Source organism: Triticum urartu, chromosome 4 (genome assembly GCF_003073215.2).
Source record: "Triticum urartu cultivar G1812 chromosome 4, Tu2.1, whole genome shotgun sequence".
Classification (NCBI taxonomy): domain Eukaryota; kingdom Viridiplantae; phylum Streptophyta; class Magnoliopsida; order Poales; family Poaceae; genus Triticum; species Triticum urartu.
In genome coordinates this window covers 563,397,029-563,541,207 of record NC_053025.1, presented here as the reverse complement: position 1 = coordinate 563,541,207, position 144,179 = coordinate 563,397,029, and positions in this window count along the sequence as shown.

Here is a 144,179-nt window from a genome sequence, read left to right as displayed (position 1 = left end):
CGTCTGTCGCGCCGGCTGCCGGCGGCGCGCAGAAGCGCCGGGCTGCTCTAGGCCTCTTCGGCAGTCGGCCGAAGAAGTCCAAGCCTTCCGCCGCAGCGACAAAGCGAGATGAGGCGGCCGCGAAGGCGGCCCGCTTCCGCAAGGCTGTGAAACAGCCCCAGGCGGTCTCGGCGTAAGTCTTCAATTGCCTTGCCGCATTCTCATCATTGTTCTCTTTTTCTTCGAATTTTCTTCTTAACTTTTCCTCGCTTGCTGGACAGGGCGCCGCTTTCCCTTGAGCGGGGCCCGGGCGGCTCCGTCGTGGGGCCGGCTGGAGGGTCTTCGAGCTCCCACCGCGCGCACCCCCGCGCCGGTCTTAGGGAGGCCACAGAGCGGAACGCCCGCGAAGCGCGGGAGGAGCGCGAGGCGGCGGAGAAGGTGGCCGCCCAGGCGAGGAAGGAGCAGGCCGAAGTGGTAGCCAAGGCTCAGAGGGAGGCGGCTACCGCGGAGACGGAGGCGGAAAGCTCGCGCAGCCAGCCTCCGCTGCTCGCCGTTCCTCTCCGAGCCGTAGCCCCCGACACCCCGTTGCCCTTGGCGGAGGAGATCATCCAAGACCCGTCGTTGTTGGAGAGGGAGGAGGACCCCGTGGCCTTGGCGGGGAGAGCGCCGCCTGCGGCGCCAACCGGAGCGGGCCAAGGCGGTCAATCGTCAGCGGCGCCAGAGGAGCCAGCTGGAGGTGAGCCGGAGAGCAGAGCCGGCCTCGAGGTGCAGCTGGCGATGGGCCGGCGTGCTGGGGGAGGCGCCGCTCCGCCGGAGTTGCGCCGAGCCGCGGGCGCAGGCCAGCCGGCGGGAGATCTGGAGGCGGCCAGCACCGCCGTGTCCGAGTGGACTCCCAGCGGGGGGACTGGCGAGCTGGATGCGGCGGCTCAAGGGGTCCGGAGCCGGCTACAAGCTCAAGCCGCCCTGCTGCAACAGCTCAACCAAGAGTTCTTGTCAACGCGAACCACTATCCGGGTGAGTCCTTCGCTCTTGGCTGCTTTGCTTTCTTGATTTCTTCCGTGGGGGCGCGTCATCGCACCCACTGGGTGTAGTCCCCGAGATTCGGGCCGACTGCTGCGCAGTTGGGTCGGATCTTTCTCGACGGCTATCTTACTTTGCTTTTTTCTGAATTTTCAGGAATACCACAACCTTCGTGCTGCCGCCTTCGACTCCCAGGCTCGAGAGTTGAGCCGGCGGACCGACGACCTGGCCGACAGCCGAAGTAAGTACTTGGTTTTGTCTGTCTCCTATGGGGGCGTGTCAGCGCACCCACTGGGTGTAGTCCCCGAGATTCGGGCCGACTACTGCGCAGTCGGGTCGGATCTTTCTTGACGACTCTTTTCTTATTGATTTTTCTTTTTCTTTGTCTTCAGGGGCCAACGCCGACTTGAGGAAGGAGCTTGGCGAAGCGAAGGCCGCCCTTTACACCAAAGAGGCCGAGTGCGCTGCCTTGGTCCAGGAACGGGATCGCCTGGCCAAGAAGCTGGCCGACCAAGAGGAAAGCCACAAAGCGGCCCTGCAGGCGGCGCGGGAAAGTGAAGCCACCTTGCTGGCGGAGTATGAGATGGAGGCGGCGAGCTTGTCTGAGACCCGGGGAGCCCTGGATGAAGGCTTCGGCCGGGTCGAGGACTTGATCGACGGTAACTTGCCTTCCTCGGCCCTTCTCCTGCCCCTTGCCGCCTGGGTCTTTTGACTTATCTTGAGCTGTTGCTTGTTGTTTCTTGCAGATTACTTCCCGGGCTACTCCGCCTTCGCCGCCCAAAGCATTGAGGCCCATCGCGAGGCGCGCCGGCAAGCGGGGGCCGACATCACGCCGGATGCAAACCGGACCCTTGAGGAGTAGCTCCTGGCTGTCCAGGCACGGTTGCAGCCGGCTCATCGGATGCTTCGCCGGCTCCAACGTGCCGGGGCGCAAGTGCTGGCCGCCCTCTGGCCCGGCGAGACGATCCCCCGCACTCCAAGCCGAACTGCCGACTGGCTGGAAGTCGCAGTTGGTCGCTTCGAGGCTTGGAAAGCGTCAGCAGCCCACCTCGGAGCCGGGCGGGCAATGGAATTCGTTCGGGCTTGGTACCCAGGGCTCAGCCTGGACCAGCTGCGCACTTGGCGGATGGAGGCCGACGCGGAGCTGGAGGCGGTGAGGCCGGCTATCGCCCAGCGGGCTTCGACGATCGCCGAGTGCACCGACATCAGCGTTTTCGCACCCGAAATCGATGATGATGGTGTCCCTCAGCCGAAGGAGTGGTTCGGGCTGAACCCGGCGGTGGGCGAGGACTCGGCGGAGGAGATTGCCTCCAGCGACGAGTGCGAAGAAGACGAAGACGAGGACGGCGGAGACGTCGAGCCGGCTGGTGGAACAACCAGCCGACCTCAGGCTGACCGTGCCTCCAGCAACGAGGCGCGTGGAAGCGCGCCCTCTGCGGGAGGCGGCGACCAAGCCGAAGTTCGTTAGCCGGCCGCTCCTTCAGCCGGCACGACCGTCTCTGCCAACCAGTCTGGCTTGTCGGCCGCTCCGCCAGCTTGACCTGCCATCTTTATCTTTCCTGCTTTGTTCTCTTTGAACAATCTTTTGTTAAGTTTTCGCAGTTCCACCCACTGGGGGTGTATCCAAACTATGTTGAATGCTGGCCTCTTGGAGGTCTTTTTATGTAAATATTATCATGTGCATGTTTGGTTTCCATTCGCGTATGCTTGTTTATCCTTAGGCTTTTTCCTTTGCCGCCTTCCCTCTTTGGGGAGGCAAGTACTTGAGCTTTCTTGGATTAAAGTAAAGTGAATGGAAACCGGCCGGCCGGCTACTCTGGTAGCCAGTCGGCGGTGTGAGAAAAACCGGCTTTTGTTATATTAGTCCGTTAGTCCCTAGCCATTTTTCGTGTGGGCGGTCGTTCCTACCTTTAACTCTTGCCAGCCGGACAGCCGGTTCTTCGAACTACGACTTTTGGCAAGAGAAGGCTTGAGAGCCGGCACACTACTTGTCTGACTGTGGGTAGGACTTCTAACATAACTTTAGTCGGCCAGTCCCCGAGCCGACTAGTCGAACTCGGTGCCGGACGGAATAAGTAAATGATACGACACGGTCATAAGCATGATACTTTTCATTCATAAATAAGGGATGGCAGTCCCCGAGCCCTCCTCGGGGAGCCTATTGTCTTGTACTTAATACAAAAGTTAGCGTGATACATACTGCCTTTCAACTATAAAATCTTCGAAGGAGGTTGGCGTTCCATGGCCGTTCCGACTCCTTGCCGGAGTCGTCTCTCTTGCGTGCCATCGGCTTCTGTGCGTCGATCAGGTAGTAGGAGTCGTTGCCTAGAGCTCTGCTGATGACGAAAGGGCCTTCCCAAGGGGCTGAGAGCTTGTGCTGGCCGGCTGTTCGCTAGATCAGCCGGAGCACAAGGTCGCCCTCTTGGAAAGATCTTGGCCTCACCTTCCGGCTGTGGTAGCGGCGCAAACCCTGCTGGTAAATTGTAGACCGGCTGAGGGCTAAGAGCCGGCTTTCTTCCAGCAGGTCGACGCCGTCTTCTCGTGCTTCCTTGGCCTCCGCTTCCGTGTACATGGTTACTCGAGGCGAGTCGAATTCGATGTCAGTTGGGATGACCGCCTCGGCACCATACACAAGGAAGAAAGGGGTGAGGCCGGTTGACTTGTTTGGTGTGGTGCGCAGACTCCAGAGGACAGCCGGCAGCTCATCGAGCCAACAGCCGGCTGAGCGCTCTAGAGGTACAACCAGTCGGGGCTTGCTGCTGGAGAGGATGAGGCCGTTGGCTCGCTCGACCTGGCCGTTTGACTGCGGGTGGGCGACGGATGCTAAGTACAGCCGGATACCTTGGGCTGCGCAGAAACGTGCCAAGGCTCCTTTGGCGAAATTCGTGCCATTGTCGGTGATGATGCTGTGCGGCACGCTGTACCGAGTTGTTATGTCCACGATGAACGTCACGCCAGTCAGCCCATTCAGCTTCTTGATCGGCTTTGCCTCAACCCATTTGGTGAATTTGTCCACGGCGACGAGCAAATGCGTCATGCCGCCGCGCGCCGTCTTGAATGGGCCCACCATGTCCAGTCCCCAAACGGCAAAGGGCCAAGTGAGGGGAATGGTCTTGAGTGCCGAAGCCGGCATGTGTTGCTTGGAGCTGAAGAGCTGGCATCCCTTGCAATGCTTGACTAATTCTTTGGCGTCATCCAAAGCAGTCGGCCAGAAGAAACCATGGCGGAAGGCTTTGGCGACAAGTGATCTTGAGGATGCATGGTGGCCGCATTCTCCTTGGTGAATGTCTGTGAGGATTGCAATGCCCTTCTCTTGCTCGACGCACCGTTGGAGGATTCCAGTGACGCTGCGCTTGAGTAGTTCTCTGTTGACGATTGTGTACGCTCCGGCTCGACGCTGGACTTGTCTTGCTTCTGTTTCGTCAGCCGGCAGGTCTTGGTTTACTAGGAAGTGGAGGATGGACTGAGCCCATGATGGAGCCGCGACTTCTTCTACTGCCAAAGTGGCTACTGCCACCAGGGTGGGCGGGCTGGGCGGTGAGGTGCTGGAGTCAGCCGCCGGTTGTAGTGCTGGTGCAGTCCCCGGGCCGGCTACCGCAGTCCCCGAGCCGGCTGCCGAAGTCCCCGAGCCGGTTGCCAAAGTCCCTGAGCCGGCTGCCGAAGTCCCCGAGCCGGCTGCCGAAGTCGCCGGGTCGGCTACGGGGGTCTTGGGGTCGGCTACTTGATTCTTCGAGCCGGACCTGGCCGCATCGGGGTCAGGCGGCACGAAGATGGAATCGGATTCCGGAGACGGCTTGATAGACGGCTTGAGGAGGCATTGTAGAGCGAGGCCGGTTGGAATTGCTTGCCGAGTGGAGCCTATTCGAGCCAGGGCTCCTTTGGCGAAATTCGTGCCATTGTCGGTGATGATGCTGTGCGGCACGCTGTTCCGAGTTGTTATGTCCATGATGAACGTCATGCCAGTCAGCCCATTCAGCTTCTTGATCGGCTTTGCCTCAACCCATTTGGTGAATTTGTCCACGGCGACGAGCAAATGCGTCATGCCGCCGCGCGCCGTCTTGAATGGGCCCACCATGTCCAGTCCCCAAACGGCAAAGGGCCAAGTGAGGGGAATGGTCTTGAGTGCCGAAGCCGGCATGTGTTGCTTGGAGCTGAAGAGCTGGCATCCCTTGCAATGCTTGACTAATTCTTTGGCGTCATCCAAAGCAAACGGCCAGAAGAAACCATGGCGGAAGGCTTTGGCGACAAGTGATCTTGAGGCCGCATGGTGGCCGCATTCTCCTTGGTGAATGTCTGTGAGGATTGCAATGCCCTTCTCTTGCTCGACGCACCGTTGGAGGATTCCAGTGACGCTGCGCTTGAGTAGTTCTCTGTTGACGATTGTGTACGCTCCAGCTCGACGCTGGACTTGTCTTGCTTCTGTTTCGTCAGCCGGCAGGTCTTGGTTTACTAGGAAGTTGAGGATGGACTAAGCCCATGATGGAGCCGCGACTTCTTCTACTGCCAAAGTGGCTACTGCCACCAGGGTGGGCGGGCTGGGCGGTGAGGTGCTGGAGTCAGCCGCCGGCTGTAGTGCTGGTGCAGTCCCCGGGCCGGCTACCGCAGTCCCCGAGCCGGCTGCCGAAGTCCCCGAGCCGGTTGCCGAAGTCCCCGAGCCGGCTGCCGAAGTCGCCGGGTCGGCTACGGGGGTCTTGGGGTCGGCTACCTGATTCTTCAAGCCGGACCTGGCCGCATCGGGGTCAGGCGGCACGAAGATGGAATCGGATTCCGGAGACGGCTTGATAGACGGATTGAGGAGGCGTTGTAGAGCGACGCTGGTTGGAATTGCTTGCCGAGTGGAGCTTATTCGAGCCAGGGCATCGGCTGGCTCGTTGTCGGCTTGTGGTACGTGGAGGAACTCGCATCCTTCAAAGTATCCGCTGAGTTGTTGGACCAGGAAACGGTAGCTCGCCATATTCGCGTCCTTGGCGTCCCAGTCGCCGGATGATTGCTGGACTACCAGGTCCGAGTCGCCATAACATAGGATCCGGCGAATGCCAAGTTCTTTGGCAAGCCGCAGCCCATGTATGAGCGCCTCGTACTCGGCCACATTGTTGGAGGCGGCAAAGTGGATCTGTAGCGTGTATCTGAGCTTGTCGCCTTTGGGAGAGGTAAGGACGATGCCGGCTCCCAAGCCGGTGCGCATCTTGGACCCGTCGAAGTGCATGCGCCAATGGGTGGAGTCGGGAGCCGGCGGCAGGTACTGGGTCTCGGCCCAGTCGACGAGGAAGTCGGCCAGTGCTTGGGACTTGATGGCAGTGCGGGGCTGGTAGAAGATCGTATACGGGGCCAGCTCGATGGCCCATTTCGCCACGCGGCCGGATGCATCCCGGCTGCCTATGATCTCGGCTAGCGGGGCAGTGCATACGACCGTGACGGGATGCTCTTGAAAGTAGGGCTTTAGCTTCTTCGCGGTGAAGTACACGCCGTAACACATCTTATGGTAGTGCGGGTAGTTCTGCTTTGAGGCGGACAACACCTCGCTCAAATAATACACCGGCCTCTGGACCGGCTGGGCTCGGCCTTCTTCCGGGCGCTGGACTACGATGACGGTGCTGACCACCCGGCTGGTTGCAGCGATGTAAAGGAGCATGGGCTCTTTCTCAGTCGGTGCCGCGAGGACAGGCGGCGTGGCCAGCATCTTCTTCAGCTCGTGAAAAGCTTGGTCGGCCTGGTCGTTCCACTCGAAGTGAGTGCTCTTCTTCATGAGGCGGTAGAGGGGGAGAGCTTTCTCTCTGAGCCGGCTCATGAAGCGGTTCAAGGAGGCCAAGCACCCGGTGAACTTCTGAATGTCTCGAAGCTTGGTAGGGATCGCCATTCTCTCGATGGCCTTGATCTTCACCGGGTTGCATTCGATGCCGCGTTCGGAGACCAGGAAGCCTAGGAGCTGGCCGGCTGGCACCCCGAACACGCATTTCTCGGGGTTAAGCTTGATTTGGAATCAGCGCAGGTTCTCAAATGTTTCCTTGAGGTCTTCCAGCAAGGTGCCACGCTTCTCCGTCTTCACCACGATGTCGTCCACGTAAACATGAGCATTCCTGCCGAGCTGCTTGAGGAGGCACTTCTGCATGCAACGCTGAAAGGTGGCACCGGCATTTCTCAAGCCGAATGTCATAGTCAGGTAGCAGAAGGCTCCGAACGGCGTGATGAAGGCGGTCTTCAAGCGGTCGTCCGGGTCTAGCTTTATCTGGTGATATCCGGAGTAAGCATCCAAAAAACTCAACAGCTCGCATCCGGCCGTGGAGTCTATCACTTGGTCAATCCTTGGCAGGGCAAAAGGATCTTTGGGGCAAGCCTTGTTGAGACTTGTGTAGTCTATACACATGCGCCACTTGTTATTCTTCTTTAGCACAAGGACCGGGTTGGCGAGCCACTCTGGAAAGAAAACTTCCATGATAAAGCCGGCCGCCAAGAGCCGTGCTATCTCCTCCCCTACAATCCTGCGTTTCTCCTCCGACAGTCGGCGAAGTGGTTGTCTGACTGGCTTTGCGTCTTCTGGAACATGTAGTTTGTGCTCGGCGAATTTCCTCGGAACACCCGGCATGTCCTTGGGGAACCACGCAAAGATGTCCCGATTCTCACGGAGGAAATCGGCGAGCTCGCCTTCCTATTTGCTGTTCAGGTTTGCCCCGATGACGGCAAACCTCTGGATGCTCAGGGTCAAGAGGTATCTTCTTCGTCTCCTTGGCCGGCTGGAAAGACCCTTGAGTATCATGCTCCTTGGGGTCGGGGGACATGGCCAACTGCTTGCCGGCTATGGCCATGACTTGGTCCAGCATCTTCTTCTCTTCGGCGATCACAAGGGACTCGGCCAGCCGGCTGCTGGCCGCTGCGCACTCGGAGGACTTCTTGTAATCACCGGCTACGGTGATGACGCCTTTGGTGCTTGGTATCTTCATCTTGAGGTATGCATAGTGGAGAACTGCCATGAATTTGGCCAAAGCGGGTCGGCCCAGCAATGCATGGTAAGGGCTCTCCAGGTCCACCACTTCAAACCAGATCGCTTCCCGGCAGAAATGCTCCTTGTCCCCAAAAAGTACATCAATCTTGATTTTGCCAATGGGGGCGCAGGACAGGCCGGGTACGATGCCGTGGAAAACTGTCCGAGTGGGCGTGAGCTGTTTTGTCTTGACGTTCAGCTTCTCCAGGGTGTCACGATACAGGATGTTGATGCTGCTCCCGCCGTCTATCAACACACGGGAGAAGCGGGCGGCGCGTCTGTCCGTCGCAAGGGTGGCTTCCAGGACCAGAGCATAAGAGCCGGGAGACGGCATCACCTCCGGATGGTCGGCCCGGCTCCAGCTGATGGGCTTTTCTGACCAATGCATGTGTCCAGCGGGGTTGGCAGCGACCACGCCAACTTCTTGGCGCTCTCGGCGTTTGCCGCGCCGGTCTTCGGGCTGGCTTGTAAAGACGATGTAGGTTGCTTGCTCATCAGGGAACTCGTCATGCACGGCTCCGACTGCGGGCCGAGCAGCCGGAGGCGGCGGGCCGGCAGGCGGAGGTTGCAAGAGCCCCTCGCCCTTAGAGATTCGGGTGAGCCAGTTGCACTTCCGGGTCGTGTGGTTGGACGGCTTCGCGCCGCTGTGGAAATTGCAAGGGGCGTCGAGGGTTTGCTCGTAGGAGAAGGCGGGCTGCCAAACCGGCCTGCCGCCCTTGGGCTTCTTGGGCGTCGGTCGTTCTTCGGGTGGCGCATCTTCGACCGTGGCCACCTGCCAGCTAGCGGGAGGCGGCGCGGGGCCCTAGCGCTTGTTGTCGTTCGAGTTGGGGTGTCGGCCGGAATCCCCAGCCGGCGTCTTGGGCGCTGGGTTGAGTACCTTTCCGGTCGCGTCTACCCGAAGCTCGGTCTTCATCGAGGAGTCGGCGGTGGCGTACTTGTCCGCTATGTCCAGAAGCTCGTCGAGGGTAGCCGGCTCGTCGCAGAGGAGCTTGTGCTTGAGGAGGGTGCCTTCTCGGCATCCGGCTGTGAAGTATTCTATGGCTTGTACCTCGTGCACCCCTTCACAGGAGTTTCGGAGCTCGGCCCAACGCGTGAGGTATTCGCGAGTGGACTCGGCGGGGCCTTGTACGCACAAGGAAAGGTGTCTGGGCTTGGGAGCCCGCTTGTAGGTGCTGGTGAAGTTGCGGATGAAGGCTTCTGTAAAGTCTAGCCAACTGTTGATGCTACGCGGCTTGAGGCTATTGAGCCAGGTCCGCGCCGTGCCCTGCAGCATGAGGGGCACGTACTTCACGGCGACGCGCCGGTTGCCGTTGGCTATGCTAACCGCGGTGGAGTAGTCGATCAACCAATCTTCCGGCTACACGGAGCCGTTGTACTTGGGTGTGTCTCTTGGGAGCGAGAACCCTTTGGGAAAGGGCTCGTCGCGGATGCGGGGGCCAAAACAAGGCGGGCCGACATCGTCTTCTTCTTCCAACGCCAGGGATCGCGCCAGGCGATCGATCCGATGACGGGCGTCGTTCTCGCTGATTCCTTCGCGGCGGCCCAGCCGGCCGCTGAGAGTCGGGTGCGCCACTGGGGGCGAGGTGGGATATCTCTCTCCATGGGGAGGAGGCGGAGGCGGGTCGCCCCGCCATTCCATGGCTCGGGGATGACCGTCCGCGTCCCGCTCGATGGAGATCCGGGTCCGGCTGCGGCTGGTAGCCGGCTCCTTCTCGCGTCGCGCGCGGGTATTGCTCGTAGTCGGCGTCCGGGACGTCGCGCCGTGTTCTCGGCGCAGGGGAAGGCTTTCCGCGCGAGCGTCGGCTTCGTGCCACTGCGCGGCGGCGGCAATCAATTGCTGGATGCGCCGGGTCATGTGGGGAAGGTCTTCGGCCTCCAGGCCGTCCAGCTCGTCTACGGCCGCCTGGGCGGCACGCAAGTTCTCGAGCGGAGTGGCATAGACCGGGCGGTCGACTCCCAGCGTGTCGGCGATGACGGCGCCACGTTGCTTGACAAGGCCGGCCCGGCTTGGCCCGCCCGGGGCCGGCGTGCCGAAGGCGGCGCAGTCAGCTTCGCGCTGGTAGGCCTCAGTGAGGCGTCTTATAGAGGCCAGCCTCCGGCCATCTGCGAGGAGGGCGAGGCGGCGTGCTTCCAGTGCTTCGTCATCGGCGTCGGCCGGGAGAGGAGCGGACAAGTCGTGGGCCGCCGCGCGCGAGGCGTCGTGGGCGCTCTCGTCGGCCGGGCCGCCGTGGCCGACAACTATCACTTCGGCGGTGACAGCATCGCAGCCGTCGGCTCGAGGAAGCGGGTCGTTGTAGATCGCGACATTGGTGGGGAAGGTGTCGTAGGAGGCCGTGTCGGAGTCGACAGGCATCGGGTCGGTGGAGCCAACCGACTCCAGGTCCGCAGCGGGCTCGCTGGAGACATGGAGCTGGCCGAGAAGGTTGGCGAGGCGGTCAGTGCCCGCATCGGAGGCGAGCTCGTCGGAGATGAAGGTCTCGTCGGGGAGATCGGCGAGGCCGCTTGCCACGCAGATGCTGGTGAGGCCTTGCAGCGCGTCGTGGCAAGCGCCATCGGGCGTGCCTGGCTGGCGACGCTCGCTGGGGAGGAAGAGGGTTCCCGTCCAGAATAGGTCTCTGTACGACGGTGTGCCTGGCCCCACGGTGGGCGCCAAATGTCGGGTGGTGGGTGCGACATATGCCAATAGGTGGCTTATCATTGTGGGAGCCAGTAAGACATCGCCGGTGCCTGGAAGCGGGATGAGGCGAAGACATGCACGCCGGCGGATCTTACCCAGCTTCGGGGCTCTCCGAGGAGATAACACCCCTACTGCTGCTCCGCGGGGTCTCCGCATGCTCACTCGATGAATCAAGTAGCTACACAATGCTCCTTGAGCTGTTTTGGGGGGGAGGAGGAAGAAAGGGCACGGCTAGCCTGCTTCTTCTCCTTGAGTGCTGTCTAGAACTAGCAGGGGGTCCAACCCTTTGCATGGGTGCTCCGGGGGGTTTATATAGGCCTACCCCCCGGGGGTACAATGGTAATCCGGCTGGGCGCGGGGCCCAGCCGTCTGTGACTGCGCTCGCCGGCTTCTGCGCCGGCTGCTGGGGCCCGCTGACTGGTGGGTCCCGCCGGCTGCCAGCTCCTTGGTCGACAGGCAGGCCCCACTGTCCAGGGCCTGGTCGGCGGCTGGTCACTGTGGCTTCATCTTGTTGACGTGAGCTTCATCGTAGTAAGCGCGGCTACAGTACCGCCGCCTGTCGGGCGATCGCTGTAGCCTTACCGCGTCTTGTCTCTTTAATGGGGCATCTTCCTCGATGGAGGCGGCAAGCCGGCTGCGGGGAGCCGGCTCTGTCTTGGGCCGACTGGTTGGAAGCATGGCCGCCTTCGGTCGTCTCTCTACTCAAAGGGGCCCACTGCCTGTGGGCCGCGCTGGTGGCCCGTCGTGGGTGAGGCAAGGGTCAACATGGCAACAGTGCTGCGCCGGACGGGTCATGCCTACCCCGTACGGCGCACTGTGCCAGGCGTGCCCCGGGATTCGGGGGTGGCAGGCTCTTCTGTAGCCACGCCCCGTCGCACCGCCATTAGGTGGGTGCAAACTTTGTGGGTACGGTCTTGACTGCTTTACGCGGAGCCGGCTTCTTGGAGTCGGCCTTCTCATAGCCGGCTTCTTGGAGTCGGCCTTCTCATGAGGGCTAAAGCCGGACTGCCTTCCCAAAGCCGGCCTTGATCGCAGCCAGCTAGGGGAAGGCGGCCCCATGTCTTGGATTCTTGAGAGCCGGGCGGGCTCGTAACTTTTTCAGAAGTGCCAGGGGAGGCCGGCTAGGCTGCCCATGGCTATTTACTCCGACAGTACTACACAACCTTCTTCTTGTAGACGTTGTTGGGCCTCCAAGTGCAGAGGTTTGTAGGACAGTAGCAAATTTCCCTCAAGTGGATGACCTAAGGTTTATCAATCCGTAGGAGGCGTAGGATGAAGATGGTCTCTCTCAAGCAACCCTGCAACCAAATAACAAAGAGTCTCTTGTGTCCCCAACACACCCAATACAATGGTAAATTGTATAGGTGCACTAGTTCGGCGAAGAGATGGTGATACAAGTGGTATATGGATAGTAGATAATAGCTTTTGTAATCTGAAAATATAAAAACAGCAAGGTAACTAATGATAAAAGTGAGCACAAACGGTATTGCAATGCGTTGAAACAAGGCCTAGGGTTCACACTTTCTCTAGTGCAAGTTCCCTCAACAATAATAACATAATTGGATCACATAACTATCCCTCAAAATGCAACAAAGAGTCACTCCAAAGTCACTAATAGCGGAGAACGAACGAAGAGAATATGGTAGGGTACGAAACCACCTCAAAGTTATTCTTTCCAATCAATTTGTTGGGCTATTCCTATAAGTGTCACAAACAGCCCTAGAGTTCGTACTAGAATAACACCTTAAGACACAAATTAATCAAAACCCTAATGTCACCTAGACACTCCAATGTCACCTCAAGTATCCGTGGGTATGATTATACGATATGCATCACACAATCTCAGATTCATCTATTCAACCAACACAAAGGACCTCAAAGAGTGCCCCAAAGTTCTACCGGAGAATCACGACGAAATCGTGTGCCAACCCCTATGCATAGGTTCATGGGCGGAACCCGCAAGTTGATCACCAAAACATACATCAAGTGAATCACGTGGTATCCCATTGTCACCACAGATACGCACGGCAAGACATACATCAAGTGTTCTCAAATCTTTAAAGACTCAATCCAATAAGATTACTTCAAAGGGGAAACTCGATTCATTACAAGAGAGAAGAGGGGGGAGGAGAAACATAAGATCCAACTATAATAGCAAAGCTCGCGATACATCAAGATCGTGCCAAATCAAGAACACGAGAGAGAGAGAGAGAGATCAAACACATAGCTACTGGTACATACCCTCAGCCCCGAGGGAGAACTACTCCCTCCTCGTCATGGAGAGCACCGGGATGATGAAGATGGCCACCGGAGAAGGATTGCCCCCTCCGGCAGGGTGCCAGAACGGGCCTAGATTGGCTTTCGGTGGCTATGGAGGCTTCTGGCGGCGGAACTCCCGATCTAATCTCTGTTCTGGAAGTTTTACGATACATAGGTATATATGGGTACAAGGGGTACGTCGGTGGACCGAAGGAGGGGCCACGAGGCAGGGGGCGCACCCTAGGGGGGTGGGCGCGCCCCCTACCCTCGTGAGTACCTCCTTCATCTTCTGACGTAGGGTCCAACTATATCCGGTAGGTTTCCTTCCAAAAATAACTTCTCCAGTTGATTTCGTTCCGTTTCGACTTCGTTTGATATTCCTTTTCTTCGAAACACTGAAATAGGCATAAAACAGCAATTCTGGGCTGGGCCTCCGGTTAATAGGTTGGTCCCAAAAATAATATAAAAGTGGGAAATAAAGCCCAATATTGCCCAAAACAGTAGATAATATAGCATGGAGCAATCAAAAATTATCGATACGTTGGAGACGTATCACCGCGATGGCAAGCGGTACGTTTAGGAGTGCAGGTATTTGATGAGCAACACTACTTATCGGTCGTGCACTGAGGAGCGGTGGCTACACGTACCCAGCCACTAGGCTTAGCAGCGTCAGACACAGAGGAGCCATGGTGGGGGCACAACGCTGTGATGCGTCGGCTGGGAGGCACATCGGCACTGTCCACATTCACATATGCCTGCACTCAATTGATGAGCTCCTTCTGATAGGGCTTAATAACTATTTGAACAATTGATGTGAAGAAAATCAAACTGATCGTTCTCCAGTGATGCGGCGCTAGATGATAAGGATGAAGGCAAGGAGGTTAAGGGTGAGCACCAGGTTGATCACGACAATGGACGGCATTGGAATAATTTGACCATGAGATCTGCATGCACAACACTAATTAAGCTAAGCGCAGAGTTAGCTCGCGTTTCTTTGCGGGGGTGGATAAGAGGATAATGGGGTGAAAGACATGCCATCTAATGGAGCTGCGCTGCTATGTGCGCACATCCGCTGAGCCGAGCGGTGGAGCGCCTTGCGCGCAGGAGAGCATGTCGTGGGATGCTCTTCCTCGCTCCTCTCTCATCTGTTGAGGTACATGCAACATATCTCCTATGTTCATTTACTGATTTATTTTTTTGTCAAACAATACATTTATTCAATGATATTAGATGATATGAGAAGTGGTCCCTTAGACACGTATGTAAGCATCGAACGTACGTTATTTAAATGTGCGAATTAGTCCAACATACATGAGCATATTAACACTTGAAGCAAGATACACAGGCGTAATTTAATATTCTTTGAAACAAATACAAAAATACTGAAACTTTGGTAAGTTCTAGGTTTAAAAATATTCTTGAAGCACACAGTGCTTGAATCTAGATGGTGGGATTACACATGCCCTCCATCAAGCAAAATACACAACTCTTGGGCCAAGGCTAAAATTGGACAAATTAGTCGAAAATTTCAAATAAAGAATCTATAAGTTCTTGACATTAAATATGTTAGTGTTTTCTAACTCCATGTAATTTTTCATTAAAAATGACATCTATTCTGATTCTGGAAGACATAAAGCAAAATATGTGGTCTAGAAAGCTTCACGATATCCTTTTAACAAGGCAACTGTGTTGGCCTTGAACACCAATATGTTAGTTTGTCAGAAAACTTTGTGTGCCCTGCAAAAGAAAACTTTACACACACATATAAGGATATCAACATGTTTGTTGTAAAAACATGATTTTACTTTCTGTTTATTATTTTTTACTATTATCAAGTTTAGGGTTCATCAGGGAGTATTTGAGCCATGTTGGCATTTTAAATAGCTGGCAATCATGTGAAGTACTCCCTTTGAACCAAAATATAAGACATTTTTACAGTTCAAATTGAGCTGCAAAAATGTCTTATTTTGGTAAGGAGGTAATGATAAGTCATTTCCGGCATCGTAAATAGTAGAACTTGACGCAACCAATAGTCACGATCAAAGGAAGTTACAAGCTTATGGAAGTTTGAGATAATGTTCACGACATTTCAATAAATGCATGATAATGGATATACATGGAGGCGAGAAAAATCAGGTATATATATGTGCATATAATCATCTGGATGGCCAATAATGCATGTGCATGTACTTAATTTTTATAATAACAATTGGCAACATAGATATAAATGATAATTTATAGGAAATCTAGCCACGCAAATGCGCGGGCCACCCCGCTAGTTGGCTATATATATCAGGATCTTTCCAACACACAGTGCTTGCCAAAGGATAAAATGTAAAAAGGAAAGGTGAAGATCACCAAGACTCTTGTATGAAGTATAGGACAAAAATAAAAGATAGGCCCTTCGCAGAGGAAAGCAGAGGTTGTCATGTGTTTTTATGGTTGGATGCATGAAATCTTAATGTGAAAGAACATCGCTTTATATTGCCACTTGTGATATGGACCTTTATTATGCAGTTCGCCGCTTTTATTTCTTCCACATCACAAGATCGTATAAAGCTTATTTTCTGCACACTAATAAATCATACATATTTAGGGAGCAATTTTTATTGCTTGGAACACTGACAACTTACTTGAAGGATCTTACTCAATCCATAGGTAGATATGGTGGACTCTCATGGCAAAATTGGGTTTAAGGATATTTGGAAGCACAAGTAGTATCTCTACTTGGTGCATAGAATTTGGCTAGCATGAGGGGGAAAGGCAAGCTCAACATGTTGCATGATCCATGACAATATAATTTATTTCGGATGTAAGAAAACATAACCCATTACGTTGTCTTCCTTGTCCAACGTCAACTTTTTGGCATGTCATATTTTAATGAGTGCTCACAATCATAAAAGATGTCCAAGATAGTATATTTATATGTGAAAACCTCTCTTTATTTATTACTTCCTATTAATTGCAACGATGACCAAAACTATGTTTGTCAACTCTCAACAACTTTTATTCATCATACTCTTTATATGTGAAGTCATTACTCTCCATAAGATCAGTATGATCTTTTTATTTCTTTTTATTCTTTCTCTTATTGTGTAATAACATCCCATAATGCAATAAATATCAATATGAAAGCATGATGTCAAATGGACGTATCACTTGGCAGATGGGAAAGTGGCTTCTTTGCGCCTCTGAATTGAAATACCGCCCAATTCTAAACTGGGACCGTCAGTAAATTCAGTCTGGCGGTTCAGATAGTAGAACTCTCTGAACAGTTCTATGGTGGGCTCTTGCTAAAGGTAAACTTCATAGAATACTTGGAAATTGCAGATGTTTGAAACAGAGTTGGGTCCTATGTCTTGTGGATGAAGTTGAAAAAAGCTTAGTACGTCACGGAAAAACTTCGAGCCGGCTAGGCTGAACCCCTGGAGCAAATGGTCAGTGAAAACTATAGCCTCACCGTCTTTGGGTTGAGGAGGAACTTCTGTGCCTAGCACCCTCCAATGGATGACCTCTTTCTTGGCTAAAACACCCGTTTGAACAAATTCGTTCAGTGTTTCCTCGGTGACCCGGAAGACTACAAAAAGATTCCCGATTTAATATCATGATATTAAGCCAGCCATTGATTCAAAGAAATTACTACAAAAAGCCAGTATGTTGAACCGGAGAATAGAACTGAGCTATACAAATACATAGCATGGCGGCTTAAACGAGGACTAATGCTATCTGGCGGGTTATGGTTTGTCAGTTAAGCCGCCCAAACAGTTATGATTCAAACCTATAAGTGAGGAACTGCTAAGTGATGGACAAACATATTTTATAGATCGACATTACAATTTTGGATCTACCACGGTTTGGAAAATAAAATAAATTCTAGACCTAAAGTGAAGGCAGTGAAGAACACATGTATTCTGATGGATCTTATACAGGAAAAGTGCCTACTGCAGTTGGAAAAAGGGATGCTATGATGCTACCGCATGTTTCCAGTAACATCTTCAGATTCAATCATGCGGTCTAAAGAAGAACAAGAAGGAACGGAGATGAACTCTGATGAACTGGAGCAAACCCTAGTGGGGATTTGGTTTGAGAAAGGAGGAGTACCTGCTGGGGCTGCTGGACAGCAGAGGTGCGCCACGGAGTTCTGGTTCGTTCAGGTTGATGCAGCGGCCGGAGTTGTGGCAATTGGCGAAGTCGACTGCAGCGCAGCTCAGGTGTGCGTGGCGTTGCGAGGAAGACGAAGACGAGGAGGCAAGGGGGAAATGAAAAGGACCCATGTCCCTATTTATAAGGAGATGGATAAAAGGCATGCGCGGGAATCGAGGAGGCCAAAATCATCATGTGGCTATGTGGACGCCTCGATTTTCAGGATGTTCATTAAAATAAAAGGATCTGTTAGGATATTCTGGGCCTCATGCGAAATTAATGCGAGATGACATCATGGCGGGTTAATATGATTATGTGAGCTGACGTCATGGCGGGTTATAGCAAGTTCATGAAATAGGCGATGCAAGATTTAGACAAGTCAAGCACTAAAGATTGATGTGAACAAGTTCAAATCAACCTAGGGCCTAATGTTGGGGATATAACTATTGGGTATAACCCACCCAGGAGGGCCCGGGTCATACCATAGGCAACTTAAAGATGAAGATGGCAGGTCATGAAGGAAGCCTATTGAAGGCCCAAGACCCCGAGGCGACTTGAGGCCCAAGAGGATGAACCGCCATGTGTGTAACTTGTATTGTAAGGCAAGCTTAGTAAGTCATCGGGCCGGAAACGTTGTGTATGGGTCGGCCGGGATTCTGTAAGCCGCCCGTCATGAACCTATGTATATAAAGGGGTGGCCTGGTGGCGGGTCAACTCAAGAAACAACAAGTTGAGAAATAGGTCAAGCGTATTCGCTCCCCGGTAATCAAAAACCAAGCAATACAACCTAAAGCAGGAGTAGGCTTTTACCTCGTTGAGAGGGGCCGAACCTGGGTAAACTCTTTGTGTCCTTTGTCCCATTTTAACCCCTTCAAGCTAACTACGTCGCGATGGCTCCACACCTAAGTCCTTTTGCTAGGGCATCTGTCGTGTTAAGTCCACGACACAACACCTAACCATAACGGTTTGAAAAATCATATTTGTGTACTTGTGTGCGAGTTAATTCCATGTCCAGTAAATTAGAAGGAATTTTCAAACATATTGGTCTCAAGGCATGGACACATGCATGGAGTGCCATGGCATTTTAATTCCAAAAAATTAAAAAATGATCAGAAAAACATGAAACCTTGCTTGATGTATTGTCATGCCACCAAGATGATGTGGTAAAAAAATTGGAATCTTTGACGAAAGTTTGGACACAAACCCCTCACAAACCGGAGCAACTCACTAGAAGGCTCGTGGGAACAATGCATGTTTGATGACGAACAGGAGATAGCTTCCTCTTACGGCCTTCAAATATTTTCTACGTTCAACGTGCCCTACTACAACTGTAATTTGAAAATTTAGAAAATTCTAAGGGTCATTTGACCATTTAAAGACATTTAAGTGATTTTCTAGCCATTTAATGGCCATAATTCAAATATGAATTACATCTACATGAAACGGCTAACTATAACAGTTTGAAAAATCATATTTGTGTACTTGTGTGCGAGTTAATTCCATGTGTAGTAAATTAGAAGGAATTTTCAAACATATTGGTCTCACGGCATGGACACATGCATGGAGTGCCATGGCATTTTAATTCCAAAAAATTAACAAATGATCAGAAAAACATGAAACCTTGCTTGATGTAATGTCATGCCACCAAGATGATGTGGTTAAAAAATTGGCCTATTTGACGAAAGTTTGGATACACCATCTCACAAACTAGAGCAACTCACTAGAAGGCTCGTGGTCTCGAGAGGGAATAATGCAGGTTTGATGACGAACAGGAGATAGCTTCCTTTTACGGCCATCAAATTTTCTACGTTTAACATGCACTACTACAACTGTAATGTGAAAATTTGGAAAAATCTAGGGATCATTTGACCTTTTAAAGATATTTAAGTGATTTTCTAGCCATTTAATGACCGTAATTCAAATTTGAACTACATCTACATGCAACGCCTAACCATAACAGTTTGAAAGATCATATTTGTGTACTTGTGTGCGATTAATTCCATGTGCAGTAAATTAGAAGGAATTTTCAAACATATTGGTCTCACGGCATGGACACATGCATGGAGTGCGATGGCATTTTAATTCCAAAAAATAAAAAAATGATCAGAAAAACATGAAACCTTGCTTGACATAATGTCATGCCACCAAGATGATGTGGTTAAAAAATTGGCGTGTTTGACGAAAGTTTGGACGCCCCCCCTCAGAAACCGGAGCAACTCACTAGAAGGCTCGTGGTTCCGAGAAGGAACAATGCATGTTTGATGACGAATGGGAGATAGCTTCCTCTTACGGCCTTCAATTTTTTTCTACATTTAACATGCACTAATACTAATGTCATGTGAAAATTTGGAAAATTCCAGGGGTCATTTGACCTTTTAAAGACATTTAAGTGATTTTCTAGCCATTTAATGACCGTAATTCAAATTTGAACTACATCTACATGCTACGGCTAACCATAACATTTTGAAAAATCATATTTGTGTACTTGTGTGCAAGTTAATTCCTTGTGCAATAAATTAGAAGGAATTTTCAAACATATTGGTCTCACAGCATGGACACATGCATGGAGTGACATGGCATTTTAATTCCAAAAAATTAAAAAATGATCAAAAAGACATGAAACCTTGCTTGATGTAATCTCATGCCACCAAGATGATGTGGTAAAAAAATTGGCCTGTTTGATGAAAGTTTGGACACCCCCCCTCACAAACCGGACCAACTCACTAGAAGGCTCATGGTTCCGAGAGGGAACAATGCATGTTTGATGACGAACGAGAGATAGCTTCCTCATACGGCCTTTAAATTTTTTTATATGTTAAACGTGCACTACTACAATTGTAATGTGAAAATTTAGAAAATTCTAAGGGTCATTTGATCTTTTAAATACATTTGAGTGATTTTCTAGCCCTTTCATGACCATAATTCAAATTTCAACTAAATCAACGCCTAACCATAACGGTTTGAAAAAAAATCATATTTATGTACTTGTGTGCGAGTTAATTGCATGTGCAGTAAATTAGAAGGAATTTTCAAACATATTGGTTTCACGGCATGGACACATGCATGGAGTGCGATGGCATTTTCATTCCAAAAAAATTAACAAATGATCAAAAAAACATGAAACCTTGCTTGGTGTAATATCATGCCACCAAGATGACGTGGTTAAAAAATCAAACCTTGCTTGTTCATTTCAATTTTACGCATTGTACCTAGTAGTTAAGTATCATCATGTACATGTGATGACATTATATATATATTCTGTGATGAACTAATCAACAATATATATATATTATGAATTCCATTTTCTATCTGTTTTTGTATACTAATTTGAATCTAGCTGTTATCATCCAGATATACAGAATGGAAAGTGTATATACACACATTGAAGCAGAACATATAAGAACGGAAAACAGAGTACACACATTGAAACAGAGCAATAAACAGAGCAATACTATGATTGCTATGAATACATAGCTATCCACAACAAAATAAAATGCGTCCATGAGAGCATGACCAGCAGCCCTTGCGTACGGTAGCTCTTGGCTCCGCCTGAACTTGTGCAGGCATTCGTCCAAGCGGTCGACACGCTCGCGGTACATCTGGAGCGCGATCTCGAGCTCCAAGTTGGCTATTTCATCGGAGATCACTAGCTCGAGGATGCGACAGCCATGTTCCTCTACTGCGCCCAGGTGGACACCTGGACCAAAGAGGCTATCGAGCCTACCGACCAGTGCGTTGGCATCGAGCAGGCCGCGGACAAGGCGAACGATGCGACCTATGCGGACGATGCGGCGGGCGTCTGGTGCAAGTACGGCACAGAGGTCCTCTGCCCACTCCTGGTGAGGAACGGGAGTACTGAGGGGACGTGTACCCAGCTGCCACGCCGTGTCGACAATAGACAAGTGCCGATGGATCCGCTCTTGCTGTGCGGCGCGCCGCGCCTCTCGCTCTACGGCGCTCCAACGGTCTCGCCGCGCGGCGAGCCGCATCCTATCGACGCGGATGCACCTAGCTTGCTCTGCGGCACGCCATCGAGCATATTGTGCAGCGAGCTGCAGCCTGTCGGCGTTGACATTCCTATCTTGATCCGCGGGCGCTCAAGCGCCATGCGCCAAGGGTCTGCTCAACCCTGGAAATGATGCGCATCACGGCGTCGTCCATCACGTTGCCGGGGAGCACCTCGGCCTCGACGGACCGTGGCGCCTGCTCGTTTTCATCGTCGATGAGGTTGATAGCAAATGCGGTGCTTTGGTGGGTTGGCATGCTTGGAAAAGGTGGACGTGCTACAGGCTGCACTTGTCGCCTCCGTGCGTCACCCGCCACCTAGGTTTATGCGCAATATCGCTGGGTGGCGGGAAACGGGTGAGGAAATGGCAGGAAACGGTGGCGTGTTCATAAAACGCCATCAATTAATGGAAACTTAGCATAGAAGAAACATCGAGCTAGCACAAGAAATAGATGATGATCAGATGAACACGGACCACACTAGGGAACCTGTCGGTGATGAATTCATCAATCGCAAATGGTTGTATACTAGCAAGCGTTTGCCCATAACACACATGGCTTATTCAATCACAAACAGGTCGGATGGATCAACTGTATGCCTGATACGTCTCCAACATATCTATAATTTTTTATTGTTCCATGCTATTATATTATCTGTTTTGGATATTTATTGGCTTTATTATGCACTTTTATATTATTTTTGGGACTAATCTATTGACCGAAGGCCTAGTGCAAATTGCTGTTTTTTTGCCTATTTTAGTGTTTCATAGAAAAGGAATATCAAACGGAATCCAAACGGAATGAAACCTTCGCGAGGATCTTTTTTGGAACAAATGCAATCCAGTAGACTTGGAGTGGACGTCAAGGAAGCAGCGAGGCGGCCACGAGGTAGGGCGGCGTGCCCCCCCACCCTCGTGGGCCCCTCGCAGCTCCACCGACCTACTTCTTTCACCTATATATACTCTCATACCCTAAAGACATCTAGGGGAGCCACAAAACCACTTTTCCACCGCCGCAACCTTCTGTACCCGTGAGATCCCATCTGGGGACCTTTTCCGCGATCGGCCGGAGGGGGATTCGATCACGGAGGGCTTCTACATCAACACCATAGCCTCTCCGATGATGTGTGAGTACTTTACCACAGACCTTGGGCCCATAGTAATTAGCTAGATGGATTTTTCTCTCTCTTTGGATCTCAATACAAAGTTCTCCTTGATGTTCTTGGAGATCTATTCGATGTAATTCTTTTTGCTGTGTGTTTGCCGAGATCTGATGAATTGTGGGTTTATGATTAAGATTATCTATGAACAATATTTGATTCTTCTCTGAATTCATATGCATGATTTGATATCTTTGCAGGTTTCTTAGAATTATTAGTTTGGTTTGGCCTAGTAGATTGATCTTTCTTGCAATGGGAGAAGTGCTTAGCTTTGGGTTCAATCTTGCGGTGTCCTTTCCGAGTGACAGTAGGGGCAGCAAGGCACGTATTGTATTGTTGCCATCGAGGATAAAAAGATGGGGTTTATATCATATTGCTTGAGTTTATCCCTCTACATCATGTCATCTTGCATAATGCGTTACTCTGTTCTTTTGACCTTAATACTCTAGATGCATGCTGGATAGCGGTCGATGTGTGGAGTAATAGTAGTAGATGCAGAATCATTTCGCTCTAGTTGACACGTACGTGATGCCTATGTTCATGATCATGCCTAGATATCATCATAACTATGTGCTTTTCTATCAATTGCTCGGTAGTAATTTGTTCACCCACCATAATTTATGCTATCTTGAGAGAAGCCACTAGTGAAACCCATGGCCCCCGGGTCTACTTTACATCATATAAGTTTCCGATCTACAATTCTAGTTTACTATTTATTTTGCAATCTTTACTTTTCAATCTATAAAAAAATACCAAAAATATTTATCTTATTATCTCTATTAGATCTCACTTTCGTAAGTGACCGTGAAGGGATTGACAACCCCTTTATCGCGTTGGTTGTGAGGTTCTTGTTTGTTTGTGCAGGTACTAGGTGACTTGAGTGTAGTCTCCTACTAGATTGATACCTTGGTTCTCAAAAACTAAGGGAAATACATACGCAACTTTGCTGCATCACCCTTTCCTCTTCAAGGGAAAACCAACGCACGCTCAAGAGGTAGCAAGAAGGATTTCTGGCACCGTTGCCGAGGATATCTACGCCAAGTCAAGACATACTAAGTACCCATCACAAACCCTTATCCCTCGCATTACATTATTTGCCATTTGCCTCTCGTTTTCCTCTCCCCCACTTCACCCTTGCCGTTTTATTCGCCTCTTTTTTGTTCGCCCTTTCTCCGTCCATCTCTTTTCGCTTGCCTCTTGTGTGATTGTTTGTTGGATTGATTGTTTGTCACGATGGCTCAAGATAATACCAAATTATGTGGCTTTTCCGATACCAACAATAATGATTTTATTTTCACTCCGATTGCTCCTCTTACCAATGCTGAATCTTGTGAAATTAATACCGCTTTATTGAATCTTGTCATGAAAGATCAATTTGCTGGCCTTCCTAGTGAAGATGCTGCTACCCATCTAAACATCTTTGTTGATTTATATGATATGCAAAAGAAGAAATATGTGGATAATGATATTGTTAAATTGAAGCTATTTCCGTTTTCTCTTAGAGATCGTGCTAAAGCTTGGTTCTCTTATTTGCCAAAAAATAGTATTGATTCATGGAATAAGTGCAAAGATGCTTTTATCTCTAAGTATTTTGCTCCCGCTAAGATCATCTCTCTTAGAAACGATATTATGAACTTTAAGCAACTTGATCATGAGCATGTTGCACAAGCTTGGGAGAGGATGAAATTAATGATACGTAATTGCCCTAGTCATGGTTTGAATTTATGGATGATTACACAAATTTTTATGCTGGATTGAATTTTGCTTCTAGAAATCTTTTAGATTCGGCCGTGGGAGGCACTTTTATGGAAATCACTTTAGGAGAAGCTACTAAACTCCTAGATAATATTATGGTTAATTATTCTCAATGGCACACAGAAAGATCTACTAATAAAGAATTTCATGCGATAGAAGAGATTAATGTTTTGAGTGGGAAGATGGATGAACTTATGAAATTGTTTGCTAATAAGAGTGCTTCTTCTGATCCTAATGATATGCCTTTTTCCACTTTGATAGAGAACAATAATGAATCTATGGATGTGAATTTTGTTGGTAGGAACAATTTTGGTAACAACGTGTATAAAGGAAATTTCAATTCTAGGCCGTTTCCTAGTAATTCCTCTAATAATTACAGTAATTCCTACATCAACTCTTATGGAAATTTTAGTAAGATGCCATCTGATTTTGAGACTAGCGTTAAAGAATTTATGAATTCGCAAAAGAATTTCAATGCTTTGCTTGAAGAAAAATTGCTTAAGATTGATGAGTTGGCCAGGAACGTGGATAGAATTTCTCTTGATGTTGATTCTTTGAAACTTAGATCTATCCCACCTAAGCATGATACCAATGAGTCTCTCAAAGCCATGAGAATTTCCATTGATGAGTGCAAAGAAAGAACCGCTAGGATGCGTACTAAAAAGGATTGCTTTGTGAAGGCGTGTTCTTCTAGCTTTCATGATAATAATGATGAAGATCTAAAAGTGATTGGTGTGTCTCCTATTAAATCTTTGTTTGCCAATATGAATCTTAATAAAGATGGGACTGGAGATGAGTCAACTTTAGTTAGAAGGTGTCCCAATAATTCATAGTTTTTAGATCTTGATGCAAAAATTGGTAAAAGTGGGATTGAAGAGGTCAAAACTATACATAGCAATGAACCCACTATTTTGGATTTCAAGGAATTAATTATGATAATTGCTCTTTGATTGATTGTATTTCCTTGTTGCAATCTGTGTTAAATTCTCCTCATGCTTATGATCAAAACAAAGCTTTTACTAAACACATCGTCGACGCTTTGATGCAATCCCATAAAGAAAAGCTTGAACTAGAAGGTTGTATTCCTATGAAACTTTATGATGAGTGGGAACCTACTATCAAAATTAATATTGAAGATTATGAATGCTATGCTTTATGTGATTTGGGTGCGAGTGTTTCCACGATTCCAAAAACTTTGTTGATGTGTTAGGTTTCCGTGAATTTGATGATTATTCTTTAAATTTGCATCTTGCGGATTCCACTATTAAGAAACCTATGGGAAGGATTAATGATGTTGTTATTGTTGCAAATAGGAATTATGTGCCCGTATATTTCATTGTTCTTGATATAGATTGCAATCCTACATGTCCTATTATTCTTGGTAGACCTTTCCTTAAAACGATTGGTGCAATTATTGACATGAAAGAAGGAAATATTAGATTCCAATTTTCGTTAAGGAAAGGCATGGAACGCTTTCCTAGAAAGAGAATTAAATTACCTTATGAATCTATTATGAGAGCCACATATGGATTGCATACCAAAGATGATAATACCTAGATCTATTCTTGCTTTTATGCCTAGCTAGGGGCGTTAAACGATAATGCTTGTTGGGAGGCAACCCAATTTTATTTTTGTTCCTGTTTAGTAATAAATAAATCATCTATCCTCTGTTATGATTGTGTTTTTTTATGTTTTAATTAGTGTTTGTGCCAAGTAAAGCCTTTAGGATCTTCTTGGACGATTGTTATTTGATCTTGCTGAAAAAACAGAAAGTATGCGCTCATGAGAATAATTTTCATTTTTAACCAGAGAGAGATAAAATAACGATTCCAACTGCAGTAGATCAATACACAAATTATTTAGGATTTCCTAATTTCTAAGGATTTTTGGATTTATACAAGTATTCGAAACCTACAGATTACTACAGACTGTTATGTTTTTGACAGATTTTGTTTTCCGTGTGTTGTTTGCTTATTTTGATGAATCTATGGCTAGTATCGGGGGGTATGAACCATAGAGAAGTTGGAATACAGTAGGTTTAACACCAATATAAATAAATAATGAGTTTATTACAGTACCTTAAAGTGGTGGTTTGTTTTCTTATACTAACGGAGCTCATGAGATTTTCTGTTGAGTTTTGTGTTGTGAAGTTTTCAAGTTTTTGGGTAAAGATTTGATGGATTTCGGAACAAGGAGTGGCAAGAGCCTAAGCTTGGGGATGCCCAAGGCACCCCAAGGTAAAATTCAAGGACAACCAAAAGCCTAAGCTTGGGGATGCCCCGGAAGGCATCCCCTCTTTCGTCTTCATCTATCGGTAACTTTACTTGAGGCTATATTTTTATTCACCACATGATATGTGTTTTGCTTGAAGCGTCTTGTATGATTTGAGTCTTTGCTTTTTAGTTTACCACAATCATCCTTGCTGTACACACCTTTTGGGAGAGACACACATGAATCAGAATTTATTAGAATACTCTATGTGCGTCACTTATATTTTTTGAGCTAGATAATTTTGCTATAGTGCTTCACTTATATCTTTTTAGAGCACGGTGGTGGTTTTATTTTATAGAAATTATTGATCTATCATGCTTAACTTATATTATTTTTAGAGTCTTTTAGAATATCATGGTAATTTGCTTTGGTTATGAAATTAGTCCTAATATGATATGCATCCGGGATGGGTATAATAAAAACTTTCATATAGAGTGCATTAAATGTTATGAGAAGTTTGATTCTTGATAGTTGTTTTGAGATATAAAGGTGGTAATATTAGAGTTGTGTTAGTTGAGTAATTATCGAATTGAGAAATACTTGTGTTGAAGTTGGCAAGTCCTGTAGCATGCACGTATGGTAAAGGTTGTGTGATAAATTTGAAGCATGGGGTGTTCTTTGATTGCTTTCCTTATGAGTGGTGGTCGGGGACGAGCAATGGTCTTTTCCTACCAATCTATCCCCCTAGGAGCATGCACGTAATGCTTGGTTTTGATGACTTGTAGATTTTTGCAATAAGTATGTGAGATCTTTATGACTAATGTTGAGTCCATGGATTAAACACACTCTCACCCTTCCATCATTGCTAGCCTCTTCGGTACCGTGCATTGCCCTTTCTCACCTAGAGAGTTGGTGCAAACTTCACCAGTGCATCCAACCCCCGTGATATGATACGCTCTGTCACACATAAGCCTCCATATATATTCCTCAAAACAGCCACCATACCTACCTATTATGGCCTTTCCATAGCCATTCCGAGATATATTGACATGCAACTTTCCACTGTTCAGTTTATTATGACACGCTCCATCATTGTTATATTGCCTTGCATGATCATGTAGTTGACATCGTATTTGTGGCAAAGCCACCTTCATAATTCTTTCATACACGTCACTCTGGATTCATTGCATATCCCAGTACACCGCCGGAGGCATTCACATAAAGTCATATTTTGTTCTAAGTATCGAGTTGTAATTCTTGAGTTGTAAAGTAAATAAAAGTGTGATGATTTTCATTATTAGAGCATTGTCCCATGTGAGGAAAGTTCTTGAAAAAAAGAGAAAGGCCATAAAAAGAGAGGCCCAAAAAATGAGAGAAAAAGAGAGAAGGGGCAATGTTACTATCGTTTTTCCACTCATGTGCTTCAAAGTAGCACCATGATCTTCATGATAGAGAGTCTCTTATGTTGTCACTTTCATATACTAGTGGGAATTTTTCATTATAGAACTTGGCTTGTATATTCCAACAATGGGCTTCCTCAAAATGCCCTAGGTCTTCGTGAGCAAGCAAGTTGGATGCACACCCACTTAGTTACTTTTGTTGAGCTTTCATATATTTATAGCTTTAGTGCATCTATTGCATGGCAATCCCTACTCCTTGCATTGACATTAATTGATGGGAATCTCTATAGCCTGTTGATTAGCCGCGTCAATGTGTGACTTTCTCCCCTTTTGTCTTCTCACACAACCTCCATCATCATATTCTATTCCACCCATAGTGCTATATCCATGGCTCGCGCTCATATATTGCGTGAAAGTTGAAAGAGTTTGAAAAGACTAAAGTATGAAACAATTGCTTGGCTTGTCATCGGGGTTGTGCATGATGGGAGCATTTTGTGTGACGAAAATGAAGCATGGCCAAACTATATGACTTTGTAGGGATAAGCTTTCTTTGGCTATGTTATTTTGATAAGACATGATTTCTTGGTTAGCATTGCTTGAAGTATTATTATTTTTATGTCAATATTAAACTTCTGTCTAAAATATTTCAGATCTAAACATTCATGCCGCAATAAAGAGAAATACATTGAAAATTATGTTAGGTAGCATTCCACATCAAATATTCTATTTTTATCATTTACCTACTCAAGGACGAGCAGGAATTAAGCTTGGGGATGCTTGATACGTCTCTAATGTATCTATAATTTTTTATTGTTCCATGCTATCATATTATCAGTTTTGGATGTTTATGGGCTTTATTATGCACTTTTATATTATTTTTGGGACTAACTTATTGGCCGAAGGCCCAGTGCAAATTGCTGTTTTTTGCATATTTCATTGTTTCGCAGAAAAGGAATATCAAATGAAATCCAAACAGAATGAAACCTTCGCGAGGATCTTTTTTAGAACAAACGCAATCCAAGAGACTTGGAGTGGACGTCAAGGAAGCTGCGAGGCGGCCACGAGGTAGGCGACGCGCCCCCCACCCTCGTGGGCCCCTCGCAGCTCCACCGACCTACTTCTTTGGCCTATATATACTCTCATACCCTGAAAACATCGAGGGGAGCCACAAAACCACTTTTCCACCACCGCAACCTTCTGTACCCGTGAGATCCCATCTGGGGACCTTTTCCGGTGATCTGCCGGAGGGGGATTCGATCACGGAGGGCTTGAACATCAACACCATAGCCTCTCTGATGATGTGTGAGTAGTTTACCACAGACCTTCGGGTCCATAGTTATTAGCTAGATGGCTTTTTCTCTCTCTTTGGATCTCAATACAAAGTTCTCCTCGATGTTCTTGGAGATCTATTCGATGTAATTCCTTTTGCCGTGTGTTTACCGAGATCCGATGAATTATGGGTTTATGATTAAGATTATCTATGAACAATATTTTATTCTTCTCTGAATTCTTATATGCATGATTTGATATCTTTGCTAGTCTCTTCGAATTACCAGCTTGGTTTGGCCTACTAGATTGATCTTTCTTGCAATGGGAGAAGTGCTTAGCTTTGGATTCAATCTTGCGGTGTCCTTTCCCAATGACAGCAGGGGCAGCAAGGCACGTATTGTATTGTTGCCATCAAGGATAAAAAGATGGGGTTTATATCATATTGCTCGAGTTTATCTCTCTCCATCATGTCATGATCTTGCCTAATGCGTTACTCTGTTCTTTTGAACTTAATACTCTAGATGCATGCTGGATAGCGGTCGATGTGTGGAGTAATAGTAGTAGATGCAGAATCGTTTCGGTCTACTTGACATAGACGTGATGCCTATGTTCATGATCATGCCTAGATATCATCATAACTATGCTCTTTTCTATCAATTGCTCGGCAGTAGTTTGTTCACCCACCATAATTTATGCTATCTTGAGAGAAGCCACTAGTGAAACCTATGGCCCCCGGGTCTACTTTACATCATATAAGTTTCTGATCTACAATTCTAGTTTACTATTTATTTTACAATCTTTACTTTTCAATCTATACAACAAAAATATCAAAAATATTTATCTTATTATCTCTACCAGATCCCACTTTCGTAAGTGACCGTAAAAGGATTGACAACCTCTTTATCGCATTGGTTGCGAGGTTCTTGTTTGTTTGTGCAGGTACTAGGTGACTTGCGTGTAGTCTCCTACTGGCCTGGAGCGGCGGCTCAAATCGTACATGACGTCGGTCAAACCTAGGGCGCCCGGCGCGACCTGGTGCGGCCGCACAAATCATGCGTGATGGCGGTGGCACAAATCATTCAGTGAGCGAGAGCACACCATGGCGCCCAACGTGAGCTGCGTCGGGCGCCGGTGGGGCAGGCCAAAGCGCGCGGCGGCGACGCCGACCAGGGTGCCTGGTGCTGCATGCGCGCTCGCTCGGGCCAGTGCGCCGACTTGCTAAGGTTGGCCGAGGCGCCCAACATTTGCGTGTGGCTGACTAGCTAGGCTGGCAACATGCTTTCTTGTTTGTGCACCTAGCTAGACGTGTTGCCGGCGTGTTTGTTGTGTTCGTGCGTACGGCGCCATGTGTATGTCTGGGACGTCTGCCGCATGAACGAGGATGGCGGTTATGGAATCGTGAGGCCAAAGTGCTGCTTCTCTGCTCTCCGATGACTAAATGCCTGAGTGTATGGTGTGTTGGGTACTTCTCTTCTCTGCACTTCTCTTCTCGGCATTTCTCTGCACTTCTCTTCTCTGCACTTCTCTTCTCTCTATGATTGCTCTGAGAAGGGGGACGAGAGAGTGCGCGAGAGAGGAAGTGAGGTGGGATTAGGAGTCGCTTTTGTGACTTGGATGGTGACATGGCGGTCAAACCCAGATGACATGTCAAGTTTTGGTCAAAACTAAATCTGAAACCACTCGAAGTAATACAAGGGACTAAACTTATCCGGTTTGAAGAGTTGAGGGACTAGGTTTTGCTGATTTTGAAGTTGTGGACTATTTCTATACTTTCGAAAAAACTGGGGGACGAAAAATATACTTATCCCTTTGTTTTTTTGGATACGGTTTTTGGTTTGATTTTGCACACCCTAACTCATTTCACGGTTTGGCGGTCAGCTTCCACTATGTGTGTACTGTCTACCATCCTGTAATTTAGATTTTCGCCACCGTCCTATATTGCAATCAATGTGGCTTGGTATAGATCCCGAAGCTTACTGGGCGACCAGGATATCAGGATCACTTGGGCCCGGGAGCCAAAACGCCCGTCCCAAATTGCCGCATCATCCTTCGGGATATGCTTGTCAGGACTACGCCTGAACCAACGTTATATTCAAGACGCTTCTTCAGTTAACGGATGGTGCCAATTGACCAGGACAAGAGACAACGGACAACCAGGATCTGCAAGGGCAACGGCTTATCACTGTTTACCACGTACTGTCTATCTTCTCAGTTTGTCTCTAATTCCGAACGAGCATATAAGCCAAGTGGCTTTAATGAGTAAGGCTAAGAATGGGGAACCATTTCCTAGCGTACTGTAGCTAGGGTTTATGTCTCTCTTCCTCGATATCCAGATCCCCAAATCGCTAGAACCACAACAATCTCATACGAAATTCCACGCATTGATCGTTGCAGGCCTGTCAAAGCTATAGCATCTAGAAGATCCGTCGCCCATGTATTTGTCACACACATTAGTCACATAGGACTCAATAGTACTTCTACTTAACACACACTACTTGTATATGGTCTATTCGGATCGAGTGTTCTATTCAGTCAACAATAACACGTACTGGTGACACGTATATCCAACCAGGATCAATGCCACACAACGTTAATATGTATTTCAACCATCACCAGGCTACGACTCCTCAGCCTCCCACGTATCTGCCCGGGAACCACTTGGATTGCATCCGGGGCTTCAACCAGACCACCAGGTAGAAGAAGAGCAAGTAACACGGAACCTGCAGAAGTCCGACCACGGCATAACTGCAATTTTTTTACCGATCTGTTTACTTGTTGTAGATTAATCCAAACGGGGCTTATTCTACCTTTTTTTTGAGAAACAGGGCCTATTCCACATAAGAGGTAAACAAAGTCACTTACCACAATGGAGGTAACAGTGGCGTAGCTATTCACACACACACATGCGTAGGGCCACCTGCAAAATTCACATGGCGTATATTTAAGTCGCTGAAGAAAAACTGCAGGCAGTGGTTTTACCCCCAAAAGATTAGACTCTAGTAGAAATCTTACGAGGTGTTATGCTTGACGTGGACAACCCACTGGAAAACCACGTACACGGCGGTTCACAGGAAAAAGTATGCGATACGGAACCAAGGGAACGGCTGTAAATTTGTTTTAGGAATTAAATTTTGACGAGAGTAATAGATAGGACAGTAAAAATTTCTATAAGTTGCGAGTGATCAAGTATGTTAAGTTAACCCCTTCCCAAGCTGTTGAGTGCCGCGCCGCCAAGCAGAAAAACAGCGTTGAGGTAGTGCATTATCATCCTCCACTGTGAAAGGAGTTCCACATTAATTAGTGCACAAATTGGAATAGATAGTTCCGAAACGTTCATATCTTCTATATCTAAATAGCTAGCTCTTACTAATTATTTCTCTCAACATGCAAGCATGCCACATCATCGCACAACATGCACGAGAAAAGCCCCACACTCACTATCATATGTCTCGTGACATGCAAGCATGTCACTTCATCAGGAAACCTACATGAAAAAAGACCTATCTCAACATGCGAATTTCTATTCTATTATTCTATTTATATTTAATAAACATTTTACAACTATATAGTGATCAAACATAATAAAGTAAATGTAGTAGTTTCTGTTTTATCCTTTTATATATGTTTCATACAATGAATCACGTTGAGATATGTGTGGGGTGTCATCTAGTATTTTATCATTTTCAGTAACAATATCTCCGCTCCTGTAAACAGTGTTGATCTCCCGTCTTTATAGCAATGTATCCCCCTGCATGAAAAAAACACGGGAAAACCCAAAGCCAATGCTCCCCGCAAACTAATCTTTATCTCGAACAGAAAAACAACGTACACACCAAGCAAACAGGGAAGAAACCCTGAACGGTTGTGTAACTGACGCATGCACGATCGGAACCTCGCTCGGCGCGTACAGAATCTCAGTCCGACGAACTCTTTTTTGAGTAACACTCAGTCCCACGAACTGCACCCGCATGAATAGAACGCTCGCGACACACCCTTCCTACCCTGCCAGTTCCACCACCACCCGCCTACGCATGGCTAATCCAGGCCCAGCTTCGTCTCCCGGATAGGCAAGGGTCTCGACACCGACGCGGCGCGCGCTGCCGACGCCCAGCTTGGGACGCGCCTGTGTCGTTGCGACTCCAGTCTCCACGATGCCGTTGCCTTGCCTCGATCCTCCTCTGCCTCGCCCCTCCTTTGAGCTGAACACAGCCATTGTCGTCTCCTCGATCTGAGATCAGTCGAGAGGACCACAACACAACGCGAATCCTCGCTCACGCACTAAGATCACACGGTCCTGAACCGGCTACTGCTGATGGGCCAAGGTGGAGCGAGCGTGGTCAAAGAAAGAGTAAACGGCAGTGGGCAGGTGCGTTGGGCCCGAGGCAATGTGATGGAAGTGAGCCCAGCTGGGGTGCCTATTTCCCTTTCAAGGGTCGAGTGCGCGTGAGGATGGGGGATGAGAAAGACCACAACCTACAGAACTCCTCTCTCTCTTTCTCTCTCTTGTACCTTTGCAACTCTATGATTGTCCTTCGATAATCGATTTTCCCTTCGGTGCGCTGCCGAAACATAAGATGCTCCACATACGCTGGTACCCAGTCTATGTTCCCCATTTTTTAGATACTAAATTTTTTCGCTTCAAGTGGAAGAATAGACATTCAGTATCTAAAAAGGCATTGTGATTCAAAAAGGCATTGCAAGAGGTCATTCAAAATTGAACAATGCTATATGGTGCAACGAATTTTCATCCTACACCAGTACGATTAGAGACAAGCAGGGATGGTTCAGTTTGTGGGCGAACAATTTGTGATGAATTTTTATAGTAGCAACTCTTTGTTTCTTCCAACAGTTAATATAAAGTTTGAAATAGATCATTGGAAACATTTAGCCAACGGAAAAATGAAATAGATCATTGGAAACATGCAGTGTCGGGATAAAATGCATAGGTCAATTAAAAAAATGAAAAAATTGCTAAGTTAATTACCAAGTCCATTGAAACACACATGTCAATCATAGAATAACACATAATTTCTGCATTTTGGATATATTGGCTTTTTAGTGTAATTCTTAGCACCGATCACACCTTGCTTCTTTATTATTTCTTTAGAAATTACGACAAATATATTCCGTCTTGACACACTGGCAGCTTGCCACTATATCTAATTGTATAGTTAATTACTCTCCCCGTTCACTGAATTATAAGGTATTTTGGATATTTCAATATAGATTACAAACAAATTAAAATAAATAAATAAACACACTAAAACATGTTTACATACATTCAATTTAAGAAAAAGTTAAGAGATCCTATAATAGTGAACGGAGGGAGCACCTGGTAAAGAATCTGAAGCAGGTAGGTCCAGAATCCAGCGAGCTCTCTATGTCCGTTGTTTCCATTCTCAACATCAGTTGTTGTGCCAATCATACGTGATGCACCCGCACAGGGATAACACTGTAGCAAGCTGAAATTCACATGGCAACGCGACGAGAGTCATTTTTTTTGCGGAGGACGAGAGTCATGTTGAGGGATGTTGGTGAAAACACAAATTATTTCGCTTACCCCGAAGTACACCGTGACAAGAGTGAACGTCCACCTGCATGAAAAATTAATGAACATGCATATTAGCCAGATTGTTGATTGCACATCTATAAAAAAATAGGGCTCATTCGTTCTACAGGAATTTTGCAGGATTTTCATGGGAATTTTATATAGAAAATTCATTTCAAACCCTTTGGTTTGTAGAAATGGATTCTCATTCCTATATAGAACAGGAAACAAACCTTCATGTTTTAAAGAAAAATATTAGTCTAGACCAAATGAAAAAGGGTTTATCCTATTAATTAAATGTCATCTCATTTCCCATAAGAATTAAGCTACATGTCATCTCATTTATTATGATTTTCTTATTTTCCTAATATTCTTATTGAACCAAAGGAGATCGAAGCGTTCTGACCTAGGGAAGATGCATCCATGCCCCCATTCCAGAGGAATTAAAATATGTTCCCAGACCACATTTGTTGGCTGTAGCCCGAGTCAAAGTAGAGGAACTGCAATGTCGTATAGACGGCTTTTTTCTAGATTTTATATGACGTATAAACTGCTTTTTTTAGCCAAATGTAGTATAGAATGCTTTTTTTTGAGAAACTGTCGTATAGATTGCTGTTCCAGTAAGAAAGCGGCTTCTCCGGTGGGCTGTCGGTGCGTAGAATGGGCCCACATGCGAGGCACTGATGAGCTCTTGCGACGCCCCTGGCGACCCGGCGCCCGCGGCCACGCTGCCGCCTCCCGTCGCCGGCGGCCTCCCCCGACCCCCCCCCACCCCCCCCCCCCCCCCATCTCTGGCCTCCTCGTCCGCTGCTGTCCCCTCCACCCCCTCCGCCCTCCTAGCCGTCTCCGGCGCTCCGATGGGCGGATGTGGCGGAGTTGGACGATGTGGCCGCCGGCCGTCCGGTGGTTCGCCGGGATCCCCCGCCTCGGCCGGTCGGGCCCCGGCTGGCCCCCTCGCCCCCGCTTCGGTCCGGCCGCTCCGGCGCTCCCGCACGCTAGCGCCGCTCCGCCGTGCCCTCGTCGAGGACGCCCGGGAAAGCCGCCGCCTTGGGTCTCCGGACCGCTCGCCGCTGTCGCGCCTCGGCATGGGGTGTCGCGGGGCGGTCCGACCAGGGGCTGGCTGGCACGTCCTGGCGCCTCGCGGCGGCCGCTCCCCTGGCCGTCGTGTCTCGGGCTTCTCCGCCCGGGCGGCGTTCCCTCCGGCGAGCTCTCCGATCTTCCGCCGCACTTCCCCTTTCAGGCCCTTCATAGCGTCCTTTGGGACCTCCGCGCTGCGCCTATCTCCCGCTCGTGCTCCCAGTCGAGCTTGGCTTGCTCCCCCGGTGGCTCTGACGCCGGCGGCGGCAAGGGAAACCCTTGCCCCGGCCTCCCTGCCTCGCGGGCTGGGCCGTGCTGCCCTGAGCGGGATGCATCCTGGGCCTTCCCCCGTGCGGGCTGCCCCCTCGATCTTGCCCCCCGGATCCGCATTTGGGCCGGCCCATTCGGGTCGCCCGACCATTTGGCTCCCCGCTGGCCTGCCTCACCCACCATCCCCGCACTCCTCTCCCCTGGCTGGAACCCTAGCGAACCCCCCTCTCCCGCTCCCCGCCGCCACATCTCATCCCGTCCCCTGCCCAGTGCCCTCCCTGCCAGCTCCCATGCTGCGCGCATGGGGAGACAACGCCCCGCGCCCCAAGCGGCGGGCCGATGACCACCGCGCTACCCCCGGCCCTCTCCCGAAGCCTCCCGCCATGAGGAGGACCTCCGCCGGCAGATTTATTCTCGCGACTCCCGGTGGTCTCCTCCCGCTCCGACCGCCGCTCGCCCCCGCGCGCCGACCACCACTCCCCGCCGCGCTGTCCTCCGGCCAGGGCTGATCGGCGGGACTGCTCCCGGTCCTGCTCGCCCGTGCTCGCGCCTGAGTGGAGGTCGCAGCGCCGCCGCTCCTCGTCTCCTTCACAACGTAGGGATGGTGGCCGCTCGCCTGCCCGCGGCGGGCGCTCGCGCTCCCCGGTCCTCAACCGGCCTCCTGCTGCCTCCTTCGAGGCCCGCCGCTACCAGCACCCTCGCTCCGCCCCTAGCTTCCCCCCGAGCGCCACCGAGGCCGGCCGGGGCAAGGCCGGGCCTAAGTGTAAGAAGAAAGGGGGTCTCGACCGTGGCAATGGCTAGGCAATGGCCCCGACTCCTTCACGCGCTCCGGCCGCGTACGCCTCGACCGCCCTCCGCCCGGATGACCCCGCCGCCGACCTCGTCAAGTGCTTCAATTGCGGCCGTGCGGGACACTCCGAGGTGTCCTGCTCCCACCCCTAGTGCTGCTTTGTGTGCTCGGACCCGGGCCACCCGGCGGCTCTCTGTCCTGACCGCCCGGTCTCAGAGGAGCTGATGATGTATGGGCATGCGATTGAGGGCCTCGGCTACTTCCACATCGAGGTCCCGGACCTCCCGCCGCCCACCCCCTCGCTCCTGGCTATTGTTTCTGTGAAGGATGGGGTGGCCTCTCCGGAGATGATTGAGGAGGAACTCCTGCTCCTGGGATTGGTAGGTCACCTTGCTGTCGGGTAACCAGTTCTCCGTGGTGTTCACCGACGCGGTCAGTCACGGCTACGGCACCCGCAGTGGCGACATCACCCTCGCGCTCCACAAGCTCGTGGTGGACATCTCAGTGCCAGTTCGGGACCCCCTTGCTGTGGCTGTCCTGGACACGGCATGGATCCTCATCGGCGGCCTCCCTGACATTACTCACTCCGAGAGGGTGATTCGGAACATGTCCCGCATCCTAGGCAAGGTGGTCGTGGTGGACAAGCTCTCTCCCCGAAAGGAGGAGGAGGTGCAGGTCAAGGTCAAATCCCTAGACTCATCCAAGCTTCGTGCCACGATCCGAGTGTTCTTCAACGACCAGGGCTTTGACCTTCGGATCTCTCCTGAGCCGCCCAACCACATCGGTCGCCCCCTGAGGGAGTCCTGGATTAGGGGGTGTCCGGATAGCCGGACTATACCTTCGGCCGGACTCCTGGACTATGAAGATACAAGATTGAAGACTTCGTCCCGTGTCCGGAAGGGACTTTCCTTGGCGTGGAAGGCAAGCTTGGCGATACGGATATGTAGATCTCCTACCATTGTAACGGACTCTGTGTAACCCTAGCCCTCTCCGGTGTCTATATAAACCGGAGGGTTTTAGTCCGTAGGACGAACAACAATCATACCATAGGCTAGCTTCTAGGGTTTAGCCTCTCTGATCTCGTGGTAAATCTACTCTTGCACTACCCATATCATCAATATTAATCAAGCAGGACGTAGGGTTTTACCTCCATCAAGAGGGCCAGAACCTGGGTAAAACATTGTGTCCCCTGCTTCCTGTTACCATCCGCCTAGACACACAGTTCGGGACCCCCTACCCGAGATCCGTCGGTTTTGACACCGACATTGGTGCTTTCATTGAGAGTTCCTTTGTGTCGTCACTTTTAGGCCCGATGGCTCCTCCGATCATCAACGACGATGCGATCCAGGGTGAGACTTTTCTCCCCAGACAGATCTTCGTATTTGGCGGCTTTGCACTGCGGGCCAATTCGCTTGGCCATCTGGAGCAGATCGAAAGCTACGCCCCTGGCCGTCAGGTCAGATTTGGAAGTTTAAACTACACAGCGGACCTCCCCGGAGACTTGGTCTTCGACGGATTCGAGCCGCAGCCGAGCGTGGCGCTAAGTCACGATGGGCATGATCTAGCTCTGCCGCCGAACAGTGCCCTGGAGGCCGCACCCGCATCAGCTCTGACCCTTAATTCAGAACCAACTACGCCAATCGAGGATGGGTGGTTGGACACCGCCTCGGGGGCTGCAATCTCTATGGCGATCGAGCCGAACACCAGCCCTATTCTCTGCGAAGCCCGTGACTCCAAAGAGCCGGACTCCTCTCCAGACTTCGAGCCCTCTGCGCCCCTACCAATCAAACCCGATTGGGCGCCGATCATGGAGTTCACTACCGCGGACATCTTCCAGTACTCGCCCTTCGGCGAGATTCTGAATTCACTAAAGTCTCTCTCTTTATCAGGAGAGCCCTGGCCGGAATATGGTCAGCGAGGTTGGGACACGGATGATGAAGAAATTCAAAGCCCACCCATCACCCACTTCGTAGCCACTATCGATGATTTAACTGACATGCTCGACTTCGACTCCGAAGACATCGACGGTATGGACGCCGATGCAGGAGACGATCAAGAACCAGTGCCTATAGGGCACTGGAAAGCCACCTCGTCGTATGATATATACATGGTGGACACCCCAAAAGAAGACAATGGCGATGGAACAGCGGAGGATGACCCCTTCAAGAAGCAGCCTAAGCGCCGGCGTCAGCGGCGCCACTCTAAATCCCGCCAAAGCAAAAATGGTGATTCCGGCACAGGAGATAATAACACCCCGGACATGCCGAAGACAACCACCTCCAGCAAGATTCAGCACAGGAGGATGGAGAAGCCAGCCCTCATGAGAGAGCGATAGACAGAGAGGTCGAGGACGATAATTATATACCTCCCTCCGAAGACGAGGCAAACCTCGACGACGACGAATTTGTCGTGCCAGAGGATCCCGTCGAACAAGAGCGTTTCAAACGCAGGCTTATGGCCACGGCGAGCAGCCTCAAGAAAAAACAGCAACAACTTAGAGCTGATCAAGATTTGCTAGCCGACAGATGGACTGAAGTCCTTGTGGCCGAAGAGTATGAACTTGAACGCCCCTCCAAGAGCTACCCAAATCGTAGGTTGCTACCCCGATTAGAGGAGGAAGCACCTAAACTACATCACCAGCGCATGATGCGGCCGACCGGCCACCCCGTGGCCGCGACAAAGAGGCCTCTTGGCCCTCCACTCAAGCCGCACCCCGACGCCGCTCAAAACATACCAAGGCACGGGAAAATGCGCCAGACCTGCGAGATATATTGGAGGACAAGGCAAACAAGATCGATCTACGGATTGCGTGGGCGCCCCACGGCACGAGACGGTAATCGTCACTCCAGATACAGTCAATCCGGCCGGGCCGAAGACAGTAGACAAAGCTCGTTTGAGCTGCGTCGTGATATAGCCCAATACAGAGGCGCCGCACACCCACTATGCTTCACAGATGAAGTAATGGATCATCAAATCCCTGAGGGTTTCAAACCCATGAACATCGAATCATATGATGACACAACAGATCTTGCGGTATGGATCGAGGACTATCTCCTTCATATCCACATGGCCCGCGGTGATGACCTACACGCCATCAAATACCTCCCACTCAAGCTTAAAGGACCAGCTCGGCATTGGCTTAACAGCTTGCCAGCAGAATCAATTGGTTGTTGGGAGGACCTGGAAGCCGCATTCCTCGATAATTTCCAGGGCACTTATGTGCGACCACCAGACGCCGATGACCTTAGCCACATAATTCAACAGCCAGAAGAATCGGCCAGACAATTCTGGACACGGTTCCTAACCAAGAAAAATCAGATCGTCGACTGTCCGGACGCAGAGGCCCTAGCAGCCTTCAAGCATAACATCCGCGGCGAGTGGCTTGCACGGCACCTAGGACAGGAAAAGCCGAAATCTATGGCAGCCCTCACGACACTTATGACCCGCTTTTGCGCGGGAGAAGACAGCTGGCTAGCTCGCAACAATAACATGACCAAGAGCCCTGGTAATTCGGATACCAAGGACAGCAGTGGCAGGTCATGTCGCAACAAGCAAAAGCACCACATTAACGGCGACAATGCTGAGGATACGGCAGTTAATGCCGGATTCAGAGGCTCTAAACCTGGTCAGCGGAAAAAGCCATTCAAAAGTAATACTCCGGGCCCGTCCAGTTTGGACAGAATACTCGACCGCTCATGCCAAATACATGGCACCCCCGAAAAACCAGCCAATCACACCAACAGGGATTGTTGGGTGTTCAAGCAGGCAGGCAAGTTAAATGCCGAAAGCAGAGACAAGGGGCTGCATAGCGATGACGAGGAGGAGCCCCGGCCACCGAACAACAGTGGACAGAAAGGTTTTCCCCCACAAGTGCGAACGGTGAACATGATATACGCAACCCACGTCCCCAAGAGGGAGCGGAAGCGTGCGCTAAGGGACGTATATGCGATGGAGCCAGTCGCCCCAAAGTTCAACCCATGGTCTTCCTGCCCGATCACTTTTGATCGAAGGGACCACCCCACTAGCACCCGTCATGGCGGATTCGCCGCATTGGTTCTAGACCCAATTATTGACGGATTTCACCTCACGAGAGTCCTTATGGACGGCGGCAGCAGCCTGAACCTACTTTACCAGGATACAGTGCGGAAAATGGGCATCGATCCCTCGAGGATTAAACCCACTAAAACGACCTTTAAAGGCGTCATACCAGGTGTAGAGGCCAACTGTACAGGCTCAGTTACACTTGAAGTGGTCTTCGGATCTCCGGATAATTTCCTAAGCGAGGAGTTAATCTTCGACATAGTTCCGTTCCGCAGTGGCTATCACGTACTGCTCGGGCGAACCGCATTTGCCAAGTTCAATGCGGTGCCGCACTACGCTTACCTCAAGCTCAAAATGCTAGGCCCTCGAGGAGTCATCACGGTCAATGGAAACACCGAACGCTCTCTCCAAATGGAGGAGCATACGGCGGCTATCGCAGCGGAAGTACAAAGCAGCCTCTGAAGGCAATTCTCCAGTCCGTCCATTAAACGTCTGGACACCGTCAAGCGCGCCCGGAGTAACCTACAACAAGACCGCCGGGCACGTTCCGAGCAAGCGTAGCAATGCGGCCCCAACCCCAGCCCTCGCGAACTTGCGAAACCAGTGTTGCGCGTACATAACTACGCTCTGGAAATACCAGGGGAAAAAGGGGAGGGGCACAATGACGGCACGCCCGAAACACGGCTTAAACCGCACTAGGGGCTGCCGACTTTTTCATTTTCTCTTACTTTCAGGACTCCACTCTTCGGAAGGCCTGTCCGGCAGTACAATTGCCGCACAAACGATACAACAACCAGGGGAGCAGAAAGCTACGCCGCACTACGGAACTCTAAGGTGGTCTCTATAACGAGCAGTATACCTGTTTCGCATAACATTCCGCAGCTCGCCCCTGGAAAGGACATATTTGATAGTCCCATCTTTTGCTTATCGCACTATTTGTATCGTCCTGCTTTGATCGCAGCCTTTTTAAATAAACAATCCATAGCTTCCGTCTATTATTGCATTACTCTTTTTTACAAATATATGTTCATTAATGACATGTTGCACCCGTACACTTTGGTACGGCCAATACGCCAGGGGCTTAAGTACCCCACAATACGGTGTGAGAAGTCCGAACACTTTCACACGTGCGGCACCCCGAACTTATAGCATTATATGCATCGGCTCCGAATCATGTCTTGGGTCAATAGTTGGGTTTGCTCGGCTCCTATGTTTTGGTACCTTACGTTCCGTTATATCGGCTAAGGTAGCACTAGGAGAACTACTGCGATTGTGCCCCAGCTGAGCTGGGCTAAGCACCTCAGTAGAGAAAGCTAAAACTGACCGTCATGATGAGGCGAGAGCTGGTCGCTGTTCGAGAGGTTTTCGAGTCCCTAAAGACTTATGCCGCTTAGAGCGAGGAGTCGGCTTTGTCCGACCTAGGCGTGGATAGCGCCCCGAACTCGGTCTTCCGAACACTAGGGGCTTCGCTGAAATTTAAAATTATAGAATTCTATGGCTAAGTGAGAGTGTTCAAGCATTATAGTCCGATTGCCTTGTTCGTTGTGTTGAGCGCCTCCCTCGAAGGACCCAAGAATGGGAAAAAGAGCGCTCATGTTTATCCCGAACACCCCAGACTCGTGCCATGGGGGCAGAAGCCGACGACTCTCCATCTCTCAAATTTGATAAACGGCCGCACAGAAGGTAATATTTTAAATTCAAAAAGCATTGCTTAGCGCACATGAACAAGTTTTCAGCGCACAGGACAAAACGAGCGAGTTTACTGAAAAATTACATCCATGGAACATTCATCCGCCACAAGGCGGGCACCCTTCAGAACGCCCTCATAATACATCTCGGGCTTGCGATGCTCCTTGCCCGGCGGTGGCCCGTCCTTCACAAGCTTCTCAGCATCCAGCTTGCCCCAGTGCACCTTCGCACGGGCAAGCTCCCTAGGGGCACCCTCGATGCATATGGAGCGCTTGATGACTTCGAGCCTTGGACATGCCTCCACCAGCCGCCTCACCAGCCCGAAGTAGCTCCCAGGCATGGCCTCTCTAGGACACAGCCGGACTATGAGGCCCTTCATGGCCTGTTTGGCCACCTTATGGAGCTCGACCAGCTGTTTCAGCTGGTCGCTTAAGGGCACCGGGTGTTCGGCCTTAGTATACTGAGACCAGAACACCTTCTCCGTCGAGCTTCCCTCCTCGGCTCGGTAGAAGGCGGCGGCATCCGACACGCTACGGGGCAAGTCTGCGAATGCTCCTAGAGAGCTCCGGATTCGGGTAAGTAACAAGTAATTCACTTTTACGTGCTTGCTTTGCATAAAGAATGCCTTACCGGCCGCTATATTTTTTATTGCCTCAACCTCCTAGAGGGCCTTCTGGGCTTCGGCCTTGGCAGACTTGGCATCTTCAATGGCCGCCGCGAGCTCAGACTCTCGCGTCTTTTATTCAAGCTCCAAACTCTCATGTTTTTTCATGAGAGCCTGGAGCTCTTGCCGCACCTCGCCAACCTGCGTCTCAAGCTTCTCCCGCTCGGTGTGCTCCGTGGCCGCCCTCCTCTCGGCCTCGGACAGCGCTTGCTTAAGGGTCTCCACCTCAGTTGTGGCCCCTACAATAGCCGCGTTAATCCTGTCACTTTTTGCAATTGCACCTTTCACATATTTCAATAAGGTATTTCTTACCTTCCTTCTCCTTGAGCTGCTGCTTGGCTAGGCCGAGCTCTTGCTCGGACCGCTCGAGGTTCTGCTTCAGCGTGCCCACCTCCGCTGTCAGTGCGACGGATGCTAGCAGCGAAGCCTGCATACGCATATTGACTTACTTTTGTTAGACTCATGCGAATGTTATTAGATCCTCTATTCGGCTTTTCTTTCCAAACACCGAACAGAGCATCAGGGGCTACTATCTATGCGGTAATATTTTTACATATTCCTTACTTACCTCAAAGCCTGTTAGAAGGCTGACACAGGCTTCAGTCAGTCCGCTCTTGGCGGACTGAACCTTCTGGATCACCGCACTCATAATAGTGCGGTGCTCCTCGTCGATGGAGGCGCCGTTAAGCACCTCCAGCAAATTGTCCGGTGCCTCCGGTTGGACGGAGGTCACCGGCTCGGTAGGCTTGCTCCTCTTGGAAGGAGGCTGCCTACCGGAGTCCGGAACCGTTGAAGGTTCCGGCGCGGTGTCCGGCTCAAAGCCGGACTTAGAGCCCTTGGGGGTTCTATCCCCTTCATGCCTGGAGTCCGGGAGGTCGCCTTGTGGCGCCTCCAGGACCACCTCCTCCTGGCTTGGAACCTGTTGGGACACCACCTCGGCATCGTCCATAGGCTGGGGGGAGGTAGCCGCCGGAAGCAAATTCACATCCGACAAATCCAGGGAGCCGCTCAACGACTCGTCGAGCCTGGCCTTGGGCGGACGTCATAGACATGCTCGACATAAGGAAAAGCTATGCAATGGGGGAATACTACGAATCACTCTGGTATCCGGATACTTACGATCTCGCCAGGGGCTTGGCCCTGTGCGGCCACTCCTCTTCGCCGTCGTCGGCGTTGGTGGAGTAGTCCGGAGGAGGGGTCTTCCCCCTCTTGGACCCTTCGGCCTCCCCAGTTGGGGCGGCCTTCCTTTTCTTCCCTCCCCCCGCTGGAGCGGGAGATGTCTCTTCTTCCTCCTCCTCGTCTTCATGGGAGGAGTGTGCCTTGGAGTCGTCGGATGATGAATCTAACACCTCCTGGCGCCGGGCACTCATTCGAGTCCCCGTGGCCTTCTTCTTGGCCTTCTTCTCTGGCACCACGTAGGGTGCCGGAACCAGCAGCTTCGCCAAGCAAGCGTCTGCTGGGCCTTCGGGCAAAGGAGCCGGACAGTTGATCTGTTCGGACATCTCCTGCCAATCCTGTCAAAGGTAAGGGAGCTTAGATCCCGCATGGAGTCAAACTATGAAAAACTAATACCCTGTAAAAGGTAAAAACAGCTTACCGCACGAGCGTGACGCTGCGTGCTGAATCCGCGATCCTCGGTAGCGGATGCGGGGGCCTCGGCGCCCTTGAAAAGCACCTTCCAGGCATCTTCGTACATCGTGTCGAAGAGCCTGCTCAGAGTTCGGTGCCGCGCCGGGTCGAACTCCCACAGGTTGAAAGCCCGTTGTTGACACGGGAGGATCCGGCGGATGAGCATAACCTGGACTACGTTGACAAGTTTGAGCTTCTTGTCCACCAGGGTTTGGACGCATGTTTGGAGTCCAGTCAGCTCTCCTTTTTTACCCCACGACAGGCCCATCTCTTTCCAGGAGGCGAGCCGCGTAGGGGGTCCGGATCGGAACTTGAGGGCTGCGACCCACTCAGGGTCGCGCGGCTCGGTGATGTAAAACCACCCCGACTGCCACCTCTTTAGGGATTCCACGAAGGAGTCCTCGAGCCATAGGACGTTGGGCATCTTGCCCACCATGGCGCCTCCGCACTCTGCTTGGGTGCCGCGCACCACCTTTGGCTTGACATTGAAAGTCTTGAGCCATAGGCTGAAATGGGGGCGGATGCGGAAGAAAGCCTCGCACACGATGATAAACGCCGAGATGTTGAGGACAAAGTTCGGGGCCAGATCGTGGAAATCCAGGCCATAGTAGAACATGAGCCGGTGCGCAATGTCGTTAGACAAGTATCTGGCCTTCCTCAGTTTTTTGATGTGTCCCTACGTAACAGAGGAGACCATCCACTTGCCTCCCGCTCCGGACATGGCTGGAGAAGGTTGAGGTGGGGTGTGCGGACTTGGGCGCTGGAGCTCGAGTGCGCGGAAATGGATAGGCAAAGGAGGAAGAAGGCGTGGATGAAAAGGTGGATCCTTATCCCCTTATATGGGCAGACGCGACTATGCGTCCCCACCAGCCTGGTAAAACTCGCTTATCTCCCAAGCGCCGTAATCAATGGCGCGGTTGGGTTACCCACGCCCGTATTGATGAGAATACCGGAATAATGGGACACGATCTCTGCTTTGACAAGACGTGCCAAGGAAACCGCCTCGCTAAACGCACTGAGGTAGAACAGTAAAACGATTCGAATAAAGACTTGGCCGTGGTGTGATGTCACGCTACGGAAAACGTCAGCAGATTAGATTTGTGTAAATATTATTCTCCCTATGGCAATATGTGGAAACTTATTTTGCAGAGCCGGACACTACCTTTGTGTTCAAAATCTTCTATGAAGTACTCGGAGGAGGAACCCGCCTTGCAATGCCGAAGACAATCTGCACGTCGGACTCGTCGTCATTGAAGCCTGGTTTAGGGGCTACTGAGGGAGTCCTGGATTAGGGGGTGTCCGGATAGCCGGACTATACCTTCGGCCGGACTCCTGGACTATGAAGATACAAGATTGAAGACATCGTCCCGTGTCCGGAAGGGACTTTCCTTGGCGTGGAAGGCAAGCTTGGCGATACGGATATGTAGATCTCCTACCATTGTAACGGACTCTGTGTAACCCTAGCCCTCTCCGGTGTCTATATAAACCGGAGGGTTTTAGTCCGTAGGACGAACAACAATCATACCATAGGCTAGCTTCTAGGGTTTAGCCTCTCTGATCTCGTGGTAGATCTACTCTTGTACTACCCATATCATCAATATTAATCAAGCAGGACATAGGGTTTTACCTCCATCAAGAGGGCCCGAACCTGGGTAAAACATTGTGTCCCCTGCCTCCTGTTACCATCCGCCTAGACGCACAGTTCAGGACCCCCTACCCAAGATCCGCCGGTTTTGACACCGACACCCCCGCATCCCCGACGACAGCCTCCTGGGCGGCCCCGACGATGGTGGCCGGGGGGATCTTCGCAGCAGCCGGGGCCCTCGCCACGGTCACCACTCCTGCTCCAAGGACGATGATGAGGAGTACGAGGAAAGCCCCCAGCATGACTGAGGGAGTCATGGATTAGGGAGTCTCCGGACAGCCGGACTATATCCTTTGGCCGGACTGTTGGACTATGAAGATACAAGATTGAAGACTTCGTCCCGTGTCGGGATGGGACTCTCCTTGGCATGGAAGGCAAGCTTGGCAATACGGATATGTAGATCTCTTTCCTTGTAACCGACTCTGTGTAACCCTAGCCCCCTCCGGTGTCTATATAAACCGGAGGGTTTAGTCCGTAGGACAACAATAATCATACCATAGGCTAGCTTCTAGGGTTTAGCCTCTACGATCTCGTGGTAGATCAACTCTTGTAATACTCATATCATCAAGATCAATCAAGCAGGAAGTAGGGTATTACCTGCATCGAGAGGGCCCGAACCTGGGTAAACATCGTGTCCCCCGCCTCCTGTTACCATCAGCCTTAGACGCACAGTTCGGGACCCCCTACCCGAGATCCGCCGGTTTTGACACCGACATTGGTGCTTTCATTGAGAGTTCCACTGTGCTGTCACCATAAGGCTTGATGGCTCCTTCGATCATCGGTAACGATGCGGTCCATGGTGAGGTTTTCCTCCCCGGACAGATCTTCGTATTCGGCGGCTTCGCACTGTGAGCCAACTCGCTTGGCCATCTGAAGCAGATCGAGAGCTACGCCCCTGGCCATCAGGTCAGGTTCGGAAACTTAAACTACACTGCCGACATCCACGGAGACTTGATCTTCGACGGATTCGAGCCCATGTCAGGTGCGTCGCACAATCACGGCGAGCATGACGTAACTCTGTCGTCGGACAGTGTTCAGGAGATCACACCTGCAACTACTCTGGCCTTCAATCCGGAGCAAATTGCGCCATCCGAGGACACGTGGATAGACCCCACCATGGAGGCCGCACTCTCAGTGGCGATAGAGCCGGATACTGACTTCACCCCTCACGAGAGCCGTGTTGCCGAACCACTGGATTCATCTCTGGCCACGGACTCCGAGCCGCATGCATCCGTGCCTATCGAATCCGATTGGGCGCCGATCATGGAGTTCACCTCCGCAGATATCTTTCAGCACTCACCTTTCGGCGATGTGCTAAATTCATAAAGGTCTCTCTCCTTGTCAGGAGATCCTTGGCCGATCTATGTCCAGCTAGAATGGGATGCGGACGACGAAGAAATTCGCTGCCCACCCACCACCCACTTAGTAGCCTCTGTCGATGATTTAACCGACATGCTCGATTTCGACTCCGAAGACATCGACGGCATGGACGACGATGCAGGAGAGGTACAGGAACCAGTGCCCACAGGGCGCTGGACAGCCACTTCACCACATGACATATACATGGTGGATACACCCAAAGAAAACAATGACGAAGAACGACGGGATGCAACGAAGAATAGCTCCCTCGAGAAGCAAGCAAAGCGTCTGCATAGGCGCCGCTCAAAATCCCACCTCGGCAAAAACAACGATAACAGTGCAAGAGAAAATAACACTCCAGTCGACTCCAGAGGAAACGACGACCACATTGACCCAGCGGCAGAGCATGATGAAACTACAAACGGCGAACATAGTACGGATCCGATGTCCGAACACGGTGACGCCGAGGATAAACCTCATCAACCCCTCTTTGGGGAGGAAAACAGTCCGGACGAAGATGCACACATCCTCCCGGAAAGGCACTTGGAACAAGAGAACCTCCGCAGAAGGCTTATTGCCACAGCGAGGAGTCTGAAGAAGCAGAAGCAAAGGCTTAAGGCCGCACAAAATACGCTCAACAGCAGGTGGAACAAAGTGCTCGACAACAAAGAAAAGTATGGTGGAAGTTACCACACAAAGAGCTATCCAAAGCGCAAGCTATTACCTGAATTCAATGATGAGGCCGTAGAGCCTGCACAGCGAAAAATAAAACGACCAACCAGCCGGATCAACCACCTTGTGGCCGCGATAGAGCGGCTAACAAGGCCGCACATAAGTCAACACACGATCTACGTGAGGACTTGCACCAAGAATCCAGTATGACCAGATCCATCTATGGATCTAGGAAGCGCGCTCCGGCACAAAATCAAAACCGAATACTACAACAGTCCGAACGCCATGATACATCCAAATACAGGGGTGCCGCACACCCCCTATGTTTCACCGATGAGGTGTTGGACCACGAATTTCCAGAAGGATTCAAACCAGTGAACATAGAGGCGTACGACGGGACCACAGACCCTGGGGTCTAGATTGAGGACTTTATCCTCCATATCCATATGGCTCGCGAAGACGATCTCCACGCCATCAAGTACTTGCCCCTCAAGCTTAAAGGACCAGCTCGGCACTGCTTGAAAAGCCTCCCCGAAAACTCAATTGGAAGCTGGGAGGAGCTCGAGGATGCTTTTTGGGCTAATTTTCAAGGGACCTATGTCCGACCTCTGGATGCAGACGATTTAAGTCATATAATTCAACAGCCTGGAGAGTCAGCCCGAAAGATTTGGAATAGGTTTCTCACTAAGAAGAACCAAGTCGTCGACTGCCCGGACACCGAAGCCTTAGCAGCTTTCAAGCACAGCATCCGAGACGAATGGCTCGCCAGACACCTCGGCCAAGAAAAACCGAGAACAATGGCAGCCCTGACAAGCCTCATGACCCGCTTGTGTGCGGACGAAGATAGTTGGTTAGCCCCCAGTAGCACTAGCGACCCAAGCACATCTGAAGTCAGGGATGGCAATGGAAAACCACGACGCAGTAAAAGCAAGCGTCGAAATAAATAAGATATCCCAGATAATACGATGGTAAACGCCGGATTCAGGGGCTCTCGAACAGGTCAGCGGAAAAAGCCTTTCAAAGGCAGCAGAGATGGACTGTCCATCCTAAACAAGATTCTAGACAAACTATGTCAGATTCATGGCACCCTCGATAAACCTGCAAATCACACCCACCGAGAATGCTGGGTCTTCAAGTAGGCCAGTAAGCTAAATGCCGAACACAAGGGGAGGGAGACACCAAGCGAAGACGAGGACGAACCTCGCCAGCAAAGCACTGGAGGACAGAAAAAATTCCCACCAGAGGTTAAAACAGTAAACATGATCCACGTGACGAAGAGGAGAAGCAAACATGCACTCTGAGACATATGCGCCGTAGAGCCCGTCACCCCTATGTTCAACCCCTGGTTGGCTTGCCCGATCACTTTTGATCACAGGGATCACCCGACAAGCATCCGGCATGAAGGATTGGCTCCCTTGGTGTTAGACCCAATAATAAACGGATACCATCTCACACGAGTCCTTAGTGACGGCGGCAGTGGTCTAAATCTGATATATCAGGACACAGTCCGCATAATGGGGATAGACCCGACAAAAATCAGCCATAGTAATACTACCTTCAAGGGAGTAATACCAGGCCCAGAGGCCCTCTCCATGGTCTCTCTAATACTAGAGGTTGTATTCGATTCATCCGACAACTACCGAAGTGAGAAGTTAGACTTCGACATTGCTCCATTCCGAAGCAGCTATCAAGCACTACTCAGAAGAACAACTTTTGCTCGTTTTAATGCAGTACCACATTACGCTTCTCTTAAGCTTAAGATGCTTGGTCCACGTGGCACCATCACAGTTAGTGGAAATATTGAGCGTTCTCTATGCACGAAAGAACGTGCGGCGGCTTTAACAGCCGAGCACTAGACGGCCTCACCAACTAGAATAAATGACAGGTCGTCAAGACCGTGGACATGGTTAGACAAGTCCGGCACAGCACTAGATATACCTAAGATTGGTTTGATGATTAAACCTTCATAGATGGTACCAGGGGCTTCCCGCGTGTAATCAGGGCTAGTTCGGCTCAACATGACTTATCTTGAATTTTAATGGTTTATCGAGAATAACCAATTTTTTTGGCACGACAACTTTCACCTAAGTTCTCCTCTTTTACAGATGACAATCGTGCTACACCCGTCCAGGACACAGCACAACGGAGACACAGGCGCAGACATGCAGCAGGGACCCGCTCAAAGGTTTCTTTTCAGATTAAGACCCTGCGTAAACCTTTTTTACTGTCTCTTGTTTTTCACATCCTCCGGATACTCAATACAACCGAGAAGGATGCTGGCGTTATTGGCATTTCGCCACGTCAGAATATTGCATGTACCTGGACACCAGGGGTTTATTATTAAGGGCATTGTTCAGCCCGAAATATGTTATAAAGACCGAATACCTTAGGGAGTGTTCGGCGTCGCGAGTTTGGCCTTATGTGCATCAGCTCCGAATCATGTCTTTGGTTAAATGTTGGGTTTGCCCGGCTCCCGTGTTTTGCTACCTTACGTTCCGCTCTATCGGCTAAGGTGGCACCGGGAGAACTACTGCGATTGTGCCCTGGTTCATCCGGATGAGCACCTGAGTAGAGAAAGCCGAAAACTGATTGTCATGATAAAGCGCGAGACTGGTCAACCACTCGATGACTTAGCGGAATCTTCGGGATTCCTCCGCATTAACGAAGTGCCGTTTCCCGGTCATGTACGTACATTCACCGTATTCGGACGAGCGTGGAGGTACCAGGGGCTATATAGTAGTCCCACCGTCAAACTCCTATGGCTAAGTGAAAGTGTTAAAGCAATATAGTCCAATTGCCTTGTTCGCTGCGCTACCACCTCCTTAATGGACGAAGACGTTGGATCAAGTGTGAACACGTGTTTTTTGCAAACACCCCCACATTATATGCGTGGGGGCTGAAGCCGACGACTGCAAACTTTCAGGTTATATACATATATACATAAACGGCCGCACATGAGGCATCATAATACTTTCAGGCAAAAGTATAAACACAACCTTTATAATTCAATAAAACATTGTTTTTACAATGGGAATACATGTCACTAGAACATAATATTGTTCGAGCACTGAGCCTCTATTGAATGAGCGCCTTCAAGGACTTCTTCAAAGTAGTGCTCGGCAGATACTTGGCCTACAGCCGAACTCTGGGTTGCAATAGTGGTGGCCTCCATCTCTGCCCAGTATGTCTTGACACGGGAAAGTGCCATACGCGCACCCTCTATGCACGCCGACCTCTTCATAGCGTCTATGTGCGGCACAACACCAAGGAACTGTTGCACTAAACTAAAATAACTATTCGGCCTTGGCCCTTCCGCCCACAGATGATCCACAACAGACCTCATGGCAAGCCCGGACAACCTATGGAGATCGGCCCACTCGGCCATTCGCTGATTCAATAGCAGCGGATGCACTGGAACATGGAACTATGACCAGAACAGCTTTTCCACTTCACGATCTTTTTGATCCTTGAAGTACTCGGCCGCGTCAGCAGCACTTGCTGCCAAATCCACGTATGCGTCTGCAGAACTCCATAGTTGATCAAGACGGGCATACTTCGGATCTCCAAACTTTGTCCGCAACAAAAAGGGCTTCCCGGCCGCGATATCTCCAGCTTGACGCAGCTCCTCCTTCGCCGCTCTGATTTTAGAATGGGCTTCCTTGGCCGCTACCATGGCCTTCTCCAGGTCCGCCGCCTTCGCCCGGCTTTCTTTTTCAAGAAGCTGGTAACGGTCGGCGGCATCTTTCAACTCAACGGCCATCTTGGCTATTTTTTCCTTGCTTTGGCAATGCGCAGCCTGTTCGGCCCTCAGCTCTTCGACCGCCTTTAGAGCGGCCGCATCACTATTCCTGGCTTGTTCCTTGGCCCGGGCAAGTTCCGCCCGAAGGGTCTCCATGGCGGCAGCTCCATCTGCAGTCACAAACATATTAAAGATACTAGCATCATGCTCCTCTTACTATGTGTTGATCACCGGAGAAATCACATACCCTGTGCCTCGTCGAGCCACTTGTTGACAAGCACGATGTTGGCATCTGCCGCATCAGCTCGGCAAACTCACCAGTCCGACTAGCCACCAGACCTTCAGCCACCTGCACATGAAGGCGGCCTGATTATTACCTGGGACTATGATCCTCTGTTTGCTGCCGTTCTTGACGGCAACCAGAGTCTCAGGGGCTACTATCTACATAGGGCACACCTAATGTGTGCGATACTGTCAAAAACATACACTATTTTACGTACCTCAAAGCCTTTTAGCAGACTCATAAAAGCTTCATGCAACCCGCTTTCGGCGGATGAAATCCTCTCAATCACCTTACCCATTAGCGTATGATGCGCTTCTAAGATTGCCGCTTGCTCCAGAAGATCCTTTAGTGTGTCCGATCGCACACCGAACGGTTCCGGACTCTTTCTGTTGCTCTCTTTAGGAGCCGAATACCGAGGACTTCGGGTGGCCGAAGGATTACCCTATGGCCTTGGCGGATCAGGAGAAACCCTCTGCGACGACACTTCAGGGTCGCCCGCCTCATGAGGCGGGGTGGCATGGGGAGGTGTTTCTCTCTCCATCATCTCTGGAAGAAGATCCCCCGAAGACGAACTCTGTGGAGAAGGGCTACGATCCAAACTACAAGATACATGCTTTGGTTATTGTCTTCAGAAGTAATGTAGGATATTTTTACTATTAAGTACCTTTTGTTTACTTACAGCTCGGTAGAGGGCTGATCCCCTTGCAGGCACTGTGTGGCAAGAGTACCCTCCGAGGCAGGACCCTCTGGCAAAGATTTCTTCCCCCGTTTGGAAACCTTTGTTTCCGGGTCTTCAGAGGTGTTCCTCTTCCTTCCTTGGGGAGAGGGAATTTCAGATTATTCTCCCTGGTTATCCTCCTTCGCGCATGCACTAATTCCCCCAGTTTGGATGAATAATGAGTGAGGCTTGCTTTTAGCCTCTTTATTCCCCCCTTTATCTTCCCTTGAGGGTGCCTGATAAGGCGCCGGCTCGAGCATTCTGGCCAGTATTGGATCTGCTAAGCCTTCGGGAAGGGGGGCCGAACACCTGATCATCTTCGCCTTTGTTACCAGTCCTGGTCAAAGAGCAACCTTTCAGAATGATGTTGTGATAAATAAAAAAACAACGCGTTCGGCCATGGGATTACTTACTTGGGTATCTGGACGTTTGCAGCTCAGACCCGCATCCTCGGTGGTGTGCGAACACCTTATTTGTGGTCCAAAGAACAATTTGTACATCTCTTCGAGCGTCATGCCGAGGAAGTGCTGAATAGTTTGCGGTCCTTCCGGGTTGAACTCCCACATACGGAGGGGTCGACGTTTGCAAGGCGGGACTTGATGAACTAGCATGACTTGCATTACCATGGCCAGGCTGACATCTCTAAGAGATCTCGGATGCGACTCTGCAATATCGGCACATCATTTACTGGCCCCCAGTCCAGCCCCTTGTTGTTCCATGACGTCAGTTGTGGTGGGGGGCCCGAGCGAAAGGCAGGGGTGGCTACCCACTTGGTACCCCGGGGAGCTGTGATATAAAACCACTCCCGGTGCCATAAACTGGACACCTCTGGGAAGGAACCCTCTGGTCATGGAACATCAACGCTTTTGCTTATTGCTGCACCTCCGCACTCTGCGTGTCGCCCCTTGATCATCTTCGGCTTCACATTGAAAGTCTTGAGCCACAGGCCGAAGTGTGGGGTAATGCGGAGGAAGGCCTCACACACGATGATGAACGACGAGACGTGAAGGAGGGAATCCAGGGCCAGGCCATGGAAATCCAGCCCATAATAGAACATGAGCCCCCTAACAAAGGGACCCAGAGCGAGGCCTAGCCCTCGGAGGAAGTGAGATATGAATACAATGCTCTCACCGGGGTCGGGAGTGGGAATGACCTGCCCTCGAGCAGGCAGCCTGTGCGAGATTTCGCCGGTCAAATACCTGGCCTCTCTTAGCTTCTTGATGTCTTCCTCTGTGATAGAGGAAGGCATCCACCGACCTTGAAGGTTGGATCCGGACATGGTTGAAGGTCTGAAGCGCCTGACCTGAGCCTTGGGTGTTGGAACTCGAGGCGGGGGAAGGATTCGATTGAGTACGAGAGGGAAAAAAGGACATGCCTTGGCCTCTTTATAAAGAGGGTGAATATCAAGCGTCCTGCTTGTGGCCGTTTGGGACTTGCCTAAAATCGAGGAGTCATACCAACGGGCACGATTGGGTTACCCACATCCGTATTGATGAGAATCCAGTAATAAGGGGACACGATCTCTGCTTCGACAAGATGTGTCAAGAAAACCGCCTCGCAATGTGTGCAGTGATGGTTAAGAAAAACGGTTCAAATAATGACCGGGCCATGGCATGATGTCATGTTGCTAAACATGTCAGCAGATTAGATTTGTGGAGATATTATTCTCTCTACGGTGGCATGTGGAACTTGTTTTGCAGAGCCGGACACTATCCTTGTGTTCAAAATCTTCTATGGAGTACTCGGAGGAAGAACCCGCCTTGCAATGCCGAAGACAAATCTGCGCCAGGCTCATTGTCATTGAAGCCTGGTTCAGGGGCTACTGAGGGAGTCCTGGATTAGGGGGTCTCCGGACAGCCGGACTATATTCTTTGGCCGGACTGTTGGACTATGAAGATACAAGATTGAAGACTTCGTCCCATGTCCGGATGGGACTCTCCTTGGCGTGGAAGGCAAGCTTGGCAATACGGATATTTAGATCTCCTTCCTCGTAACCGACTCTGTGTAACCCTAGCCCCCTCCGGTGTCTATATAAACCGAAGGGTTTAGTCCGTAGGACAACAACAATCATACCATAGGCTAGCTTCGAGGGTTTAGCCTCTACGATCTCGTGGTAGATCAACTCTTGTAATACTCATATCATCAAGATCAATCAACCAGGAAGTAGGGTATTACCTCCATCGAGAGGGCCCAAACCTGGGTAAACATCGTGTCCCCCGCCTCATGTTACCATCCGCCTTAGACGCATAGTTCGGGACCCCCTACCCGAGATCCGCCGGTTTTGACACCGACAATGACCCACTGATACGTCTCCAACGTATCTATAATTTTTGATTGCTCCATGCTATATTATCTACTGTTTTAGACTTTATTGGGCTTTATTATCCACTTTTATATTATTTTTGGGACTAACCTATTAACTGGAGGCCCAGCCCAGAATTGCTGTTTTTTGCGTGTTTTAGGGTTTCGAAGAAAAGGAATATCAAACGGAGTCCAAATGGAATGAAACCTTCAGGAACGTGATTTTCTCACCGAATACAACTCAGGAGACTTTGACCCTACGCCAAGCCAACTAACAGGAGGCCACGAGGTAGGGGGGCGCGCCTGCCCCCCAGGCGCGCCCTCCACCCTCATGGCCCCCCTGTTGCTCCACCGACATACTTCTTCCTCCTATATATACCCACGTACCCCAAACGATCAGAGACGGAGCCAAAACCCTAATTCCACCGTCATAACTTTCTGTATCCACGAGATCCCATCTTGGGGCCTGTTCCGGAGCTCCGTCGGAGGGGGCATCGATCACGAAGGGCTTCTACATCAACACCACAGCCTCTCCGATGAAGTGTGAGTAGTTTACTTCAGACCTACGAGTCCATAGTTAGTAGCTAGATGGCTTCTTCTTTCTTTTTGGATCTCAATACAATGTTCTCCCCCTCTCTTGTGGAGATCTATTCGATGTAATCTTCTTTTTGCGGTGCGTTTGTTGAGACCGATGAATTGTGGGTTTATGATCAAGTCTATATATGAATAATATTTGAATTTCTCTGAATTCTTTTATGTATGATTGGTTATCTTTTCAAGTCTCTTCGAATTATCAGTTTGGTTTGGCCTACTAGATTGATCTTTCTTGCAATGGGAGAAGTGCTTAGCTTTGGGTTCAATCTTGCGGTGTCCTTTCCCAGTGACAGTAGGGGCAGCAAGGCACGTATAGTATTGTTGCCATCAAGGATAACAAGATGGGGTTTTCTTCATATTGCATGAGTCTATCCCCCTACATCATGTCATCTTGCTTAAGGCGTTACTCTGTTTTTAACTTAATACTCTAGATGCATGTTAGATAGCGGTGGATGAGTGGAGTAATAGTGGTAGATGCAGGCAGGACTCAGTCTACTTGTCTCGGACATGATGCCTATATACATGATCATACCTAGATATTCTCATAACTCTGCTCAATTCTGTCAATTGCTCAACAGTAATTTGTTCACCCACCGTAGAATACTTATGCTCTCGAGAGAAGCCACTAGTGAAACCTATGGTCCCCGGGTCTATCTTTATCATATCAATCTCCTACTACCTAGTTATTTACTTTGCTATTTACTTTGCCTTTATTTTACTTTGCATCTTTATCATAAAAATACCAAAAATATTTTCTTTATCATATCTATCAGATCTCACTCTCGTAAGTGGCCCTATAGGGATTGACAACCCCTATTTGCGTTGGTTGCGAGGATTTATTTGGTTGTGCAAGTACGAGGGACTTGTGTGTAGCCTCCTACTGGATTGATACCTTGGTTCTCAAAAACCGAGGGAAATACTTACGCTACTTTGCTGCATCATCCCTTCCTCTTCGGGGAAAACCAACGCAGTGCTAAAAGAGGTAGAAAGAAGGATTTCTGGCGCCGTTGCCGGGGAGGTCTACACAAAAGTCAACATACCAGGTACCCATCACATACCCTCATCTCCCGCATTACATTATTTGCCATTTGCCTCTTATTTTCCTCTCCCCCCAATTCTCCCTTGTCGTTTTATTCGCCCTCTCTCTCTATCCTCCCTCTCTATTTGCCCTTTTTGTCCGCTTGCTTTTTGTTTGATTGTGTGTTAGTTTGCTTGTTTGTCACGATGGCTCAAGATAATAATAAATTGTGTGACTTCACCAATACCAACAACAATGATTTTATTAGCACTCCGATTGCTCCTCTTACCGATGCTGAATCTTGTGAAATTAATACTACTTTGCTGAATCTTGTCATGAAAGTTCCGTTCTCCGGCCTTCCTAGTGAAGACGCCGCTACCCATCTAAATAGCTTCGTTGATTTGTGTGACATGCAAAAGAAGAAAGATGTGGACAATGATATTGTTAAATTTAAGCTATTTCCTTTTCCGCTTAGAGATCGTGCTAAAGCTTGGTTTTCGTCTTTGCCTAAAAATAGTATTCATCCATGGAACAAGTGCAAAGATGATTTTATCTCTAAGTATTTTCCTCCCGCTAAAATCATCTCTCTTAGAAATGATATTATGAACTTTAAGCAACTTGATCATGAACATGTTGCACAAGCTTGGGAGAGAATGAAATTAATGATACGTAATTGCCCTACTCATGCTTTAAATTTGTGGATGATTATACAATTTTTTTATGCCAGATTGAATTTTGCTTCTAGAAATCTTTTGGATTCGGCCGCGGGAGGCACTTTTATGGAAATCACTTTAGGGTAAGCTACTAAAATCCTAGATAATATTATGGTTAATTATTCTCAATGGCACACTGAAAGATCTATTAATAAAAAGGTTCATGCGATAGAAGAAATTAATGTTTTGAGTGGAAAGATGGATGAACTTATGAAATTATTTGCTAATAAGAGTGTTTCTTCTGATCCTAATGATATGCCCTTGTCTACCTTGATTGTGAATAATAATGAATCTATGGATGTGAATTTTGTTGGTAGGAACAATTTTGGTAACAACGCGTATAGAGGAAATTTCAATCCTAGGCCTTATCCTAGTAATCCCTCTAATAATTATGGTAATTCCTACAACAATTCCTATGGAAATTATAATAAGATGCCCTCTGATTTTGATTCTAATATTAAAGAATTTATTACTTCGCAAAAGAATTTTAATGCTATGATTGACAAAAAATTGCTTAAGATTGATGATTTGGCTAGGAACGTTGATAGAATTGCTCTTGATGTTGATTCTTTGAAACTTAGATCTATTTCACCTAAGCATGATATCAATGAGTGTTTCGAAGTCATGAGAATTTCCATTGACGAGTGCAAAGAAAGAACCGCTAGGATGCGTGCTAAGAAAGATGCCTTTATAAAAGCGTGTTCTTCTAGTTCCTATGAAAATAATGATGAAGATCTAAAAGTTATTGATGTGTCCCCTATTAAATATTTGTTTTTCAATATCAATCTTGATAATTATGGGACTGAATATGATCCACCTTTACCTAGAAGGCGTTCCAAGAATTCTGAATCTTTTGATCTTGATGCTAAATTTGATAGAAGTGGGGTTGAAGAAATTAAAACCCTAGATGTTGCTAAACCCACCATTATGGATTTCAAGGAATTTAACTATGAAAATTGCTCTTTGATTGATTGTATTTCCTTGTTGCAATCCGTGCTAAATTCTCCTCATGCTTATAGTCAAAATAAAGCGTTTACTAAACATATCGTTGATGCCTTGATGCAATCTTATGAAGAAAAACTTGAATAGGAAGTTTCTATCCCTAGAAAACTTTATGATGAGTGGGAACCAACTATTAAAATTAAAATTAAAGATCATGAATGCTATGCTTTATGTGATTTGGGTGCTAGTGTTTCCACGATTCCAAAGACTTTGTGTGATTTGTTAGATTTCCGTGATTTTGATGATTGCTCTCTAAACTTGCACTTTGCGGATTCCACTATTAAGAAACCCCTGGGAAGAATTAATGATGTTCTTATTGTTGCAAATATTAATTATGTGCCCGTAGATTTTATTGTTCTTGACATAGATTGCAATCCTTCATGTCCTATTATTCTTGGTAGACCTTTCCTTAGAACGATTGGTGCAATTATTGATATGAAGGAAGGAAATATTAGATTCCAATTTCCGTTAAGGAAAGGTATGGAACACTTTCCTAGAAATAAAATTAAATTACCTTATGAATATATTATGAGAGACACTTATGGATTGCCTACCAAAGATGGCAATACCTAGATCTATTCTTGCTTGTTATGCCTAGCTAGGGGCATTAAACGATAACGCTTGTTGGGAGGCAAACCAATTTTATTTTTATTCCTTGCTTTTTGATCCTGCTTAGTTATAAATAAATTATTTAGCTTATGTTTTGGTTGTGTTTTTTGTGTTTAATTAGTGTTTGTGCCAAGTAGAACCGTTGGGAAGACTTGGGGAAAGTCTTGTTGAACTTGCTGTAAAAAACATAAACTTTAGCGCTCATGAGAACTACTGTCATTTTTATTTGGAAAGTGCTATTTAGTTAATTATTTTTTAAGATTATTAATAGATAAATTCCTCACGTCCAGCAATTTATTTTAGAATTGTTGGGGTTCCATATCTTGCGCTAGCTACAGATTACTACAGACTATTCTATTTTTGACAGATTCTGTTTTTCATGTGTTGTTTGCTTATTTTTATGAATCTATGGCTAGTAAATTAGTTTATAAACCATAGAGAATTGGAATACAGTAAGTATAGCACCTATATAAATAAATAATGAGTTCATTACAGTACCTTGAAGTGTTCTTTTGTTTTCTTTCGCTAACGGAGCTCACGAGATTTTCTACTTTAAGTTTTGTGTTGTGAAGTTTTCAAGTTTTGGGTAAAGATTTGATGGATTATGGAACAAGGAGTGGCAAGAGCCTAAGCTTGGGGATGCCCATGGAACCCCCAAGATAATCTAAGGACACCTAAAAGCCAAAGCTTGGGGATGCCCCGGAAGGCATCCGCTCTTTCGTCTACTTCTATCGGTAACTTTACTTGGAGCTATATTTTTATTTACCACATGATATGTGTTTTGCTTGGAGCGTCTTGTATTATTTGAGTCTTTGATTATTAGTTTACCACAATCAGCCTTGCTGTACACACCTTTTGAGAGAGCCATATATGATTTGGAATTTGTTAGAATACTCTATGTGCTTCGCTTATATCTTTTGAGTTATATAATTTTTCTCTAGTGCTTCACTTATATCTTTTAGAGCACGATGGTGGATTTGTTTTATCGAAACTATTGATCTCTCATGCTTCACTTAGATTATTTTGAGAGTCTTAAATAGCATGGTAATTTTCTTAAAATCCTAATATGCTTGGTATGCAAGATTAATAATAAAAATTCTCTTATGAGTGTGTTGAATACTATGATAAGTTTGATACTTGATAATTGTTTTGAGACATGGAGATGGTGATATTAAAGTCATGCTAGTAGAGCAGTTGTGAATTTGAGAAATACTTGTGTTGAATCTTGTGATTCCCGTAGCATGCTCGCATGGTGAACCATTATGTGATGAAGTCGGAGCATGATTTATTTATTGATTGTCTTCCTTATGAGTGGCGGTCGGGGACGAGCGATGGTCTTTTCCTACAAATCTATCCCCCTAGGAGCATGCGCATAATACTTTGCTTTGATAACTTGTAGATTTTTGCAATAAGTATATGAGTTCTCTATGACTAATGTTGAGTCCATGGATTATACGCACTTTCACCCTTCCACCTTTGCTAGCCTCTCTAATACCGCGCACCTTTCGCCGGTATCATACACCTACCATACACCTTCCTCAAAACAGCCACCATACCTACCTATTATGGCATTTCCATAGCCATTCCGAGATATATTGCCATGCAACTTTTCCATTTATGACACACTCCATCATTGTCATATTGCTTAGCATGATCATGTAGTTGACATAGTATTCGTGGCAAAGCCACCATTCATAATTCTTTCATACTTGTCACTCATGCATCATTGCATATCCCGGTACACCGCCGGAGGCATTCATATAGAGTCATATCTTGTTCTAAGTATCGAGTTGTAATTATTGAGTTGTAAGAAAAATAAAGTGTGATGATCATCATTATTAGAGCATTGTCCCAAGTGAGGAAAGGATGATGGAGACTATGATTCCCCCACAAGTCGGGATGAGACTCTGGACAAAAAATTAAAAAAAAGAGAAAGAAAAGAGGCCATAAAAAGGAGAAAAGGCCCAAATGAAAAAAATGAGAGAAAAAGAGAGAAGGGACAATGTTACTATCCTTTTACCACACTTGTGCTTCAAAGTAGCACCATGATCTTCATAGTAGAGAGTCTCTCATGTTATCACTTTCATATACTAGTGGGAATTTTTTCATTATAGAACTTGGCTTGTATATTCCAATGATGGGCTTCCTCAAAAATGCCCTAGGTCTTCATGAGCAAGAAAGTTGGATTCACACCCACTTAGTTTCTTTTTGAGCTTTCATATACTTATAGCTCTAGTGCATCCGTTGCATGGCAATCCCTACTCACTCACATTAATATCTATTGATGGGCATCTCCATAGCTCGTTGATACGCCTAGTTGAGACTATCTTCCCCTTTTTTTCTTCTCCACAACCACCACTCTATTCCACCTATAGTGCTATATCCATGGCTCACGCTCATGTATTGCGTGAACATTGAAAAAGTTTTGAGAATGTCAAAAGTATGAAACAATTGCTTGGCTTGTCATCGGGGTTGTGCATGATTTAAATATTTTGTGTGGTGAAGATAGAGCATAGCCACACTATATGGTTTTGTAGGGATAACTTTCTTTAGCCATGCTATTTTGAGAAGACATAATTGCTTTGTTAGTATGCTTGAAGTATTATTATTTTCTATGTCAATATGAACTTTTGTCTTGAATCTTTCGGATCTGAATATTCATACCACAATTAAGAAGAATTACATTAAAATTATGCCAAGTAGCACTCTGCATCAAAAATTCTGTTTTTATCATTTACCTACTCGAGGACGAGTAGGAATTAAGCTTGGGGATGCTTGATACATCTCCAACGTATCTATAATTTTTGATTGCTCCATGCTATATTATCTACTATTTTGGACATTATTGGGCTTTATTTTCCACTTTTATATTATTTTGGGACTAACCTATTAACCGGAGGCCCAGCCCAGAATTGCTGTTTTTTGCCTGTTTTAGGGTTTCGAAGAAAAGGAATATCAAACGGAGTCCAAACGGAATGAAACCTTCGGGAACGTGATTTTCTCACCGAATACAACTCAGGAGACTTGGACCCTATGTCAAGCCAACTAACAGGAGGCCACGAGGTAGGGGGGCGCGCCTGCCCCCCAGGCGCGCCCTCCACCCTCGTGGGCCCCCTGTTGCTCCACCGACGTACTTCTTCCTCCTATATATACCCACGTACCACCAAACAATCATAGACGGAGCCAAAACCCTAATTCCACCACCGTAACTTTCTGTATCCACGAGATCCCATCTTGGGGCCTGTTCCGGAGCTCCACCGGAGGGGGCATCGATCATGGAGGGCTTCTACATCAACACCATAGCCTCTGCGATGAAGTGTGAGTAGTTTACTTCAGACCTATGGGTCCATAGTTAGTAGCTAGATGTCTTCTTCTCTGTTTTTGGATCTCAATACAATGTTCTCCCCCTCTCTTGTGGAGATCTATTCGATGTAATCTTCTTTTTGTGGTGTGTTTGTTGAGACCGATGAATTATGGGTTTATGATCAAGTCTATCTATGAATAATATTTGAATCTTCTCCGAATTCTTTTATGTATGATTGGTTATCTTTGCAAGTCTCTTCGAATTATCAGTTTGGTTTGGCCTACTAGATTGATCTTTCTTGCAATGGGAGAAGTGCTTAGCTTTGGGTTCAATCTTACGATGTCCTTTCCCAGTGACAGTAGGGGCAGCAAGGCACGTATTGTATTGTTGCCATCGAGGATAACAAGATGGGGTTTTCTTCATATTGCATGAGTCTATCCCTCTACATCATGTCATCTTGCTTAAGGCGTTACTCTGTTTTTAACTTAATACTCTAGATGCATGCTAGATAGCGGTCGATGAGTGGAGTAATAGTAGTAGATGCAGGCAGGAGTCGGTCTACATGTCTCGGACGTGATGCCTATATACATGATCATACCTAGATATTCTCATAACTATGCTCAATGCTGTCAATTTCTCAACAGTAATTTGTTCACCCACCGTAGAATACCTATGCTCTCGAGAGAAGCCACTAGTGAAACCTATGGCCTCCGGGTCTGTCTTTATCATATCAATCTCCTACTACCTAGTTATTTACTTTGCTATTTACGTTGTCTTTATTTTGCTTTGCATCTTTATCATAAAAATTCAAAAATATTATCTTTATCATATCTATCAGATCTCACCCTCGTAAGTGGCCCTATAGGGATTGACAACCCCTATTTGCGTTGGTTGGGAGGATTTATTTGTTTGTGTAGGTACGAGGGACTTGCGTGTAGCCTCCTACTGGATTGATACCTTGGTTCTCAAAAACCGAGGGAAATACTTACGCTACTTTGCTGCAACATCCCTTCATCTTCGGGGAAAACCAACGCAGTGCTAAAAGAGGTAGCACCCACCCCCTCTTCCTCAAGGGGTGGCGCGGGGGCCGGCCTCTCCCTGGCGGCTCCCTCGCTCCCGTCCGACGGCAGTGACGTGTCGGGCTTGAGCCTTCACGTCTTCCCCGCCTCGTCTCCGCGCTCCCCGGATGCCCCCATCTCCACGCCACTCCCCTTTGTGACCGGCTCGCCATCCCGTGCTGATTTGGCTCTCCTCGAGGGGGGGGGGGGTCTCGGCCTTGACCCTCCTCCCTCGTCCCCTCGCGTCGCTTCGGACCTGCCGGACCGGGAGGGCTCTGATCCCCTCCTGGGGCGTCCGACCTTCCACCTCCGGACCTGCGCCTGCCGTCGGCCCCTGCTCGCGGCGTGGAGGATGGGTGGGCCCGAGACTCACCCCTCGCACCTCCTCTCGTCGTTTCGGCCCCGGCACACCCCGAGGTGGCTGTCCCCCCTCCTGGGTCCGCTGGGTCTCCGTCCCTGACGCCCCAGGTCGCGGTCATCATCAGGCAGGCGTCTCCACCATCTCCGCCTCCGAGGTCCCACTGCCTCGTCCTTGGTGGGGCGTCGATTGTGGTGGCCACCCCGGCTGCCGCCCCACCTCCGCCTCGGACCACGGCCTACTCCAGGAGGGGTTCCACTCCCTCCTCTCGATGTGGCCGATCCGCTTCCTCCCCAGTTACTGCCTCCCGCCGGAGTGCTCGGCTTGACGCGGCTCGTCCCGAGGGCACCCCGGCTCTGCTCATCCACGAGCGGGTAGAGCTCCAGGCTGCGGCCCAGAACCTGGAGCTAGGTACGCCTGCAGCTCCCCCGTCTGTTACTTCCTGCTCGTTCTCTGCTCTTGAGTCGATCCCGCTTGGCCAGCTAGTAAAGGTCGCGACCGATTCTGCGATCATCTTCAGGGGGGAGGTGGCTTCCCCCTTAGTGCAGATCGAGGCCATTAGGGCTCGTGAGATCCTCGATGGTAGACTAGCGGAAGCCCGTGCGACGCTCTCCTCTTCCGTCTCATCTCCGGAGATGGTGGAGGTCACTCCGGTGCCCCTCCGGTGGCCGAGTGGCCTGCTTCCGTTGGCTGAGGCTGACCTCCGTGGACGCACTCGCTCCCGGACCGCAGCTCTGCGCGCTCAAAGTGCATCCCATGTCTTTGGTTCAAGCAGCCCCTCGATGGACGCTTAATGCGCGCCCTCTTCTGGAACATCCGCGGTTTCGGCCATGATGGTCGTCGCCACCAACTCATTGAGTACATGAGAGAGGAGCACATTGACATTGTTGCCATCCAAGAAACCATGCGCATGGAATTCTCCCTCCCTGAATTTGATCGGCTTAGTTCCCACCTCTTTGCGTGGCATTGGCTCCCTTCTAGTGGGAGCACTGGCCACTCCGATGGCATCCTGTTAGGCGTCAAGGATGCCACCTTCGAGGTTGGAGGCATGGACCGGGGCCAGTTCTTTGTTAGTATGGAACTCTTTGAACGGGCCCTCAACTTCAAGTGGGAGGTTATTATCGTCTATGGCCCTGCTAACCATAGTAGGTCTGCCTCCTTCCTCGAGAAGATCCACTGGAAGGTTTCGGCCGCTACTCTTCTGATGGTGGTCGGGGGCGATTTTAACCTCCTCAGATTCGCGGAGGACAAGAGCAACTCGCGCGTCAACTTTGCCCACATGCAAATGTTCAATGACTGCATTGCCAATCTTGGTCTCCGCGAGATAGATAGGGTGGGTGCCAGGTTTACCTGGACCAACCGCTAGGCTTCTCCAACCCAGTCCGTTCTGGACCGGTTCCTAGTCTCCCTGGAATGGGACCTCCGCTGCTCCCTCGCCTCCCTCCGAGCAATCACTAGGATTGGCTCCGACCACGTCCCCCTCCTCCTTTCCTCCGCCAACGAGCACCCCCCGATCCCCCCACGATTCTGGTTTGAGACTTTTTGCCTATCCCAGACTGGCTTCGTGGAGGGTGTTGGCGCTCGTTGGGTCGAGGCTCGCGCCCACCCTCAGCCTCGTCCCCCCTCGGCCATTGACTCTTGGAAATTCTGTGCCAAGCGGGGCCGACAATTTATGAAGGGGTGGGGAGCCAACCTGGGGCATGACCTTCGCGAGCGCAAGAAGACCCTGTTGTCCGCCATCCAGGCCCTTGACCTGCGCGCTGACGCGGTTGGCCTCTCGCCTGAGGAGTGGCTCTCTAGGTACGACTTGGAGGACCAGCTCTCGGTCATTTACACCGACGAGGATGCCTACTGGCGCTTGCGCGGCGCCCAGAAATGGGTTTGAAAGGTGACGTGAACACAACCTACTTCCAGGCCATAGCAAATGGTCGACATAGATGCAATACCATTCCCGTCCTTTGGGATGGTGATTCTTTGCTGCAGTCCCCCCGGGACATCAGGGCTCATGTCGATGGATTCTATAGGGCCCTTTTCTCTGCCCCCCCTCGGGGAGGCTTATCTTTGGCCCGTGACTGCTGGTCTGGCCGCCAGCTTGTCTTCGATGAGGAGAACGCGACCCTTATGGCCCCCTTCTCAGAGGGCGAGGTCTGGGATGCCATTCGCGGCATGAATCCCACCTCGGCCCCGGCCCCGGTTGGCCTCCCGGTGAAATTCTTCCAGACTTTCTGGAATGTGATCAAACCGGAGATCATGGCCATTTTCGACGAGTTCTATGTCGGGTCCATCAATCTCGGGTGCCTCAACTATGTGATCATCTCGCTCATCCTGAAGGTTCCTGGCGCCTCCGACATCCGTAAGTTTCGTCCAATCACGGTCATCAACGTGATTTTTCGGATTCTGGCAAAAGGGTACGCCAATAGGGTGACCCTCCTCGCTGACCAGATTACCCACCCCAACCAGTCCGCCTTCATTCAAGGGCGGTATATCCTGGATGTGGTGCTAGTTCTTCATGAAATCCTCCATGATGTGCGATCTAAACACCTCAAGGAGGTCTTCTTGAAGATTGATTTCCATAAGGCCTACGACACTGTTAGTTGGCCCTTCCTTCGGGAAGTATTGCTCCGAAAGGGCTTTGACGACCGTTGGATCTCCAGGGTAACGCAGATGGTTTCTTGCGGTCGCACTGCCGTGAACATCACTAGGGAGATCGGTCCTTACTTCCCCACCTTCTGTGGGGTAAGGAAAGGCGACCCCTTCTCCCCTTTCCTGTTCAACATGGTTGTGGACGCGCTTGCCGCCATCCCGGATAAGGCTAAGGCTACTGGCCATATTTATGGGATCACTCCCCACCTAGCTGGCGGCTCCGGGATCTCCCTCCTCCAGTATGCCGATGACACCATAATCATGGTCGAAGGCTCGGAGTCGGATATCTCCAACATTAAGTTCCTTCTCCTCTGCTTCGAACAAATGTCTGACCTTAAGATAAACTTTGACAAGAGTGATGTGATGGTGATGGGCTACTCCCCAGCCGAGTCCCTTGCCATTGCCAACCGACTTAACTGTCACCTCGGCTCCTTTCCCATGACCTACCTGGGAACGCCCATAAGCGACTCTCGACTCACCGTCGTGGACTTGCACCCGACCGTGACCAAGCTTCAAACGCGCATCAAGCCTTGGCAGTCAAAGGCGGCTCGGACCATCCTCATTAAATCATCCCTCCCCAGTCTCCTCCTGTTCCTCATGAGCTTCTACAGCCTTCACAAGACTCTGCACCATGAGATCGCCAAAGTTCAGTCTCGCTTTTATTGGATAGGCGACAACAATAAGCAAAAATACCATATGGTTAGCTGGCCAGACATCTGCAAGCCTAGGGATCAAGGAGTCCTCGGGATCATGTGCTCCAAGCGCATGAATATCGCCCTTCTATCCCACTGGCTCTAGCACATCTTGCAAGGCCATGGTGGCATCTGGCTTGACATCATCCGGAACAAGTACCTGTGTGGTCAGCCACTTGCCTTTTGTCAGAGATCTGGTGGCTCGCAGTTCTGGCAGTCGGTCATCCAGCTGCTCCCTGTCCTTCGCATCGGGACATCCATCTCAGTGGGGTCCGGATCGGCGACGCTGTTCTGGTTTGACAGATGGGCTGGAGACCCCCCCTTCGCCGCGCGCTTTCCCGACCTCTTCCTCATCGCAGTAGACCCCTTGATCTCTGTTGAGAAGGCCCATATTGGCCTAGGGTGCCTTGCTTTTCGGAGACCTTTTGCCCCCCCTGGAGTCCACCGCTTGGCGTGAGTTACTGGACTGTGTTGCTCTCCACGAGCCTATGGTGGACAGTGGCCCAGACCAGGTGAGATGGCGGCTCGAACCATCGGGCCAATTCTCCACCAAATCTCTGTACCTGGCCATCGCTCCCTCCTCCGCCCCTCCCCCCTTTCGGCGGTGTGGTCCATCCGCCGGTCCCTGAAAATCTGGATCTTCATGTGGTAGTGGATTCACGGCTGGCTCCCGTCTAGCGTCGAGGTTTGCAAGTGCGATGGTCCAGGCTCCGGCCTCTGCTCGCTTTGCGGCATCCCCGAAGACTCGAATCACATCTTCTTCTCCTGCGTGTCCGCACAATTCATGTCGATCTGCTTCCGTGACGTGGTGGGTGGAACTTGGTGTCACACCAACTTCCCTGACCTATATGACGAGCTCCAGTCCCCCCCTTGACTTCTCGCCACATTAGGTGGCTTGAGATTGGAGTCATCGCTTCGACCCTCTGGAAAATCTGCAATAAGCTTTGTGATCCAGCGCGCTCCTCTTCGACGGGCTACTGACGCTATCTTCAAACTGTCTGGTTTCTTGCAGCTTTGGCGGCCGCTTAGCCGCCCCAAGGACCGCGACGCCGTCTCTGCCTTCATCGCCAACCTCCGCTCGATGGCCGTCCGCCTTTCTCTGCCGCCCCCTCCACCGCCGCTGGAACCTGACTAGTCGCTTATTTGGCTCTCCGGCGTTTTTTCTTTTTGTGTTTTGGGCTTGTTGAGCTGTGCCCTCAACAAAACCTTCGTACTTGTCTGTGAGACCTGGGTGTGTGCGTTTGAACTAGTCCTTGTATGTGTGCTCTATGGTGGTTTGCTTTATTCATAAAGTGGGGCGAATGCCTTTTATTCTAGAATGGGCCTATTCGGAGCCCAGCCTTCCCGATCTCTCTCTTCTCGCAACTGCGCGAATCACAACCCAACTATGCCCGGCCACGACGGTTCCTCTCCTCCTCCCCTCCAGCTCGCCTCAAACCTAGCTGGCGGTGGCCGTGGATTCGTCTCCTGCTCGCCTCCTTCTCACCCGGAGCCTCCACCGGTAAACTGTAAGCAAGAGATGAAATCGACCAACGGTTGACTAACTGGTATTAGCAAGAAACAGAAACCACAAAGCCAAAAGAGAATTGAACCAAGTGATCCTGAGTAGGACAACTCTCATCTCATATGATTTCTCGTCTTCCATGCCGGTTCTGCATAAAAATATTGTCCCATGAATGATTATGAAAATTAGTCTTAGTTGCACACCCAAAAATATTTGGTATATGAACTTCGCATGGCAGTGGGTTTTCCTGCTTAAACAATTATGAGAGTGAACCAGTCTTGCAAAGAAGTTAAATTTCATCTCAAATTAGAGTAGTACTGCGACACTTCTATAGAATCGAATTTTCATGGACATAAAAAATGATCCCTACACAAATACATGAGTAGGAAACCTAGAAAGAGGTCGGATGGAGTTGCCGTCAAACTATCACAGAATCCCGGTGAGCCTCCATATGCCATAGTTGCTGCATATGCAACTTGCTGCCGCCCATCAATATTATCCCAGACCCCTAATTCCTGGAGTGACTGATTAAGCACCCTTCATGAGGAAGTGGCATCATCATCATCATCATCATCATCATCAAGAAAGGTATATACCTGAAAACATTAATCTTACACCGAAATCATCGCTGCCAGCATACTCACGCCTGAGCACCATCGACACATTGCACATCTTCTAGATCACGCCCACGCTACTCTCCCCACACAGGAGCACGCAACAAATCTTGTGTCGCCTCCTTCCATGCCATACTATGCTGCACCTCCTTCGACTCATGATGGAGAGAGGATAGATGCGGTCGGGAGGGGAAGCAAGAGAGAAGGGATAAGGTGGTGCAGCAGGGGTAGGAGATCTGTGGGGATGGCTGCGACGAAGGTGCGCGGAGAAGGGTTCAGCCGGATTTGTTGGGGCGGCGGCCGGGAATCCTCATGCAGGGGCACATGGATCAAGATGGCAACAAGACGAAATTCATTGGGTTTTTCTTGCCCAAACCCATCCCCACGATAAAATCGCAAGCCCATCCCCGTCCCCATCCCAGCGCACGGGGAATTTTTTTGCCCATCCCCTAGACCCACGGGGAACCGATCCGCATGAGTAGTCAATGAATACAACAGCTTTTGAAAGAAAAGCATAGGCATATTACATCAATAGTAGCAAGAAAAATCAGCATACTTAAGCAACAATCGTAGTATATTTCAGCAGCAGCAACATAAGATAAGTAGTAGCAACATGTGGAGCCCTTTCTCCTTACAGTAGGACGCATCGAGGGGGCATGAAGGGAGGCTCCTTGCTGGAGAAGAAGTGGAGGGAGGCGCTCACTGGCATAGAAGGTGGCCGAGTGGCACTGCGAGATATGATCGAGCCCAGGTGGCGGCCGAAGGACTAGGGTTAGGTTTATGACTGTGTGCATATGGGATTGAGCCTGTGTGCGGTGTGGTGCGGCTGTGTGGGACAACTCAAGCGACTGAGCGAGGGGCGCTTGTTTATTCGAGGGGCTGGGGCGTTGGGCCGAGGCCGCTGGGCCAAACGGTTTTCCAGTTCGGGTATTACTCAAACGGGTTTGAACCCACGGAACATGTCAGATTTTGTAATGTACCCATGAAGGAAATATGCCCTAGAGGAAATAATAAAGTTGTTATTTATATTTCCTTATACCATGATAAATGTTTATTATTCATGCTAGAATTGTATTAATCGGAAACTTAGTACATGTGTGGATACATAGACAAATATAGTGTCCCTATTATGCCTCTACTTGACTAGCTCGTTAATCAGAGATGGTTAAGTTTCCTAGCCATAGACATATGTTGTAATTTGATAAATGGGATCACATCATTAGAGAATGATGTGATGGACAAGACCCATCCGTTAGCTTAGCATAATGATCGTTTATTTTTTCTTCGATTGCGTTCTTCATGACTTATACATGTTCCTCAGACTATGAGATTATGCAACTCCCAAATACCAGAGGAACACCTTGTGTGCTATCAAACGTCACAACATAAATGGGTGATTATAAAGATGCTCTACAGGTGTCTCCAATGGTGTTTTCTGAGTTGGCATAGATCGATATTAGGATTTGTCACTCCATGTATCGGAGAGGTATCTCTGGGCCCTCTCGGTAATGCACATCACTATGAGCCTTCCAAGCAATGTGTCTAATGTGTTAGCCATGGGATGATGCATTACGGAACGAGTAAAGAGACTTGCTGGTGACAAGATTGAACTAGGTACAATGATACCGACGATCGAATCTCGGGCAAGTAGCCTACCTATGACAAAGGAAACACGTATGTTGTTGTGCGGTTTGACCGATAAAGATCTTCGTAAAATACGTAGGAGCCAATATGAGCATCCGGGTTCCTCTATTGGTTATTGACCAGAGATATGTCTCGGTCATGTCTACATAGTTCTCGAACCCGTAGGGTCCGCACGCTTAATGTTCGATGACGATTTGTATTATGAGTTTCGTGTTTTGATGAAACGAAATTTGTTCGGAGTCCCAGATGAGATCATGGAAATTACGAGGAGTCTCGAAATGGTTGAGACATAAAGATTCATATATTGGAAGGCTACATTTGGACACCGGACTGGTTCGGGTTGTTCCGGATAAGTTTCGGAGTACCGGGGGATACCGGAACCCCTCGGGAGGTTAATGGTGTTGGAAATATGCCCTAGAGGCAATAATAAAAGGATTATTAGTATATTTCCCTGTTAATGATAATTGTGTTTTATTCATGCTATAATTGTGTTATCCGGAAATCATAATACATGTGTGAATACTTAGACACCAACATGTCCCTAGTAAGCCTCTAGTTGACTAGCTCATTGATCAACAGATAGTCATGGTTTCCTGACTATGGACATTGGATGTCATTGATAACGAGATCACATCATTAGGAGAATGATGTGATGGACAAGACCCAATCCTAAAAATAGCACAAGATCGTATAGTTTGTTTGCTAGAGTTTTCCAATGTCAAGTATCTTTTCCTTAGACCATGAGATCGTGTAACTCCCGGATACCGTAGGAGTGCTTTGGGTGTACCAAACGTCACAACGTAACTAGGTGACTATAAAGGTATACTACGGGTATCTCCGAAAGTGTCTGTTGGGTTGACACGGATCAAGAATGGGATTTGTCGCTCCGTATGACGGAGAGGTATCACTGGGCCCACTCGGTAATGCATCATCATAATGAGCTCAAAGTGACCAAGTGTCTGGTCACGGGATCATGCATTACAGTACGAGTAAAGTGACTTGCCGGTAACGAGATTGAACGAGGTATTGGGATACCGACGATCGAATCTCGGGCAAGTAACATACCGATTGATGAAGGGAATTGTATACGGGGTTGCTTGAATCCTCGACATCGTGGCTCATCCGATGAGATCATCGAGGAGCATGTGGGAGCCAACATGGGTATCCAGATCCCGCTGTTGGTTATTGACCGGAGAGCAATCTCGGTCATGTCTACATGTCTCCCGAACCCGTAGGGTCTGCACACTTAAGGTTCGGTGACGCTAGGGTTGTAGGGATATGTATATGCAGTAACCCGAAAGTTGTTCGGAGTCCCGGATGAGATCCCGGACGTCACGAGGAGTTTCGGAATGGTCCGGAGGTAAAGAATTATATATAGGGAGTGCTATTTCAGCCATCGGGACAAGTTTCGGGGTCACCGGTATTGTGCCGGGACCACCGGAAGGGTCCCGGGGGTCCACCGGGTTGGGCCACCTATCCTGGAGGGCCCCATGGGCTCAAGTGGGAAGGGATCTAGCCCAAAGTGGGCTGGGGCACTACTTCCCCTAGGGCCCATGCGCCTAGGGTGGGGGAAACCCTAAAGGGGGGGCGCCCCTTTGCTTGGGGGGCAAGCCCCCCACCCCTTGGCCGCCGCCCCCCTAGGAGATTGCATCTCCTAGGGCCGGCGCCCCCCCTAGGCCCCCCTATATATAGTGGGGGGGGGGATGGAGGACCTCTCACCTTTGCCTTTGGTGCCTCCCTCTCCCTCTCCAACACCTCCTCCTCCTCCATAGAGCTTGGCGAAGCCCTGACGGAGTACTGCAGCTCCACCACCACCACGCCGTCGTGCTGCTGCTGGAGCCATCTTCCTCAACCTCTCCTTCCCCCTTGCTGGATCAAGAAAGAGGAGACGTCACGCTGACCGTACGTGTGTTGAACGCGGAGGTGCCGTCCGTTCGGCGCTAGGATCTCCGGTGATTTGGATCACGTCGAGTACGGCTTCCTCATCCCCGTTCTTTGAACGCTTCCGCGCGTGATCTACAAAGGTATGTAGATGCAATCCGATCACTCGTTTCTAGATGAACTCATAGATGGATCTTGGTGAAACCGTAGGAAATTTTTTGTTTTCTGCAACGTTCCCCAACAGTGGCATCATGAGCTAGGTCTATGCGTAGTTCCTTTTGCACGAGTAGAACACAATTTGTTGTGGGCGTAGATGTTGTCAACTTTCTTGCCGCTACTAGTCTTATTTTGCTTCAACGGTATTGTGTGATGAAGCGGCCTGGACCAACCTTACACGTACGCTTACGTGAGACCGGTTCCACTTTAGTTGCATAAGGTGGCTGGCGGGTGTCTGTCTCTCCCACTTTAGTTGGAGCGGATTTGATGAAAAGGGTCCTTATGAAGGGTAAATAGAAGTTGACAAATCACGTTGTGGCTTTCACATAGGTAATAAAATGTTCTTGCTAGAACCCTATTTCAGCCACGTAAAACTTGCAACAACAATTAGAGGACGTCTAACTTGTTTTTGCAGCAAGTGCTTTGTGATATGATATGGCCAAAGTTGTGATGAATGATGAATGATATATATGTGATGTATGAGATGTTCATGCTATTGTAATAGGAATCACGACTTGCATGTCGATGAGTATGACAACCGGCAGGAGCCATAGGAGTTGTCTTTATTTTTTGTATGACCTGTGTGTCATTGAGAAACGCCATGTAAATTACTTTACTTTATTGCTAAACGTGTTAGCCATAGTAGTAGAAGTAATAGTTGGCGAGCAACTTCATGGAGACACGATGATGGAGATCATGATGATGGAGATCATGGTGTCATGCTGGTGACAAGATGATCGTGGAGCCCCAAGATGGAGATCAAAGGAGCTATGTGATATTGGCCATATCATGTCACTTTTATTATTTGATTGCATGTGATGTTTATCTTGTTTCTGCATCTTGTTTACTTAGAACGACGGTAGTAAATAAGATGATCCCTCATAATAATTTCAAGAAAGTGTTCCCCCTAACTGTGCACCGTTGCGACAGTTTGTTGTTTCGAAGCACCACGTGATGATCGGGTGTTAGATTCCAACGTTCACATACAACGGGTGTAAGACAGATTTACACATGCAAACACTTAGGTTGACTTGACGAGCCTAGCATGTACAGACATGGCCTCGGAACACAGAAGACCAAAAGGTCGAGCATGAGTCGTATAGAAGATATGATCAACATGAAGATGTTCACCGATGTTGACTAGTCCGTCTCACGTGATGATCGGACACGGCCTAGTTAACTTGGATCATGTTATACTTAGATTACTGGAGGGATGTCTATCTAAGTGGGAGTTCATTGAATAATTTGATTAGATGAACTTAATTATCATGAACTTAGTCTAAATTTTTTACAATATGTCTTGTAGATCAAATGGCCAACGTAGTCCTCAACTTCAACACATTCCTAGAGAAAACCAAGCTGAAAGACGATGGCAGCAACTACACGGACTGGGTCCGGAACCTGAGGATCATCGTCATAGCTGCCAAGAAAGATTATGTCCTACAAGCACCGCTAGGTGACGCACCTGTTCTCCCTGCAGAACAAGACGTTATGAATGCTTGGCAGGCACGTACCGATGACTACTCCCTCGTTCAGTGCGGCATGCTTTACAGCTTAGAGCCGGGGCTCCAAAAGCATTTTGAGAGACACGGAGCATATGAGATGTTCAAATAGCTGAAAATGGTTTTCCAAGCTCATGCCCGGGTCGAGAGATATCAAGTCTCCGACAAGTTCTTCAGCTATAAGATGGAGGAAAACAGTTCTGTCAGTGAGCACATACTCACTATGTCTGGGTTGCGTAACTGCTTGACTCAGTTGGGAGTTAATCTCCCGGATGACGCGGTCATTGATAGAATCCTTCAGTCGCTTCCACCGAGCTACAAGAGCTTTGTGATGAACTTCAATATGCAGGGGATGGAAAAGATCATTCCTGAAGTATTTGCAATGCTGAAATCAGCAGAGGTAGAAGTCAAAAAGGAACATCAAGTGTTGATGGTGAATAGAACCACTAAGTTCAAGAAGGGCAAGGGTAAGAAAGCCTTCAAGAAGGACGACAAGGGAGTTGCCGCGCCCGACAAGCAAGCTGCCGGGAAGAAGCCAAAGAATGGACCCAAGCCCAAGACTGAGTGCTTTTATTGCAAGGGAAGTGGTCACTGGAAGCGGAACTGCCCCAAATACTTAGCGGACAAGAAGGCCGGCATCACGAAAGGTATATGTGATATACATGTAATTGATGTGTACCTTACCAGTACTCGTAGTAGCTCCTGGGTATTTGATACCGGTGCGGTTGCTCACATTTGTAACTCAAAACAGGAGCTGCGGAATAAGCGGAGACTGGCGAAGGACGATGTGACGATGCGCGTCGGGAATGGTTCCAAGGTCAATGTGATCGCCGTCGGCACGCTACCTCTACATTTACCTTCGGGATTAGTTTTAAACCTTAATAATTGTTATTTAGTGCCAGCTTTGAGCATGAACATTGTATCAGGATCTCGTTTAATTTGAGATGGCTACTCATTTAAATCCGAGAATAATGGTTGTTCTATTTATATGAGAGATATGTTTTATGGTCATGCTCCGATGGTGAATGGTTTATTCTTAATGAATCTCGAGCGTAATGCTACACATGTTCATAGTGTGAGTACCAAAAGATGTAAGATTGATAATGATAGTCCCACATACTTGTGGCACTGCCGCCTTGGTCACATAGGTTTCAAACGCATGAAGAAGCTCCATGCTGATGGACTTTTAGAGTCTCTTGATTACGAATCATTTGACACGTACGAACCATGCCTCATGGGTAAAATGACCAAGACTCCGTTCTCAGGAACAATGGAGCGAGCAACCAACTTATTGGAAATCATACATACTGATGTGTGCGGTCCAATGAGTGTTGAGGCTCGCGGTGGCTATCGTTATGTTCTCACCCTCACTGATGACTTGAGTAGATATGGGTATGTCTACTTAATGAAACACAAGTCTGAGACCTTTGAAAAGTTCAAGGAATTTCAGAGTGAGGTTGAGAATCAACGTGACAGGAAAATCAAGTTCCTGCGATCAGATCGTGGAGGAGAATACTTGAGTCATGAGTTTGGCACACACTTAAGAAAATGTGGAATAGTTTCATAGCTCACGCCGCCTGGAACACCTCAGCGTAATGGTGTGTCCGAACGTCGTAATCGCACTCTATTAGATATGGTGTGATCTATGATGTCTCTTACCGATTTACCGCTATCTTTTTGAGGGTATGCTTTAGAGACTGCCGCATTCACTTTAAATAGGGCTCCGTCGAAATCCATTGAGACGACACCGTATGAATTATGGTTTGGGAAGAAACCTAAGCTGTCGTTTCTAAAAGTTTGGGGATGCGATGCTTATGTCAAGAAACTTCAACATGAAAAGCTCGAACCCAAGTCGGAAAAATGCGTCTTCATAGGATACCCTAAAGAAACTATTGGGTATACCTTCTACCTCAGATCCGAAGGCAAGATCTTTGTTGCCAAGAATGGATCCTTTCTAGAGAAGGAGTTTCTCTCGAAAGAAGTAAGTGGGAGGAAAGTAGAACTTGATGAAGTATTACCTCTTGAACCGGAAAATGGCGCAACTCAAGAAAATGTTCCTGAGGTGCCTGCACCAACTAGAGAGGAAGTTAATGATGATGATCAAGATACTTCTGATCAAGCTCCTACTGAAATTCGAAGGTCCACAAGGACACGTTCTGCACCAGATTGGTACGGCAACCCTATCTTGGAAATCATGTTGTTAGACAACGGTGAACCTTCGAACTATGAAGAAGCGATGGCAGGACCGGATTCCGACAAATGGCTGGAAGCCATGAAATCCGAGATAGGATCCATGTATGAAAAGGAAGTATGTACTTTGACTGACTTGCCCGTAGAGCGGCGAGCTATAGAAAATAAATGGATCTTTAAGAAGAAGACATACGCGGATGGTAATGTGACCATCTATACAGCTCGGCTTGTCGCTAAGGGTTATCGACAAGTTCAAGGGGTTGACTACGATGAGACTTTCTCACCGGTAGCGAAGCTGAAGTCCGTCCAAATCATGTTAGCAATTGCCACATTCTATGATTATGAAATATGGCAAATGGACGTCAAAACGGCATTCCTTAATGGTTTCCTTAAGGAAGAATTGTATATGATGCAGCCAGAAGGTTTTGTCGATCCTAAGTATGCTGACAAGGTGTGCAAGCTCCAACGCTCGATTTATGGGCTGGTGCAAGCATCTCGGAGTTGGAACATTCGCTTTGATGAGATGATCAAAGCGTTTGGGTTTATGCAGACTTATGGAGAAGCCTGCGTTTACAAGAAAGTGAGTGGGAGCTCTGTAGCATTTCTCATATTATATGTAGATGACATACTTTTGATGGGAAATGATATAGAGCTTTTGGACAGCATTAAGTCCTACTTGAATAAGAGTTTTTCAATGAAGGACCTTGGAGAAGCTGCTTATATATTAGGCATCAAGATCTACAGAGATAGATCAAGACGCCTCATAGGTCTTTCACAAAGCACATACCTTGATAAGATATTGAAGAAGTTCAATATGGATCAGTCTAAGAAGGGGTTCTTGCCTGTGTTGCAAGGTGTGAAATTGAGCTCAGCTCAATGTCCGACCACGGCAGAAGATATAGAAGAGATGAGTGTCATCCCCTATGCCTCAGCCATAGGTTCTAATATGTATGCCATGCTGTGTACCAGACCTGATGTAAACCTTGCCGTGAGTTTGGTAGGAAGGTACCAAAGAAATCCCGGCAAGGAACACTGGACAGCGGTCAAGAATATCCTGAAGTACCTGAAAAGGACTAAGGAAATGTTTCTCGTTTATGGAGGTGACGAAGAGCTCGTCGTAAAAGGTTACGTCGACGCTAGCTTCGACACAGATCTGGATGACTCTAAGTCACAAACCGGATACGTGTATATTTTGAATGGTGGGGCAGTAAGCTGGTGCAGTTGCAAGCAGAGCGTCGTGGCGGGATCTACATGTGAAGCGGAGTACATGGCAGCCTCGGAGGCAGCGCATGAAGCAATTTGGGTGAAGGAGTTCATCACCGACCTAGGAGTCATACCCAATGCGTCGGGGCCGATCAAGCTCTTCTGTGACAACACTGGAGCTATTGCTCTTGCCAAGGAGCCCAGGTTTCACAAGAAGACAAGGCACATCAAGCGTCGCTTCAACTCCATTTGTGAAAATGTTCAAGATGGAGACATAGATATTTGTAAAGTGCATACGGACCTGAATGTAGCAGATCCGTTGACTAAACCTCTCCCTAGAGCAAAACATGATCAACACCTGAATTCCATGGGTCTTCGATTCATCACAATGTAACTAGATTATTGACTCTAGTGCAAGTGGGAGACTGTTGGAAATATGCCCTAGAGGCAATAATAAAAGGATTATTATTATATTTCCCTGTTCATGATAATTGTGTTTTATTCATGCTATAATTGTGTTATCCGGAAATCGTAATACATGTGTGAATACTTAGACACCAACATGTCCCTAGTAAGCCTCTAGTTGACTAGCTCATTGATCAACAGATAGTCATGGTTTCCTGACTATGGACATTGGATGTCATTGATAACGAGATCACATCATTAGGAGAATGATGTGATGGACAAGACCCAATCCTAAACATAGCACAAGATCGTATAGTTCGTTTGCTAGAATTTTCCAATGTCAAGTATCTTTTCCTTAGACCATGAGATCGTGTAACTCCCGGATACCGTAGGAGTGCTTTGGGTGTACCAAACGTCACAACGTAACTGGGTGACTATAAAGGTATACTACGGGTATCTCCGAAAGTGTCTGTTGGGTTGACACGGATCAAGACTGGGATTTGTCACTCCGTATGACGGAGAGGTATCACTGGGCCCACTCGGTAATGCATCATCATAATGAGCTCGAAGTGACCAAGTGTCTGGTCACGAGATCATGCATTACGGTACGAGTAAAGTGACTTGCCGGTAACGCGATTGAACGAGGTATTGGGATACCGACGATCGAATCTCGGGCAAGTAACATACCGATTGATGAAGGGAATTGTATACGGGGTTGCTTGAATCCTCGACATCGTGGTTCATCCGATGAGATCATCAAGGAGCATGTGGGAGCCAACATGGGTATCCAGATCCCGCTGTTGGTTATTGACCGGAGAGCAATCTCGGTCATGTCTACATGTCTCCCGAACCCGTAGGGTCTGCACACTTAAGGTTCGGTGACGCTAGGGTTGTAGGGATATGTATATGCAGTAACCCGAAAGTTGTTTGGATTCCCGGATGAGATCCCAGACGTCACGAGGAGTTTCGGAATGGTCCGGAGGTAAAGAATTATATATAGGGAGTGCTATTTCGCCCATCGGGACAAGTTTCGGGGTCACCGGTATTGTACCGGGACCACCGGAAGGGTCCCGGGGGTCCACCTGGTGGGGCCACCTATCCCGGAGGGCCCCATGGGCTGAAGTGGGAAGGGATCCAGCCCAAAGTGGGTTGGGGCGCCACTTCCCCTAGGGCCCATGCGCCTAGGGTGGGGGAAACCCTAAAGGGGGGGCGCCCCCTTGCTTGGGGGGCAAGACCCCCACCCCTTGGCCGCCGCCCCCCTAGGAGATTGCATCTCCTAGGGCCGACGCCCCCTAGGCCCCCCTATATATAGTGGGGGGGGGATGGAAGACCTCTCACCTTTGCCTTTGGTGCCTCCCTCTCCCTGTCCAACACCTCCTCCTCCATAGAGCTTGGCGAAGCCCTGACGGAGTACTGCAGCTCCACCACCACCACGCCGTCGTGCTGCTGCTGGAGCCATCTTCCTCAACCTCTCCTTCCCCCTTGCTGGATCAAGAAGGAGGAGACGTCACGCTGACCGTACGTGTGTTGAACGCGGAGGTGCCATCCGTTCGGCGCTAGGATCTCCGGTGATTTGGATCACGTCGAGTACGGCTTCCTCATCCCCATTCTTTGAACGCTTCAGCGCGTGATCTACAAAGGTATGTAGATGCAATCCGATCACTTGTTGCTGGATGAACTCATAGATGGATCTTGGTGAAACCGTAGGAAATTTTTTGTTTTCTGCAACGTTCCCCAACAAATGGGCCACCATGGGCCTTAGTGGAGAAGAGAGAGGGCCAGCCAGAGTTGGCGCCCCCCCCTTGCCCAGTCCGAATTCGACAAGGGGAGGGGGCGGCGCCCCCTCCTTCCTTCTCTTGTCTTCCTCCTTCCCTTCTTCTCCTACTTGGACTAGGAAAGGGGAGGGGGAACCGAATCCTACTTGGACCGGGAGTCTAAGTAGGACTCCCCCCATGGCGCGCCCCTAGGGCCAGCAACCTCTCCTCCCCCCTTTATATATGTGGGAGGGGGCACCCCAAAGGCACACCAAGTCTTCTCTTAGCCGTGTGCGGTGCCCCCCTCCACAGTTACACATCTCGGTCATATCGTCGTTGTGCTTAGGCGAAGCCCTACGTCGGTAACTTCATCATCACTGTCATCACGCCGTCGTGCTAACGGAACTCTCCCTCGTCCTCAAATAGATCAAGATATTAAGGGACGTCATCGAACTGAACGTGTGCTGAACACGGAGGTGTCGTACATTCGGTGCATGGATCGGTTGGATCGCGAAGACATTCGACTACATCAACTGCGTTACTAAACGCTTCCGCTTTAGGTCTACGCGGGTACATAGACACACTCTCCCCTCTCATTGTTATGCATCTCCTAGATAGATCTTGCGTGATCGTAGGAATTTTTTTGAAATACTGCGTTCCCCAACAGTGGCATACGAGCCAGGTCTATGCGTAGATGTTATATGCACGAGTAGAACACAAAGAGTTGTGGGCGATAATAGTCATAATGCTTACCAACAACGTCTTACTTTGTTTTAGCGATACTGTTGGATGAAGCGGCCCGGACCGACATTACATGACCGCGTTCATGAGACTGGTTCTACCGACGTGCTTCGCACACAGGTGGCTAGCGGGTGTCTGTTTCTCCAGCTTTAGTTGAATCGAGTTTGAGTACGCCCAGTCCTTGTTCAAGGTTAAAAAAACACACTTGACGAAAAATCGTTGTGGTTTTTATGCGTACGTATGAACGGCTCTTGCTAGAAGCCCGTAGCAGCCACGTAAAACTTGCAACAACAAAGTAGAGGACGCCTGTCTTGTTTTTGCACGGCATGTTCTGATGTGATATGTTCAAGACGTGACAATATAAATTGTTGTATGAGATGATCATGTTTTCTAACAGTTATCGGCAACTGGCAGCAGCCATATGGTTGTCGCTTTATTGTCTGAAATGCAATCGCCATGTAATTGCTTTACTTTATCACTAAGCGGTAGCGATAGTCGTAGAAGCAATTGTTGGCGAGACGACAACGATGCTACGATGGAGATCAAGGTGTCAAGCCGGTGATGATGGTGATCATGACGGTGCTTTGGATATGGAGATCAAAGGCACAAGATGATGATGGCCATATCATATCACTTATTTTGATTGCATGTGATGTTTATCTTTTATGCATCTTATTTTGCTTAGTACGGCGGTAGCATTATAAGATGATCTCTCACTAAATTTCAAGGTACTGATACGTCTCCAACGTATCTACTTTTCCAAACACTTTTGCCCTTGTTTTGGACTCTAACTTGCATGATTTGAATGAAACTAACCCGGACTGACGCTGTTTTCGGCAGAATTGCCATGGTGTTATTTTTGTGCAGAAATAAAAGTTCTTGGAATGACCTAAAAATAAACGGAGATTATTTTTAGAATATATAAAAAATACTGGCGAAAGAATCAAGGCCAGGGGGCCACACCCTGTCCATGAGGGTGGGGGGCGCGCCTGAGGGAGTCCTAGACTAAGGGGTCCTCGGGCGTCTGGCCTGTTATCCATGGGCCGGACTGATGGGCTGTGAAGACATGAAGGCCGAAGACTGTACCCGTGTCCGGATTGGACTCTCCTTGGCGTGGAAGGCAAGCTTGGAGATTGAAGATGAAGATCCCTTCTTATGTAACCGACTCTATGTAAAGCCTAGATCCCCCCGTGTCTATATAAACTGGAGGGGTTAGTCCGGAAAGGATATACTCATTACCATAGTCATACAGGCTAGGCTTCTAGGGTTTAGCCATTACGATCTCGTGGTAGATCAACTCTTGTAACACTCATATTCATCAATATCAATCAAGCAGGACGTAGGGTATTACCTCCATAGAGAGGGCTCGAACCTGGGTAAACATAGTGCCCCCGTCTCCTGTTACTATCGATCCTAGACGCATAGTTCGGGACACCCTACCCGAGATCCGCCGGTTTTGACACCGACATTGGTGCTTTCATTGAGAGTTCCACTGTGCCATCAGCGAAAGGTTCGATGGTCCCTCCAATCGTCTATAGTGATGCTGTCCAAGGAGAAACCTTCCTCCCCGGACATATTTTCATGTTCAGCAACTTCGTACTACGGGCCAACTCGCTTGGCCATCTGGAGTAGATCGATAGCTACGCCCCTAGACACCAGGTCAGATTTGGAAGCTTGAACTACGTCGCGGATATCCGTGGAGACTTGATCTTCAATGGATTTGAGACCACAGCGATCGCTTCCCCCTCGCCCCGATGAACATGACTTAAATCTGTCATCGGATCACATCCAGGAGATGGTCCCTATTGCTGCAATGGCCTTAGAACTGGAGCAGATCGTGCCATCCGAGGCTAGAGAGTCCGCGGTGTTGGAGACGCACACAGACTCGGCACCCCGCAATATCTGTGTCAATGGAACTCCGGACTCGTCCCTGGCTATAAGTTCCGGACCAGGTACGCCTGCGGACACCGAGCTGGATCGGTTATTGATTTTCAAATTTAGCGCCGCAGACATATTACAGAACCCACCTTTGGGTGATGTGCTAAACTCTTTAAGGAACTTGTCCTTGGAGAAGGACTCACAGCCGAACTATGTTCGGTTCGAGCCAGAGGCTGATGATGGGGAATTTCGCTTCCCACCCGCCACCCACTTCATAGCCACTATCGATGACTTAACTGGCATGCTTGATTACGGCTCCAAAGACATCGACGCTATGGACGACTATGCCGACAAGGAGAAATGCCAAGACCCGCCATTTACTAGATGTTGGACGACCACCTCTTCGTATGATGTGTACATGGTCGACACACCTAAAAAAGCTAGCGACGATGACAAAGAAGAGCCAGGTATGAATAAACCCTCTGAGACACACTCCAGGCACCGACGCCCTAAACGCCGCTCTAAGTCACGTCGCTCAAAAGACAACAACACTGGCACCGGAGAAAATAGTACTCTGGGCGACGCCGAAAACAATGAAGACCCTGTCGGGGCTGCATCCGAACAGGAGGAACAAGACAACGGGCAAGATAACCCTGATAAACAGGCCACGCCCAATGATCCAGATGATGATAGTTATCGTCCAGTCTCCGAGGATGATGAGAGCCTCGGCAATGAGGACTTCATCGTGCCTGAGGCACCCCACGAGTAGGAGCGCTTCAAGTGCCAGCTAATAGCTACTGCAAGAAGCCTGAAGAAGAAGCAGCAACATCTCCAAGTCGATCAAGACCTACTCATTGACAGATGGACTGATGTCCTGCAGCTGAAGAAAACGGCCTGAAGCGCCCAGCCAAGAGTTACCCAAAGCGCAGACTACTACCTCAGTTAAAGGAGGAGGTACCAGATCCCATACATCCCTCACGCAATGCGGACCGACCACCACGTGGTCGGGATAGTGCGGCGGACCAACCACCCCGCGGTCGGGATAAAACGACAACTGATGTCTACTACACAACCTTCTTCTTGTAGACGTTGTTGGGCCTCCAAGTGCAGAGGTTTGTAGGACAGTAGCAAATTTCCCTCAAGTGGATGACCTAAGGTTTATCAATCCGTAGGAGGCGTAGGATGAAGATGGTCTCTCTCAAGCAACCCTGCAAGCAAATAACAAAGAGTCTCTTGTGTCCCCAACACACCCAATACAATGGTAAATTGTATAGGTGCACTAGTTCGGCGAAGAGATGGTGATACAAGTGGTATATGGAAGGTAGATAATAGTTTTTGTAATATGAAAATATAAAAACAGCAAGGTAACGAATGATAAAACTGAGCGTAAACGGTATTGCAATGATAGGAAACAAGGCCTAGGGTTCATACTTTCACTAGTGTAAGTTCCCTCAACAATACTAACATAATTGGATCATAAAACTATCCCTCAACATGCAACAAAGAGTCACTCCAAAGTCACTAATAGCGGAGAACGAACGAAGATATTATGGTAGGGTATGAAACCACCTCAAAGTTATTCTTTCCAATCAATCCGTTGGGCTATTCCTATAAGTGTCAAAAACAGCCCTAGAGTTCGTACTAGAATAACACCTTAAGACACAAATCAACCAAAACCCTAATGTCATCTAGATACTCCAATGTCACCTCAAGTATCCGTGGGCATGGTTATACGATATGCATCACACAATCTCAGATTCATCTATTCAACCAACACAAAGGACCTCAAAGAGTGCCCCAAAGTTCCCACCGGAGAATCACGACGAAAACATTTTCCAACCCCTATGCATAGGTTCATGGGCGGAACCCGCAAGTTGATCACCAAAACATACATCAAGTGAATCATGTGATATCCCATTGTCACCACAGATATCCACGGCAAGACATACATCAAGTGTTCTCAAATCTTTAAAGACTCAATCCGATAAGATAACTCCAAAGGGGAAACTCAATTCATTACAAGAGAGTAGAGGGGGAGGAGAAACATAAGATCGAACTATAATAGCAAAGCTCGCGATACATCCAGATCGTATCACCTCAAGAACACGAGAGAGAGAGAGATGAAACACATAGCTACTGGTACATACCCTCAGCCCCGAGGGAGAACTACTCCCTCCTCGTCATGGAGAGCACTGGGATGATGAAGATGGCCACCGGAGAAGGATTGCCCCCTCCGGCAGGGTGCCGGAACGGGTCTAGATTGGTTTTCGGTGGTTACAGAGGCTTCTGGCGGCGGAACTCCCGATCTAATCTTTGTTATGGAAGTTTTAGGGTACGACGATATATATGGGTGCAGGAAGCACGTCAGAGGAGCTACGGGGGCCCCATGAGGCAGGGGGGCGTGCCCTATTGGGGGGGGGGCGCCCCCACCCTTGTGAGCACCTCCCGTATCTCCTGACATGGAGTCCAAGTCTATCTGGTGGCTTTCGTTCCAAAAATAACTTCTCCAATTGATTTCGTCCCGTTTCGACTCCGTTTGATATTCCTTTTCTTCGAAACACTGAAATAGGCATAAAACAATAATTCTAGGCTGGGCCTCCGGTTAATAGGTTATTCCCAAAATAATATAAAAGTGGAAAATAAATCCCAATATTGCCCAAAACAGTAGATAATATAGCATGGAGCAATCAAAAATTATAGATACGTTGGAGACGTATCAAGCATCCCCAAGTTTAATTCCTGCTCGTCCTCGAGTAGGTAAATGATAAAAAAGATAATTTTTGATGTGGAATGCTAGTTGGCATAATTTCAATGTAATTCTTCTTACTTGTGATATGAATATTCAGATCTGAAAGATTCAAGACAAAAGTTCATATTGACATAAAAATAATAATACTTCAAGCATACTAATAAAGCAATTATGTCTTCTCAAAATAACATGGACAAAGAAAGCTATCCCTACAAAATCATATAGTCTGGTTATGCTCTATCTTCACCACACAAAATATTTAAATCATGAACAACCCCGATGGCAAGCCAAGCAATTGTTTCATACTTTTGATGTTCTCAAACTTTTTCAATCTTCACGGAATACATGAGCGTGAGCCATGGACATAGCACTATAGGTGGAATAGAATGGTGGTTGTGGAGAAGACAAAAAGGAGAAGATAGTCTCACGTCAACTAGGCATATCAACGGGCTATGGAGATTCCCATCAATAGATATCAATGTGAGTGAGTAGGGATTGCCATGCAATGGATGCACTAGAGCTATAAGTGTATGAAAGATCGACAAAAGAAACTAGTGGGTGTGCATCCAACTTGCTTGCTCACGAAGACCTAAGGCATTTTGAGGAAGCCCATCATTGGAATATACAAGCCAAGTTCTATAATGAAAGATTCCCACTAGTATATGAAAGTGACAACATAGGAGACTCTCTATCATGAAGATCATGGTGCTAATTTAAAGCACAAGTGTGGTAAAAGGATACTAGCATTGTCCCCCTCTTTTTTTATTTGGCCTTCCTTTTTTTGGCCTTTATTTTTTATTTGGCCTTTCTTTTTATGGACTTTCTCTCTTTTTTGGGACAATGCTCTATTCAATGATGATCATCACACTTCTATTTATTTACAACTCAATGATACAACTCGATACTAGAACAAAGTATGACTCTATATGAATGCCTCCGGCGGTGTACTGGGATATGCAATGAATCAAGAGTGACAAGTATGAAAGAATCATGAACAGTGGCTTTTCCACAAATACTATGTCAACTACATGATCATGCTAAGCAATATGACAATGATGAATGTGTCATGATGAACGGAATGGTGGAAAGTTGCATGGCAATATATGTCAGAATGGCTATGGAAATGCCATAATAGGTAGGTTTGGTGGCTGTTTTGAGGAAGGTATATGGTGGGTGTATGGTACCGACGAAAGTTGCGCGCTACTAGAGAGGCTAGCAATGGTGGGAGGGTGAGAGTGCGTATAATCCATGGACTCAACATTAGTCATAAAGAACTCACATACTTATTGCAAAAATCTATTAGTTATCGAAACAAAGTACTACACGCATGCTCCTAGGGGGATAGATTGGTAGGAAAAGACCATCGCTCGTCCTCGACCGCCACTCATAAGGAAGACAATCAATAAATAAATCATGCTCCGACTTCATCACATAACGGTTCACCATACATGCATGCTACGAGAATCACAAACTTCAACACAAGTATTTCTCAAATTCATAACCACTCAACTAGCATGACTCTAATATCACCATCCTCATATCTCAAAACAATTATCAAGCATCAAACTTCTCATAGTATTCAACACACTCATAAGAAAGTTTTATTATTCTTGAATACCTAGCATATTAGGATTTAAGCAAATTACCATGCTATTTAAGACTCTCAGAATGATATAAGTGAAGCATGAGAGTTCATCTATTTCTTCAAAATAAAACTACCACCATGCTCTAAAAGATATAAATGAAGCACTAGAGCAAATGACAAACTACTCCGAAAGATATAAGTGAAGATCAATGAGTAGTCGAATAATTATGCAACTATGTGAAGACTCTCTAACATTTAATAATTTCAGATCTTGGTATTCTATTCAAATAGCAAGCAAAGCAAAATAAATTTACGCTCCAAGCAAAACACATATCATGTGGCGAATAAAAATATAGCTCCAAGTAAAGTTACCGATGAACGAAGATGAAGGAGGGGATGCCTTCCGGGGCATCCCCAAGCTTAGGCTCTTGGTTGTCCTTGAATATTACCTTGGGGTGCCTTGGGCATCCCCAATCTTAGGCTCTTTCCACTCCCTATTCCATAGTCCATCGAATCCTTACCCAAAACATGAAAACTTCTCAACACAAAACTTAAAGTAGAAAACTCGTGAGCTCCGTTAGTATAAGAAAATAAATCACCACTTCAAGGTACTGTAATGAACTCATTCTTTATTTATATTTGTGTCAAACCTACTGTATTCCAACTTCTCTATGGTTTATAAACTATTTTACTAGCCATAGATTCATCAAAATAAGCAAACAACACATCAAAAACAGAATCTGTCAAAAACAGAACAGTCTGTAGTAATCTGGATCAAACGTATACTTATGGAACTCATAAAATTCTGAAATAAATTTATGGACCTGAGGAATTTATCCATTAATCACCTGCAAGAAGAATTAACTAAATATCACTCTCCAAATAAACATGGAAGCAATTCTCGTGAGCGCTAAAGTTTCTGTTTTTGACAGCATGATCAACAAGACTTTCCCCAAGTCTTCCCAACGGTTCTACTTGGCACAAACACTAATTAAACACATAGAACCACATCTAAACAGAGGCTATATGAATTATTTATTACTAAACAGGAACAAAAGGCAAGGAACTAAAATAAAATTGGGTTGCCTCCCAACAAGCGCTATCATTTAACACCCCTAGCTAGGCATGATGATGTCAATGATGCTCACATAAAAGATAAGAATTGAAACATAAAGAGAGCATCATGAAGAATAAGACTAGAACATTTAAGTCTAACCCACTTCCTATGCATAGGGATTTTGTGAGCAAACAACTTATGGGAACAATAATCAACTTGCATAGGAAGGTAAAACAAGCATAACTTCAAAAATTTAAGCACATTGAGAGGAAACTTGATATTATTGCAATTCCTACATGCATATATTCCTCCCTCATAATAATTTTCAGTAGCATCATGAATGAATTCAACAATATAACCAGCACCTAAATCATTCTTTTCATGATCTACAAGCATAGAAAATTTACTACTCTCCACATAAGCAAGATTCTTCTCATGAATAATAGTGGGAGCAAACTCAACAAAATAATTATCATGTGATTGAAAATTGAAATCAAGATGACAATTTTCATTGTTATCATTATTTTTTAAAGCATACGTGTCATCACAATAATCATCATAGATAGGAGGCATGCTTTCATCATAATATATTTGCTCATCAAAACTCGGGGGACAAAAAATATCATCTTCATCAAACATAGCTTCCCCAAGCTTGTTGCTTTGCATATCATAAGCATCATGGATATTCAAGGAATTCATACTAACAACATTGCAATCATGCTCATCATTCAAAGATTTAGTGCCAAACATTTTATAGATTTCTTCTTCTAGCACTTGAGCACAATTTTCCTTTCCATCATACTTACGAAAGATATTAAAAATGTGAAGCGTATGAGACAAACTTAATTCCATTTTTTATAGTTTTCTTTTATAAACTAAACTAGTGATAAAACAAGAAACTAAAAGACTCGATTGCAAGATCAAAAGATATACCTTCAAGCGCTAACCTCCCCGGCAACGGCGCCAGAAAAGAGCTTGATGTCTACTACACAACCTTCTTCTTGTAGACGTTGTTGGGCCTCCAAGTGCAGAGGTTTGTAGGACAGTAGCAAATTTCCCTCAAGTGGATGACCTAAGGTTTATCAATCCATAGGAGGCGTAGGATGAAGATGGTCTCTCTCAAGCAACCCTGCAATCAAATAACAAAGAGTCTCTTGTGTCCCCAACACACCCAATACAATGGTGAATTGTATAGGTGCACTAGTTCGGAAAAGAGATGGTGATACAAGTGGTATATGGATGGTAGATAATAGTTTTTGTAATCTGAAAATATAAAAACAGCAAGGTAACGAATGATAAAAGTGAGCGTAAACGGTATTGCAATGATAGGAAACAAGGCCTAGGGTTCATACTTTCACTAGTGTAAGTTCCCTCAACAATACTAACATAATTGGATCATAAAACTATCCCTCAACATGCAACAAAGAGTCACTCCAAAGTCACTAATAGCGGAGAACGAATGAAGAGATTATGGTAGGGTACGAAACCACCTCAAAGTTATTCTTTCCAATCAATCCGTTGGGCTATTCCTATAAGTGTCACAAACAGCCCTAGAGTTGGTACTAGAATAACACCTTAAGACACAAATCAACCAAAACCCTAATGTCACCTAGATACTCCAATGTCACCTCAAGTATCCGTGGGCATGATTATACGATATGCATCACACAATCTCAGATTCATCTATTCAACCAACACAAAGGACCTCAAAGAGTGCCCCAAAGTGCCTACCGAAGAATCACGACGAAAACATGTGCCAACCCCTATGCATAGGTTCATGGGCGGAACCCGCAAGTTGATCACCAAAACATACATCATGTGAATCACGTGATATCCCATTGTCACCACAGATATCCACGGAAAGACATACATCAAGTGTTCTCAAATCTTTAAAGACTCAATCCGATAAGATAACTCCAAAGGGGAAACTCAATTCATTACAAGAGAGTAGAGGGGGAGGAGAAACATAAGATCCAACTATTATAGCAAAGCTCGCGATACAGAAAGATCGTATCACCTCAAGAACACGAGAGAGAGAGAGATCAAACACATAGCTACTGGTACATACCCTCAGCCCCGAGGGAGAACTACTTCCTCCTCGTCATGGAGAGCACCGGGATGATGAAGATGGCCACCGGAGAAGGATTGCCCCCTCCGGCAGGGTGCTGGAACGGGTCTAGATTGGTTTTCGGTGGCTACGGAGGCTTCTGGCGGCGGAACTCCCGATCTAATATTTCTTCTGGAAGGTTTAGGGTACGACGATATATATAGGCGCACGAAGCACGTCAGAGGAGCTACGGGGGCCCCACGAGGCAGGGGGCGCGCCCTAGGGGGGGGCGCCCCCACCCTCGTGAGCACCTCCCGTATCTCCTGACGTGGAGTCCAAGTCTATCTGGTGGTTTTCGTTCCAAAAATAACTTCTCCAGTTGATTTCGTTCCGTTTCGACTCCGTTTGATATTCCTTTTCTTCGAAACACTGAAATAGGCATAAAACAGCAACTCTGGGCTGGGCCTCCGGTTAATAGGTTAGTCCCAAAAATAATATAAAAGTGGAAAATAAAGCCCAATGTTGCCCAAAACAGTAGATAATATAGCATGGAGCAATCAAAAATTATAGATACGTTGTAGAAGTATCAACAACTTAGCCAAACAACAACCCGCCCCACCGCCTCGTAAAAACAGGGAATGAACAACCCGGGACCATACATACGACCTTCGGCAGGATCTGGACAGTAGAGCAGGACACACCAGATCAATCTACGGATCACGAGGACGCTTCCCGACTCAGGACGACGGCCACCTATTCGGACATGATAAACCTAGTCACGCCCGGGCCGATAACCACAGACGGGCTGCATCGGAGGTGCGCCGTGACGCGGCCCGATATAGAGGTGCCGCACACCCTCTCTGCTTCACAGATGAGGTGCTGGATCACGAATTCCCCGAGGGGTTCAAGCCCGTCAATATTGAATCATACGATGGAACAACCGATCCCGCAGTGTGGATCGAAGATTTTATTCTCCACATCCACATGACCCGAGGAGATGATCTTCACGCTATCAAATACCTCCCACTAAAATTAAAAGCGCCAGCTAGACACTGGCTAAATAGCCTGCCTGAAAATTCCATCGGCAGCTGGGAGGACTTGGAAGACGCTTTCCTTGATAACTTCCAAGGAACTTATGTCCGGCCACCAGACGCCGATGACTTAAGCCACATAGTTCAACAACCTGGAGAATCAGCAAGAAAATTCTGGACTAGGTTCCTAAGCAAAAAGAACCAGATCGTTGAGTGTCCGGATGCCGAAGCACTAGTGACCTTTAAACACAACATCCGTGACGAATGGCTAGCATGCCACCTTGGCCAAGAAAAGCTGAAGTCCATGGCAGCCCTTACGGCACTCATGACCCGCTTTTGCGTGGGTGCGGATAGCTGGCTGGCTCGTAGCAAAAACACAGCCAGCGAGACAGGCCCCTTTGAGGCCAAGAGTAGCTCTGGCAAGCTCCAGCGCAACAGACACAAACGCCGAAGCAATGGCGACAACACCGGTGACACCATCGTTAACGCCGGATTCAACGGCTCCAAGTCCGGCCAGCGAAAGAATCCCTACAAAAGGAACAGTGAGGGACCATCCAGCCTGGATCGCATACTCGATTGTCCGTGCCAGATACATGGTACCCCAGATAAACAAGCCAATCACACCAACAGAGACTGTTGGGTTTTCAAACAGGCTGGCAAGTTAAATGCCGAAAACAAAGAAAATGGATCACAAAGTGAGGACGAGGACGAAGAGCCCCGGTAGCTGAACACTGGAGGGCATAAGAAATTTCCCCCTCAAGTCAAAACAGTGAATATGATATACGCTACACACATCCCCAAAAGGGAGCGCAAGTGAGCACTTAGGGACGTCTACACGGTAGAGCCAGTCGCCCTAAAATTCAATCCGTGGTTGTCATTCCCGATCACCTTTGATCGTCGAGATCACCCAACTAGTATCCGACATGGTGGTTCAGCCGCACTGGTCCTTGACCCAATCATCGACGGATTTCACCTAACATGAGTCCTAATGGACGGTGGTAGCATCCTCAACCTGCTCTATCAGGATACAGTGCGGAAGATGGGCATTAATCCCTCACGAATCAAACCCACAAAGACTACCTTTAAAGGAGTCATACCAGGCGTTGAGGCCTGCTGCACGGGCTCAATACGCTGGAGGTGGTCTTCGGTTCTCCGGACAACTTCCGAAGCGAGGAGTTAATCTTTGATATCATCCCCTTCCGCAGCGGCTACCATGCACTGCTCGGACGAACCGTGTTTTCTAGATTCAACATGGCGCCACACTATGCTTATCTCAAGATGAAGATGCCCGGTCCGCGCGGTGTGATAACAGTCAACAGAAACACAGAATGCTCCCTTTGGACAGAGGAGCACACCGCCGCCCTAGCAGCAGAGGTACAAAGTGGCCTTCTCAAGCAGCATCATAGTCTGGCTGTCGAGCCCCTGGACATCATTAAGAGGGTCCGGACTACACTGCAACATGACAACGTGGCTCGTCAAGATCTCAATTAGCAATTCGGCCTCCGTCCCAATCCCGATCAGGTAGTGGCATTCATACCACGCATACATAACTATGCACTCAAAATTCCATGGGCATCAACGGAGGCACAAGCTATCCCGGGATCTATGGTTCGGCTAGACTGATCCCAGACACACATATAACTTTACTATCTCATTTTCCCTTGTTTCAGGTTTCTCCCATGGGGGCCTCCTTCGACGGCCTGATTAATGATCCTGTCAAAGGATAAACACACCGGATTGACACAGAGCACATGCGTACATGGGAAGCCCTAGAGTCTAACCATCTTCAGGACCCACACGCAGCTCGCCTTCGGTTATGGCATGTCAAATAGCCGGTTGCTTATTGCATTATTTTGTACCAATGTGCTTGGACACATTAACCCAACTATAATGGAAATAGTTCATGATCCAAGTTCAAGGGCCCCAGATCCTATCTCTGTTCTCCTTCTATTTTTCCTTTAAATTACTTATTTCCTAGCAACCGTACACTCTGGTACGTTTCATATTTGCCAGGGCCTCCCCATCGCCCCACAACACGGCAACAAAGTCCGAACAATCCTTAAAGATAAGTTCGGCACCCCGAATTTAGCATTATATCACTACAAAAAAATACACTTCCATGATGATACGTGTTTGTCACAGTAGGTCGCGTTTTCTGTCATGCATGTACACCCATGACAAATTTATGACAGAATCAAGATAGTCATACCTGTGCGGTCGTAGAAGTGTTCCATGACATTGCCAAAATTATCATCACGGAAGTGTCCACTTCCATGACGATAAATCACGCGTCACAGAAGTGCTTTCGTCAAGGGTGACCGACACGTGGCATCCACCGTAACGGAACGCCGTTAAGCTATCGGGTCGAATTTTGGATCCGATAACCCGTTAACAGCCACGACCAATGCCGATTTTCCACGTGTAAAATTCTCATTGGCTGACGGATCCACGCGTCAGCTCCGCGTTGGCACAGGTGTCACTCCTCCAACGGTCGAGATGGGCCTATATATGTTGACACGTGGACCGGCCCAAAAGTGGCCCACAAAGAATAAATGGGCCGGCCCAACCGAAGGCCCATAAGATTTAGCGGACCATAATGGGCTGACCCAGCTAAAGGCCCACAAAATTTAGCGGACCATAATGGGCCGGCCCAGCTAAAGGCCCACACGATTTTGCAGACCATAATGGGCCGGCTCATCTAAAGGCCCACAAGATTTTGCGGACCACAATGGGCCGGCCCAGCTAAAGGCCCACTAGATTCTGCCGACCATAATGGGCCGGCCCAGCTAAAGGCCCAACATTCTCTGTCAAATCGGCCCGTCAACGGCCTGTCCTAAACATGTCATCAATGTGGCCCATGGTCACTTCTGGCCCGTTAACAGTCCGCTAAGTAATTGGGCCGAATTACGGCCCGGTGTATTTCCGGCCTGTTAAAGGTCCGGCTTCATTTGGGCCCATTTACAGGCCATCAAAACTTTCAGCCCATAAACGACCGTGAAGGATTTGGGTCATATTCGGCCATGTCTGACATTCGGCCTGTTAGAGGCCCACTATAGCTTTGGGCCACTTTCGGCCTGTTGTCATTTTCGGCCTGTTAACGCCGGACGTAAACCATGGGCCATATGTGGCCCAACGTCATATCGGGCCCATTAACGGCCCATATAAAAATGACGATAATCTAGCCCGACCGAAGTTCCGACCTGTTAAAGGCCCATGTTTTAGGTTAGCGCATTTACGACCCGTCCGAATTTTGGCCTGTTAAAGTCTAGTGGGTTATTTGGCACAATCAGGGACCAATCTCACTTTCAGTCTATTAAAGGCCCATGTATTTTATGGGCTCGAGATATTTACACCTATAAACGGCCTATTTTTACTGAGGGCCCAAATTATGTTTAGGCCTGTTAAAGGCCCACTATGGGCACAAGCCTACCAGAAAAATATGAAATCTTATGCTGATTTAGGCCTAGATATTTTTAGTGGGCTACATGCCAATTTGGCCCATAATCGTTTTTAGCCCAATTGGAATGGGCCCGACGAATGTTGGCATGTTGGGCTCCTACGAAGCTTTAGGCCGAATACATTACTAAGATAAACCTACACTATACAAAAATAGCATCGTAATTACTGCAGCCTGAGGCAGCATCATAAATGTTGTATCACAACAAAATAAATTCCAACCATACAACAAAAGGCCTGTTGGCATAAAGTTTACAATCCTTCCAGATAAAAGCACCATCAGATGTATAGAAGCACAGATCATTTGACCTGAGTGCTAATGTTTCAGACTGTAGAATCTGATGGAGCAGCACGATCTCCACCTTTTTCCGCCATTGCTCTTGAACAACGAAGCAAATGTCTGATAGTCTGGTTTCAAAACCATTCATATCTTGACGACATTTCTCAACCACTATTCTTGTATCCGAAACAATGTCCACTAGGGATTGGACTTGTGTCTGGAGCACAGATATATCACTCTGTCTAGCAGGAAGATTTTGTTCAGTAGGCGATTTGGACGAGGTTACCTTGACAACCAACCCAGAATTACGCAGGAAGGTGCTTTTAGCACTGTTAGTGGAGAGATACTGACGCATTGCAGCAAGAGGTGACATTGTGCCTGTAGTAGCCTCGTCACCTTCAGGTGGTTGTGGTTGTTCAATCATTTGTTCCATAGCTTCCTGAAACTTTGAACTTGTAGATTAGTGTACCAGATAAGTTACTAATGAGACAAAAACAAACAAAGTAGGTTAAACATTTATACATAACTTATTTTGGTGAACTACTGTAATACATTAGCATGTATTGTAGTGCCAACTACATAATAAAATCACTTTCGGAACATATGTCCATGTAGCATGCCTACTGTATTGTCTATTTCCTCACATTCGTTGACATCTAAGGATAAAGAGACATGGTTTAAGGTAGGATGAACATAGTATGACATCATTCATATCATGGGCAAACAGATATAAAACAAACAGGCTATTTTATCATTGTGTGCGCACGTGAACATAACAACTAGATTACAGATCAAGACCAAAAGAATATCCTTCATCTCTTTTAAACCATGTAAGGTGAAATGATACGTTAAGACAACTGTGAATAAAAGTGAACAGAGTAACTGAGATTGGCTGCAAACCAAGTAGTTAAATGAACACATCACAGTACCAATCAGTTGAAGGCAGGAGGAGTAAGGACTTACAACAGTGGCTTGAACTGGTGTGCTCATGCCCTTCATCTTACTGGTGTGGCAATCCTTGAAGATTTGCACTACATTCGGTTCAGGTTCTTTTTGGTCCGCACGGGATTTCCTCTGTATTTGGAACAAGTCAATATAGATACGATAATATGGCACAAAAAAGAAGGAAGTAGCAGCTATTTACAAGAGCCTCGCAGTGTGCAATATAGCTACAAGATCCTGTGGTCTGTTGGAATTTCACTTTAGAACGGTTGGCTTTGTTCTTCAAACAGTTAGCCTAGAAGAAGATACACTTGTAAGGCACATACATAAATACAAGTTCAATATGTGGTCTGATCAAATACATATCACTACTAGGAAAAGGGCTATAGATGGAATTGACACTAATGGCGCACCAGACATGTGGTGCGCCATTACTATATACTAATGACACACCGTGTGTTGGTGCGCCATTAGTGTGGAAGACACTAATGGCGCACGAGGCACACGGTGCGCCACTAGTAACAAAATGTTTTTTTTCATTTTTTCAAACATAGTAATGGCGCATCCGGCCAGAGTGCGCCATTACTAGTTAGAACTACTAATGGCGCACCAGCCATAGAGTGCGCCACTACTGTATTTTTTTTTACTTTTTTGGAAAACTACTAATGGCGCACCGTTGCATAGTGCGCCATTACTAGTTTAAACTAGTAATGGCGCACTGTGCCACGGTGCGCCATTAGTATAAAAATTATTATTTTTTACTTTTTTGCAAAACTACTAATGGCGCATGTCTGTGTGGTGCGCCATTAGTATGTTGGGTTACTAATGGCGCATGTCTCTATGGTGCGCCATTAGTAACCTGGGACCAGCTAGATATTTTTGGACAGCCACACCTACACACTCACTTTCCCCACTTCATTCCCCCACCTCCTTCTCTAAGCTTGTCGGCTGCCTCCTCCTCCTCACCTCATTTGCACCATAGATTCATCAAAATTACGTGTTGAAATTACCTTTTTTGATAGGTAAGTAAGGGGAAAGCTATCTTCCTGTTGTAGATCTACTTTTTTTCTCCCTAGCTCGCTCCAACAACATGCACATGCACTTTTTGTGGCCTAGCTAGATCTATGTATGTTTGTGGTGTTGCATATGTTTGCGGTGTTGCATATATGTTTGTGTTTGCAGGTACCGGTATTTGAAATGCGATAGTTGCCAATATTTTGCCGGAATGTTGATTCATTTCCGTTTTGGCGAGAATTTTGGCACTATGCATTCTTTTTGGTCCTATTTTTAGGGAAAGTCATGCCAAATTTTTTCTTGGTTCTAAAATATCGTTTTGCTCTACCCCGCAGGCGACCATGGTCCGCACGATGACCGAAGGCATCGTGAATAGGTTTTTGAGCTCCGCGAAGGCCGAGATGCTTCAAAAGAACGAGACGGAGATAAGATGCCCATGTCAAAGAAGCAAGCTGAAGAGCCTTATTGCGGACCCGGATTCCAGGCAGGTGCGGGACCACCTGCTCTTGTGTGGTTTCATGGATGGCTATCGGTGGCAAGGTGATGAAGATGACTATAAAGTCGTCCATGGGGGCCGGGCAAGAAATGAGGAAGGGCAGCAAGACAACCACCGCGGCTCGGGCGGGCAAGAAGACGAAGAATATCCAGGACATGATCACGACGGTGATGCTGTACACAGTCATCATGTAGAAGATGCCGGACATGATGATGAGGATGATGCCAGAGTAGACGAAGGGCATGATCATGAAGATCTAGATGCCGGAGGAGCAGACGACGTGGACCATCGATGGGCTGGGTGGAGGACCCTCATATTCAAGAGCTGCTTCTCAAGCAGACGGATAACGCAAGAGCTTCCGCCCGAGAGAAAGCCAAGCTGGATCAACTGGAGATAGACGCGGTTACTCCATTGTATGAAGGATGCAGACCCGAGGATACCCGCCTGAAAGTAACGCTCATGGCTTTGGAGATGAAGGTAAAACACAAAATGACCGACGCATGCTTCGACAAGAACATGTCATTCTAGCACGAATGTCTTCCCAAGGGGAACAAGTGCCCGACCAGTTTTGAGGAGGCGAAGAAAGTCGTGTGTCCTCTGGATTTACCGCACATGAAATACCATGTGTGCATGAACAATTGCATCATTTTTCGGGGCGAGCACGCGGAGTCTACCATATGTCCGGTGTGCGGCGTCACTCGATACAAGAAGAGGAAGAAAGCTCCTTGAAAAGTGGTGTGGTACTTTCCGATCACTCCTCGTCTACAGCGGTATTCCGCGGACCCTAAGGTAGCAAAGCTCCTGCGTTGGCACGCGGATAGGGAGGAGAAGAAGCGAGAAGATGACGCAAATGATCCGGAGATAAATAAAAAAGACAAGATGCTGAGTCACCCTAAGGATGGGAGCCAGTGGCAAGCGTTGAACTTCGAACACCCAGAATTTGGGAAGGATCCAAGGAACATCATGCTGGGCGCGAGCACCGATGGAGTCAATCCATTTGGCAGCCAGAGAAGCACACATAGCACTTGGCCTGTGTTTGTGTGGATGTACAACCTTCCCCCCTGGTTGTGCATGAAGAGGAAGTATCACATGAGTATGCTAATTGAAGGGCCGAAACAACCAGGGAACGACATCAATCTGTATCTGGGGCTGCTGAAAGAGGAGCTTGACACGCTGTGGAAAATGCCAGCCAATACGTGGGACGCCGCAGAGAAAGAATATTTCCCTATGAGAGCCGCACTGCTCACGACGGTGCACGACCGAAGATGCAACGGAAAGACCGGCGCCCGACCGTTCTCGGCACCGTCAGGGAGGAATTTACTGAAGTGAACTTCGACGGACATCCGACGGCGCCCAAACACGTAGTCAAGGGGTACTCGATTCAGCTTGGGTGCATTCTCTGGAGCACCGCCTTGATCAACACCGAGAACCTAAGGCATAAGGACCGAGGGAATTTGCGCAGCCTCCTCTTCACGAAGTTGCATGAACGATACAAGTTCCCCGCTGAGTTCGCAAACACACGCCTCTCGGGGAATAAAGTGAACGGTGCCGCCCTCACGACGATGAGCACGGCCCTGTCTACTTGGAAAAGCACGGTGAAGGCAATGATTGACAAAGGTGATAGTTATGAGAAGATCAAGGCGAAATATCCTTTGATTAGCGAAGATGACTACAAGGAGTTCAAGATCAAGTGCAAGAGCCCCGCAACCTCCGAATCAAGTCAGTGGGGGAAAGAAATGTGGCAGTTGAACATAGGGGTCCACCAACTCGGTCCCGGCGGTTACAGAGTGGCGGAGCCTATATGGGACAAGGAGGACGCGGAGCGTGTCGAGCAAGGCCTACCGCCCCGCTTCGAGAAATACAGTGACAAGCAGACCAGGAACTTTCTCAGGGCCCGGTACAAGGATTACCCATTAACAAAGGAGCTTACCACGGATCCGAAGACCAAGGCGCTTGAGCTTGTTCTGGTAAGGAATACACCCCCACGTAATTAGCTCCATATGGTTGCATTCTAATTAATCCCCAATATTTCTAAATGGTTCATGGTCCTTCCGCAGGACAAAGAAAGCAGTAGCGCGGGGTCGTCTCAGAGCTCCCCTTTCGACACCCCTTTGAATAGGGCGTTGAACGTAATGAAAAACAAGGATAATCTCAGTAAGCCAACGTCAGCTGGTCGTGTGGCCGGCAAAGGCTTGTCCACAAAATGGTCGTCATACTATACCGCTGGTGGGCGAAAGGAGAAAAAGACCAGCTCGGAAAGCCAGTCGCGCGAGGTTGAAGCACTCAAGGCGCAAGTGGCGCGGATTCCGGAGATGGTCCAAGAGCAAGTGCAGCAACAACTGGGATCGACGCTCACCGGCATTATGCCTACCTTGATTCATGGGATAACGACGTGGATTGCGGGTAGCCAACAGGGGCCGCCCCCGATTCCCAGCTTCACGGCCAGCAACTCACACAATGCGCAGGCGGCGCAATTGGTGTCTCCGGCGGCGGCAGTATTGGTGTCTACGGCGGTGGCGGTATTGGTGTCTCCGACACCGGCATTGGAGCTTAATGCACCCAGGTGTACACCGGCCGGCACCTCGCCAGCAAGAGGCCCCTCCGTTAGTTGCACGCCCGCCGTTGGCGGTGCCTCGACATTAGCCGAGCTCGACGGCATCACGGTAACTAAGCCTCTCGGCCGAGGACATCATCTCCTTGCCTTTGACTGGGCATCCCTGACGCCCTACAAGTTTTCGCAGGGCGCCGCCGACGTTCCTTGCATTCTCCTGCACTTCGTGGGCGGCGTGTTGGTCGATGTCGCCAAGGGCAGAATCGTTCAACCGGGCAACCCCGTGTTCCACGGTAATCCGATGCCACCCACAATGTATAGGGTTGAAGTGGTTCGGGTGCTGCCAGGCTGCGATGAGCTGTTACCTCCGATTCGACCCGCTGGTGCCGACAAAGAAGATGAGATGACCCTCAGCGCCTGCGTAAGCTAGCCCCTGCTTTGGCCGAAGAGCCAGATTCATTTGGGGGCGGGGGACACCACCCCACAGACAAGATCGCCAGTCGTGCCGGCGCCAATCCATGGCAAGAACGCCGCAATGCTACCGGACATGCCGGACATCCCTATGGCACAGGATCCGGACATGCATATGGCACTGGATCTGGACGACGACGACAACGACGATGGTACATTTACCAACATCGATAAGTACTTTGCCGAACATGGGTACGGTGACGAGTTCTGCGGGCCTCCTTCTCAAGAACCCAAACAAGACGACCGCGATCTAGCTGGTACGGCGGAGAAACCCAATTGCAACAGGCATCATCTGGCATTCAGTTCTCAGGAGACGCCTCCAGCTGTCGCCTTCACCGAGCCTCAGATAGGGGAGGTGCCAAATATTATCAGCCCTAACATGCTCAAGAAGGCGGTCTGTGAGCAGAACTCGGTCCCATTACAGCAGATCAAGACGAAGGGCCGGAAATGGCAGACTAAAAAGGGCGCCGGTGCGAGCCAGCCGGCACCGAGTACGATCCATGCTCAGGACGGGACACCTTCACCTAAGGATATCTCGAGGAGAGTGCATGTGGTGGGTAGGGCGATGCTACCGACAAATATGCTCAATGCTGCAACCGGTGCTATGCGGAGTCTGCACGATAGTGTTCTTTCTTTGGAGAAGCGGCGTCTCAGAGAGAATGATGTGGCATACCCGGTTTTCGTGGCCAAGGTGCCAGAGGGCAAGGGCTTTGTGGATGGCGATATCGGGGGTACGATCTTCCTGTGGTTTGATGACATCTTTGCTATGTTTAACCTTCATCCGCTCCACTACACCTTCATTCGGCTGTTTTCGCTGAGTATGGAGATGCGGATCATTAGAGACAAGACCCCGGACATCGTGATCGTTGACCCCTTCTACATGCGTGCCAAGCTCTTGAGCAGCGCTGGGGACCGCCAAGTCGCGAGTTCACACATCGAAGACGTCATTCTGGCAAACCTAGATAAGGATAACTTCCTTGTGGCTTACTTTCCCGAGTAAGTCATCCCTTAACCGCCCCGTAACATATGATTTCTTAGATTTCGATCGTTTTTTTCTAACATTCCGTGTTCTGTGCAGTGACACACATTGCACACTCATCCTCTTAAGCCCGAAATATTCCATGGCCACGTATTTTGTCCCGAACCGTAACTCCAAGATAGACTACCCAAATATCAAGAAAGTTCTTGATGATGTTCTCCCCGGCTACGCCAAATCTGGAGGCACCTTCACCAGGGCAGTTCGTAAGTACGGCAAGCATGTGTTCGCCCACAATACGACGTTCTGCTGTGTCAATTAGCCGCCTCGCGGTCAGAAGGATGCCTACTACACCCTCCATCACATGCGGGCGATCGTAAGGGACCATCATCACCTTGTGCTACCAAATAATCTCAAAGATTGGGCCACGAGCTTGTCGGCAATCCAGGACGCGGACATCAGACAAGAATTCTTTCGCATACAGTCGGAGTCTGCAGACATCATCCATCAAGATGTCCTTCATACCTCGGGGCAGTTCTACCTCAGATATCAACCGTCCAACAGGGAGATAGACGGAACACTAAAATGTAGCCTAACAACGCCCGCGATTTCATGACCATCACGACAGACGGCGGCTTCATCCATGCTCCGGTCCCATGAGTCGAGTCGACAGTAGTGATGCTATGTGTAGTTCTGAAACATTGATTGGCTCATGTTGTAATTAAACTTTAATGAACTTGTATGTCTCTTTGGTTTGGACAGTCGTTCAACTTAGATGTAATCGATGCTATTTATTAGTAGGACCATGAATTGTGCTATTAATGTCATGTCTTGCTTTTCTCTTCCGATCCTTTTGTTGCATACTTATATATTACTTATGTATGTATTGTCTGTTGTTTGGCTTGTGCATAGAGATGCCGTCGTATGTCGTGTACAAGGGTAAGGTTCCCGGAGTCTACAATGACTGGGAGGAGTGTCGGAGACAGGTTCACCGTTTCAGCGGTAACAGTTACAAAGGGTACACCACTAGGGCGGAGGCGGAATCTAGATATGCCCGCTATCTAGCGGGAGAGAGTAGGGAGCATTGGAGGAACCGGATGAAGACCAGTTTCATCGCGATGATGCTCATCGTGATGACCGCAACTCTCTTCTATGTGATGGTAGTTTAGATGATCGATATCGACTTGTAATGTGAAGACAAACTCGATACTCGCGGTCTTGAGACTTGTAATGTTTTATCTTTGTTCGGTCTTTTGAATTCGGAGACTAATATGATGAATTGTATTCGGAGACTAATCTTCTATTGTATTCGATGAATCTGCTGTTGTTGTGTGCTACTGTCTATATTCTGTCAAATAATATATTTTGTAACCTGTGCAAAAATCAGAAAAGTAAAAAAAATAAAACCTAATATTCATACTAATGGCGCATCACTACAGAGTGCGCCATTAGTATGCCAAAGTATACTAATGGCGCATCACCAAACAGTGCGCCATTAGTATGCCAAGTATACTAATGGCGCATCCATCCGCAGTGCATCATTAGTGTGCCAAAGCACATGGTTAAATATGGCCCCTGGGAGGCATACTAATGGCGCATGGTGTTATATAGTAACGGCGCACTCGGTGGTGTGCCATTAGTAATAAATACTAGTGGAGTGATACTAATGGCGCACCGGTGATGCGCCATTAGTAGGCAAAACTGGTGCGCCATTAGTAGGCCTTTTCCTAGTAGTGTATAGTCTACCTGATACTTTGGATCAGACCAGTGTTTAACGAGGGCTGTCCAGTCTTCATATGTAATATACTCCACTGGAGATGTTTGGGCGATTTCATTGTTAGCCTTGCCTTCAAAGTGAGATTTGCTAAGGTGGTACCAATACTGTCGCAGAGCAGACTGAAAAACATGAGTGCATGCTTGTCTAGTTGCATCATCTTTCGGATCCAACTTGAACCTCATCTGTTGAAAAAAGAATGTAAGTCTTATTATGAGGAAGCTAGAAAGTATGGGACAGAGCAAGACAATATTACTAATTGCGATGAATAACATTACTTACGGATAAATGGTCAAGGAAGGTGTTAAACTAGGTATTGTCTTTCTCATTCCTATACTGGATCCACGTTGGGAGGATACGTACATGACACCTAACGGCAACGGCTGCCTCTGATACTAACTTGGCTGACTCTGTAGCATCACGTGGCCTTTTTAACCCCGCCTCAAAATGGATCTCCATTCTTCCTCCTTTAGATGTTGTTAATCTGTCAAGCATTATCCCTGATGTCTGTTTCCGCTTGCGCCGTGGTGCTAGTTCAACTATGAATATGGAAAGTGTTAGTGTACATCAAACTGTGAGAGTAGATATAAAGGAGCATGCAACTGCAACTTGACTCAGTCAGGTACCGTCTTGGTGTTGATGCTCATGAGGTTCATCTGATCTTGCCAAGTCCTGTTGTGTCAGCAGTGCTTCAGAAGTAGTGTTAGGTGTGAAGGCAGCTTGGGAACTGGCCAGTTCCGGAGCAAACGAACGAGTAACTGGTTGAGATGCTGGTACAGTTGAAGCGGATCCTGCAGCTGGTGGAGCAGGTGATACTGTGTTTGTAGATTTAGCCGATGGACTTGGACCTTCTACTGCACTATAAGTACCAGCAGAATCTTGGCGGCAGAACCTTTTCCGTTTCACCCGACGAGTAACAGCACTCCCTACGATATTATTTTTCCTTGCTCTTTTTTGACTTTGCCATGTCAAGCTGTACCCACAACACATAAGAATAAAATCACTCTTCAGAACTCATTGATGGATGATACAGACAAGCAATACTTTGATGTAAGACAACCGTATGAGGATGGAATATGTAAGAAAAACAGGACGGCATGACATATTCACAGCTACGATGTGCAAACTAAGCAGAAGGATTTTCAAGAAAATAGAAGTAATGCAAGCTAGACACCATATGAAAGATGCAACCAATATTACTCTGCCAAGTTAAAAGTGTCTTGTCATAAGTGGCAATTCGAAAAATTAGAAGCAGTAAAACGTAGAAATCAATGCAAGATGCAACCACTATCAAACTACCATGGTAGAAGCGTCCAATCATGAGTGACTGATGCAGGATACACAACAGCAGTACTTTGATGTAAGAACATGGTATGATAGATAGATGCAGTGTATTCTAGACATAGAAAGCCGTGTCATATGCACATGTATAACGTATAAACTTAGCAGGTGCAATTTAGTCAAAATAGAAGAAATACAGGCTATACAACATATGCAACATGAAACCAATTATCACACTATCAACTTAGAGCAAGCACCTGCGATGGTGGAGTACGGGAGATGAACTCATCATGTAGACTTGGGACTTCAACTTCATTAGCAGTAGCAGTGGCAAATCTAGAGAGTCTCTGTTTGCGTCGGTGCGGAGGACCACCAACATCCCCTAACTTACTCTTTTCCTTCCTATTTTCTGATATTGCCTTATGAAGTCAAAACCACAAGAAGATGAATAAAATTAGCTCTGCATAACTGGTTGATGCATGATACAAACGAACACTACTTTGATGTAAGGCAAGCGTAGGATAGGAGGATGGAATATATACAAAAAAGACAGCTTTTCATATTCACACGTACGATAGGAGGATGGAATATGTATGAAAAAATAGTAAGCGGAAGGCATTTCAACAAAATTAGAAGAAATGAAAGCTAGGCACCATATGAACATGCAACCAATATCACTCTATCAGGTAAAAAGTGTCCCGTTGTAAGAGCCATTTCAAGAAATTTGAAGCAGTACAAGCTAGAAGACAATGCAATATGCAACCTACATCACAGTCCCAAGTTAAATGTGTCTTATGGGTAAGTGATCATTGCAGGTATAAGTTGTAAGCTACGTAGATGCAATTCAACATAATCAGAAGCAATACAAACTAGACATCATATGGAAAACGCAACCACGTATAACAGATCGAAGTAAGAGCAAGCACCTGTGATGGTGGAGTAGGGGAGATGTGCTCATCATGTACACGTATGTTCTAGAAACAGGAACACGTGTCATATTCACAGGCATTATGTGTAAAGTAAGCAGATGCAATTCAAGTTAGAAGCAATACAAGCTAGACATCATACGCAACATGCAACCACATATAATAGTGTCAAGTTAGAGCAAGCACCTGTGATTGTGGAGTAGGGGAGATGTGCTCATCATCTACACAGCTACGTTGATTGTCCAGCCTTGTGTTGTCTTGTGAATCTTGTTGGGAGGATGGCGGAGTAGAATCTGTAGAGACCCCCTGTTTGAGTTGCTCCGAAGGACCACCATCATCCACTGCCGGACTAATTTCCTTCAGCTGTAATGATTTTGCTCTTCAGAACTCATTCATGCATGATACTGACAAACACTACTCGGATGAAAGGCAAACACATGATGCGAGGATGGAATATGTATGGAAAACAGGATGGTGTGACATATTCACACCTATGATGTGGTAACTAAGCAGAAGGCATTTCAACAAATTAGAAGCACTGCAAGCTAGACACCATATGAAAGATGCAACCAATATCACTCTGCCAAGTTCAAACTGTATGGCGTTTCAACAAATTAGAAGCAGTACATGCTAGAAATGATATGCAAGACACAACCAATATCACAGTGGCGACTTAAAGGTGCCTTATCATAAGTGACTGATGCGGGATATGCAAGAATAGTAGTCTGATGTAGAAACAGGAACACATGTCATATTCACAGGATTATGTGTAAAGTAAGTAGATGCAATTCAACAAAGTTAGAAGCAATACAAGCTAGACATCATACGCAACATGCAACCACATATAATAGTGCCAAGTTAGAGCAAGCACCTGTGATGGTGGAATAGGGGAGATGTGCTCATCATCTACACAGCTACGTTGACTATCTAGCCTTGCGTTGTCTTGCGATTCTTGTTAGGAGGATGGCGGAGTAGAATCTGTAGAGAACCTCCGTTTCAGTTGCTCTGAAGGAGCACCATCATCCAATGCCTTGCCAATTTCCTTCAGCTTTATTGATTTTGCATTGTGAGGTCATACCGACAAGAAAAAGGAATATCATTCGCTCTTCAGAACTCATTCATGCATGATATTGACGAACACTACTCTGATGAAAGGCAAAGTCATGATACGAGGATGGAATATGTACAAAAAAATGGACGGCTTGACATATTCACACCTATGATGTGGTAACTAAGCAGAAGGCACTTCAACAAATTAGAAACACTGCAAGACACCATATGGAAGGTGCAGTCAATATCACTCTGCCAAGTTAAAACTGTCTCGTCATAGGTGGTGTTCATCAAACTAGAAGCAATACATGCTAGAAATCATATTCAAGACGCAAACCAATATCACACTGCCAACTTAAAGGTGTCCCATCATAAGTGACTGATGCAGGATACACAAGAAGAGTAGTTTCATGTAAGAACATGGTGTGATAGACAGATATAGTATGTACCAAAAACAGGAAAGCGTGTCATATTCACATGTATCATGTGTAAGCTAAGCAGATGCTGTTTACACTAATTAGTAGCAATACGAGCTAGACACCATATGCAACATGCAACTAGATATCACACTGCCAAGTTAGAGCAAGCACCTTGAATGGTGGAGTAGGGGAGCGGAGACTTGGACCTTGTAATGCACTATCAGTACAAGGAGAATCGGAACAGATGCTCCGTTTATGTTGCTGCAGAGGACCACCATCATCGCCTTCCTTACTCTTTTCCTTCCTCTTTCTTGATTTTGCCTTATCAAGTCAAACCCACAAGAAAAAAGAATACAATTTGCTCTTCAGAACTCATTGATGCATGATACTGACGAACACTACTTTCATGTAACGCAGCCGCATGATAGGAGGATGGAATATATATGAAAAACAAGACGGCGTGACATATTGACATGTATGATGTATAAAGTGTAAATTAAGCACAAGGTGCTTGAACTTGTTAGAATTGATGCAAGCTAGAAACCATATGAAAGATGAAACCAATATCACTCTGCCAAATTAAAAGGGTGATGAGGGAGTCCTGGATTAGGGGGTCTCCGGACAGCCGGACTGTTGGACTATGAAGATACAAGATTGAAGACTTCGTCCTGTGTCCGGATAGGCCTCTACTTGGCGTGGAAGGCAAGCTAGGCAGTACGGATATGGATATATCCTCCTTTGTAACCGACCTTGGGTAACCCTAACCCTCTTTGTTGTCTATATAAACCGATGGGTTTTAGTCCGTAGGACAACATACAATCATACCATAGGCTAGCTTCTAGGGTTTAGCCTCTCCGATCTCGTGGTAGATCAACTCTTGTAATACTCATATCATCAAGAATAAATCAAGCAATACGTAGGGTTTTACCTCCATCAAGAGGGCCCAAACCTGGGTAAAACATCGTGTCCCCTGCCTCCTGTTACATCCGCCTAGACGCACAGTTCGGGACCCCCTACCCGAGATCCGCCGGTTTTGACACCGACATTGGTGCTTTGATTGAGAGTTCCTCTGTGTCGTCATCATCAGGCTTGATGGCTCCTTTGATCATCGTTAGCGATGCAGTCCAGGGTGAGACTTTTATCCCCGGACAGATTATTGTATTCGGCGGCTTTGCACTACGGGCCAATTCGCTTGGCCATCTGGAGCAGATTGAAAGCTACGCCCCCTGGCCATCAGGTCAGGTTTGGAAGCTTAAACTACACGGCCGATATCCGTGGAGACTTGATCTTCGACGGATTCGAGCCTCTGCCTTGTGCATCACGCGGTCACGATGAGTATGATTTAGCTCTACCATCAGACAGTGTTCAGGAGATCACACCGGCAGCCGCTCCGAACCTCAATTCGGAGCCAGTTGCGCCGTCCATGGACAGGTGGATGGACCCCGCCACGAAGGCCTTACCCTCAGCGGCGATCGAGCCGAACACCAACCTTAACCTGCACGAGAGCCATGTTGTCAGACTGCCGGATCCTTCTCCGACCACGGACCCCGAACCGCCTGAGCCCGTTCCTAGCGAATCCAATTGGGCGTCGATCATGGAGTTTACCTCCGCGGTTATTTTTCAGCACTCGCCCTTTGGCAACATACTGAACTCATTAAGGTCTCTCTCCTTGTCAGGAGGATCCTGGCCGAACTATGTCCGGCAGGATTGGGATGCGGATGACGAAGAAATTCGCTGCCCACCCACCACCCACTTAGTAGCCAATATCAACGACTTAACGGACATGCTCGACTTTGACTCTGAAGACATCGACGGTATGGACGACGATGCGGGAGACGAAGAGGAACCACTGCCCCTGTGGAGAGCCACCTCATCATACGATATATACATGGTGGGCACACCCAAAGAAGGCAATGACGACGAGACAGTGGAGGATGACCCCTCTAAGAAGCAACCCAAGCGCCGATGTCAGCGGCGCCGCTCTAAGTCCCGCCAAAGAAAAAGTGGTGATACCGGCACATGAGATAAATAACACTCTGGATAGTGCCGAAGACGGCAACAATCCCCTCTAGCACGATCTAGGACATGAGGATGGAGAGGCCAGCCCTCCAGAGAGAGCGGCAGATGGAGAGGCGGAGGATGATAATTACAAGCCCCCCTCCGAAGACGAGGCAAGCCTCAACGATGACGAATTTGTCGTGCCAGAGGATCCCGTCGAACAAGAGCACTTCAAGCGCTGGCTTATAGCCACGGCAAATAGCCTTAAGAAAAAGCACCAGCAGCTTCAAGCTGATCAAGATCTGCTAGTTGACAGATGGACTGAAGTCCTCGCGGCCGAGGAATATAAACTCGAACGCCCCTCCAAGAGTTACCCAAAATGCAGGTTGCTACCCCGACTGGAGGAAGAAGCGTATGACGCGGTTGATCGTCCACCTCGTGGCTACGATAGAGAGGCATTCCAGCCAAAAGCCCAGTACAAGTAAATCCGGCCGGGCCGAACACAGTGGGCAAGACTCATTGGAGCTGCGTCGCGATATAGCCCAGTACAGAGGTGCCGCACACCCCTTATGCTTCACAGACGAAGTAATGGATCATCAAATCCCAGAGTGTTTCAAACCCGTAAATATAGAATCATACGACAGCACAACAGATCCTGCGGTATGGATCGAGGATTTCCTCCTACATATCCACATGGCACGCGGTGATGATCTACACGCCATTAAATGCCTCCCACTCAAACTCAAAGGACCAGCTCGGCATTGGCTCAATAGCTTGCCAGCAGAGTCCATTGGTTGTTGGGAGGATCTGGAAGCCGCATTCCTCGACACCTTTCAGGGCACTTATGTGCGACCACCAGATGCCGATGACTTGAGCCACATAATTCAGCAGCCAGAGGAATCGGCCATCAATTCTGGACACGGTTTCTAACAAAGAAAAATCAAATCGTCGACTGTCCGGATGCAGAGGCTCTAGCAGCTTTCAAGTACAACATCCGCGACGAGTGGCTGGCCCGGCACCTTGGTCAGGAAAAGCCGAAATCTATGGCAGCCCTCATGACACTCTTGACCCGCTTTTGTGCGGGAGAAGACAGCTGGCTGGCTCGCAGTAACAACATATCAAAGAACCATGGTACTTCGGATACCAAGGACAACAGTAGCAGGTCACGTCTCAACAAACATAAGCGCCGCATTAACAGCGACAATACTGAGGATACGGCAGTCAATGCCGGATTGAAAGGCTCTAAACCCGGTGAGCGGAAAAATCCATTCAAAAGAAGCACTCCGGGCCCATCCAGTTTGGACCGTATACTCGATCGCTCGTGTCAAATACACGGCACCCCCGACAAGCCAGCCAACCACACCAATAGGGATTGTTGGGTGTTCAAGCAGGCCGGCAAGTTAATTGCCGAAAACAAAGATAAGGGGCCACATAGCGATGACGAGGAGGAGCCCCGGCAGCCGAATACCGGAGGACAGAAGAGGTTCCCCCCACAAGTACGGACGGTGAATATGATATACGCAACCCACATCCCCAAGAGGGAGCGGAAGCGTGCGCTCAGGGACGTATATGCGTTGGAGCCAGTCGCCCCAAAGTTCAACCCATGGTCCTCCTGTCCGATCACCTTCGATCGCAGGGACCACCCCACTAGTATCCGTCATGGCAATTTCGCCGCACTGGTCTTAGACCCAATTATTGACGGATTTCACCTCACTCGAGTCCTTATGGATGGCGGCAGCAGCCTGAACCTGCTTTACCAGGACACGGTGCGCAAAATGGGTATAGACCCCTCAAGAATCAAACCCACAAAAAAGACCTTTAAAGGCGTCATACCAGGTGTAGAGGCCCATTGCACAGGCTCAGTCACACTGGAAGTGGTCTTCGGATCCCCGGATAACTTCCGAAGCGAAGAGTTAATATTCGATATAGTCCCGTTCCGCAGTGGTTACTATGCACTGCTCGGGCGAACCGCATTTGCGAGATTCAATGCGGTACCGCATTATGCATACCACAAGCTCAAGATGCCAGGACCTCAGGGGGTCATTACAGTTAATGGAAACACAGAGCGCTCTCTCTGAACGGAGGAGCACACTGCGGCCCTCGCAGCGGAAGCGCAAAGAAGCCTCTTAAGGCAATCCACTAGTTCGGCGTTTAACGACCCAAACACCTTCATGCGCGCCCGGAGTAATCGGCAACAGGACCGCCTGGCCCGTTCCGAGCTCGCATAGCAATGCGGCACCCTGCCCGGCCCAAGCCAAACGGCGAAACTCGTGCCACGCATACATAATTACGCATTAAAAATACCATGGGCACAGGTAGGGAGGGGGCACGACTACAGCACGCCCCAAGACGCGGCTTAAACCGCACTAGGGGCTTCCCGCTTTGTTATTTTTCTCTCTTTCAGGACATTAATCTCTGGAAACCCTGTCCGGCAGCATGATTGCCGAACACATGATGCAGCAACCAAGGAGGGAGAAAGCTACATCACACCACGGAACTCCTAGGTGGATTACGATAACGAGTGAAATACTTGCTTTAATATTATTCCTCAGCTTGCCCTTGGAGGGTACATAGTCCTACTTTTTGCTTATCGCACTACCTGTATCATTCTGCTCTAACACACGTTCTTTAATAAACAATGCATAGCATTAAGACTATTATTGCATTCTTCTTTTATATATATATATATATATATATATATGTGTTCATTAATGACACCTTGCAACCGTACACTTTGGTACGGCCAATACACCAGGGGCTCAAGTACCCCACAATATGGTGTGAGAAGTCTGAACACTTTCACAAGTGCGTTACCCCGAACTTATAGCATTATATGCATCAGCTCTGAATCATGTCTTTGGTCAATAGTTGGGTTTGCCCGGCTCCCATGTTTTGGTACCTTACGTTCCGCTATATCGGCTAAGGTAGCACTGGGAGAACTACTGCGATTGTGCCCCGGTTCAGCTAGGCTAAGCACCTCAGTAGAGAAAGCTAAAACTGACTGTCATGATAAGGCGAGAGACTGGTCGCTGTTCGAGAGGTTTTCGAGTCCCTAAAGACTTATGTTGCTTAGAACGAGGAGTCAGCCCTGTCTGGCTTAAGACGTGTATCGCGCCCCGAATTCGGCCTTCCGAATACTAGGGGCTTCACCGAAATTTAAAATTATAGAATTCTATGGCTAAGTGAGAGTGATAACGCATTATAGTCTGATTGCCTTGTTCGTCGTGCTGAGCACCTCCCTCGAAGGACCCAACAATGGGAACAACAGTGCTCAGGTTTATCCCGAACACCCCAGCACTCGTGGCATGGGGTCAGAAGCCGACGACTAGCCATCTCTCAGATTTGATAAACAGCCAAATAGAAGGTAATATTTTAAATTCAAACAAGTGTTGCATAGAGCATATGAACAAGTTTTTCATAACTACAGGATTACACGAGCAAGTTTACTCGAATATTATATCTTTCATACACTCGTCCGCTACAAGACAAGCACCCTTCAGGACACCCTCATAGTACATCTCGGGGTGGCAATGCTCCTTGCCCTCCGGCGGCCCTTCCTTGATCAGCTTCACGGCATCTAGCTTGGCCCATTGCACCTTCACATGGGCGAAAGCCCCGCATGCACCTTCGATGCAGACGGACCGCTTGACGACTACCAGCCATGGGCAGGCATCCACAAGCCGCCTCACCAGGCCGAAGTAGCTGTTCGGAAGGGCGTCGCCAGGCCACAACTGGACTATAAAGCCCTTCATGGCCTGTTCGGCCGCCTTGTGTAGCTCGACCAGCTACTTTAGCTGGTCGCTCATAGACACTGGGTGTTCGGTCCCAGTATATTGGGCCTAGAACAACTTCTCCGTTGAGCTCCCCTCCTCGGCCTGGTAAAACATTGCGACATCCGACATGCTGCAAGGCAAATCTGCGAATGCTCCTAGAGAGCTCCGGATTCTGGTAAGTAACAAGTAATTTACTTTCACATGCTTGCTTTGCATATAGAATGCCTTACCCGCCGCTATCTTCGTCATCGCATCAATCTCCTGGAGGGCCTTTTGGGCTTCGGCCTTATCATTCTTTGTGCTCCCGAGGGCCGTGGCAAGCTCGGATTCTTGTGTCTTCAAGTCAAGCTCCAGCGCCTCGGGCTTCGTCACAAGAGCATGGAGCTCTTGCTGCACCTCGCCCACCCGTTCCTCATGCCTCTCTCGCTCGGTGCGCTCCTTGGCCGCTTTGTTTTCGGCCTCGGATAGCGCTTGCTTCAGGGTCGCCATCTCAGCCGTGGCCCCTGGAAAATTTACGATGATCCTGTCATTTTGTAATCGCTTTCTTTTTATACATATCCATAGACTAGGTACTACTTACCTTTGTTCTCCGCGAGCTGCCTCTTGGCAAGGACGAGCTCGTCCTTGGACCCCTTAAGGTCCTGCTTCAGTGCGGCGACCTCTGCAGTCAGTGCGGCAAAGGCCAGCAGTGAAGCCTGCATAAGCATATAGACATACTTATATTAGACACCTGCGATATTGTTTGATCCTCTATTTGGCTTTTCTTTGTGAACACCGAATAGAGCATCAGGGGCTACTGTCTGCGGTAATATTTTTCCCATATTTCAAAAACTTACCTCAAAGCCTGTTAGAAGGCTAGAATAGGCTTCAGTCAGTTCGCTCTTGGCGGACTGAACCTTCTGGACCACCGCACTCATAATAGTGCGGTGCTCCTCGTCGATGGAAGCGCTGTGAAGCGCTCCCAGCAGATTGTCCGGTGCCTCTGGATGGACAGAGGTCGTCGGCACAGGCGTCTTGCCCCTCTTGGAAGGAGGCCGCCTGCCGGAGTCCGGAACCACTGGAGGTTCCGGTGTGGTGTTCGGCTGAGGGCCGAACTCGGAGCCCTCGGGGGCCTTGTTCCCTCTGCTCCCGGAGTCCGGAAGGTCGCCTTGAGGCGCCTCCAGGACTGTCTCCCCTTGACTCGGTGCCTCTTGAGACAACACCTCGGCGTTGTCCGTAGGGAAAGGGGAGGTGGCGGTCGGAAGTGGATCGCTATCCATATCCGACGGGTCCAGGGAGCTGTCCGACGAGGATACGTCAATACGGGCTCAGGACGGTCTGCATAATCACGATTCGGCGTGAGGAGAAGCAGTGCGACAAAGGAATGCTATGAGTTACTCTTGTATCCGAATACTTACGACTTCGCCAGGGGCTTGGCCCTGGGCAGCCACTCGTCTTCGCCTTCGGCGGCGGTGGTGGAACTGTCCGGAAGGAGAGTCCTTCCCTTCTTGGACCCTTCGCCCCCCAGTTGGGGCGGCCTTCCTTTTCTTGTCTCCCCCGACTGGAGGGAGAGCGTCCTCATCTTCCTCCTCGTCTTCGTGGGAGGAGTGCGCCGAGGAGTCCTCGGACGATGAGTCTGATATCACCTGGCGCCGGGAACTCTTTCGGGTTCCCTTGGCCTTCTTGGTCTTCTCCGGCACCTTGTAAGGAGCCGGAGTTAGCATCTCCGTCAGGAGAGCGTCAGCTGGGCCTTCGGGCAAAGGAGACGGACAGTCGATCTATCCGGCCATCTCCTGCCAGTCCTGTCAAAGGTACAGGAGCTTAGAACCCGCATAGAGTCAAACTATGAAAAACGAGTATCCTGTAAGAGGTAAAACAACTTACCGCGCTGGCTTGGCGCTTCGCGCAGAATCCACGATCCTCGGTAGTGGGAGGGGGAACCTCGGCGCCCTTGAATAGCACCTACTAGGCATCCTCGTGGGTTGTGTCGAAGAGCCTGTTCAGAGTTTGGTGCTGGGCCGGGTCGAACTCCCACAAGTTGAAAGCCCGTTGTTGACATGGGAGGATCCGGCGGATGAGCATGACCTGGACTACGTTGACGAGTTTGAGCTTCTTTCTCACCATGTTTTGGATACATGTTTGGAGTCCGGTCAGCTCTCCCGAACTACCCCAGGACAGGCCCTTCTCTTGCCAGGAGGTGAGCCGCATGGGGATGCCAGATCGGAACTCGGGGGCCGCTGCCCATGCAGGGTCACGCGGCTCGGCGATGTAGAGCCACCCCGATTGCCACCCCTTTATGGTCTCCATGAAGGAGCCCTCGAGCCATGTGACGTTGGGCATCTTGCCCACCATGGCGCCTCCGCACTCCGCCTGGCGGCCGCTCACTACCTTCGGCTTGACATTTAAGGTATTCAGCCATAAGACGAAGTGGGGCTTGATGCGGAGGAAGGCCTCGCACACGACGATAAACGCCGAGATGTTGAGGATGAAGTTCGGGGCCAGATCGTGGAAATCCAGGCCGTAGTAGAACATGAGCCCCCGGACGAATGGGTGGAGAGGGAATCCCAGTCCGCGGAGGAAATGGGTAAGGAACACTACCCTCTCGTGGGGCCTGGGGGTGGGGATGAGCTGCCCCTCATCTAGGAGCCGGTGCGCGATGTCGTCAGGCAGGTATCCGGCTCTCCTCAGCTTCTTGATGTGTCCCTCCGTGACGGAGGAGACTATCCACCTGCCTCCCGCTCCGGGCATGGTTGGGGAAGGTTGAGGTGGGAAATGCGGACTTGGGCGCTGGAGCTCAAGTGTGCGAAAATGGATGAGCAAAGGAGGAAGAAGGCGTGGATGAAAAGGTGAATCCTTGTCCCTTTATATGGGCGGACGAAACTATGCGTCCCCACTAGCCTGGTAAAACTCGCTTATCCCCCAAGCGCCGTAATCGATGGCGCGGTTGGGTTACCCATGCCCGTATTGATGAGAATCCCGTAATGAGGGGGACACGATATCTCCTTTGACAAGACGTGTCAAAAAACTGCCTCGCGTTATGTGCGGGGCTAGTTAAAGGAAACGGTTCGAATAATCACCGGGCCACGGCTTAATGTCATGTTGCCAAAACAAGTCAGCAAATTGGATTTGTGGAAATATTATTCTCTCTACGGTGATATGTGGAACTTATTTTGCAGGGTCGGACACTATCCTTGTATTCAAATTCTTCCGTGGTGTATTCGGAGGAAGAACCCGCCTTGCAATGCCGAAGACAACACTGCGCATCGGACTCGTCGTCATTGAAGCCTGGTTCAGGGGCTACTGAGGGAGTCCTGGATTAGGGGATATTCGGACAGCCAGACTATATCCTTTGGCCGGACTGTTGGACTATGAAGATACAAGACTGAAGACTTCGTCCCGTGTCCGGATAGGACTCTACTCGGTGTGGAAGGCAAGCTAGGTAGTATGGATATGGATATCTCCTCCTTTGTAACCGACCTTGTGTAACCCTAACCCTCTCCGGTGTCTATATAAACCGGAGGGTTTTAGTCCGTAGGACAACATACAATCATACCATAGGCTAGCTTCTAGGGTTTAGCCTCTCTGATCTCGTGGTAGATCAACTCTCGCAATACTCATATCATCAAGAATAAATCAAGCAGGACGTAGGGTTTTACCTCCATCAAGAGGGCCCGAACATGGGTAAAACATCGTGTCCCATGCCTCCTGTTACCATCCGCCTAGACGGACAGTTCGGGACCCCCTACCCGAGATCCGCCGGTTTTGACACCGACAAGTAACCTAACAAATGTATTTGACCAAATTAGAAGCAATACATGACAACAGGCTAGAAATAATATGCAATATGCAACGAATAAAGGTGACTCATCGTAAGTGATTGATGCAGGATACAGAAGAGAGGTAGTTTCATGTAAGAGCAAGGTTAAAACATAGATGTAGTGTGTACCAAAAATAGGAAGGCATGTCATATTCACAAGTATAGTGTGTAAACTAAGCAGATGCAATTTCCCTAATTAGAAGCATTACAAGCTAGACACTGTATGCAACATGCAACCACATATCACACTGTGAAGTTAGAGCAAGCACCTGTGATGGTGGTGTAGGGGAAGTGCGGTCTTCAGGTACAGAGCTACGTTCAATATCTTCATTTAGGCTTGCTGTTTCTTGAGAATCATGTGGAGAGGATGAAATTGCATTCTTTATAAGAGTATTGTGTCTCATATTAACCCACGCGCATGACTGTCTCATCATAAGCGATAGACGCAGGATACACAAGAACAGTAGTTTGATGTAAGAACATGGTGTGATAGGCAGATGTAGTATGTACCAAAAACAGGAAGGCGTGTCATATTCACATGTATAATGTGTAAGCTAAGGAGATGCAATTTAACAAATTAGGAGCATTGATGAGGGATACACAAGAAAAGTGCCTTATCATAAGATATAGTATGTACCAAAAACAGGAAAGCGTGTCATATTCACATGTATCATGTGTAAGCTATGCAGATGCAGTTTACACTAATTAGGAGCAATACGAGCTAGAAACCATATGAAACATGCAACCAGATATCACACTGCCAAGTTAGAGCAAGCACGTTGGATTGTGGAGTAGGGGAGGGGAGACTTGGACCTTGTAATGCACTATCAGTACAAGGAGAATCGGTACAGATGCTCCGTTTACATTGCTGTAGAGGACCACCACCATCGCCTTCCTTACTCTTTTCCTTACTCTTTCTTGATTTTGCCTTGTCAAGTCAAACCCACAAGAAAAAGGAATAAAATTTGCTCTTCAGAACTCATTGATGCATGATACTGACAAACACTACTTTCATGTAAGACGAACACTACATATCACACTGCCAAGTAAGAGCAAGCACCTGCGATGGTGGTGTGGGGGAATTGCGGTAATCAACTAGAGAGCTACGTTGACTATCTTCATTTAGCCTTGATGTTTCTTGAGAATCATGTGGGGAGGATGACACTGCACTCTTTATACGAGTATGGCGTCTCACAGAAACCCACCCGGGTGACTATCTCATCATAAGTGATTGACGAGGGATACAAAAGAGAGTTAGTTTAATGTACGAACATGGTTAATAGACATATGTAGTATGTATCAAAAACAGGAAGGCATGTCATTATCAAAGGTATAATGTGTAAAGTAAGCAGATGCAATTTAACCAAATTGGAAGCAATACAAGCTAGACACCATATGCAACATGCAACCACATTTGACAACGCGAAGTTAAAGCAAGCACCTGGGATGGTTGTGTGTGGCAATTGAGATCATCAACTGCAGAGATAAGTTTATTGTCTCCAACTCCTGGCACTGCACCCGTTAGAGCGCTGGAACGATTAATGCTTATCTTCGGATTACACTGGAGCGACTTCTGTCTTTTCTTTTCTGCATTCATCAACACTGTGTTAGAGTCTGAAATACCCATGCATACAAAAACAATAGTGTGAGTATGGGTGAAGTGTGTGCACAATTAGTACAGTGTAAAGGTAGCAGATAGCAGGCCGGTGAGAAATAAATGACGGGAGACATATGATAGCTCTAAACATGCATGGCACACTAAATTACTACAGGATTCTATGAAAATAACAGTTGACTGAAAGCAAATAGGTCAGTCCATTTTTTCTGCACCGTCCGATGTACAAAGAACGGGAAGATCGCCTTCATCTACCTCCAGCGAGTCAGTGTTGATGATCTTCCTCGAAACGCCAGCGACCACCGGCCCAGTATTCCTCCCCTGCCTACGCCCTCCCCTCGACCTCACCGCACCGCCGTGCTTGGCACCGCCCCCCGGCCATCCATTCAAGCCCGGCCAACCTCTAGATCGGGCGCAAGCAGCTCCTGCGCCCCACACCCCTATGATAGACACCGATGCGCCGCTTCCCCGGGGAACATGCGGACTAGGTGCTCCGCGCGCCTAAGCGGGTGCTGCTTCTTTTAATTGCGGTTCGACTGACCCTGAATTGAAATCCAGGCGGGCTACTGACCTCTAGAAAAGGTGAAATAGTAAAAGGGAGGAAACCTTGTGCATTTAGTATCACGAAGAAGATGCAGTAAGAAGCACTCAACTAGTTTCTTTCGTGGGATGAATACGGTGTGAGCGGAGACATAAGATTTGCACGAATAAGGGAAGAGGAGTACCTCTTTCTGCTGGCAGTGCTGTGTCCTCCTTCTGTTTTTCCGATGATCTTCTTATTCTTCGCCGGAAACCAGAAGTTGTGGAGGACGGTGCAGCCTTGGACGAACCCATGGCCAAGTTCTTGAGTGTGGTGCGGTGGCCGTCTGTCGACGGCGGGGAAGCAAATCTGAGGCGGGGAACGACGACGTAGCAGGAACAGCTACGGTGCGGTGGACGGTTGCGACAGTGGAGCCGCAACAGTGAGGCGCAGGACGGCGTCGTCGGAGTGGTTCTGGTACGGCGCACGTCGGCGTTGGCATCATGGAGGCAGCTCTGCCTCGGCTTCAGCTGCTAAGTCCTTGAGGGCGTTGCGGTTGCGGTTGCGTTGGACGACGACGTCGGGGTACCGGCTCCGGCGTGATGGAGGAGGGCGGCGGTGGATTGGCCGCTATGGGGTGGAGGACGGAGGAGGCTGGGGTTTCGTGGCTGGTGGAGAGGGTGTTTTCGCGCCCATGAAGTATGAACGGGGAAACGGAGGGAGGCGGGGAACTAAGGGGGAACAATGTTTCGGTTTGAGACGCGATTGTTTGAAATTTGGGGAAAGTTACAAACTTTCCCCCATCTAAAATTCCAGACATATTGCGGGTTGGGGGTAGGACAGTCATGTCAGGTGTCCCAAATGTGGGCGTGATAGATTTCGACCGAGCGCATGGGTAGGTGCCCACGGCGTATGAATGCTTCTCTCGCGTCTTGGTGAAGTTACAAACGTACCCCGGTTTAGACCTTTGGACATCGGGCCGATAGGCTACACGGGCCAGAGTCAAGACATTAATTTCCTACCACCAAAACATTAGTCTCGCACGGTTTCGGGTGATCAGAGGCCTATTTGGCACTTCGTTTAGGGCCTCTTTGATTCACAGGATTGTCAAAATGAAGGAATAGGAAAAATGCAGGAATAGGGTGACATGTCCCATAGTATCCTACAGGATTTGAAAGAATGTTTGATAGCATAGGAAAAAGAAAGGAATTCTACAAAGAGGTTTGAGTGGATAGAAATTTTCCTCCAAAATGTAGTACAAATGGATCATATGGAATAATTCCTAAGGATGCCAATCCTACGAATCAAATGAGCATCACAGGAAAAATTCCTAAGGGTTTAAATCCTCCAAAAATCCTATGCAATTCCTTTGAATCAAAGGAGCCCTCAATATTTGGGAGCAGAAGCATTTAACGTTTTTGGTTCTCTTGAATTGAACTTTCAGGATTTGTCAAACTTCAAAAATCTTTACTCTTGAAAATCCTAAAGCTACGATTATTTTGGAATGGAGGGGGTACATTTGAATATACATTGTACATGAGTATATATTAAAAAATATGCAACTTACCTCAGTTCATGCATGGTTCCAGATATAATCTCCTTGGTTGCAAAAAAGTTAGGTATGCGTATGAATATATATATATATATATATATATATATAGCATGCTCAAACTCACAACAAAGATTGATGCCCCCTTTTACATCTGATTTACAAATGCCATTATCTCGGGTTCAAATAGATGAATGCACTTCCTATGAATTCGAATCTTCAAAACCCCCTTTATGTTGAATTCAACATGTATTCTATTTCGTAGCTAGCAATCTGGAATGTATCCATGCAAGTGACAAATGTATAAAGTGCTTCACACTAACAACATGGAGTGCACTAATTAATGTTTATATATGAATTGCAAAAGCATCCATTGCCTATATTTCAAACCGCTCTCACTCTACGGATCGATAATATGAAATAAACACATGCACATGCTAGAATTCAATTGTAGTTGAAGAAAGAGCCTACTCCTGGTACTGTATATTAGTGATAGGGGTGTGTACAAAGTACATGTGAATACCAGGCATTGTGCGTGTGTGTATACTATCGACGAACTAGCCGCCAAGCTTGTATAACATACTAAGGGCCTAGGGTTACAAATCATATATAGTCGGCTGATCACCAGTGGGGATAGAGTCCTCCGCGACTCTGGTAGCTTCGTGTTGTATGCCGAGTCCTCCACATGGGTCTTCGTATAACACCTCTCGGTCCATCCTATATGTGGCGCAGGATGGAACCGACCCATGAGTCTTCATGTTGACCCACCACAACTAGAAATTATGTGCCCACCACACCACACACGCAATCGGCCACTAAGAAAATAAGCATATACAATAGTACAACGGTACCTAGCTCATGATACGTCTCCATATTTTGTTGATGACACTGACGGACTTTGCATTTGATGCGTGCTCCGTATTTTGTTGACGACACTTACAGTCATTGTATTTGAAGCGAAAGCACGATATGGTCACTGGACTTCAGAATAAGCTCATCACGGTCACCACATACATTTTGTCGTGCTAACCAACATGTGGTTGGATGGTTAGAGGACAGTGGTTTCTTGAGCCCACCAAGGTTAAATTCCCGGTGCTCGCATTTATCTTGTGTTAATTTCAGTATTTTCCGGCGATGTACGTTCAGTGGGAGGAGACGTTCCACTCGACTATGAGGGACCTATGGTGACTTCGTAAAACCGCAAGATCATATATGCTGGCCCACTCTCTCGAAGGTGCTCATAGGGGCAGGGTTTGCGTGTGTGCGCTTATAGCGGTGAGTGCTTGCGCGTATATATGAGCCCTTGTGTCTGTACCGTGTTAAAGAAATACATATCATGATTATACGGTCACTGGCTCACTCGTACAACTCCGTATTTTGTTGATGACACAATCAATTGACAAGTCAAACGTTCCACGCGATGCAACTAGTGTTGCACCATCGGGGCGTGTAATCATGGGGCCCACCTGTCAGCCCATATATGGAAGAAAGAAATGGTAGTTTGAGTCTGTACTGTGTTAGTAAAATAGGAGTACATTTTAGGGTGATCATACGGTCACTGGCTCACCATACAGCTCCGTAATTTTTTGATAACATGATCAATTGACCAGTCAAACTGTCCACATCTAGCAGCGCACATTACCATAGGGCCCACCCGTCAGCGTGTATATGAAGGATAAAAATGGTAATAAATGAGTGGTTTTGGGGAGGGCGGGCCGGCCGCGGGCGGCGGGGGCTGGCGGTTCGGCCGGTGGTGGCTGGCGGCTCAGGGGGGGTATGGAGTTTGATGATAAACTGGAGGCCCTTGATTTCGTATCCAATGGCTGGAAAATCTAATGACCAGAAATGAAAAAGTTAGTCGACTGACGTGTAGCCTCACCCCGCACGTACACGTGCACGCACACAAGACACGAACGCATGTAGGCGTGCAACACTGACACATACACACACACGCACGCTGGCGTGCAACACTGACACGTACACATTCACTCACGAACACACGCACGTACGCACCCATGCATGCAACACTGAAACATACCCTTGCACGCACGCAACACTCGCACGCCTGCATGCACACAACACATGACGCAAGACACACGTTCAACCTATACGTGCATGCACCCTTTGTTAAGGACATGGATTGTTATGGGTATTAATCAATCTTATCTGTGATAAGAAGAACATTGATGTTTGCAGTGGTCTTTATGAATCACAACATATCGAATGGGCTATCAACATAGTAGGCTTATCTACATGAAAAAGATGACATCACACTCAATGAACAATCATCGGTTTATGAAATGCCCGCTTCTGACCGCCCTAGCCCATCAAAGGTTCCTCTGTTGTGCGCTGCCTGCGTTGGGTCACTAACATGCACGCCATGCACCCAAAGAGCCCACATGTCAGTGGAAGAACGGCACGATGTCCTAGGTCAGAGTCGAGGGCGCCACTCGCGGCACGCCCGGCTGAACACGCCTCCGTGCCGCATTCAAACGCCTCCATGAAACCCGCCTGTGTGGAAGTCGAGAAACCCACTCTGGACACACGTCCGTTCATGACCAGGCCGCTCCCCTATCTCCTCCACCATTTTGTCCACTATTACAATGGCTTATGAAGAGTAGTTATTCCGCATCCAAGCCGACTGGGTAGCCCGCCGGATACGAGCTATGCAGCTCGCTAATCCACCTCCCTCCCCTCGCCCGACGATGCCAGTTGCCGCCCCAAGCCATGGAATTTTGCCATGTGTTGTTTTCATGGACTAGCAAGATGCCCGTGCATTGCACGGAACATCAAGATGCATTTTTTACAAACTCCCGCATGCATGCAAGGGATAATTAATGTCCTCCTTTGCTAGTACCACGAGGCAAACACCATTAATATTCAATCGATTAGTGTTAGTGGCCTTGTATATCTGCAAATTGTAATTTTGATAGTGGCCCCTTGTATATAAAAATGGAGGGAGAAAGATGAGACATAAGGCGAGGAGGAGTGGGGCGTGGTGGTGATTGGTGGTCGGACTGGGCGGAGGCATGGGGATGGACGGCGCATTATGTCTAGGTTTGTATCTCTCTCACACACACCCACGTAGGTGGGGGACGTGCACGAAGAGAAGAGGTGCACGCACGGCGCACGTACTCCCGTCTCTTTCCCAACCACACCCGCGCGGGTACACGGTGGAGCTCATTTCTGTATGAAAAAGGCAGCCCACGTGGTAATTTGGCACGTGTACTGGTTGTCCACTTGGTGGAGGGAGGATCGTCTACCACAGGTGAACAAACAAATTGCGACTTGACGCGTTATGTTAAATTAAAAAAAGAGGCAAACCATGTGGGGCCTACCTTAGATGCAAGGCTCTATACACTGGAGTACTTTTGATGTGTCCCATCAACTCGCAAAACGAGGAGAAGCTTGCTTAGTACGCCGTCTGCCCGCCCACGGGCATGGTGGCTCACAGGATGAGGTGAAGCTTGCTTACTAGTACGCCTTACGCCCGCTCCCTCGTCCACGCACGCGGTGGCTCGCAGCACGAGGAGAAAATTTTACTACTCCCTCTGTTTACTCCTCGTCCCTACTACGTACTTTGGTTAGTACTCCCTCCATTTACTTATACAAGGCCACTATAAAAAATACATTTTGCATCTATACAAGGCCACAAATAGTAATCGAGACAAAAGTTACTACTCCCTCCTTTCCAGTTTATGGCTCAATTTCAAAATCTCTCCAACCAAGGTAGACGGTGAGTGGTCGAATTAATTTCGTATTTTGCACAAGTAATTAGTACGCTCGTTTTTCTCAAGAAGTTATGTTTACCAAGGTATTAATTAGAACGAATGCATGAATGACCACTAAATTTCCATGAACTTGTACATGCATTGGTTAGTTTCCTCTTGACACTGCTTGCGTCGGGTGATCTAACGCACCTCGAAATCCAACATGTAATGGTACTACTACTAGTATAGTAGAATTGAGACTTATCAAACGGAAAAACGAATGTTTTTTAAATGAGCCCTATAAACCCTAGTGCGTACGTACTCCGTAAAAACAGATTTTTCCAAAACTAAGTCGCTCCCTTTCATAAATTCTGTAGTATACTCCTCCGTCGACGCTCCCTTTCATGAATTCTGTACTTCCTGTCGCCGACATGTGGGACATATAGCAACCGGGTCGACGTGTCAAGCACCAAATAACAGTGCAGAACAGCAGGGGGACGCACCCACTCGTACCGGCCCGGTAGTAGTAATGAGCAATGTGACGTCAAATCACAATGCCGCACTTTCCTAGACGGACGAAGCAACCATTATTTCACACTTCGGTTTGCCATCATCTCAAACCACATACTAGTATTGCTTTTGCCTCAAGAGGGACACGCGCATCGCCTTGGTACATCATGACACGTGGGACCACATCACAGGCCATGCTCATTTTTACTATACTTCCTCTGTATCAGTTTACTACATGGCATGCACGTCGTTCTAGGTTGAGAATTTAACTGGCTATATATGTGATGAACAGTACTCTAGCCTTTTAAAAAATGTACACTTTTGTACAGCAGTACTATCGATGGATTGCGCCATGGAGCAAAACTTGAAATTAAAAAAAGGTGGTACATATAGAGAGCGCTCGTCGGCAAACTATGCATATAGTACTATTAAGAAGGCTAGTCACAATAATGGTGTCCAGCATAACCCACCCCTCAAATAAAACTAAGAGGGTGCTTGGATACGTTTTAGTCCCATGACTAAAAGTAGTGGGACTAAAACATGCTAGCCTCACCCATGCTTGGATCCAAATACTAAAAAGGCTAAAATCAAGTTAATGAGCATTTATTATCCTCCAAACCCTCCAATCAAGAACTCGCCTGTGTTAAAGGAGAGGAGTTAAATGAGTAGAGAGAGGACTAACCCACATTTTAGTAGGGGTACCCCTGACTAAAAAATTTTAGTCTCAAGACTAGTTTTAGCCCCTCTTTAGTCAGGGGTGCTTGGAACTTTAGCCTCTTAAAGAGACTATTTTTAGTCAGACTAAAATAAGTCCCTTGGATCCAAGCACCCTCTAAGCATCCTAGAATTCTTTGACAAAACTAAGCACCCTGAAATTCTTTGACAACTAAACTACTGGCTATATGATGTTGGCCATATATATTGTACGTATATAATGTGAAGAAACGAGTGGTAGTACTATACCAACTAAAAGATGAAATGTAAGAAATACTATTATGTACATACTGAAGAGTTAAAGTAACGAGAAGAAACATAACATAGTGCTGCTGGGGGCTCAGCACAACACACCCCTCAAATTGAATTAAGCACACCTGAAATTAAACTTTGCAACTATTCCGGTAGACACTGCATTAGAACCACCATGAGCAATGACACTGCCACCTTACTCGGAGTCCTCTTCCATGTCCTCGACTTTGTCCTTGTCCCTCTTCCTCTTGGCCGATACTTCTTTGCTTGAACCGCACACTTGGCTGTTGCTCTTCGTCCAACTCTTGTAGATATTGAAACAAAGGTAGCCATCCATTGCAGCATAGTGGATGTGGTCTATATCTAGTACATTCCGCTGCCATGCATGACGATGAAACGTGTATGGAGGTTTCTCCAGTTTACCGTATGAAGGATGAACCATGGCTCCTGCCAGGGTCAACATTGAAGGCTGACAAGAGGACACCAGCCGATTCTTCTGGACATCGAAGGGGTTGCCTACAACGAGACCTATCCGACGCAGGACATCCCTGTCGTTCTTAAAGTCTACAATAATGAATTTCACTATTTTTTCCATGAGGAAGTTCTTAAAATCCTGGCACTCAACGTCGGCATGGCATATGTGGTAGACCAAGAAAATGTTATGTACGCAAACCTGGATCACGACGGGCTTCTTCCTATCTTCGTCCTTTAGATCCTTCTCTGGTCCCAGGACTGTGGTGTACTCAACATCTAGCCTAGCGACCCACTCATCATCTAAGTTTTCGAATATGCGTCTGAAGCTAGAAAGGCATCCTTTCACCGTCGCGGAAGAACGGGTGTAGATGACGTCGAAGTCATCGCTGGTGATGGTTCTAACCTTGTACTCACCGCCGATCGTGGAGATTTGGGACGCCATGGATTTGGGAGGTGGGTTAGGATTAGTGGAACTGCCGTAATGTGAATGGACGGGACGACTAGGAGCGAGCCGCCGTAGTATTGAAGGACGTGCGAGGACGAGTAGGAGCGAACTGCCAGCGTGCGAACAGAAGGGTAGTGGCTTTCCATTCTCCCATCATACAGGCTTCTGAGAGACCTTGGATCTGAGATCGAACGGTTGCATGGCGTGATTCTAGACCTATGGGTGAATATCCTATCCTGGAGGGTTATTCTGCAAATTTTCAGCAACTTAGCATGCAACCGTTTGATCTCAGATCCAAGGGCTGCCAGCAGCCCGTATCATGGTCGCGCCTACCACGACCATCGCGTCGCTCGCGCTCTTGGAGATTTAACGCGGTGCGTTAGGCTATCTGATGTTGCCATGTCATACATAGTCATCACTTAGTCACTCATACCACAACAAGGTTGGCTATAAGTGTATTTTTTACTCCTCTCTATCTCTTTCTTCGTACTCAAGGAAGAAACCGTGCTAAGTGCATGTATTTATTGCATTTGCCAAGGAGTGACCTCTTCCAATGAAATGATGTTGCTAAGTTTGCTTCATTTAATTAGCTATAGACTCAAAATTGTCTTTTCACCTAGGTACACGCGCTTAGCACCGTTTCTTCCTTGGGTCACCAAACTAGTCTCTCTCTTCTTGATTAACTTGCCAAATCAGACTTTATGCTTATGTGGCAAGCTTAGGCACCCGTAGGAGCAAGTAAAAGCAAGTACAATAGTGCGCTTTACATGGCATTTTTGCATATGTGGAGGAAAGAGAGGCAAGGAAAAAGTGGAGAAGTGGGCTCTCATGCAAGAGCCAGCCTCCACTACATGGTGGAGCATTGGGAGAGGCACCTGTATGGAGGTGGTCAGGAATCTGGGAGACTCACGCCGGTCGTAGCGCTGCAGTTAAAATGATAATGGCAAGTCAAATCACGGGGCCCCACCTGTCCAGCAGTAACTCGCTGTCAAATCACACAGCCCTACGTTTGCAGCAGCCTACTCCCTCGTCTTCTCCCGTCTCTGTCGAACCGACTAGGCGGAACTGCCCTGCCGCCTACCGCACAGGAAAAGCCCCGCCCTCGACTTTTAAATACAACTACATCCGCTTAAGAATCCAATGATATACTTTTTGTGACATAGTAACTCATATTTAGTTAGTCAAATGGATGACCTAGAACTACGTGCAGGCCCTATAAACCGAGACGCCTAAAAAAAACCGAGATGGAGAGGGTAGTTCAGCATGTATCTTTTTAGATCAATATAGTCGGGATTCACCAAGGAGCAAAACCAAGTGGTAGGCTGCTCCTGTCGTGTTAGCGTAGCAACTCAAGCAGGGTCAGTCCGCACACGAAATGGCGACACACTTAACAGGACCCCTTTGGCCGACATGTGGCTCATCCACCGTCTTGTTCCACGTGCGATGCACCAAATTACAGTTTGGAGCAGCGGTTGGAATTGGAGGCACCCCGGTCGTAGCCCCGCAGTAGTAGAAAATGAGCGACGAGGGGTCAAATCACAAAGCCCCACCTTTCCCGCATTAAGCTGGATGGATGAAGCAACCATCATTTCACTCTAGGGCACAAGAGCATAAAGAAAAGAGAAAACAATGATGCGTGCGGCAGCTACCTAGGGCACCCTAGGGTAGGGGTCTCCAGTACAGATCCTTTTTTTGAGAGCGCCTCCACTACAAATCGGCTTCTCCCTCGTCCTCTTGAAGAAAACCGATGATGAGTGCAGCGGTAGGGTTTGTAGGAGTACTAAGGCGTGCGAGGCCACGTCGTAGTAAACGGGTTCGAGCCGACACCTTAAATATGTGTGAGCCGCTTGGTTTTACGGGAACGAGGCAACATTTTGGGTTCGGGGATCAGTGGAGATATAGTACGTACAAAAAATTGTGGACGTAGGTTCGACCGAAAGGCAATGATGCATGGGCCCTGTATTTTTAAATACCCGGGGCCGCGTGAAATTTGCTACTCTACTCAAAACTAGTAAGGTATACATGTATTGAACGCATGGGATTTCGAAACCAAATTATGAATAAATACACACTATAGGATGTAAAGCTTTGAGTCATATATGCATGATGTAGATGTTCGCTTAGTTCTTATAGTTCATCTCATTCAAAATCAATAAGTTTTATAAAAATGTGAAGATTCATCGGGTTGTGCATTGTACTCCCTCCGTTCCAAAATAGATGACCCAACTTTGCACTAACTTTGTACAAAGTTAGTGCAAAGTTGGGTCATCTATTTTGGACGGAGGGAGTAAATCATAAAGTAAAAAACAAATAATGGCAATTCATTTAGAAAAAAATAATCAATTATGATACAGAAGATTCTAGAACAAAGGAGAAGTGCTTGTGTTTTGAGGTTTGTGCATTATGCTTAAGTTCAACCATGTAGTCTTCTAAATTGTACATGTGGCAGATCTGGTGGAATGTTGATGATATCCAACGACCAGTAGTGCTCGGATTTGCCTATCTCTGCACTGTCGGGTTAGCTTCATCCAGCGACCATCTTTCAAAGTTATTGGCACACTATATAGTTCTTGTGCCATAGTTGCATGTTTTGGAAAAAAGCTACTAGTGGGTTGTACTATCTATTTAGGAATAGAAGATATATACATGGAAGTTGTAGGTAAAGAGATGACATGGAGCATCTCAATTCCTATGAGTAGGGATTGGAAAAGAGATGTCATTTGGTTCACATCATAGGAACTTTTCTATTGAATATAGAGATGACATGTTTCTCAATTCCTATGAGGAGGGATTAGAAAAGAGATGTAATTTGGTTCATATCATAGGAACTTTTCTATTGAATATACGCTAATGTTTATTTTCCTTTGAAATTAAGGGAGTATAGGAATCCATTCATATGAACCAAGTGGCTCTAAAGCTATAGAAATGGTATCATGTTTATTTCCTTGGAAATGTGGAGTGTATGAATCTATTCCTATGAACCAATTGGCTCTAAAGGAAAAAATCCTATAAAAATCATATCATATAGAGTTCCTATGATATTCCTCGACACTAAAGAATGCTTGAAATTTCTGCGGGTGATACGATGGTCTTTCTTTGTAGACTCCTCACCCAACTTTATAGTTACCTCTCAAAGATGAATGAAATGATATATACATGGTATTATACCTGTGCAATTTGGTACAAGAAAACTCGGTAAAAGTTTGCGAGGTTCGAATTTTCTATAAAGCTATATGCACTGCATTTCGGAACGGAGGGAGCATACGGCAGTTTCTAACACTCACGTGGAAGATTTGTGTGTTGGAGGAGTGGCTGTTCTGTTAAATGACATGGCAAAACTGACACTGTCGGATGTCGATCTAACGGTCCTTACGGCGTTCGTCAGGAAAAGGCTTGTGGCGAACGTTTGTCGGATAATGATTTACAAACACATGCATTGCATTGATATGTGCCCCCCTCTCTCTCACGCACACTCACCCTCACGAGTCACGACTCTCCCGAGTCCTCTCGCAGACTCGCACGTCGCACCCACCGTCTATCTGCAGGTAGACGTCACGCACATATGTGCTCTTCACACCCTACCCTCAGAACTTCTAAAAAACAAAAGACGGCGCACACATTTTATTTTAGCTCACACGTCACACACTTGTACTATTACTCTTGCGGCGAACGTTCTTTGGGCATAGTATGTTGTACTCTCACGAAGAGAAGCAGTGCACGCACGCAGTAGTTCTCTCACACCCACTCGTGGGTACACGTAGGAGCGCATTTTTTGAAGCTGGTACAACAAAATCACTCCACTATATATAAAAGCAGGAGCCTTAGCGCTTGCTTTACTAGGGTTCCTCTCATTCACTCTCTCATGCTCTCCAGATCTAAGCAACACATAGGTGGCCACACTCTCTCTCAGCTCACGGCTGGTCACAAATCCGGCTGGACAACCTCGACCGGGGCAGGGATGTAGGTGCATCGTTCATGCTGTCGTCGTCGGCGAGGGAGGAGACCAACGGCTGCCCGCGCGTCCCGATTGGCGGCCGTGTCGTTCTCTCCGAGAGAGCGCCGGCTCGGGAGGGCCTCCGACCCCTTCTTCCTCCCTGCGGTATTGTGGCCAAGATGCGGCCTCCCGACGCCGTCTTTGCGACATGCCGACGACCCTCGGGTATATATTCCTTCGAAACCTACCTTGCTCTACTACCCCAGCTACCTTCGTGTGGATCCTTTTCTACTTCCGTTCGCTATTCGAAAGCCACCTAGACTTCTACTAAGGCACGTGCTTTGCACGTATGTTCTGTATGATAGATACTCATATACCTTCTTTTTAGAGAGAGAAATGGGTACTCGTATCTTGAGTAGATATCATAGTGTGTTTGTTTGCATGATCTAAGGACTATTCTGAAATAAGAAGCAAATCACTTGCACAAATCAAAATGAGTTCCAAGTAAGAATTTGATTACAAGATAAAAGTTGTAGTTTTATTATATGTTGTTTCCTGGGTTCCACTGATGTATAGTTCCAGAGTTGTTTGACGGTTTACATGCATGTTTATGGACTATTTTGTGCAACTAAATAAGTCATTTAGGTCTGACAGACACTCATGTACTGTATTATCTTGAGTTATAGCTTATGTATGACTGAAATAAAATATTACACTTTTTCTGCGAATAATAAAAATATTACATTTCTCGATGAAGCAGAATGAAACTTTAGCTAGCATCAGCCATGCAATGTTATGTTATGTGAACAGTGTAAACTTTGCAGTGTAGCGGTATCTAAAAAATCCATTTTTACAGTAATCTAAAAAAAATTAGTTAGTAGTAGAGTGTTTATTTCCCAGGTGACAACGGGGAACCAAAATGTGCTAGCTATTTGCCAACTTGTCGTACTTGCATGTGAGGAGGTGGCAGCAGTTTCTAGACATTTCTGAACTTCAGTAGGTGCAATCCAGATTCAACGGGGACTTCTTTATTTGTTTACTTGGAGAGCAGAGTCGGCAATGTGCACAAGGAGCGGGAGCGAATCCGGCAGCTCTTAGCCGTCAGATCATGTCATCCTTTGTTTGATGGACGGCAGTGATATGCATGAGAGGGGAAATGAACGGTGGATTTTGAGCCAATGCTTGTTTGGGCGGGAGAACCGAAGATGGAGTGGTAAATCCAATTTCAAAACTGCCGCATTATAGTAGTAGATTAGAAGTAAAGCTATTTCATATAGTCGACTCAAAGCGTTGGTTCAAACAGGGAAAAAAGTGGGAAAGCTGTAGCATGAATCTAGGACTTGGTTCTAAGAGGAAACGGGGGAAAGTAGTAATATATGTCACTGTTTAAATAACCGTATATCAAACAGGGATGTCTGTCTCCATATCGTTTCGGGATGTCTGTCTCCGTATTGTTTCTATCCACGCAATCAAAAGCACACACCTCAGTTTTAGTACAACTGCGCAAAATGAGATGGCTATCCCTCGTTGCCGTCGTCCAACATCCCGTCTTCAAGGTATCCCTACATTGGTAGTAACTAAGGTAGAATGACCAACGCAATCAAAAAGAAGATGATTCGTACGTTTTACTTCCTGATTACAATGCAGGGATGGGCGAAAACAACTGCATCCTAGTCCGGAATGCACTTTCTACAGTTCATCCATGGACCAAGGACTAGCTGGCACGGCTGCACGGCGGTTTTTTGGACAGGTGCGCGGACAAGAGGCATTGTGGTCTGCTTATTTCTGCAAATAGCGGTGCTTAAATTTAGTGGAATGTGCAAGCATTTCAGCTGGTCAGTACACTGCATGGTTCAATTCAGCATTCCAGCTGATACCACAATTATAATTGGTTATTCTGGAATGAGAGAACCTAACCCTGAATGGTGGCAACAAGAAAAAACTAGAGTGAACTCCAGGAAATTTAAGCCTGCCGGGAGGCCCTTTGCTCAGTGAGAAGCCTTGCTTGTTTTTTCCTGATTTGTAAACCTTCTCACAACTTTGTCTTTTGCTATGAACTAGTATATGTTTGTTATGTTCTATGAAACATTGAGATGTATAAAATTGCTTAACTTATGCTTTTCAAGTTTTTTATGAAGACGAGTTTAATGTGAGTGTTCCACATGAGCGCTGGACTAGCGTGTGAACATTTGGAATTTATTACATTGTGGCCTCAATTAACTGCATGAACCACTGTAACAAGATACATAGTTGCTTATATGTCAGACAGCAGATTATTGATTGTTAGCTGGTCGATAGCCTAGTGTTGAAGCGAGCTGAGCCAATGTGCCGTGTTTTGCACAACTGCTTACAAGTGGGGTAGCACCAACAGTGCTTACAAGTACTTATGTATACATCGATGCACGGTTCTCGAACGAGTGCTCTATTTCGTCAAAACACACACTGCTCGTATGATAAACTGTGACAACTTATGTCTTACCATGCCATATTCATGAAAAAACTAGTGAAGACGCATCTGTTTTGGCAACAATTACGATGGTTCTCACAAAAGTAGCAGCATTTCCCATAGACGGATTCAAACAGAGTACTAGCCCCAGAGGGGTCGATAACAGGCAAGGTTCGGATAATTAGACACAATCCAAACTACTATTAAACACTAGCTGGGGCAACTATTTCATGCCTCGATCTAATTTGGGCTAGACACAAGACGGACCTTGCCATGAACATCATCGAGGATGTCCCGCAGCAGCTCAATCCTGTGAACCTTCATGAAGACAACCTTGTGGCCTTGCCATTGATAAACTTGTTTGTGGAGGCATGCCACGTCATCTTCCTGCGTAAGCTTGAAAAGAACAGTATTCCTCACAAACAAATGAGTAGCTTTGAACTTCTTGTGCTTCAGTACACCCTAGACAACATGCCTGACAACAGTGAGGCTGGAATACAACTCTTCATTGGTATAACCGCAAATGGCTTCCAGGATCCAACAGCCTAAGAACTCTGTTTTCCCAGTGCGTATATTCAGGTCGTCTGCCTCATAGCGAGTGACATGTACAACCACACAATCCTTGTCTGCACCAGGGCTCTAATTGAAACATAAACAAATTCTGAATTACTTATCAGTATAAGAAACACAAGTTATTTAAACCACTACGTATACCATGGCATCGAAGCTAATAAAATTGTGCATTATTAATCACCACATACTTCCTTTTCTAAAAAAATCACCACATACTTAGATGAAAAACCACAATCGAGATCAGCAAAGAAGGAAATCACCTTCGGCAGCTCAGTGGGGGGGGGGACACATCCTCGAAGGGGGAAAACTGCTCCTGTAGTGCCACGGGGGCTGTAACCTCAAACGGGGCGTTGACCATCTCAGTATCTGGGTTTGCCTCCATCTTCTTGGAGCTCTCTTTCTCGTGGGGATCAGCCTCCCGCTCTGCTCCAATATCGGCAGATCTTTTCCTGGTTCTCCTTGGTCCATCATGAAACTGACGAATACTAGGAGTCCACTGAAAGGAAAACACAATCGCAATGACAATGAAACAAAAAAGAGAGTGAGGATCGGTTACTGCTTTGCAAAAGTTCTTTTTTTCCTCTAAACGAAAATATACCAACATCACGGATCCGCTTACCTTCCCTTCGTTCGGAGAGAAGAACAGTGGCAGATGCAAGTGTTGCCTTTCTTGAAGATGGTGAGGGAGAAGGCAATTCAGCGAAGAGTGAAATGATGGTTGCTTCGTCCGTCAAACTTAGACTGCGGGGAGGTGGGGTTTTGTGATACGACGGCTCGTTACTGCCGCGCTACGACCGGGGTGACTCTCCGCCTGCATACTGCCATCTAATTTGGTGGATGGCATTTGGGCCCGTGCACTGCATGGCCCGCATGTCGGTGAACAAAAGTATAACGGCATTCAGTAGAGGGAGACGTTTCAATGACCTAGGAGGAGCCAGAAGCGGTAGAGTGTCTCCACTATACTAGTAGTAATTGTTTTTCTGGGTAGCTATAGAGTGTCTCCACTTTACTAGTAGTAATTGTTTCCCGGGTCCCAAGACAAAACAGCCCATCCACACTAGTAAATAGTAAAATCAATTCAAAAACCTGGGTGCTCTTCTTCTTCCTCGCTCCCACCCACCTCACGTCAGCTCGCTCCACTTGTACCCCCAAATTCCTCACCTCACTCCTACAGAAAACCCCAGCTCCCCTTCTTCCTCACTCCTATAGAAAACCCCCAGCTCCCCTTCTTCTTCGCTCGCACTACAACTAGGCTCGTCATTCGTTACTCTGCTCAAATCCGTGAGCGCGACGCGACGCCCTCGAGGAAAATGGAGTCGGCTGACCCCAGCGCCAAGAAGATGAGGCGCCCGCCAGCGGCGACGCCTGTTGTAGATCCCGCACCCGACAGCGCAGGGAGAAGCAGCGACCCTGCCCCCACCGGATCCCAGGAGCCCGTAGAATCTCGGGAGGACCGCATCAGCGATCTCCCGGACGCCATCCTTGGGGAGATCATCTCGCTTCTCCCCACCAAGGATTGCTGCCGCACCCAAGTCCTCTCAATTCGGTGGCGCCCTCTATGGCACGCTGTTCCCCTTAATCTCGACTGTCGTCAGCTATCTCTCTTCAATGATTTTGAAATCCCCAGAGCCATCATCTCCTCCCACCAGGGCTCCGTTCAAAGCCTCTGCATCCCGTCATGCTACCCGAGCAAGCATACCATGCCCTGCATGGTGGACGCCTGGCTGGAATCCCCTGAATTCACAGAACTACAGCTTCTTGAGTTGTACTATTCCCCTGGAAATCACATACCACATACCGAACGCCATGAACTTGTGCCCTCAGCACCGATGTTCATCTCGGGGTTTTCGTCCTCTCTCCACACCGCCACCTTTGCGTAGTGCTACCTACCAGACAATCTGGTACTAAACCTTTGACTCCCATTTCTCAAGAAACTTTCACTTTTGCGGTTTCGTATATCGGAGGCCTCATTGCACATCATCATCCACTCTAGTTGCCCTACGCTGGAGTGCTTGGTGCTTGTTTTCACAGTTAGAATCGGTTGTCCAAATAAAGTCGCCTAACCTTGTAAGAATTGGAATTTCTTTTGACGGAAGGCAGCTCATCGTCCAAGATGCCCCTTCACTTCAAAGGTTGATCCTTGATTCTAGTTATTCACCATTGCAAATAACCGTCCTCACTGCGCCTAAACTGGAGACCTTGGGTGTAATACATGATCTCTGTGCTCATTTCAATATGGTGTTTGGCTCCATAGTTCTTCAGGTACTTTATATTATCATCTACACTTGTAACCATAAGCTGCATTTTAAATTTCTGCGCATAATTTATATATCATCTTGGAGTACACATTTTGTACTAATATTATGCTCTATCCAAATGAATAGTTTTGATCTGAACAAGATTATTGGCATGCTGCAATGCTTTCCATGTCTGGAGAAGTTGTATATAAAGGTGATAATTTCACGCACATTGGAAGCCCGCATATAGTGTACTAGAATTAACCATTCAGCGGTTGCTCTTTCGACACTCTTCTTTTAGACCTTAACTGTTTTCAATCTTCATGTCTATTTAGGCAACAGGACGGGGTAAGAAAGTTATAACCAATCGGTGGATTCGTAAGCATCGGGATTTTCTCACTTCCCATGAGATTCGATTGAAGACAATAACGCTAGAACGATATGTAGCCAACCGTGCAAACACAAGATTTGTCACATTCTTCCTGCTGAATGCGAGGTTACTATTGTCCATCAGGCTTAAGTTTATCAGCAGCATGGTTTTGCCGGATGGGTATGTCGAAGAGCAGAAAAAGGAGTTTCAGGTGGGCAAAAGAGCTTCTGAACGTGTTGGGCTTCTATTTACAACATATTGTGGTCATAATCTAGTAAATTTTACGACCCAGGGTGTTCATTCTATGGACCTGACCGATCCATTTGACTGTGACTGCCGAAAACAGTGCTGGAGTTAGATGTTGTTGCCCTTTTCAATCTGTTTTTTTGTAAACCTAATGAACTAACCCTCGTGCTTTTGTACAGTTTGTAAGCTGGAGTTAGATGTTCCTGCCCTTTTCAACTCGGCTTTGACTGTCATATTTTCTTTGAAACAAGGCAAATGTCTTGCCATTCGTTTAATTTAGAGTGAAATATTGTAACAAATCCCAACCAAGGGAAATAACATCACTCTCGCTGGCTGCTTGAGCTCACTGTGCACTATAGAAGCCAAGTGATTAGCCCCCACCAGCACCCACAAACTTATTTCGAACTAGCACATCAAATGGGCTGTAAATTTTCATAGGAAAGGCTGCACAACCGTAACAGATTTGGATTCTGACATTTGGGACCCGTGAGGAAATAGCCTATCCAAGGTGTTGTCGACTTACTAGCCAGTCAACAAACGATTCTGCCTACCAGCCGTTGGATTGACATCCAACATCTGTCGTGTATCTTCTATCTCTTGTCTTCTTCTTCCTCGAGTTGCCCAAACCAAACCACCCCGTCGGCTCCGCCTGCTCCCACCTCCCATGGCTGGCTGCGCCTCCGCCGCCCTACCGTACGTACTCTCCAACGTTGGCCAGTCCCTCCCTCTATTCCCCCACACGTCCTGTTATTCTCCGGCGACGTCAGCCCCAACACGCACCCGCGCCCGAACCAGTCAACCCTCGTACTCCCCTCCGCCTGCGACTAGACCGGCGCATCTTCAACGTCTCTTGTTCGTTCCGTCCGAGGCCTCGCCGTCGTCCTCCGCCTTGCGGCCTTGGTTCACTCGCCGTGCGCGGTGCGCCGCCCTCTTGCGTTGTCAACATCGTCAACAACCGAGAGGAACAAGGAGATGATTGTACATGGAGAGGATGACAGTAGGGACCCACCAGCGTCATGGCAGTACGCAAGCAAGTGCCTCTATAGTACAAGCCCAAAAATCTGGGGCTCACGCCATTGTCAACGTAGTCAATAAACGAGAGAATTACACTATGAGCGGCTGACACCAGGGACCCAGCAAGTCGCAAAGTTGTTTTTTTGAGGAACAAGCAGTTGTTATTTATACTAGTTTTAGCGATGGATCAGGGTAACAACGGGGTTGTGCGGGGGCTGTGGCCCATCTAGCCAGGGTTTTATTTATGTTTACCACATCATGAGCCCAGTTGTGTTTTTTTCTTGCTGAAAATGGCTAGCCCAGTTCTATTTTTTAAAACAAATACCCAAACAAGGCCTACTTGCTTTATCGGCCTTGCTGGGCTGCAAATCTTTCAAGACGAGGAGAGTTTCATTCGGTTTGCCCAGAAATGGGTTGTACATTTTTAAAACACATCAAACCGGGAAATAGTTTCAATTTTTTTCATTACAAGATCTTAAATTCCATTGATTTTTATGCGTGGACAATTATTTGGATTTTATATTTATATAAATTATTTTTCAAAATAGTTTGAATGTGAATCGATATTTCTAGATTAAAAACAGTTGACCGCACGGAAATATGCAAAATTTTGTATACTTTTTAACCATGGCCACAATATGGGGTGTGATGCTAACAAAAAGAACATGGGCTCCTAAAAATTCTTACGAATTAGCAAATGGGCTGTACATTATTAGAAATAATGGCAGATGGGCTGTATGCTGTTTCCACAGATTTGAGGCTGACTTGTGCGCCTACTACAGGTTGACGCGTATGCTTTCATAAAAAAAAGGTTGACGCACACACAACGCCCTGTCAACTTAGTCAACACACGAGAGCAGTGACTGTTGGATGTCCATCCAACGGCTGTCGTGCTTCTTCAATCTCTGCTCTTCATGCTCAAGCCGCTCAAACAAGCATTGGTGGGACTGCCTGCTCCATCCTCCCGCGACCGGCTATGCTGCCGCGCAGGCCTCACGGCCCCACCGCACTCCCATCGCTGGCCTAGCATCCCTCTACTCACCCACACCTGCTGTTATTCTCCGGCGACGGCAGACGAACCAGTAAACCCTCGTACTCCTCAGCGTGGGAAACAACTGCCGAGTATTCCCTAGCTCTGTGTCGTTCCCTTCCTAGGCCTCGCCGTCGTCCACCGCGTTGGTGCTCTTGGCGCGGCCTGGTCAATGTGGTCAATTAACGACATCCATCGGAACTGGACTATACGTGGAGAGGCTGACAGCTGGGTCCACGACCGCACGCAAGGAAATGCCTCCTTATTACGCGCAAAACAATGATTCCTCCACCTTACAGCTAGGACCCACAGGAAGGGCCTCTGTATTTCATGAAAAAACGTTCCCCGCTGACAGGTCGGACCCACCAGCTATATCTTCGCACGCAAGGAAGTGCGTCCTTATTACTCCCAAAAAAATGAATACCCCCCTGCTAGCTGGGACCCACCATATTGTTGGGCTGACTTGTGGGCCTACTAAGTTGACAAGGACGGAGAGCTTTGTCAACTTAGTCAATACTCCAGTGACCGTATGATGTCCATCCAACGGCCATAGTGCTTCTTCAACCTCTGGTCTTCTTGCTTCGGCCACCCAAAGCAGCGCCGGTCGTGCCGCCTGCTCCTGCCTCCCGTGGCCGGCTGTGCTACCGCGGAGGCCTCACCGCCCCCATACTACTCCCACCACTGGCCAGGCCATCCCTCCACTCACCCCCTGTTATTCTGTGGCGACGGCAGCCTCACACCGCAGCCGAACCAGTGAACGCTTGTACTCCTCTCCGCGTGGGCATCCACTGCCGTGTCTTGCACGGCTCCGTGTTGTCCCCTTCCTAGGCCTCGCCGTCGTCCACCGCCGTGGTGCTCTCGGCGTGGCGTGGTCAATGTGGTCAATAATTATTCCTCCACTTGACAGCGAGGACCCACCAGACGGGCCACCAGTATTTTGCGAAAAAAATCGTTTCCCCCTGACTGCTGGGACCCACCAGACGGGCCACCATATTTCGTGAAAAAACGTTCCTCCCACTGTCAGCTCAGACCCACCGGAAGTGCCTCCTTATTACACACAAAAAAATGAATACTCCCCCGGCTAGCTAGGACCCACCTTGCTGGGAGGCTGACTTGTGGGCCTACTAAGTTGACGGGGAAGAAGGGCTTTGTCAACTTAGTCAATATGAACGATTCTAGCTCTAGTGACCGTACGATGTCCATCCAACGCCTGTAGTGCTTCTTCAACCTCTGGTCTTCTTGCTCCAGCCGCCGAAAGCAGCGCCGGTCATGCTGCATGCTCCTGCCTCCCGTGGCCGGCTGTGCTGCCGCAGAGGCCTCGCCGCCCCTACTATTCCCACCACTGGCCAGGCCCTGCGGCGACGGCAGCCTCACACCGCAGCCGAACCAGTGAACCCTCTTTAGTCCTCTCCGCGCGGGCTTCCACTACCGCGTTGTCCCCTTCCTAGGCCTCGCTGTCGTCCACCGCCGTGGTGCTCTCCGCACGGCATGGTCAATGTGGTCAAGGAATGACTTCCATCGGAAGAGTACAGTACGTGGAGAGGCTGACAGCTAGGTCCAAGGCCACAACCTAGTTTTTTTGTGATTTGCCAAGTAAGTTGCTTTGTCAGGCCTGTTGGGCTGCAAATCTTTCAAGACGGGGAGAGCTTTCATTCGGCAGGCCAAGAAAATGGCCCATCAGTAATGAGAAATGGGTTGTACATTTTTAAAACACATCAAACTAGCAATTAGTTTCAAATATATTTTTTTTAATTTCAAGATTTTAAATTACATTAATTTTTATGCGTGGAGAATTTGTTGGATTTTATATTGATATACATTATTTTTTAAAATTAGTTTGAATGTGAGTCGACATTTCGGGATTAAAACAGTTCGGACCACACCGAAATATGCAAAATTTCGTATAATTTTTTAACAGTTGCCACAATATGGGCTGTAATGCTAACAAAAAGAATACGGGCTCCAAAAAAAACCTTAAGAATTAGCAAATGGGCTGTAAATTATTAGAAATAATGGCAGATGGGTTGTATGCTATTTTCCACAGATTTGAGCCTTTCCTAAAAAAAGGTTGACGCACAAGCACTGACTGTTGGATGTCCATCCAACGGCCGTCGTGCTTCTTCAATCTCTGCTCTTCCTGCTCCTGCCGCTCAAACAAGCGCCGGCGGGACAGCCTACTCCCTCCTCCTCGCGGCCGGCTGTGCTGTCGCGGAGGCCTCACTGCCCGACCGTACTCCCATCGCTGGCCTAGCCATCCCTCTACTCACCGACACCTGCTGTTATTCTCCGGCGACGGCAGATGAACCAGTAATCCCTCGTATAGTCGTACTCCCCTCCGCGTGGGAAACAACTACCGATTCTTCCCTACCTCCTTGTTGTCCCCTTCCTAGGCCTCGCCGTTGTCCACCACCCTGGTGCTCTCGGCGTGGCCTAGTCAACGTGGTCAACGACCGACATGCATCTGAAGTGGACTTTACATGGTGAGGCCGACAACTGGGTCCACGGCCGCACGCAAGGAAATGCCTCCTTATTACGCGCAAAATAATGATTCCTCCACCTCACATTGGGGACCCACCAAAAGGGCCTTTGTATTTCGCGAAAAAACGTTACCTCCGCTGACAGCTCGGACCCACCAGCTATATCTTCGCACACAAGGAAGTGCCTCCTTATTACACACAAAAAAATGAATACTCCCCCTGTTAGCTGGGACCCAGTATAATGGCAGGTTGACTTGTGGGCCTACTAAGTTGACGGGGACGGAGGGCTTTTTCAACTTAGTCAATATGCACGATTCTAGCTCCAGTGACTGTACGATGTCCATCCAACGGCCATAGTGCTTCTTCAACCTTTGGTCTTCTTGCTCCAGCCGCCCAAACCAGCGCCGGTCATGCCTCGTGCTCCTTCCTCCCGTGGCCGGCTGCGATGCGGCGGAGGCCTCATCGCCCCCTACTACTCCCACGCTGGCCAGGCCATCCCTCTACTCACCCACACCCCCTGTTATTCTGCGGCGACGGCAGCCTCACACCGCAGCGAACCAGTGAACCCTCGTACTCCTCTACGTGTGGGCATCCACTACCGCATCTTCCCCTGCTCCGCGTCGTCCCCTTCCTAGGCCTCGCCGTCGTCCACCGCCCTGGTGCTCTTGGCGCGGCGTGGTCAACGTGGTCAAGGAACGACTTCCATTGGACGTGCACTGTACGTGGAGAGGCTGACAGCTGGGTCCACGGCCGCAGCAAGGAAGTGCCTCCTTATTACGTGCAAAATAATTATTCCTCCACCTGACAGCGGGACCCACAGGACAGGCCACCGTATTTCGCCCCCTGACTACTGGGACCCACCAGTTACATCTTCGTAGCCAAGGAAGTTCCTGACAGTCAGGACCCACCTGATCGAAGCGTATGTAGCTTTGTCATTCTGGTCGCGAACGTGTACGTACATACTGGTCGATGAAGAGGCGCGCACGTGTCGTAGTAGAGGCGCGCACGTGGCGTAGTAGAGGCGCGCACGTAGCATGTACATGTACGTACAGCGGCCAGGGTGCAAGAAAGAAAATATAGCCACGTATGTGTACATATGGGCGGGGTCTCGAACGCCTACTCGCGCATACGTACGGCCAGGGCTCGTGTACATTGCTGGGTCAGAACGGAGAAACAGCGTCGTCGTCGTGTTCATGGGGAGGCAAAGGAATGCGTGATGTTCATGGTGAGGCAACGGAATGCGTCGTGTTCATCAGGAGGGCTTGGACGGAACAGGCGATGGAAATGAGGCCTGGCGTACCGCAGAACGGAGGAAACGGCCTTGTGTTCGACCGGCCACGTTCGAAACGGGATCCTGTTCATCGGGAGGGGTCTGGCGTATCGCAAAACGGAGGAAACGGACCTCCTACGGTCGAAACGGGGGTCCTGTTGATCGGCAGGGGTGTGGCGTACCGCAAAACGGACGAAACGGACTTGTGTTGGAGCGCTACGGTCGAAACGGGGGTCCTATTCATCGGGAGGGGTGTGGCGTACCGCAAAACGGGACTCCATGGGATACTGTTCATCTCCACCATCGACCCCCTCCAGCCTCCAAGAGCTACTGTTCATCCACCGTCGACCTCCTCCAGCCTCCACCTGCGACTGTTCATCCACGAGCTCCTGTTCATCCAGCCTCCACCACGCGCTACTCCACCGGCTACTGTTCAACCACCCCTCCACCGTGTACTGTTCATCCAGCCATCCACACCACGGAGTCCTGTTCAACCACCCCTCCACGGGCACCCCTCCACCGTCTACTGTTCATCCAGCCCTCCACACCACGGGGTCCTGTTCAACCACCCCTCCACCGTCTACTGTTCATCCAGCCCTCCACACCACGGGGTCCTGTTCATCCACCCCTCCACGAGCACCCCTCCACCGTCTACTGTTCATCTAGCCCTCCACCACACCACGGGGTCCTGTTCATCCAGAGGCAACGCCACCACTCACTGTTCATCCAAACCCCCCACAACGCTCACTGTTCATCCCATCGATCGGCTTAAGTTAGCAGCAGTAGCGAAGGAACTGCTCGATCGGGTTCAGTTAACAGCCATCGATCGATCGCTCGGGTTCAGTAAAGCGTAGCCTGCAGTGCAATCGCTCGGGTTCAGTTAGAGCCCAACGCCTCGCTCAGGTTCAGTTAGAGCCAACGCCTCGCACACACGCGTGTACGTGTACGAGAGAAACGCGCATCGCTCGGCCCCCGACCTCCCACCATAACCGGAACTCCTTGAAATTTTCCTCCCCCTCGCTTCTACCACGGTTTTTCCGTCATGGACGGCCCAAAGAATGTCATGCAGCTGCGTCTCCAGCCCGCCCAGGACGAAAAGCCCATTTTCTTTCATGATTTTTTTCATAGAAGTAGGAGCCCACCACATCTATGATGATACTGGGTTTTGTCACAATTATCATCATAGAAGTGTCATATGTATGACAAAATTTTTTTTCGTTCGGCCCAAAATGTCGCGGATGTTTTTTTGTAGTGTATGCATTGGCTCCGAATCATGTCTTTGGTCAATAGTTGGGTTGCCCGGCTCCTGTGCTTGCTACCCTACGTTCCGCTAAATCGGCTAGGGTAGTAAAGGGAGAACTACTGCAATTGTGCCCTGGCCTTGACCAGACGAGTGCCTTAGTAGAGAAAGCCGAAAACTAACTGTCATGATATAGCGAGAGCCGGTCAGCTGTTCGAGGGTTACAAATCGTTGGAGATTTTTTCCGCATTATACGAAAGGTCGGCACTTCCCGATCAGATGCTGACATCACTCTAGTTCGAACCAGTGGCTGCGCCCATGCTTTCTTATAAAACTCCTATGGCTAAGTGAGGGCGTTTAAGCCGTACAGTCTGATTGCCTTGTTCGTTGCGCTAAAGAACTCCTTCAAGGACCATATAATTGGATCAAGATTGTTTAAATTCCATCCTGAACACCTCCGTACTACCTACGTGAGGGCAGAAGCCGACGACTGGCCAACCCTCAGATTAAATACAACACGGCCGCACAGGAGGAAACAATTAAAAGCATAACAAAATTACATTACAAAACAGGCTTTGTTTTCATAATACAAGGCAAAAGGCAACATGAATACATTTATTCAAATACAATGTCTTGCGAACATTGTGCTGCCGTAAGGCGAGCCCCCTCCAAGCATCCGCAAAATACCGTTCGGGTGTGCGGTGCTCCTTGCCCTCTGGTGGCCCTCGGGTCACCTCGACGGCGTCCATCTTCGCCCACCACATCTTGCAATGGGCAAAGGCCATGCGCGCACCTTCAATGCAGGCTGACCGCTTGACATCGTCCAGCTGAGGACAGGCATTCACCATCCGCCTCACGAGTCCAAAGTAGCTGCCGGGCATAGCTTCGGCTGGCCATAGCCGGATTATCAAATCCTTAATGGCTAGTTTGGCCACCCTATGCAGCTCCACCAGCTGTTTCAGCTGATCGGTGAAGGACACGGGATGCTCTGGCGCCGCATACTGTGACCAGAATAGCTTCTTCATAGAACCCCCTCCTACGGCTCGATAGAACTCCACGACGTCTGATACACTGAGT